This window comes from Dipodomys spectabilis, unplaced genomic scaffold (genome assembly GCF_019054845.1).
Source record: "Dipodomys spectabilis isolate Male_0828 unplaced genomic scaffold, ASM1905484v1 ptg000227l, whole genome shotgun sequence".
Lineage (NCBI taxonomy): Eukaryota > Metazoa > Chordata > Mammalia > Rodentia > Heteromyidae > Dipodomys > Dipodomys spectabilis.
This window is the reverse complement of record NW_024870904.1, coordinates 5965804-6082500: the sequence shown is the minus strand read 5'-3', so window position 1 is coordinate 6082500 and position 116697 is coordinate 5965804. Positions and strand designations below refer to the sequence as shown.

The 116697-nt window shown below is 43.0% G+C and overlaps 1 protein-coding gene, 1 non-coding gene and 2 pseudogenes across 3 annotated transcripts; 2 read left to right on the top strand and 2 right to left on the bottom strand.

The window, feature by feature from the left end:
* Positions 1-12227: 12227 nt before the first annotated feature.
* Positions 12228-28612, bottom strand: LOC122123343 (annotated as a pseudogene).
* An 8239-nt stretch (positions 28613-36851) lies between these two features.
* LOC122123270 lies at positions 36852-37363 on the top strand (annotated as a pseudogene).
* A 14748-nt stretch (positions 37364-52111) lies between these two features.
* Gemin5 (gem nuclear organelle associated protein 5) lies at positions 52112-112598 on the top strand. 2 transcript variants are annotated; one of them, XM_042697635.1, is made up of 28 exons: positions 52112-52337; positions 52872-53032; positions 54444-54625; positions 57816-57967; positions 58178-58294; positions 60504-60636; positions 62192-62357; positions 63382-63594; positions 66208-66293; positions 70869-70951; positions 73991-74127; positions 77181-77254; positions 78135-78316; positions 81592-81731; positions 84016-84187; positions 86464-86688; positions 88205-88318; positions 88690-88812; positions 90196-90291; positions 91853-91990; positions 94140-94287; positions 96732-96851; positions 98426-98636; positions 101795-102055; positions 104144-104306; positions 105179-105680; positions 110396-110492; positions 111886-112598. In XM_042697635.1, the coding sequence occupies exons 1-28, from the start codon at positions 52172-52174 to the stop codon at positions 112066-112068; spliced, it is 4545 nt and encodes a 1514-aa protein (XP_042553569.1). In that variant the 5' UTR covers positions 52112-52171; the 3' UTR covers positions 112069-112598. The 2 variants fall into 2 exon arrangements, with proteins under 2 accessions (XP_042553569.1, XP_042553568.1); XM_042697634.1 differs by having other exon boundaries at positions 58175-58294.
* LOC122123362 lies at positions 80959-81065 on the bottom strand. The gene has a single exon (XR_006150379.1). It is a non-coding gene; the product is annotated as a U6 spliceosomal RNA (small nuclear RNA).
* Positions 112599-116697: the final 4099 nt, after the last annotated feature.

The following is a 116697-nucleotide window of genomic DNA, read 5'->3' as shown; positions in this document are numbered from 1 at the left end:
CAGGGTTCTATGCTCTATTCCATTGTGAAAGAGGCAGGGTCACCTCTCAGGGCCCAATGACTATACTGCTTTCTCACATTAGGCCAACTGAGGGCTGAAATCTCCCCTCCCATATCATAATGTGTACATGTAGACACAGTTAACAGCACACCTTGTTTGTCCAATCCTAATCTGCTAGGCCTAGCTACTGGCATGGTCTCAGCCATTCCTAGGTCAGATCCATGCCCTATCAGTCACTATTCCTCTGCATCCTGCACAAATCAATTTGCTTCTTAGGGCCCTTTCTGCCTCCCATGTCCTTCTTGTACATATTTTGGACATCTGAGTCCTAGGACATTTTGTTACCTTTCTGTAGCCTAATCATGTATGTCTTTGGAGCCCCTCTGTGTTGTCATCAGGAGCTTGGAGCTCTGTGCTGTCATCTGGAGCTAATGCTCCAGAAATTCACAAAATCCAGGAATTTCACCAAGTGAGGACCCATGGACCCCACATCCTTCAGGACTCCACAGCTTCATCCACATGGCCAGGCCTCTTCTTCCAGTATCTTCCCTGCTGCTACTTGTGCCATCCAGAAAGTCTCTCCTTTCTGTAATGATGAAAGAAATGAGCTGCTGAAAAAGTTCCTGCAACATGAGAAAAAGATTTGGATATTATTTATTTTTAAATTGTGAAAATTGTATAAGCCAAGTGACTTAACTTGGGGCTTCATGCTTGCTAGGCAAAGCATGTCTCTGCTGCTCATACTATGCCCCCAACCATTTTTGCTCTGGTTATTTTTGAGTGAAGGTCACTCTTTGATCAGGGCTAGTCTGGACTACAATTCTCCTGTTCACACTTCCTGCCATAGCTTCAATCATTGGTGCACATGACCATGTACAGCCTTTCAGCCCAGCTCGAAGAGTTGCAAACTCTTCTGGCCTACCCAGACTCGAATTATAGTCTTCTAGATCTCAGCCTCCTGGATAGCTGGTATTACAGGTGTGGGCTGCAGATGCCTAGAAATTTTTCATTTCTATTCATTTGTTTTTGCTTTTAAATCTTAAATCCCCAGAACTTTCAGTGTAGTGTCAAAAGTATAAAGAAATGAAAATAAAACAGAACTGAATTCCTGTCTTTAAAAAATAGAATATTGACAAATTATAGAGAAATATTACTGCCGAATAGTATTTCCACAAAATAATGATGCAAGCTTCACCATGGAAGACAAAGAATAGTTTCCATTTGAACTCAGAAACCAATGTAAATTTTAGTTTATGAAGAAGGGATCTGGCACGGTGCCAATGTCTCACAGCAGTAATCCTAGCTCCTCAGGAAGTTGAGATTTGAGTCTCTTGGTTCAAAGCAAACCTAGGCAGAAAAGTCCTATTAACCGATCTCCAATTAAATGCCATAAAAAGCCAGAAGTGGAGCTTTGGCTTCATTGGTAGAGCATTAACCTGGAGCAAAGAAACTCAGGACAGCATCCTGGACGATGTTGATGTCATCAAAACAGAGCAACTTCATGATCTTGCCAGGCCAATCCATAGCTTTCAAATCACACAGAGATTAATAAGTTTTTTCAGCTCAAGGCCAGATCCTACAAAGTGGAGAAGAATGGACACAGGACATGAGCCCCAGTCTTCAGAGGTTTCAGCTCTGATCAAACTGGCCATGTGACTGGAAGCTGACCTGTGGAGCTTCTAGAAGTTCCCTACCTTGCAATCTCTGCTGGCCAGAATCCTTCTCCTGAAAAAGCCCTGATATCAGGAGTAGCTCCACACAGTAAAGGCATGGACTGAGTGTCAGAGAGAGTTTAGATAATTTTTTTTTGGGGGGGGGGGGTCAGGTCGTGGGCCTGAACTCTGGGCCTGGGCGCTGTCCCTCAGCTCTTCAGCTCAAGGCTAGCTCTCTACCACTTTAGCCACGGCGCCACTTCCGTTTTTTTTCTTTTTACTTATGTGGTGCTGAGGAATCAAATCCAGGGCCTCAGGCATGCAAGGCAAGCGCTCTACCACTGAGCCACCTTCCCAGCCCAAGTTTAGATAATTTTAATCCAAACTGATGCATATAGTTTCTTATATATTTTCCCGAATCAAAAAAGAAATATCACTGGGATTCTGTTCTCTATAATGCCTACATTATCATGGTTTGTAATTTATGCATTTTTCTTTTAGTTTGTTTTGTGTTAGAGCCTGGGTGCTGTCCCTTATATTTTTTTTCTTTTTTTTTTTCTTTTTTTTTTTTGTCAGTCGTGGGGCCTGAACTCTGGGCTTGGGCCCTGTCCCTCAGCTCTTCAGCTCAAGGCTAGCACTCTACCACTTGAGTCACAACTCCAGTTCTGGATTTTTTCTGGTTAATTGGAGATAAGAGACTCATAGACTCTGGCTTCAAAACCATGACCCTCAAGTCTCAGCCTCAAGTCCCAGTAATTAGGATTACAGGTGTGAGCCATCAATCAATCCCCAGCTTATGGTATGCTTCTTCATAGTAGCTTTCTTAAACAAATGAACCCCAGAAGATGGATTCATTAGTGTTCCTACTAATTCATAAATTTCTTTCTTTTGTGAAGTATGTCACAATGTAAATAAAATTAAGAGGTCTTTTTTTAATTCAGAACTGAGGACCTTAACTTGAGGCCTGGCACTTGCCAGGCAAGTGCTCTTCCATTTAGCTAAATCCTCAACCATAATAGTAAGGTTTATAACTCTGACAAAAACAAGCTCCAGAAACTCAGTGGAAGGTAGACTATTGAATAGAATGAAAAGTCACAAGATGAAGGCTGTGGAGGTGAAAATGTAGATAAATCACCCTGTCCCTCACTTCTCAGATTCCTGTCTTCAGTTTTTGTTTTTGAGACAAGGCTTCCCTCTTTAGCTCAGGCTGGCCTATGTCCCTTGTTTTTAGTATTGAGTGCTTGAGGAGGAAGTTTGTACCGATGTCCGCCACTTATTTGCTTCTTGGAATAGGCCTTCAAGCTGGGTAATGTACAAGTTGTCAGGCATCTAAAGTTATGCATACTCACACTGGGAAGAATACTTCAGTGGTGGAAACCTAAAGAATAAAACATCATTAGTGACAGTGTGAGCTGTAACAATGTCATAGCATGTGGCTTCTGAGTTACCTCTTCATTGTTTTGATCATGTTAGGAGGGGCTGAAAAGGTGGTTCAGTGGTAGAGTGCTTGCCTTGCATGTATGAGGCCCTGGGTTCGATTCCTCAACACCACCTAAGCAGACTGGGAAGTGACACTGGTTCAAATGGCAGTGTTAGCCTTGAGCTGAAGAGCTGAGGGACAGTACCCAGGCTCAGAGTTCAGGCCCCATGACGGACCCCCTCCCCCCCAAAAATGGTGCTAGGCTAGGTTTAATGCACCAGAGGGAATAGATGAAAGTTGAAGATTCAATATTAAAATGAGGAGAAACAAACCACAATTTGAGGAATAAAGTAAAACCACTAACCTCTCAATGCATACATATGCGCATTGTGAGCTATTATTAGCTATTATTTACTGGATCTAGTCCATGGGTGTTCATTTGATATGGACAACTCACAAGTTGAAATCCAAGTCAAAGCTAGGGATAGAGTTGCATCTTGACTTATTATTGAAAAACCAAATAAGCAGTCAAAATAAGTTATGATCCCTGAGCTAATTTCTTCCTCAAATGGGCAAACTAACAAAAACAAAAACAAAACACAAAGTAAGTCAGTTGCCAGTGGCTTCTGCCTGTAATTCTAGCTATTTCTGATGCTAGACCTATTTCAAATTCAGTTGAAGCAGAAAAATCTCTGAAGGCTCATCCCCAAAATAACTAGCAAAAACTAGTCTGGGGTATGGTCCAGTTATTTAAAAAAAAAACAAAAACAGCTGAGCAAGCAACTCAGCCACAGCTTAAGGTCCTGAATTCAAATGCTGGCACTAGCAAAACAAAAACAACACAAAAAGATAAATATGGATGGATGGTAGATATACCTCTGCTTGGGAGAAAAAAAAATGGCATTAGACATTTTGAAAGAGATCTACATATGTGTTTCATATTGCATATTAACTAAGAGAACCAAAACTAAAGCGAAGAAGGTTGGTTCAACTTTGGTCAAATAAGTTTCTTGGACAAAAGAATGATCTGCCAGCTGGGTGCTGGTGGCTCACGCCTATAATCCTAGCTACTCAGGAGGCTGAGATCTGAGGATCATGGTTCAAAGCCAGCCCGGGCAGGAAAGTCCATGAGACTCTTATCTCCAATTAACCACCAGAAAACCGGAAGTGGCGCTGTAGCTCAAGTGGTAGAGCACTAGCCTTGAGCTGAAGAGCTGAGGGATAGTGCTCAGGCCCAGAGTTCAAGCCCCATGACCGAAAAAAAAAAAAGATCTGCCAAAACACATAGTTGGAGAAATTATTGGTGACCTCTGCAAGGCTGATAGCTGAGTGATAGCTATATGAAGAATATGGTGTGGTGTGAGCAACTATGCCATTCTGCTCATGGGCTCCCTGTTTGGAGAGAAAGGCAGCACTGGCCTGAATCAAGCAGGAAGGGTGTGAAACTGTGCTGGAATGAGTACTGCCTGACAGGGGCCTTAGGCATTGGTACTGTCACAGGTAGACTTCTAGAAACCTTCTCATGAATGCATGACACAACACTATTTTTGTTTTGTTTTGTTTTGTTCTGTGGCAGTACTAGGGCTTGAACACAAGGCCTGGGTGCTGTCCTTTAACATTTTTGCTGAAGGCTGATGCCACAATTGAGCCACAATTCCACTCTTTTTGTGGTTAATTGGAGATAAGAGTATCAGATTATTCTGGCTTGGGCTGGCTTTGAACCACAGCTCTTGCAGATCTCAGCTTCCTGAGTAGCTAGGATTATAGGTGTGAGTCCCAAGTGCTTGGCATAATCACTAATTTTAAAAATAAATAGAAAGTAAATAGACACAATAAGCAGCTTCAATTGGAAAACAAGTCAAACCTAACATTACAGTATGACTTAGGCTTTGAAACACCTAGGCTAAAGTGTATGGCTCTTGAATGAACTGGAGAACAGATAATTGACACATGCATACCTGTACTGCTGGCAGGTTGGCAGCTTGGTTTGGTGACATATATTCAGGGAGGAACTCAATAACAATCCCCCAAAAGCAGTATCATTAACATAACTTAAACATTAGGTTAATGGAAATTTCCATTATGCCCATCACAAATTCCAATCAAATGCACAAAATAATCGTCCACACATATTCCAGCAGGAAACACACAATGTTTTTCTATCCTATATTTATACTCTAAATATATTATAGTCACATTCTAAACATCCAAACTGTTCTCAATATATTATATCTAGCTAGCTATCTAAAATATAGAGAAAGACATTTGTCAAGGTGGTGCTTGACCTGTCTTCTCTAGTAGTACATGTCTACTGAGTCATCTTTGTTTATGGACAACCAAACAATTGGGTATGTTCTGTGAAGCACATTTTTATTTTGTAGGTCATGGGGCTTGAACTCTGGACTAGGTGCTGTCCCTGCACTCTTCAGCTCAAGGAGAGCACTCTACCACTTGAGCCACAACTCCACTTCTGGTTTTCTGTTGGTTAATTGGAGATAAGAGTCTCACAGACTTTCCTGCCTGGGCTGGCTTTGAACTGTGATCCTCAGATCTCAGCCTTCTGAGTAGCTAGGATTACAGATGTGAGCCACAGGCACCTGGCCTGGGAAGCATTTTTGAGCTTTTAAATGTAAGCTTTTGAAGAACTGCGAAATTGCTATTATGTCACATATACCATATATAAGCCATGTGAATTCTTTCACATAGTATGGACTCAGGCCAGCTTATAAATGATAGAATTAAAGTAAGATGAAATTAAGGAAACAGCCTTCCATAGCAAGCCTGCATACGTCACTGGGATGTTTTATAAGGAAGCAACAAGCCTTTTAGAGCGACAGCTTTGGGCTGTTGTATAGTTCTTCTTTGTATTTTCTCTAATATTTGGTCACTAGTTTCTCTGCAGGCTGGGAATCAGTAACTGTGGTGCACACCTGTTCCCTCTCTCCAAGCTGAACTACCTCCTGGCACTCCCACCAAAGTCAACTTTCAATTTCTGACAAGTGGAGTCACTTGGAATAGTGAAGGAAGACTTCAAGGAAATATTCCACGTTCTTCTTGACTTCTGAAGCGTTGAAACACAGGAAGGGCAGCTGACAATACCAACACAACAAATGAAAACTTTGCTAGTTCACTTTAATATGGAATCTTGAGGTAAACACAATGCTGACATTTATGACCTTAGGACCACCTGCCAATGGGGTGGAATGAAGCAACCCCAGGCCAGAGGGAAGGCAGGGCAGAGTCCCGAATTCCATTCCCCAGTAGCACTGAGGTGCCGTGCATGTCCAGGCTGCTCTGGTGTGGATGGGCGCGAGCCTCCCTTCCACGTGTGGGCCTCCCAGGGATAGCTCCGCAACTGGCCCACGCACACCAGTAAAATGGAGGTCTGCAGTGACCCTGAAGGGGCTCCAGGGCTCGGTCTCTTCCGTGGTCTTGGTGTCAACTGTGACCCCGTGCTTTCCCCTCACCCCCTATTCCAGTGGTTGGGGGGAAGTTACCTCCAAACAGGGGAGTCTCGGGGCTGCAGCAACCCCTGATCCCACGTGGACCTAGTCGCAGGTCCCTGTCACTACCCATGGGTAGACAGAAACGGCAAACAGGGCTCCAGGCCCATCACCCCATGCAAACACGACGAACCCAAGCTACTGGGCAAGGAGGAAGGTAGGTGAGCCCCGCATCCCCACCTGCTTTCTCCCGTGGCCCCTCCCAGGGATGTGCAGGCTCCTGGGGCTGGGTGTGCGCACATGCGCACGGCCCCTCACCAGAGCTCTGCTCCACTCACTTCCACCTGGGGGTGATGGGGGATGGCAGGCATGCTGGCGCCCCAGGGGACTAGGAAAGTAGAGGTCCCTGGGGTGACGCTGCACTGATGCAGTGATCGTGGGCTGTGGGGAGAGGGCGTCCTTGCGCGCGTAGCTCCAGGGTGTCCAAGCAGAGGCGGTGGACTCCCTACTCCTTCCCAAGGACTGTGCGCTGTGCACACAGTGTCCCCTCACCACCCTGCTTCCAGGGATTGGGGGGCTCCCTGGATGGCGCTTGCACACGGGACCACGCGCCCCAGATTGACCAAGATCCCTGTCAGGTGCTGCTGCAGCCCCAGCTGGAGGACTCTGCTCCAGCCCCGTGGCTGCGACTCCTGGGTGAAATCAAGCAGCGAGGCCTGGAGGAGAAGTGGGCAGGGTGAGCTAAGAGCTCCCGCTGGCCTCTGCGGTGCTGTCCTGGCTCATCTGGCGGTGCTCCTGAGTGTGCATCCCCTCACCTGCGGTCCAGTCTCATGGGAAGGGGCCCCAGTTTTCACCAAGGCGACCCAATGACCAGGAAAGTGGAGTTCCTTGGGGCCATGCCGAAAGGGCAGGGCTGTGCTGCCTCAGAGGTTACAGACCCAACTGGGAGAGGGCATCAGAGGGCACCAGCGCCATGACCATCCACAGACATGAAAAGAGCAACCACGGGCCACCGGGTCGCCCTTTGATCTCAACTGCGATGGTGAAAAGGAGCGACCACAGACTGCAGGGTTGAGTCAGAGGTGAGGCGCCTGGAACCTGAGCATCTGCCTGGTTTCTTGGGCAGCAACTACATGGACACATCCACATTTCCCCAGGCTCTCACTTCTAATCCCAGAGTGTGTTTGGGGGGGGGGGGGGGAAGAGCAGTTACCTTCAAACAGGGACATCTCTGGGGTGGCAACTACACCCTGGCCCATGCAGACCAGAAGAAAAAACCTCCCAGGGATGAAGACCTAGAGAACCTTGAACCTTGCACTGTTCCAATGCAGCATAGCACCAGTAAGGGGAGGGCAGCAGCAAAAGACTCTGTCTTGTGAAAAGATCCTGTCAGTTGTGGGACCTGAACTCTGGGCCTAGACCTGAACTCAGCCTAGGCACTGTCCCTGACTCTTCAACTCAAGGCTAGTGCTCTACCACTTGAGCCACAGTGCCACTTCTGGATTTTTCTGCTTATGTGGTGCTGAGGAATCGAACTCAGATCCTCATGCATGCAAGGCAAGCACTCTACCACTGGGCTACCTTCCCAGTCCTTAAAGCTTTTATTCTTAGCCCAAGAATGCACTGTAGAGTATTACAGCTTCCAATCTACCATAACTGAGTGACTTTACAAGAGTTACACTTGAAGGATTCAAAAGTGGGTACCTACTGCACCCCTGAGTATTATGAGGATGAGATGATCTATATAAAGAGTTCAGAGAGCCAGGCGCCTGTGGCTCACGCCTGTAATCCTAGCTACTCAGGAGGCTGAGATCTGAGGATCGTGGTTCAAAGCCAGCCCCCGCAGGAAAGTCCATGAAACTCTTATCTCCAATAAACCACCAGAAAACCAGAAGTGGCATTGTAGCTCAAGTGGTAGAGAGCTAGCCTTGAGCTGAAGAGCTAAGGGACAGCGCTCAGACCCAGAGTTCAAGCCTCCCAAACAACAAAAAAGAGTTCAGAGCAAAGCCAGGCATAAGGTGAACCATGATCACTGAGTACATAGTGTCTGCCAATGCAAGTAAGTAACCAGAGAGGCAATTAGAAAAACTGAGTCTCCTACATGAACTTGAAGAGTCAAACTGTACAGAAAACATCAGAGGAGACTGGAGAAAACACATTTGTCAGCAGCCCTTGGAATAATGGATAATCCTGATCCCTCAAGTTCTGAGGTGCTATAGTAGAGACAGTGACTGTCTTATTTGCTTCTGTGGCTCTAAGAGCCTAAAGCCCAACCCTAAGAGCCTTTAAAGCTATAGACTTGCAAAGCCAGGCTTCAGCCTGGGCAAGAGAACCAGTTGGACCTAGATGAACCCAATGCACCTGAAACATTGGTTCACACCTGTAATCTTAGCTGCTCAAAAGGCTGACATCTCAGGATCCAGGTTTAAAGTGAGTCTGAGAAGGAAGTCCATATACTCATCTCCAGTCAACCTGTGAAAGTGAAGTGAAACTGTGGCTCAAGTGGTCGAGTGCAAGCTTTGAGCCAAAAGGGGACAGTGCGCAGGCTCTGAGGACCTGTACAAAAGAAAAGCAAAGAATAAGAATAAAGAAAGAATGAAAAAGCCCTCCTTTCTGATTCTCTTTAGTCTTTAAATTCCAACAAATGGATGTGTGGCTTATGTCGTAAAGTGCTAAAAGAGCACAAAAGCTCTGGGATAGCATCCAAGTCTGGATGAGGGAATGTCCATACACATAAGCATGCAGCACTAGATTGGCCAGGATTAGGCTTCTATATGGGTGATCATCCACATTTTCGCTGTGCTAGCTGTCTCTCTGATTAGGAAATAATCCTGCCATGCACATGGAGGTCACATGTAAAATGTTCTCCAAGAACTCTTGTAGTTATGTTGCATTTCTCTTCCTCCTGCTGTAGCCTCTCCTCCTCCTCCCTCTGGTCCTTTCTTCTTCATTCCCCTCCTTCTCTCTTCTTTCTCCCTTTCCCCTCCTCTTTCTCCTGCTCTTCCCTTCCTCCTCTGTTTTCTTTTCCCTCCTCTCATCCTTTCCTCCTCCTTTTCCCTTTTTCCTTCTCCTTTTTTCACGTTCTTCTACTTCTTCTTCATGGTTGGAGGCTTGGAATCAGGGGCTTGTGCTTGCTATGCAGCTGATCTTCTGCTTCCCCAGGACTCCAGTCTGGACTGCATTTCAATGTCACTGTATTTGTGGTTTTCAAGTACCAAACCCAGGAAAGACTTTTGATTCAGGATCTAATTTATTGTACATGCTCTACACAATAATATCTGCTGCTTCACACATTGTAGCTAATAGGTTTTGATTATGCTTTGATATATTCTGACCAGATATACTGGTCAGAATCCATGTGTTGGAAGGCAATCTAATGTGATCCTGTGTTGCTTCCAAATTAATGAACTGGTTACTTTGTATCTTCTTCAAGTGACCTCCATATTACTCCCAAAATAATGAACTGTCACTACGTGATATCACCCACAATGACAGTGATCCAGGATTGCTGGGGATAGGATGATTCAGCCCAGACCAGAAAGCCCATGAGACACGTATCCCCAATTAACTACTAAAAAGCCAGAAGACCTGTGGCTCAGTGGTTCAGCACCATCTTCACACAGAATAAGTTGATGGAACCCAAGCCTGAGTTGAAGACCTATGTTGCATGTACACACACACACACACACACACACACACACACACACACACACAGAGCCAAAAGTTGAGCTGTGGCTCAAGGGTTATAGAGTATGGTAACCTTGAGCAAAAACACTCTGGGACAGTGGCCAGGCCTTAAGTGTAAGTGCTCAAAGCAGCAGAAAAATTAAATCACTAATTAAAATTTTAAAATGTCATAAAATAAAAATAAAAGGAAAGTTGGAAGAAAAGAGGCATTAAGGGGGTGGAGAGGCTTGGCTTAGTAGAGCCATTGAATGAAATCATCAGGTGGCAAGTTGGAGTCCTGGTCTCAGACCTAAACATAAGGAAAAAAGAAAAGCAATTAAGAGTTCCAAAATGAGCCAGGCAGTGGTAGCTCACACCTGTTATCCTAGCTACTCAAAATCAGCAATCTGAGGGGCTGGGAAAATGGCTCAGTGGTAGAGTGCTTGCATTGCATGCCTGAGGCCCTGGGTTTGATTCCTCAGCACCACATAAGCAAAATGAAAAAAAAAGCCGGAAGTGGCGCTGTGGCTCAAGTGGTAGAGCGCTAGCCTTGAGCTGAAGAGCTGAGGGACAGCGCCAAGGTCCAAAGTTCAGGCCCCATGACCGGACCCAAAAAAAAAAAAAAAAAAAAAAAAATCAGCAATCTGAGTATTTGGGTTCACAGTCTTCTCAGGAAGAAAATCCTCCTGCCTGCCTGCATCCAGCAAATAGACATCATCAGCCCTATGCCTGCAACACAGCTGGACCCTTCTGCCCTCCTAGCTCCAGACACCCGAAACCCCCTCACTTCAACCCAACGACAAAGTCCAAGCCTTCCCCAACTGGATTCAGAGCCCAGAGGCACTTCCCATGCTCCAGATACCCCATGGGTTTGCTACTCCAGGGCAGCACATAGGGCAGACCCTTGCTTCAAGATTCCACTGTACCTTAGCTCGCTGGCTCCCTCATTCTAGGGGCCTAGCCCAGGCTCCCTTCCTGCCCTATAGGGACAAAGACTTCAGCCCTGTTCTTATCTCCCACATCACCTGCTGCCTCTGAAGCCCTGGATACCCCTGGAGCACTAGATGCCCCTGCAAGGTCCCCTCCTGACTCACTTTCATACTGGAGCTTGGGGCTGAGGGCATCTGGAAGATTCCCTAAAGCCAACAGTTTCCTCCTCCCCCTCTCCTCCCTCTCTCTCCCCCACCCCTCCTCCTCCTCCTCCTCCCCCCTCCTCCTCCTCCTGCTTGGCCAGCCTCTGCTGAATGGCAGATGGTGAGGGAGGGGGGTGGGAGGGCCCAAACATGCCCTGCTCAGACAAGGACTCCAACTTGGTACCTACTGCTTATGCTCACTGGCTAGTGCTCAACCAACTTAGTCACTCCTCCAAGCCCTAAACATTTTTATTTATTTATTTATTTGGGTGGGGACGTCCTGGAACTTGAACTCTCGACCCCTGGGCTTCTTTAGCTCAAGAGTAGCACTCTACCACCTCAGCCACTACTCTACTTCTGGCTTTTCTAGTTATTTCTGATAGTCTCACAAACCTTCCTACCCAGGTTGGTTTCAAACTGTGACTCTCAGATCTTAGCCTACTGAATAGCTAGGATTACAGGTATGAGCTACCTATACTGGAAAGCCTTTTTTGTTATTGTTGTTGGTCTTCAGGCTTGAACTCAGGGCCTGGGTGGTGTTCCTGAGCTTTTTGTTCACGGCTAGCACTCTACCACTTGAGCCACAGTGCCAGTTCTGTTTTTCTGGTGGTTAATTGGAGATAAGAGTCTCACAGACTTTCTTGGCTGGGCTGGCTTTGAACTTCGATCCTCAGATCTCAGCCTCTTGAGTAGCTAGGATTACAAGCGTGAGCCACAGCACCTGGCTAAATAAAAATCGCACATCAGAAAACTTGCTGAAATTCTTATTAGAGGCCCATTTCTTCCTATCCTATTACTGATGTGTCACTTCAATGTGTGATTCCCTTTACTGAAAGCATTTGTCCCTTCTACCTGGATTCACTGTAAGAGTCTCTGTGTTCCTTGCTCTCTTGAATAGCATTTTCTATGTCAGTTAAAGGTCAGGATGATGGTTCAGCTCTTCCTTATCGTCATCTGGCATGGTGAAGATAGAGCCATCAAATTCATCGTCTCAAAATGCCTCATAGTCACTGCAGTTGTGATCATGGGTAGCCTGGAGGAATCTTCATTTGAACAAATTCTCTGAGCTTGATAAAGGGCTTGAAGGGAATCTAGCACATTTAATAATAATTTGCTCCCTGAGGGAAATTCGTGGCTCATGGTTATTGTGATTTTAAATGTCTTATTTTCTTTTTTTAATTATATATATAGTAAAATGTTGTACAGAGGGGTTACAGTTACATGAGTAGGGTAATGACTACATTTCATAGCAAGCATTGTTACCTCCTCCTTTGTTTCCCCCCTACCATCCCTTCCCTCCCCACCTCCCCCTGCCCCCCCCTTCACCCCAACATTGTAAAGTTCGTTTTCAACATAGTGTCCTGTAGATCTCATTCTTTACATAGCAGTTCTCTTCCCAGGTCAGGAGCCTTTCGATTTTCAGCAGATCTGTGCTCTTGCCATGTAATAGTGCTCTAAGGAGGAGGCTAAGGACTGTGTCAGAAGAGGGTCAGAATTCTGTTCCACTGAGCGCTGAGATATTTTCCTCAGCGGCCAAGGAGAGCTGGAGGAAATGGCAGCAGCAGCAAGCAGCTCTGAGAAGAAGTCGAGGGATTGATCACACCCACCAAAGTGCACGGTGGGCAGCTCGGGGAACTGGACCGAGGATCTTACTATGGAGATATTTTCCACCCGTGGGAACATTTAAATGCTTGCCACGGCTGTGCACAGAATGCGCCCTCCCTAGTTTTTGATCCAAAGCTGCGCTATGGGGAGTGTGCAATCTTGATGACGGCCGGAAGGCTCTGAAACACATGGATGGAGGACAAATCGATGGCTAGGAGATCACAGTTGCTGCGGTGCTGGCCCCTGGGCCGAGGCAACGAATGCAGCCACCACGGTGGCGGCGGTGGCACGGGTCTCGAGGTCAGGCGCCCCCAAACCTAGGATCCCCTGTGCTCACCCAGATCCTCTAGGGGGGTCGGCGCCACAGGAGCCATTCCAGTTCTAACTCCATCAGCCAATCCCTGACACTCGCCCCTATAACCTAGGTCCACCCAGTTCATCTGTGTGACTTCACTTAGGGGACCAGGGTCTGTAAGAAGGGATCCCTTACTGGGTAAGCCAGCAGGTGAGACATTTCATCTGCAGGACAGTTCTGGCTGTCAAATTTCCATGGATTGGGGGGGGGGGGGCACTGCTCATAAAGGTAGGCTGGAATTTTCTGGCTAGAAAGTTCGCCCCTTCTCTGTTCTGTAAGTGTTTGGTGCATTCAGTCTTGCCACGTTATTACTAGGGAGAGAGAGTACTGGTGAAGTAGCAGTGCCCTTCCTGTTGTTAGGCAGAAGCTTGAAAACAAAAGGGACCAAGGCTGTTTGTGTTTGGCCTGGCCTTTGTCCCTGGCCTAAGCCCTCTTCCACCCTGAGAGATTCCCACACCATGTTAGTTGTTATGAATGGATTTGTTTTTAGGGTCCTCATTGACTGTGCCCTTGTCTTTTAAGTTGGCAAGAAGTTCAGACAGCTGTGTGGGGTCATCAGAGCCCTCCTCTACCCCATTTACCTGACATTCATGGTGGTCTTGCAGGTTTGTCTTGGCAATATTTATATTGCACTCTCTCTTTTTTTGTCTTAATTGTACAGTCAGTACTATAAAATTTGAGTTTTATAGCATTTTAGGTAAGGTTGTGTTTGTATTTTGTTGTGTAGAATAAAGGAATTGAATAAACATAGGATTGGAATGCAAAAAAAAAAATTATCTTCCATATGTTTCTCAAACTTTCCCTGATGGCTTTATTTTGAAGAATATCTCCTCACTGAGATGTTCTTTTGTTCCTTGATTGTAAAATGACTCCATTCACCAGATAGAAGTCTGCCAATAAAGTTCCCATTCTTTCTATTTTATCTTCTTGAAAAAGCCATCCAGTTTAGGCACCTGTGAAAGAAATTAATTTGATTGATAAAAGTTGCAAAATAAGTATCTCTGTTCATTAAAATGTCAACTCTTCTGTTTCAGTCTCTGATTCTTCATGGTGTATTTGATGATACACTTTTTGTTCAATGTCTTTAATATTACAAAAGATTCACAGGAAGCCACATCCACATTGGAAATGAAGCTCAAATTTCTTCATAGGCACTTCACATCAATCAAGTTTGTGAGAGTTGTGTTAAGCCTGATACTGAGACTTTGTGTATTTTACATGCATCAGAAGGCAGAATTTGGGAATGTAACATCACTCAGCTTTGAAAATCCCAGTGATGTCTAGATAAAAGACACTAAGTTCTTGCAAGGCTTTCAATAATCAAGGTCATTTTTCTTCAACACTTTCCCTGGATTGCTGCTTAAGTTTCTTTAAAATAACTGTAATTAACTGTCTATCTCCATAGCTGATGGCTTCTGCCAGGGGGCTTCCTCCCTGAGCACTTTTCACCTTTATTGGAGCATTGTGTGCCAAAAGTATATGGGCACATTCTTCCTTCCCCCCCCTCGATGTTTTCTGCTCTTTTAATGCTGAGTACAAAATCTGAGACAATGCTATTAGAGAAAAATATTTTAAACTAACATCTAAAAACAATAATGATACAGGTTGAAGTGGATCCTAAAACTTAAGAAAAATTGTTAAATAATGCCATATTTCTAAAAAAAGCAAAGTTCTACAATAAAGCCAAATAAAACAAAACAAATTTAAGAACACAAAAGAATAACCAATCTTTCCTTAACAAAACCCCAAAATATTTAGCATTGTGTGCTAAATATTTTATTGGAGCATTGTGTGCCAAAAGTATATGGGCACATTCTTCCTTCCCCCCCCTCGATGTTTTCTGCTCTTTTAATGCTGAGTACAAAATCTGAGACAATGCTATTAGAGAAAAATATTTTAAACTAACATCTAAAAACAATAATGATACAGGTTGAAGTGGATCCTAAAACTTAAGAAAAATTGTTAAATAATGCCATATTTCTAAAAAAAGCAAAGTTCTACAATAAAGCCAAATAAAACAAAACAAATTTAAGAACACAAAAGAATAACCAATCTTTCCTTAACAAAACCCCAAAATATTTAGTTCATCATCAGATTCATGTAAAACAAAAATGTCTATATGTGAATGTTGAGTCAAATCCATAAAAACATGAATAAACCTAAAATATATTAGAGTCTGAGGACAAAGCATGTTCCTTTTCTCCTCTTTGATTTTAATAAAACCCTGGTGTTTGGAAAAACAAGTATTTCCTGAATTTTTTCTGGTCTGCATACTTCTAGTAAGGTGGCACTCTAGAGTTCACCTAATTTTAAAATGACAGCACACTCCTTTTGCCCAACAAGCATATTACAGGAAATAAAACTGCTTCCTTGAAAAATCCTTGATATATCTATGCCTGCAAAGATATCTACTTGCTAGGTTTTAACAACTGTGGTTATCAACACCTCAAAGCAGCTGATTAAACAGAAGAAGGCCATTGCTTTTTGCTTAGAATTCAGCTGGTAATAGCACACAGAAGGAGCCAGCATGCTCTGAACACAGCATGATCACAGAGGGCTGTGCTCGGGTTCTCTGTGGAGGCTAGGTATTGTGGTAAATGTCATACTGTGCTTCTAAGGTTGGTCTCTTGTGCTTCTTTGCTGACACTCCATCTCCTAAAAAGTGTGGCAAGAAAATGTCATAAAATCATAGTGGTAATTTAGTACTTCCATCCATCTAGGAGGTTTAATAGAATCATGCTCAGCATATTATGGTTAAGTCAAAAGATGCATGATAAATACAGGCATCTTTCTCTTTCTTGGCAAGCATAATATTGACCTCATGGACCACAACTTGCAAAGCCTCAACCTGAGTTGATTGGCACTCAATGTGCATTGAGTAATTGCAACGTGGTGAGTCTTCAAATTGCTCTATCTTAAAGAATTTTAAGTCTTATCAGAAGACTCACATGCAATACCCAAACCATTTCTGGATAGTCCCTAAGGTGTTATCAAATAGAATTTGCCCCGGATCTCTCTTAATACCAACTAATCAGCAAGCGCCACGTCTGAACAACAGCTTTCCTTGGAATGAAAGAAAATGAAAATTGTGAATCCTGAGTCTCTTCCAGTCAAGAAGAAATCGATCACACTCCTCCTCTGTTTGTCATTCTGTGCTGTCAACCTCGGACCTAGAATTTCAGCTTTAGCATTCAAAAAGTTCTTTACAACAGTCCACAAATAGCAAGATATGGAGTGGGAGATATGGACAGTGGGGAGACTTAATTCATGTGTTCTTTCAGTTTCTTACATATTTCCTTTGCAGAATCATAATGAGAAGTCCAGCATGAGGATGCTGGAAATAATCGAGTATTTCATTCAGTTCTCTGAGAGTTTGTCTTATTCAAGGCTGTTCCTATGTTTGGCAATTAAAATCTCTTCTAAGTTATAAGGATACAAAAAAAAGTAGTCTCTGCCCTAATGAACTAGACAGAGTCAGTGCTTGTCAGAATCCATTCCAAAAAGAGTAGTGATTTTTATTTTCTCAACAAGTACAATTCAGAGTACTCTAGACAGCCCTTTCTTGTACATGTGGCTTTGAAATTTCACTTGTGTTTATACATGGAATGAAAATGCGTCTGTCCAATAGGAGATATAGACGTGTGGGTGAAGCCATAGAGCATAAAAATTCACTTGCAAATCCTTGAGCCAGGGAATCTCACAAAAGGGCCAGAAATTTAAAAAAAAGAGGTTATGGGTGATGTAGCATCTGCTATGAGACGTCTAACAAGGAGTTTTTCACTGGGGATTGGCAATAAAACTCTCTGTTGCAGCTCTTTTCCAAACGGTGTACATACTTTTTTCCTGTGATTACGTAGAGCCTTGGAATGGCACCTTTTAACTAACCCATCTGTGTCTGGTTTTCAATGGTTGTTGTCCTGTATGTGTGTGTGTGTGTGTGTGTGTGTGTGTGTGTGTATTCAGATGTATAAATGGTGCTTACTTTAGGATCAGCAGTGTTGCATTGACGGTGCGAAGCCTTATTAGTGGTGTGATGTTGGGGGAGGGGGCCTCCTGGGCCATGGGTGTCTGTCCCTTGAATGGCGTCTTCACTCAGCTGTCGGTAAGTAGATGACCGCATGTGTTTTATGTCATCATGTGTCATCACGTTCAGAGGGAAGGAGCAAGAAACCCGCCGCATTAATATCAGACCAAACGACTTCTTTGCTCTAAACACTTTCTTGTGACCCCCTTAACCTGTCCTCAGAAGTTGCATAGTTACAGTAGTGTACTAAAATATTGGGAGGGGGCAGGGAAAAAGTCTTGTATTTTTCTGTAGGTGTGTGTATATATATTTTAAAAATTATGTGCTTCAAGGGATGTGAAGGGTAAACCAAAGGAGGAGGCTGCAATGCTTGGTAAGAAATGTACGCATTATCCTGCCCATGTAATTGTAACCCCTCTGTACAGTATGTTCACAAATAAAATAAAATAAAATTTAAAAAAAATTATGTACTTCTGGCAATTCTCTGAGTATTTAAAGATATGTGACAATCTTGACACGATTTTTGCCATGAGGATGAACTGAAAGTATCCCTGCTGAGTCAGAGTTGAAGGGTGAAGAGGGTGCAGAATTCTCAGCTGATCAGTTGCTTCCAATTCTCTTTGAATTCTTTGTTCCCCTCATTGTGTAAACTTTGGCAGGTATGTGACAAATGGGGAAATCATCCAAATAATAAAGTAACATATTGGTGGTGTTCAGCAATCCAAAAATAAAAAGAAGAAAATGTGTCTTACTCCAAAAATATGAAAACTGTGCATTGGACACATAGACGAACTTTTAAAAAACATTAGAAAACAATGAAACATTAACAGAAAAACAACAAATTATAACAGCAGTATTGTTATCTGGCAGGGGGGGGGGGGGGTACCATGGATCAAATTCAGGGACTCACATATGCTAGGCTAGCACTCTACCCTTTGTCCTAGCAGTACAGATAGTTATTAGTATGCTTCCGTAAGGATTCACAAAATACATCTAGGTTTTATTCTCTCAATAAAAAAAAGTCCTTCACAAAACAAAACAAGCAGCTATTAAAGTAACTACATTTTGCCAGGCTCCGGTGGATCACGCCTATAATCCTAGCTACTTAGGAGGCTGAGATCTGAGGATCACAGTTCAAAGCCAGCCCAGGCAGGAAAGTCCGTGAGACTCTTATCTCCAATAAACCACTAGAAAACTGGAAGTGGCACTGTGGCCCAAGCAGTAGAGCGCTTGCCTTGAGCTGAAGAGCGCAGGGATAGCTCCCAAGCCCAGAGTTCAAGCCCCACGACCGACTGAAAATTTAAAAATCTTTGTACTTATGTACAAATAAACTACTAGATGGCTGGGAAGGTGGCTCAGTAGTAGAGCGCTTGCCTTGCATGCCTGAGGCCCTGGTTCGATTCCTCAGCACCACATAAGCAAAAAGAAAAAAGCCAGAAGTGGCGCTGTGGCTCAAGTGGTAGAGTGCTAGCTTTGATCTGAAGAGCTGAGGGACAGTGCCCAGGCCCAGAGTTCAGGCCCCACGACCGGACCCCCAAAAAAATAAAAATAAAAAAAATAAACTACTAGAGCTGAGAAGCCTTCAGCTATTAGTCAGACAATTGCTCCTATAAATTCAGTATTTAATTAGTATATGTCTTAATATATAGTGCACTTTCAAACAGTCATGCATTTAGGTGACTTGTCACACAAGAGGAAAAGAAGCACATATATTCTAAAATAGCAATTATTTTCATCCCTGTATCTTGGTCCCAATTACAATAGTGATTTCTGGAACTATTAGTAAGAGCTTCAGAGGATTTATAAAGGGTGGGGCAAGGGTTTCATTATAAAATCAGTCTAGAAAATCTGTTATCACAGAGCACTAGCACAGTGACATTTGTGATTCTCCAGCAAAAATCTCCAACACCCTTTGTCAAGTAGCATTGCTCTTTTCCTTTCTTTCTGATTCCAACATTCTAGCAGCCTACAGACTAATTTTGAGTAGTAGGCAGCTTAAAGAGGAAGCAGGTCTATGCAACGCTGACATCTATTATAATCTAGGGTAGATCCAACTCAATTTCTCTGATGGTGCTATCCATTTATCTACCAGTCATTATGGAAGCATACCTCTTAACAGGTGGCAGTCCTTTCACTGAGTGAGACTGTAGACAAACATGAAACTAAGGGGGGGGGGGACAATCCACTGTACTCCTGATTTGGTTTAAAGCAAACATGTAATCCCTGCTACCCCACATCCTCTAAAAAAACACCTTTCCCATAGCAAGCAAAGTGACTGGTGATGCTCATGGCCATTGTGGCAGCAATGCTTTGGGTGAGCAGGTATATGCTAAATGCCAAGTAGCACTCCAAATGCATCTCCATCATCATCCACTTCTCTGCTCTAAGGTTCTGTCTTTGATGCCAACCATGATTGCAGGCCTAGGAATGAAAAGATGGTGTTGCTTTCCTTTGTTCCAAAAAAAAACTGTCATAATCCTCCAGTTTAATATCAGTGTTAGCATACAACTGGGGTGAACTCAAAGTGTCTGCATGAGGCTTCTCAACAATCACAGTACAAGTCATGGGTTTTTATGACATTCCCCATATACAGTATTGGTGTCCATTAAATACCTGCAGTGACAGAGGTTTTCCCTGAGCAGGCTTCTCTTCTGGGGGGCATGTTTCTGACACAGTGATATCTACTCTTGTTGGCATCCAGAAACCTAACTTCATCCTGCTGCATGAGGATAAGGCAATGAACAGGCAGATGATCACCTTCCCTACGGCCATGAGGTCCAAGCTGAGGCACACATAGGAGCAAATGCTTGGAGCCATTGCTGCTGTCATGGAAATTCATGGCTCCCCCAAACAATCCTCAGAGAAAACACACTACTGCAAGATGGGGGAAGGAGGGGTTGGAGGTGGCCACAGGGGCACAATTTGGGCACATTCTTTATTTCCCAACATCATGGCAAGATGTAAAGGAATAGTCCTGTGATTCTCATTCTCCCAGATGTTGTGCATTCAGCCAGGGCCGGAGGGTCTCCTCACATTCCCCCCTTGAAGCACCAGATGGGGTGTTGGGCCATTACCTCCCTGGGTGACCCCGGCATGGATTGGGGTTGGAACAGGGTTCTGAGAAGCGGTTGTCATGAAGTTGTGGGACAGTGCTGCAGGAGCTCTGGGGTTGGTTTGGAGGAGGCCAGAGAAGCCTTCAGCTGCAGCCTGTGGTGATAGTGACTGAAGATCTTAGGACAAGTTTTGCCACCCTTGCCAACCCTGCGTCCTCTGGGAAAGGTGAGGCTGAGGGCTGCTGCTTCATCATCACAGGGACCCAGCAAGTCCTCAACCTCTTCCTCGCTGGGCTTGTGGTCCCTCCCCAGTGTGTGGATTTTCTCCTCGGCATCCCCAGGGCCGGAGGGTCATGCAGGGATCCTAAAGACTCAGAGGGGGTGATGGGTGGAGGCAGCAGCCTCATGCTGACAGCCACCCAGAGCCCAGATACCTGTATTTCCTCCTGGTCATCATTCTGAAAATTGTTATTTTAGGTGGCAAGATGCCTGAAGAGCTGGATTCTGTACTCTTGAAGGGAGGGCTCTAATCCAAGGAAGAAATAATCATGAAAGTAACAGCAATATGGATTTCTCTGAAATAGACAAGGTCCTAGAGCTAGGTGTCTGCCTTCTTTTGCTACTCCTTACCTGCCCCAGGCCAGCTATATATAGGATCAGCTTGCCCCGCCCCCTCAGGACACAGTTCCGTTTGATTGGTCACAAGGTAGACTTGTGTTGTAGAGAGTCTTGTGATTAGTTTTCCCATCTCTGCTGAGTCATCTGCCTCCCCCACATACACACATGTTTTGCTGAGTCATTCATCTTGCTGAGTCATCCCCACCTCCCTGTTTTAGAACTGGCCAAGGCTGCCATTTTCTACCTTCTCAGGGAGGCCTAACTTTCCCCTCAGATACTAGCAGATCTGGAACAAAAAGACAAATATTCTCCTCTCTTGCCAACTACTTTCTGGGCTCCTTAACAGCCAACCTGTCCACTCATCCACTCAAAACAAATTATTAGCCAGGCCCTGTTTGAGACATGCTCCTGGGAGAGCTAACTATACCCCATATGGTGAAGAAATTTACTGAGGGGGGATGCCCTTACCTCCTGTCTCCCCAGAGCTTGAGTGATGCAGAGAGCTTGTGACAACAGGACAGTAGGATTTGTGTTTCTGGCCCAGAGGGTCCTGCCTGACAGGTAAGTTTTCAGGGACCTCGCTGAAGCCTAAGTCTGAAATCTGAGGAGACTGGTTCAAAGCCAACTCTATGAGACTCTAATCTCCAATTCACCACCGAAAAGCTGGGCGTGGAGCTGTGGCTGAAATGGTAGGGCACTAGCCTTGGGCAAAAGAAGTGTAAGAACAGTGCCCAATGGGCTGGGAAGGTGGCTCAGTGGTAAAGCGCTTGCCTTGCATGCATGAGGCACCACGTAAGCAAAAAGAAAAAAGCTGGAAGTGGCGCTGTGGCTCAAGTGGTAGAGCGCTAGCCTTGAGCTGAAGAGCTGAGGGACAGCGCCCAGGCCCAGAGTTCAGGCCCCACAACCGGACCCAAAAAAAAAAAGAACAGTGCCCAAGCCATGCATTCAAGCCATAGGACCAGTACCAAAAAAACCTTTAAACAGAAATCTGCTTTTCAGCCATATATTTGTTCAAGAGTTATCCCTTATATGAAATTTTCTGAGAAATCATTAAAATTCCTGGGTTCCTTACTGACTTGGCTAATCAGAACCACTGAGTCAGGGGCCCAGGAACTTGGCTATCAGTGCAGGATGCTGGATTTATAAAAATGATAATAAATGTCTCCGACTTGTCAAACTCTACCTAGAGAGGGGCTTCTTGGGGAGCAAGCCACAACAGTTAGGAATGAATTAATACAGAAGTCACAAATAATAGCTATCACTAAGAACCCAGCTGGTAACAGTCCTAGGCTAAAGGCTTTGGCATAAACCTTTGTGTAAATTCTACAATCAGTGCCATTGAACGCTCAAGAAAACCAAGGCTTACAGAGTTGATGTCACTTGTCCAAAGAAAAACTACTAGAAAAGAACTCATAGCTTAAACTTCCCAAGATTCAGGCTTCTTCATTTAAAAACAATTTTTTTTAAGATCTTTTTCTGTACAAGGAATTTTTTTTTTTTTTTTTTTGCATCCGGTCATTGGGCCTGAACTCTGGGCCTGGGCACTGTCCCTCAGCTCTTCAGCTCAAGGCTAGTGCTCTACCACTTGAGCCACAGTGCCACTTCTGGCTTTTTTCTTTTTGCTTATGTGGTGCTGAGGAATCAAACCCAGGGTCTCAGGCATGCAAGGCAAGCGCTCTACCACTGAGCCACCTTCCCAGCCCTGTACAAGGAATTTTACTCAGGCACTCACATTTTCTAGGCAATTGCTCTACTACTTGAGTCACACCTTCAAGCCCTTCTTTTAGGCCTCATACATTTTGCCTGGGCTGGACTTAACTCATTCATCCTCCTATCTTTGTATCCCTAGTAACTGAGATTATAGCCATGTGCTACTATGACTGGCCTAGAGGCCTCGCCTCAATTCCAAATGAGCAGGTGAAACAATTGCTCATTTAACTGAAACCAACTTTTACTCTCTCCTCCCAGAAGGAGAGAAATCCCTCCTGCATGCTCCCAGGGCCCCAAGGAGACAGTGGTCCCTGGAGCTTCTAGCTGATAATTTTTAGCCTGGGGAGCAGCAAAGACTCTCCTGAAGTCCTGCTTCCTTAAATCACCCACATCCCAAGTCATTTCACTCTAAACATAATCAAAGCCTGACCAAGAACATAAACTAAGGCCCACACCATCACCTGTCTAAAGAGTCAGAAGTTATCGATTAAGGCAAGTCATTCTAAATAGTATGGTTTTATCTCCCTATAATAACAGTTATTCTTCCTTTGTGACCTCAAAGGGTCAAATTCAAATTTAGAACAGGAAGTTGGGTGCTAGTGGCTCACACCTTTAATCCTAGCTATTCAGGAGGCTGAGAGCTGAGGATCATAATTCAAAACCAGCCCTGCTGAGAAAGACCGTGAAATTTTCATCTCCAATTAACTACCAAAAATCACAGAAATAGAGCTGTGCATCAAGTGGCAGAACCCTAGCCTTGAGCACAAAAAGAATAATGCTTACACTGAGTTCAAGCCTTTGGACTGGCACAAAACCAGAACATTTAGAATTTGAAGGAATTTGGCGATCCCTTGGTTCCTGATGTACCCTTTCCTTTTCAGCCCTAGCTCTCCTCACACCTTGAAGCTTTTGAGTTGAAAACTCTTGAAATTCTGCCCACAAATCCTGCAAACCCTCTCAGTCCTCATCAGGCTGGACTGAACTATTTAGGGAGCTCGGTCTTGCTTCACTTGCCCTAGTCATGAGCTCTGTTCAACCATCTCTTGCCCTGTACTAGCATCTGACCGTGGACTGAGTCAAAAGAGGGTTTGGAATGCTGTAGATCCTTAGGCCACTTGTATCAGTGGGGGGAAATGGAGCTGCCTAAGAGCCCTCAATCTCTGGTCTCAGTCTAGCACCAGGCCTGGTAGAGAGGGCTGGGAAGCAGGTCCAATGGAATAGGAAATGAAATGTTGAGCTATTGCTCCAGCCTAAGAATGACAATGAAGGGAAAAAGGTCACCTCCATGATCAGACCCTATCTGCTTCCCTATCTCACCTGAATGTTAGGACCAGGTTAAAGCAAACAGATTATTAATTAGACTAAGAAAGAAGAAACTCAACTGCGATAATTAAGTCCCAGGACCTAAAAAAATAAAACTTCAGGAAAAAAAAAACAACACTTCAGAAAGGGGAGCAAAACTGTGGCTTGACATTTGCCGACAGCTGCAAAGCAAGTAAAAATAGGGCTGACAGTGTACAAGGCTAACCACCAATGTCTGGTTTTTGTGATTATGCTTGCTCAGCAAATATACTAAAACATGGAACTTGACCTTTTGTGATTAGCTTTTATTATTAATAAGAATAAGACCAATTTGAAAGGTAGGATCTCCCTTTAGAAGAAGACCTCCAGATTAGTCAATAACCCTGAGATAAAGGCTTGAGTAAATAAGAGGTTAAACACAGGGTTATAGAGATTCAATAATAGATTAAAAACTAGGGAGAGGTTAGAGTATGTTCTTGTCAATATCAGTTTAACCCAATACCAGGAACAAAGGGAAAATCTAGGATGGGAACTTTGCATTAATTGATTACTGAAATTGTAATTGCCATTAATAATCACTAACTGCTAGACTGCTAGTTTTGCTTTCTTGCTGACTGCAAAATTACCACTGACCACCTGCAAGTGGCCTCTGTGTTTTTGCCTTTGTATTTCCTGAGCTATTTGAGTTCGGGGCTGCTGTTTGTCCTCTGAATGACAGAGAGTGGTCCCCTGCAGAGAAATAAAACATCCTAGCTTGATTGTATGTCTGGATCTCATTCTGGTATCTGGGAAGTTTTCTGGATAAAACATTGAAAGTTGCCCATGAAATCTCATCATCTTTGGAGTTTAAAAACAGCCTCATGCATCACTGAGGGATGATAACCAGAGGTAATCCTTCAGTGATTATCAAGGTGCAAAATGCGACTGGGGTTATCACCTGTCGTTTGGCAAATTCTTGGGCTCAGTCCAGAAACTTGATGTGGAGTCCAGCCATGTTTGTTTAGCAAGGCCCCCTGATGATCCTGACTGAGCATGCAGACTTCTTTGAACATGAATGAAGGCCTGGAGGATTCATGACTACTTCAGAGGAGAGTACGGCATGTAAAAGCCATGCCCTGAATGCATATTCATCCAGCCTCTCCAGAGGGTCTTGTGCTTTTGCCTATCCTACTGAATGTGGTGATAGGCACTGGAGAGTCAAAACATGGTTGTCTCCTCCATCTGCTCACAGCCAATCAGAAGTAGGCAAGTAAGTGGATTTATAAAACAACATGTGACAAAAGCAGACATCCTCAATAGAGGAAGCCAGAATATGGTGTGGACAAATCCCTGAGATTACTCAGTGTTATATTCCTGCTGACAAAAACTCTCCTGGACCAAATTTCTATAGTCAGGCTCCTCTGGGCCCTCTTCTGGACAAGGACTCCATCTCGTCATTGGTCTGCCCAGCTTACTCTTAGCAACGTAGCCTACTGTTACCCATCCCCCTGAGACCTAGTCATCTTTGTTACCTGTTCAAGTTCCCTTAATATGAATATAAACTCTTTGTTTTTATTTTGCATGTGGTCTGGTCGTGGGCCTGTCCCTGAGCTTTTTTGCTCAAGGCTAGCTCTCTACCACTTGAGCTACAGCTCTACATCTGGCTTTTGGGTGGTTAATTGGAGATGAATCTGTGGCCCCTGTATCTTGTATATACATTTTTCTAATTTGAGGAGGGGAAGGGAAATAACAAAATGCTGAAACAAGGATGCACGTTGACCCATTGTAACAATGAGATGTACAAGACACTGTGTTGAAAATGAACTTTACAACTTGGCAGGGGGAGGGGAGTTGGGGAGGGAAGGTAGGGAAAAAACAAAGGAGGTGGTAACAGTGCTTAAGAAATGTACTCATTACCTTACTCAAGTAACTGTAACCCCTCTGTACAGTATCTTTACTATATATATATATATATATATATATATATATATATATATATATGTATGTATGTATATATAAACTATACTATATATATATATACTCTCTTTATATATATATATAGTAAAGATATATATATATATATATGTATATATATATATATACACATATGTATGTATGTATGTATGTATGTACGTGTTTCCTATTGGGGCTGGCTTTGAACAGTGATCCTCAGATCTCAGCATCCTGAGTAGCAAGGATCACAGGTGTGAACCATCAGTGCCCAGGTGCATCTCCCTTTTGTGCCCTTTTCCAGGCCTACCATACTCCCTACCTTCTTTCCTCAGCTCTTCACTCCCTTGGTATCATTGGTGTTGATTGTCACCCCTTTAGTTTTCAGTTGGGCTTAGAGTCCTGGGGCATTCAGTCTCTGGCCCCAGGAATCTATAGCAATGCTGTTATGACATCTAGGCTAAACATAAGACAATATGCCTGGGATAGATAGTGTGGTGTCCAAGCCTGCTGCCACTTGCATCTGCCACAGGGCAAATGATCCCAGGGCTTTCCTTAACTTCCATCATGCTCTTGGAGGCCTCATAGCCTCCCTTCCAGCTAACTGCAGGCAAGCCATGTCCTGGGGTGCAGGGCACTAAGGCTTCTCCTGTACTCTGCTGCCACCACCAGGATTGTCAGAAGTCACTTCTATCTTCTGAACCTTCATTTCCTCTACAGTTTACAGACATTGTCCTTAAACCCTTGCATACTGATCCTTCCTCCTGGATCTTTGCCTGTCTAGCAAGTTTGAGCTCTGTCTTCTGGTCACAGGAGTAGCCAGATGTGTATGCCATCCAATTGCGCTGATTCTTTCACATCCAATGACATGGGGGCCCTTTCAGTCCCCCATTGCTGTGAGGCTTGAAATTCTTTCCTACCCAGCATGCATCTTGCTTCCTAGGAACACAGGGCTATGACTTCCATGAAGAGCCATGGCCTTAAGAACTTTGATGGAGGGCTGGAAATGTGGCTTAGTGGTAGGGTGCTTGCCTAACATGCATGAAACCCCAGGTTCGATTCCTCAGTACCATATATAAAGAAAAATCCAGAAGTGGCACTGTGGCTTAAGTAGTAGAACACCTGCCTTGAGCCCATAGAAACTCAGGGACAGAGTCCAGGCCCTGAGTTCAAGCTCCAGGAGTGGCAAAAAAAAGAATTTTGATGGAGTCAGGCACCAGTGGCTCACACCTATAATCCTAGCTACTCAAGAGCTAAGAATCAAGGTTCAAAGTCAGCCTGAACAGGAACGTCTATGTAACTCCTCTTTACCTCCAAATAACCACCAAAAAAAGCCAGAAGTAGCCAGCGCTGGTGGCTCACGCCTGTAATCCTAGCTACTCAGGAGGCTGAGATCTGAGGATCGCGGTTCAAAGCCAGCCCGGGCAGGAGAGACCGTAAGACTCCTATCTCCAATAAACCACCAGAAAACTGGAAGTGGCGCTGTAGCTCAAGTGGTAGAGCACTCGCCTTGAGCTGAAGAGCTGAGGGACAGCACCCAGGCCCAGAGTTCAAGCCCCATGACCGACAAAAAAAAAAAGCCAGAAGTGAAGATATGGCTCAAATAGTAGCGAACCAGCTTTGAGTGAAAAGGGTAAAAGACAGCAACCAAACCCTGAGTTCAAGTTCCCAGTACTTACACATACATACTCACACAAAATAAAACTAGATGGAGCTCGTGTTCTTCTCTAGGGACAAGCAACCAGCCCACCCCACCTCCCCCTCCACTAGAAGACTAAACATGAGATTCTTAACGAGGCTGTTAACAGAACGAAGGTGATTGATTGGACCCTATGGCGCTTGGGACAATGAGAATAAGATCAATGTTTACGTTAACAGTTATGGCTTTCAAAAATGTTCACTGCTTCTCACTGCTCCCTAACTATAGGGAGTTACTAATTACTATGTACACCTAGTGGTAGTCCCAGTGGCTGGCCAAGCCAAGTCGGGCTCTCTGATAAATTCCCTAAGACCGTCAGGCTCCATGCTAGCATCCAGTCACTTGTCATCTGGTGACAAAGCCTCAGGGCCAGCCAAGACAGAAGCAGCAAAGACTCAACTCCATCTGCCATGGGACAGTTCAGCAAGCCTTTCTCTTTTGCTCCCTCAGCGGCTGGCTTTAATTTTGGTATAATAACACTAACAATTTCTTCCAATATCACTGCCCCCCAAGGGGTGAACCCCCCCCCCTAAACAAAAGAGGCAAACCAGCTGGAGGTGTTCTTGTGTAGGGAGACCAGTCTTTCCATGAGCCTATTACTGAAGGCTCCTCTTACCCCAGAAGCCTTGGCAACTGCTCCCTCCAGCAGCAGGTGTATTGACTCTCCAGGACCAGCACTGACCACAGCCTCTAGCCAGCTGGATAATCCATGTTTATGTGGGAGAGCTGCCGTCCCCAAGTTCTCTGGCTGGGGAGATGCTAGGCAACTTCTGGCACCTGTGGGGCCAGACCGAGGACTCTGCTAAGCCATCCCGCAAGACTTTACTCACCAGCCTGTCTAGTGCTCAACCAACAGAGCTTGGAATCTCCTTGGGCTCCAACCTCCCTGGCTCTGCAATGTTGGGGAACCCACAGAGCCCCCTGTAATGTCTGTACCCTCCACTGGCAACACTGAATTGCCAGCCATCAGCACTATGCTGCTGGTCTCTCCACTGCGGCCCATGGTAGTCTGCCCCTCACCAGCATGGGACCCTCTGATGCAACCAGTTTTGAGGGAGGGACATTTCTGGGTGGCAGGCAAGTCTAGCTTTTCATTTGGAAGCTGGCAGACCAGTAATACAGGCTCATTGCCTGCCCCCCTACCAGCCCTAACAGCTTACCCCTCCCAGCTCCTTTACCCAACCTGTGCTTAGAGGCCTCCTGAGTTCAGCTTCTGCTTCCTCACCCACCCATGTTTTCTGGAAAGAGCCCAGAGGGGCTTTTGGCATCTGCTGTGCCCCAGATGTCAGGGCAAAATGAGGCCTCTGGACCCCAGCCTCGCTCCTAGCACAGCCACCAGCAGTACAGTACCTCCAGCCTCCACCGCAGACCTCTGACTTGGGTAAAAAAAAGAACCTGTGCTTGTGCAGCCAACTGTCAGCAGCCAGCAGTCCTGGCACTGGGGTATCTGCCAGGCTACCCCAGCAGCTGTGGGGAAGCCTGACATCAGCAGGTACAGCTATGCAGGCTGCCTTTGAAGCAGCTCCTCTTCTGGGTGCAGGTCTGGTGACCATGACACTGCAAAAGATCACAGCTCACACTGCAAGAGCGTGACAAGCAATGGTCCTGTGCTCAGAGACCTGACAGAGACAGGAAATCAGAAAGACAGTGTGGCTAGCTCTACCTTGTACCTGTTTCAGTATCCTTGCCAACACATGTTTATTTTCACCAAGAAATAAAAAGGAGGGCTGGGAAGGTGGCTCAGTGGTAGAGCGCTTGCCTTGCATGCATGAGGCCCTGGGTTTGATTTCCCAGCACCACATAAGCAAAAAAAAAGCCAGAAGTGGTGCTGTGGTTCAAGTGGTAGAGCGCTAGCCTTGAGCTGAAGAGCTGAGGGACAGCGCCCAGGCCCAGAGTTCAGGCCCCACGACCAGACCCCCCCCCAAAAAAAAAAGAAAGAAAAAGGAAAACTTAACTCTGGAGTAGCTGGTACTAATCTAGACTCTGAACCTAAGCAACCACAAAAGTAGAAGCTATATGAAAAATAAATATATGTATGTAAATGTACACACAAATATGTAGGTGTATATATGTTTATATTACTATATTCACATATACAATGAATGTGTATATAATGTATATATGTATAATGTATATATGTGTAATGTATAATATACAATGTGAATATGTATATACTTCTATGAACACACACAGAGATGACTAAAATATGCATTATGAAAGGCCCAGAAGAAGAGAAACCAAGAAATACATAGTATTTGAAGGGATAATGACCAAAATCTTCCCAATTTTAAAATATGAACCCTTATGCGCAGGAATTTAGCAGCTCAACAAAAGCCACTTAGGATAATCTCACAGGTCCACACTAAGACACATTCTTATTAAACAGTCAAAGACAGAGAACCTTCAAAATCACAGACACACAACTCATTGCACACACAATCTTCAATGATTTCATGATCAATTTCTCATCAAAACTAGAATGGGGGATTTGGAAGATGGCTCAGTGGTAGAGTTCTTGCCTTGCATGCATGAGGCCCCGGGTTCAATTCCTCAGCATCACATAAGCAGAAAAAGCCAGAAGTGGCACTGTGGCCCAAGTGGTAGAGCACTAGCCTTGAGCTGAAGAGCTGTGGGACAGTGCCCAGGCCTGTAAATCACACTGTTATCATCCATGAACAAGGAATGGAAACCAGAAATTGTTATGGACTCAAGATAAGAGCTGGAGCCCCCAAATGGACTAACAGATAGATTTACAGGCCCCATGACTGACCTCCCCAAAAAAATTACTTTTGGCTGGGCACCAGTGGCTCACGCCTGTAATCCTAGCTACTCAGGAGGCTGAGATCTGAGGATCATGGTTCAAAGCCACCCCAGGCAGGAAAGTCTGTGAAACTCTTATTCCAATAAACCACTCAGAAAAACCAGAAGTGGCACTGTAGCTCAAGCAGTAGAGCACTCGCCTTGAACTGAAGAGCTGAGGGACATCACCCAAACCCAGAGTTCAAGACCCATGACCAACAACAACAACAACAAACTAGAATGGCTATTAGACAGCAAGGGAACAAATTTAAAGTGCTAAAAGGACATATCTAAAACCAACCTTTCTAAAACAAACAAAAATAGATTTCCTTGAAAAATGAGAGATGAGCTGAGTACCAATGGCTCAGGCCTATAACTCTAGCTACTCAGAAAGCTGCATTTGAGGATTGTGGTTCAAAGCCAACCTATAACTTGTTCCCTCAAGAGCAAGTTGTAGGACACAGCTGTTCTTGAGAAGGATGGAGGCCTTTGTGCCATGTCATTGCTGGAGCAAGACATAGGACAGGGTGGCCATCAAGAATGGAGGCTATTGACTAATGTCTCTGCAGAAGCAATTTATAAGGTGTAGGAGTCCTCTAGAAAGTCAGAGGACATTGATCACTGTCCTAGTGGTTGCAGAAATGTCATGATAATGACCATAGGAACCTCAAGCCCACTTGGAGTCCTTAGCAACAGTCTTTGAGACCTAAGAGCTAGAGTGTCAATGGTGGCAGGCTGTGATTGGTCCACTTTTTCTCTGACATCACTGGACCCGACTCTGATTGGTCCATTTCCTCTATGACATTACTAGGCCTGGTTGTGACTGGTCCATTGTGAGAGGTCATGCAGGGTATATAGGAATCCACTGTGCTCCAATCTTTGTCAGTTAACAGGGCTGGGAGAGCTTGCTTGGTGACCCTCCAGACTAACTCAAAGCTAGACTGATGATTTTTTTGGTTGGGGGGTATTGTTTGGATTTTGATATATCTTTTTCTGGGCTTTCCATTATTTTAGTTAATTTTAGGTAGACTTGCTACCCGCCATTGTAGCAGAAGGATGACAGGATACGAAAAATCATCCTTAAGCTCCTTGAAGGAGATCATCAAACAATACCAAATGAAAAAGTTCATCGACCATGGTACCGCTGGACAAGTGAAGCTGGCCCATCACCACCTCACAACACTAAGATGGCAGTTAAAATACTCCGGAAGGCCAGGTGCCAGTGGTTCACACCTGTAATCCTAGCTACTCAAGAGGCTGAGATCTGAGGATTGTGGTTCAAAACTAGCCCGGGCAGGAAAGTCCATGAGACTCTTATCTCCAATAAACCACTCAAACAACGGGAAGTAGAGCAGTGGCTTAAGTGGTAGAACACAAGCCTTGAGCTGAAGAGCTGAGGACCAGAGTTCAAACCCCATGACCGACAAAAAAAAAAAAAAAAAAAATCTGGAAGAGTCCTCCAGTCGCTGGATAGAGAATGAGGTGGGTATTTTTAAGGCTGTATGGCACAAAACATATCAGGTTGTATCAGGTGATGGAAAAGGAAGAGTATGTGTATCTCATAATGGAGCTGGCCACTAGAGCATACCTCCCGAGATGGATCTGAAAATCCCGCCACCTATATGAAGTGGAAGCCAGGAGGCTCTTCAACCAAATTGTAAGCACTGTACACTACCTACACCAGAACAGAATTGTACACTGAGACCTTAAGCCCAACAACATCCTGTTGGCCACCAAAGACAATAATCAAGGTCAGTGATTTTGGTCTGAGAAACCGGTTCACCCTGAGGCAATTGCTGACAAATGTATGTGGTGCTGTGCTTTGTTCCTGCAAGAAAGATACAATGTTTGCAAGGTGGACAACTGGAGCATGTGTCCTTTTATATTTTAACAGGAAGATTTCTCTTTGAGGGGAGAGATGTGATCCAGGTACAGTCACTAGTCCTGAAGGCCAAGCATTTTGCCCTATATAACCCGTCTGCAAAAGGACAAAATGTAATATTCCAACTGTTAAGTGAAGACTCGAAGCAGAGGCCCAATACTGAACAAATAATGGAGTACTCATAGCTCCAACAAGTTGAAGAATTCCCTGTGTCCTGATGAGCCACAGCCCAACAAGCTGGAGCCCATCATTCTTAAAGTAATATGTGACATCGGGTACCACTTATGTGAGATTCAGAGATCTATATGGGGCAGAACATTCAGACTGCCAGTAGTGTCCAAGCTAAAAGAGTGTCTTCAACTGTGCCACCAGGCCCAACTCCTGCAGATCTTTCCAACATCCCAATCACTAAAGGAAGGAGAGCCAGCTTAACTGCCCAGCTTAACAATTACAGTTTGTCATCTGAATTCAGTTGCTTTATGACACGTAGTCACCTCTGACGAGAGGCCTAAGTGCCACTCTGCCTGCCATTCCCCTCTGCTTCCTGAAGAGGAACCCTAGTTCTAGCCCAGTTCCAGGCCAGGATTCTATGGTTTCCCTTGGCTGCTCTTTCTTCTTAAGCAGCAGTGAAAGATTTCCCTCTGGGCAGCCACAAGATGAGACCATAAACTCTAAGACAGGGCTGGAAGACAGTGGTTAGCAGGATGGCCACTACTTTTCACAGAAAATGCTTCTGTGTGTGATCCCAAAAGTAATGTCCACAGCTTAGGACTAAAATTGTTGCAGAGAACAATTGAAAGCCGCAGGACTCAAGGCTTCTTGGAGACTTTCTTCAGGTGTGGAAGATCAGAGAGGCAGAGGCCTTGGATACAAAGAGCTGCAGGAGGGAGTCATGCAGGAAGTTGACATTCCTGTGATCCCAGTGAGTCCTACAGCGGCCTCAGTCTAGCATAGCTGGGCAGTGTGCTAAGTGCTATGGGATTCTCTGGGTGAAATTCCAGTCAAAGGACCTCTGACACTGAGCTGCCTTTCCAGAACTAAAAGGCAAACTGAAAGGTGGCCTAAGCTGCCTGTATCTTCTGAGCTGGGAATTCCAGCTCACTACACCACTTCACTTAACAACCCCTAATCATTTTCCTGACTTCTCAAGCATGGACAGTGGGTTAGTTAAGTGTTGCATTACTCTAAATCTTGGAGTCAAGGGGCCTAGACTGGGTCTTTTTTTTTTTTTTTTTGTCAGTCGTGGGGCTCAAACTCTGGGCTTGGGTGCTGTCCCTGTGCTCTTCAGCTTAAAGTGAGTGCTCTACCCCTTGAGCCACGGTGCCACTTCTGGTTTTCTGGTGGTTAATTGGAGATAAGAGTCTCAAGGACTGGTTTTGAACCATGATCCTCAGATCTCAGCCTCCTGAGTAGCTAGGATTACAGGTGTGAGCCATCGGCGCCTGACTTGGGTCTTTTTTATTACTCAAAGCAGTAGCGTAACATGTAGAGTATTCCTTCCTACTCATGGATTTACCTTCTCAGACTACCCATTTTGGGAGGTTGTAACCCACTTAGCATTTAAGGAAAGGAAAGATGATGGGAGGAATATTTGGAGTTTTAGGTTTATTTCCCAGTTCTCTATCAATAAGAAGAGACAAGAACTGGAAGGAGAGATTTGCTAACGTGGATGTAAATAGCTGCAGGAGGAATTTGTGCAGGAAGTTTATATTGCTGTTTTCTCAGCACATCCAGTAAAGGCCTCAACTGCTCTTTCTTCCTAGAGAGCGATAAAATAGAGACCTGCCCACTGGAGGAAAATGCCCGTCCCTCTGGGTAGCCTTATAATTAGACCAAAGTATAATTTAAGGAGCAGATGGGGCAGGTTGGGGGTGGCTAGCAAGATAGCTACCACTCCTCTCAGAATATGCTGCTGTATGCAGCCCCAGGAACAGAGCAGTTCTAGAGAAAGGGGTGGAGCGCCCTAAAAGACACCAAAGGTAATAGCAATTGAGAACCAGAAAGCCCCGTTATTGGGATGTGAAAGATCTGCAAAGAGTATACTCCAAAAAGAATTGTAGGAGGGATCCACGCATGAGGATCAGAATAGTGTGTGCCCAGCAATGCCCTCAGTGCAGCCCAGAAGGGAGCTGTGTCAACTGCCATAGGTTTCCCCAGGAGGAATTGTAGCCAAGGGGCACCTAGTATTTCACTGATTAAATTTTGCAGTTATTAAAGCATTTAAATTTTGGTGAATTGTACCAGAGCCTAGCACATGGAAGACAAGTTCAATACTGTTATAAATATAGTTTATTTTATTTTAATCTTTATTTTTTTTGGGGGGGGGAGTGGGGGTCCGGTCGTGGGGCCTGATCTCTGGGCCTGGGCGCTGTCCCTCAGCTCTTCAGCTCAAGGCTAGCGCTCTACCACTTGAGCCACAGCGCCACTTCTAGCTTTTTTCTTTTTGCTTATGTGGTGCTGAGGAATGGAACCCAGGGCCACATGCATGCAAGGCAAGTGCTCTACCACTGAGCCATCTTCCCAGCCCCTAATCTTTATTTTTAAGATACACTCAGGGCTGGGAAGGTGGCTCAGTGGTAGAGTGCTTGCCTTACATGCATGAGGCCCTGGGTTCAATTCCTCAGCACCATATAAGCAGAAAAAGCTGGAAGTGGGTGCTGTGGCTCAAGTAGTAGAGTGCTAGCCTTGAGCTGAAGAGCTAAGGGACAGCGCCATGCCGAGTTCAGGCCCCATGACCAAAAAACAAACAAACAAAAAAAAGATACACTCTCATTATGTAGTGAAGACTGATCTTAACTTAATAATTCTACTTCCTGGTCTCTCCTAGATGGGATTACAGGTATGCACCTCCATATGGGCCATTTACTATTATCTGCATTTTTCCTTAAGTTCTAATACATTAAAATATTTTATTCCTTGGCAGTACTGGGGTTTTGATTCAGAGCCTGGTACTTGGCAGGCAAGTGCTCTACCATTTGACCCATACCCCCAGCTCATGCTCTTCATTTTATTTTAGATAGATTTTTTCCTTTTCTTTTTTTTTTTAATTTTGCTTCATCTAGCCACAGGCTGTGATACTTTGTATTTGCTTGTTGGGAAGCTGGCACCTTCCGTGGATGGTTCAAAACCTTATTTTTCTTTTTAAGTATATTTTTCTTGTTATTACAAAGATGCTATTCAGAGGAGTTACAGCTATATGGGTCATGTAAAGAGTTAAAACCTTTTTTTTTAGTTGGTGGTGGGACTTGAACTCTAGACCTGAGCGCTGTCACTCAGTTCTTCAGCTCAAGGTGAGTGCTCTATCACTTGAGCCACAGTGCCACTTCTGGTTTTCTGAGTGGTTTATTGGAGATAAGAGTCTTAAGGAGTTTCTTGCCCGGGTTGGCTTTGAACCACAATCCTGAGATCTCAGCCTCCTGCGTAGGATTATAGGCATGAGCCACCGGTGCCTGGCTTAAAACCTTATTTTAAAAGATGAAAATGTCAGGCTGGGAAGGTAGCTCAGTGGTAGAGTGCTTACCTTGCATGCATGAGGCTCTGGGTTCAATTCCTCAGCACCACATAAGCAGAAAAAGCCAGAAGTGGCACTGTGGCTCAAGTGGTGGAGCACTGGCCTTGAGCTGAAGAGCTGACAGACAGCACCCGGGCCCAGAGTTCAGGCCCCACGACCAACCAGAAAAAAAAAAAAAAGATGAAAACGTATATAATCACTAATGTTATCTCTAAGAGAAAAAATGATTATCAGAATAAAAGCATTTGGAGACTGGGGTGGTGGCACACATTATTGCTCTGACTTCACTCTAGCCAGAGTTACATAATTCCAGGTATGCATGAGCTAAATAAAAATTAATAAAAAAGTTAAAAAATGATCCATTACAGCACAGCTGTGGAAGATTTGGAACACTCTTGTACATATATTGACCATACATTTCTGGTGCTGATGGAAAACTTTTATGATAGAATCTGACACATTCTTCTACCTAAGATATGACCCAGCAATTCCATTGCTCCTTACATACCCAAAAGAACTGAAAACCAAAACTGACACACTTGTATGACAATGATAACATCAGCAATGTTCCCAATGGTCAAGAGTAGGAAAAATCCAGGTGCTGGTGGCTTACGCCTGTAATCCTAGCTACTTAGGAGGCTGAGATCTGAGGATCATGGTTTGAAGCCAGCCAGGGCAGGAAAATCTATGAGACTCTTATCTCCAATTGGCCACCAGAAAACCAAAAGTGGCGCTATGGCTCAAGTGATAGGGTACTAGCTTTGAGCTGAAAAGCTGAGGGGTAGCGCTCAGCCCCAGAGTTCAAGCCCCATGACTGGCAAAAGAAAAAAGAAAGAGTTGGAAAGAAACTTAGTGTCTATCAGGTGAGCAGGTTTATAAAATATGACTCATAACCCATTTCATAAAAAAGCTGCAACTTATAAATCTATCATGGATAGACACAAAAAGAAAATCGTATACTGTCTGTGAAATATAGTGAATAAACCATTTCATGAGAGAAAAAGGTAGATTGAGTTTCTGCTTTTTCCAGCCTCAGCCTCGGACCCTGAAGCCATAATGTTGATGCCCAAGAAAAACCGGATTGCCATTTATGAACTCCTTTTTAAGGAGGGGGCTATAGTGGCCAAGAAGGATGTCCACATGCCTAAGCACCCAGAACTGGCAGACAAGAATGTGCCCAACCTTCACGTCATGAAAGCCATGCAGTCTCTCAAGTCTCAGGGCTACATGAAGGAACATTTTGCCTGGAGGCATTTTTATTGGTACCTAACCAACAAAGGTATCCAGTATCTCCGTGATTACCTCCACTTGCCTCCTGAGATTGTGTCTGCTACCTTGCACGGCAGTTGACCTGAGACTGGAAGGCCTTGGCCAAAAAGAGGCAAGTGGCAAGCAAGACTCACAAGAGGTAAAGCTGACAGACACCTACAGATGCTGGCAAGAAAGCCAAGGCTGGAGCTGGGTCAGCAACTGAATTTCAGTTTAGAAGTGGATTTGGTCCTGGATGTGGTCAGCCACCCCAGTAAAGATGGAGAGGATTATTTTGTGTTGAATAAACTTGTAGCCAGAAAAAAAATTTAAAAAAATAGTTTCTGGGGCAGATCATTGGGGTGATTATTACTTTGATTGTGTGGATTCATCAGTATTGAAAGGGAAGTTGGAAAATAGTGGTAATGGCTGCAAAGCAATGTGGATATAATTAATGTCACTGAATTATATAACTGCCTGGCAAGCATGAGGCACATCCAAAAAATGTGAAATCTACCCTCTGTCATCCACCTTGAATGGTAGCTGCTCTCCTACTGTTTTAATTGTATTCCTTAAAGAAAATGAAAATGCTGGTGCTTTTTAGCCTGCATCATGGATCTCTGGTGTTTATTCATGCTTTTACTTCTAATTCATTATTTGAATATCTGCTGTTGAGTTTTAAAGGAAATCTTGTATATTTTGTTTGCCAGTCCTGGGGCTTGAACTCAGGTCCTAGACACTGTCCCTGAGCTTCTTTTGCTCAAGGCTATCACTATACCACTTAAATCACAGTGCCACTTCCAGCTTCTTCTGTTTAGGTGGTACTGAGGAATCAAACCCAGGGTTCTACACATGCTATGCAAACACTATACCATTAAGCCACATTCCTAGCCCAAAATCTTGTCTATTATAATGAGGGCAATGCCTGCAGTTCTAATTCAGGAGGCTAAAGCAGGAAGATCCCTACACAGTCAAGGCTGCATAGTGAGATCATATCTTAATCCCTATGCTGGCTACTGGTGTGCACTGGTGCTATAGCACAATCTGCTGTGAATGCTCATGGACACTTGAAGCAATATGACAACTGCAGATGTTTGCTTCCGAAGTGAGACCCCAATTCCTGAAGACTGCAGTCAACTTGCATGAGTCATTTTTCCATTACTGCCCTCAGTGAATTCTAGTGTGGCCCTGCAGAAGGTCTGTGACTTGTGTAAACACAGCCCTTCAGTTTTAGAAGAGCCTGACCATACTCCTGTGGTTGTACAAGCAGACTATTCAGTTCGACTTGCAAGCCAGCTAAGAGTTATTCTTCTGTGCTGTGCTGCCCCCTGGTGTTGCAACTGTAGGTCATTTAAAATGCTTTTCTCAAGCGGTCTTTTTTTAGCCTACTTTTGATTTTCATCATTAGTTTTTCAGCTAAGCAAGTAACAGGAAGAAAACAGACGAGCAGTGACAGATGCAAAAGCGGTTATGGGGTAGCCAGAACTTTCCAGCAGGTGAAGAACTGACAACTGCTGATCAGAGCAAGCAGCAGAAACAGCACTGAGATTGACACCACCCGACCACCCAGAGTTGTAGTGGTCACAGTGACCAAGGTAAAAGCAACAAGAAGTGATAGAGGGGCTGGGAAGGTGGCTCAGTGGTAGAGCGCTTACCTTGCATGCATGAGGCCCTGGGTTCGATTCCTCAGCACCACATAAGCAGAAAAAGCCAGAAGTGGCGCTGTGGCTCACACGGTAGAGCGCTCGCCTTGAGCTGAAGAGCTGAGGGACAGCGCCCAGGCCCAGAGTTCAGGCTCCCATGACCAACAACAACAACAAAAAAGAAGTGATAGATACAGTCTGGGAAAACAGAGAAGATGGGACAGAGAGCTGAGGCTCAAGAAAGAATTCTGAAAAGCCGGAAAGAAAAAACTTGTGGATTCTAATTGTGAGAAAAGAGCTGTCCCATTTTCCACTGCCAATCCTATGAAGCACCCAAAGTCCCAATCCCAAAGGGTACAGGACTTCTAACACTTAACCTCATTGAGGAAATACCCTGTATGCAACTCTTGAGGCACAGCTTTTGCCACATTGAAGCTATCAAGTGTCCTGGGCCTAAACCCTGAGGTGGGATAGTTGCAGCACAATGCTATCTTCCAAGCACTGTGAATCTCAATACCCAAGATGTAAGAACTGTAATATTGTTTTGGGGGAGATAAGGATCCTGGTGACTAGGCATCCCTTGCTACGGCCCCTGCATAGATACTGTTGTTTAGGATTTCAAATCCCTTCTAACACCCTAGAAAATCCCAGCCAGATGGTTTATAACAACAGAAATATGCAAAAGAATATAAGCTTGGACCTCTGAATACTGTTAGATCCACCAGAAGACTGTTCTGTGTGTCACAAATTGTACTTCCTAAAAAACTCAGAGCTTTTTTTTTTTTAAAGGCGAATGTCCTCTAAATACAAAACAGGAAAAAATATTCCCCAAAAATCCTTTATCTAAAAGAGAGAGAGGAGTGGGTGGGGAGGAAGAAGAAGGAGGAGGGAGAATTAAACCAGCATAAATTACTTCTCGTGAAAGTCTTGCATTCTGTGCAACCCCTCTTGTGCGCATGCACCTTGAGTGATTACTACTGCTGTGCCCACAAAGTACTCCTCTGATCACTAGCCAAATTACACAAGGGTATTAGAAGTCAAATAGTGCACAGCCTTTCATTCTCCCAAGGCTGCACAGCCCAAGAGGTCACAGGATGAAGGTCCATCACAACAGAGGTTGACAGTTTTCATGTCTACTTAGATAACTGAACTCTCACAGAAAGAAAAAAGGTTTCTCATTCATTAGAAGATTTTGGTCATGTCAGCTTGGATTTAATATGAACATGGATTTTTTTTCCTTTATTATCTCAGTATGTCATTATAAAACTTGGTACTATGTTTTTCTTTGCTACCTTTCCAAAGAAACACAGTTTTCCCTTGTATCATATTAAACATTTTTATATTTTTTTCTGTATTACAACATCTATTTTTAAAAGGTTTTGTGGATTTGTTTTGCTTTGTTTTTGCTAGTTGTGGGGCCTGGCCACTGTCTCAGAGATTTTGCTCAGTTCTGACACTTGAGCCATAGCTCAACTTCCAGCTTCTTTCTTCTTTTTGATGATTAATTGAATAGTCTCATGCAAAGCCCAGTACAACCAAGGAGGCTGAAATCTGAGAGTCTCAGATTTTGAAGCCAGCCTGAGCAAGAAAGTCCATGAGACTCATGTCAATTAACCACCAAAAAGTCTGGAGTCGCAGAGCTCTATCCCTGAGCAGAACAGCACAAATTCAAGCCCCAGAACTGGTACATATACACACAAGTCTCATGGACTTTCCTGCTTAGGCTGGCTTTAAGCCACAATCCTCAAGATTTCAGCCTCATGGATAGCTAGGATTTACAGGCATGAGCCACCAGTCTCTGGCTTATTTTATGTTTTGGTTTTTTTGCCAGTCTTAGGACTTGAACTCAGGGCCTGGGCACTGTCCCTGAGCTTCTTTTGCTCAAGGTTAGCACTCTACCACTTCAGCCACAGCGCCACTTCTGGCTTTTTCTATTTATGTGGTACTGAGGAATCGAACTCAGGGCTTCATGCATGCTAGACAGTCAGTCTACCACTGAGCCATATTCCCAGCCCCCTCTGGTTTATTTTATTTAAAATAAGCTTTTTATTGTGAAAATACTGTACAGAAGGGTTACAATTACATGAGCAAGGTAATGAGTACATTTCTTATCAAACATTGTTGCCTCCTCCTTTGTTTTTCTCCTAACATCTCCACAACTACACTCCTCCCCTCTACACCCCCCACCCCTTGCCTAAATTGTAAAGTTCATTTTTGGACATAGAGTCTTGTACATCTCATCCTCTGGTTTATTTTAATATTTTTAATTTGCTCTTTCTTGTCTTCTTCCACACTTTTTTTTTTCAGCCTCCTGAGTACATAGTATAACGTGTGAGCCACCAATGCTTGGCTCATTTAAACCAGTGTCATTGACTTTTTCTTCTCTTCTTCAATCCTCTTAATGTATTGGTGTGTGTGTGTGTTGGGGGGCAGGGTAGGCCCTGAACTCAGGGCCTAGGTACTGTCCCAGAGATCTTGGCTCATTTCTGCCACTTGACCCACAACTCAAATTCCACCTTTTTTTTTTTCTTTTTGGTGGTTAATTAAGATTCTCCTGTAAAGCACAGCATGACTCTGGAGGCTGAAATCTGAACTTCTTGGTTCAAAGCTTGCTATGGCAGGAAAGTCCAAAAGACTCATTTTCAACTAACCATGGTAGAGCTGGGAGTGGGTAGAGTATTAGCCTTGAGTAAAACAGCAAAAGTTGAAGCATAAGGAATGGTAAATACACCACACACACACACACACACACACACACACACACACACACACACATACACACACACACACACACACACACACACACACCTCTCATGGGCTTTCCTACTTGACCTTTAAAAGTATCCTCAGATTTCAGCCTTCACAGTAGCTAAGATTACAGGTGTGTACCACCAATGCTAAATGTTTAATTTAATCCTCTTGTCACTGGGTTTTCTTTTCTTCTTCCATCCTTTTTTTTTCAGATTTTATTTCATTCTTTTTGGTTGTTCTGGTCCTAGGGCTGGAACTCAGGGACTGGGTGCTGTCCCAAAAAGTGTTTGCCTAGTTCTGCCACTTGAACCACAGCTCAACTTCCAGCTTTGTGTGTGTGGTTAACTGGGGTAGGAATCTCATGCAAAGCCCAGAAAGACTCAGGAGGATGAAATCTGAAGATCAGACTTAGCAGCAAGCCCACGCAGGAAAGCTATTGAGACTCTTATCTCCAATTAACCACTGAAAAGCTGGGATTGCTAGAGCTCTATGCTTGAACTAAACAGCAAAGTTCAAGCTGCAGGGTGGCGTACGCACGTGTGCACGCACGCGTGCACACACACACACACACACACACAATCGTATGGACTTGGTAATTGGAGAGAAGAGTCTCATGCAGTTTCCTGCCCAGGCTAACTTCACAACACAATCTTCAGATGTCAGTCTCTTGTGTTGTTAGTATTACACTCATGAAAAACAACACTTGGCTCATTTAAAAACTAATATGTGCTTCCTTCCACCTTCTTTACTTTTTGCTTTTTTTTTTTCATGTGTGTGTTGGTCCTGGGGCTACAAATTGGGGCTTGGGTGCTGTCCCAGAGATTTTTGTTCAATACTAGCACTTTATTAAATGATACACATCAACACTTTTGGCGTGTGTGTGTGTGTGTGTGTGTGTGTGTGTGTGTGTGTGTGTGTGTGTGTGGTTAATTAGAGATAATAGTCTCATAGACTTTCCTGCCTGGGTTGGCCTTGAACCATGATCCTCAGATTTCAGCCTCCTGAGTAGCTAATAGAACATGTGTGAGCCACCAGTGATTTATTTAAAATCCTGTCACTGTGTCTTTCTTCTACCCTTGTTTTCATTTATTTCATTCTCTCTGTGTGTTCATCCTCCAGATTGAACTCACCCCCTGGGCACTGTCCCTGAAATTTGTTTTGCTCAGTTCTACAACTTGAGCCACAGCTCAATTTCCAGCTTTTTTCTTTCTTTTTCCTGATTAATTGGAGATAAGAGTATATCATGCAGAGCTCAGCCAGACTTAGGAGGATGAAATCTATGTTTTGTAGTTCAAAGCCAGTTGAGGTAGGAAAGTCTGTAAGACTCTTATCTCCAATTAACCGCCAAAATACTGGGTGTATGAGAGGAGTCTTAATTGGAGAATAGTGTCTCATGTCAAGCTTAGAGATGAAGAAGCCCACCCTGTCAGGAAAGTCCAGGGGACATTTCCAATTCACCACAAAATACCTGTTAGGGACTCTTTCTGGTTTTCTTAACCACAGAAACTGGTGTTTGGACTGCTGAAAGGAGTTGGACTGACCACCACACTAAATTAAAGCAAACTTGAATCTAACTCCACACCAGAAGAACAATGAACTGTCATCTCACACCCCAGGAAGGACCAAGTAAAGTATAATTGTATTCTATCTGATTCTCCAGGCAATACTTTTGTTGGCCCATGGGAGGTACCTATAAAAGCCACAGGTTCAGGTCCCCTTGGTCATTATTGTTACTAACAGGGAGTACCTCAACTTTGACGTATGCCAAGCCATACACTACAAAAATGTACAAAATCAGAGGTTGTATAATGGGGAAAGTTTACAGTACCTCAGGGGAAGAGGACTGATTTACTACCAGACATAAAAATCAAAACTCACATTTACGCTCAGGTTTTAAAGCAGTAGGAAAAGTGTATGAGACTGGGATAAATGCACTGGAAAGGATACAGTAGGAAGGTTTAGGATTAACATAATAGATAAATGTCAGGCTATTACTACTCAAGCTCCAATCTTACCAAGAACTCAGGCTGACTATAGTAAAGACACAGGACCTACAGCACACAAATAGCCTTTGAAATTGGGTATGGGGTCACCAGTGCTTGAATGGAAAGGATTAAATATTCTGTGAACACATTAAATAAAAACAACTGTTATGTTTGTGCAATGGGAAGACCAGGGACTCAAGTCGTCTGCTCCAGCTGGAGTGATCCTCCAATCCAGGAGGCATGCGGTGTATGATGACTCATTGCCAGGACACCAAAGCTTGACGAGATCTGTAGCACATTGTCACTGCTGTTCCCAGCACCAAAGAGTCCTGTGTGTCAGTCCCAGAGGACTGTCCAACCATCCTCCCCAGATGTCAATTATACCTCCTGTCTGACCAGGCAAGGGAGGAAATTGACAAATAGGGTAAATCTAACTGGATGCAGGGAAAGTTGGCTCTTTACTAGCCTTGTAAGCCAGTCTGCATTTACTGGGCAGGTAGATGTCTGATGGTATTGTATAGGACCTTTACTTGAGACTCTTCCCGTCCCCCCTCCCCTGCCAAAAAAAATCCTAAGCAATGGGCAGTCTATTTCCTCCTGGCATTCAATCCCCAGTCCACACCATAGAGACCAAACCCAAAAAGAAAAGGGATATAAAGGCTCCTAGAAAGTTTATTTTTTTTTTCCAACACTCCCATTTATGTTGATAGCATTGGGGTTACCAGGGCAGTGCTAAATGACTTCAGAGCCAAAAATCAAATGAGATCAGCATTTGAGTCAATACTGTTTTGGTCAATAACAATGTTGATTGGATTATAGTTATTATAATCAACAAAGGCTTGTTCACTATACCAGAGATGCAATGAAAAAATAGCTAAACAAGTTAATGCCGCCAAGCACATAGCCTAGAAAGACAGGCTAGCCGTACACATAATACTGACAAAAAGGGAGAAATGTGTGTAATGTGAGAAAAGATCTTTTCTATCAAATAGGTTGCCTCTTTTTTGACTTGTGGGAGTTGTTTTCTGAAAAGTTCTTGCTTTGGCCAGGTGGCTTGGCCTTTGTTAATTACACTTTAGTTACATCTTTTTCTTCCTATTTTTAATTAAGGCATTCTGTTAGAAGAGCCTTGGGTTTTTGTTACATCCTGTTGCAGATTGTGACCTGAACTAAGCCAATGTGAACAGAGGTGCATGGCCTGTTGGGTTAGCTCTGGGTGCTTGCCTGTCAAATTTTTGGCTGATTGCTCACCTTTCTGCAGACGTAAACTTTGCCTTCCTGAGATCCTTTCCAGTTGGTGTCCTTACTACTACATGACACTCCAAAATCCTGAGCCATTTCTAACAGTAATGATTGGGGTTCAGTGTTGTATATGTGTCTACCTAACAACTCTAACCCAGTGGAATCATATTTAAGGCATTACAAGGCCTGACCACCCTGGCCAATGAGTTGGCCAAAAATTCAGAGATAGATGGTTATCCCTTCGCTAGCCTTAGGGATGTGTGGTTTGAGATGCTGTAAGGAGTTATGGTATCTATCTTAATTTACTTGCAGTATTCTGTGGAGATTGCTTTGAATAAACTGTTACCCCACATACCAATGATGCCTTCCTCCTAGAGGTCTCTGAGTACCTAAGTCAGATACTCCTCACCAAATTTCAACAGAGCTGTATAAAGAAAAAGGGGAAATTGTGTGAAAAACACAACAAAATAAAAAAATCCTTTCTGTCAAACTATGTTTCTGTCTTATAACCAGATACCATTCTGTACTGATATTTGCTGCTGCTAATATTTCCTGGTATTTGCCTTCAACTGAAACTGATTTATGTTGTTCATAACCTGACAACCATGTCAAAGATCTGAGTCCTTAAAGAATACCACCCCCCCTCCATCTTTTTTTTTTTTTTGGTCCAGTCATGGGGCCTGAACTCTGGCCTGGGTGCTGTCCCTCAGCTCTTCAGCTCAAGGCTAGCGCTCTACCACTTGAGCCACAGCGCCGCTTCCAGCTTTTTTCTTTTTTCTTATGTGGGGCTGAGGAATCGAACCCAGGGACTCAGGCATGCAAGGCAAGCGCTCTACCACTGAGCCACCTTCCCAGCCCGCCCCCCTCCATCTTGAGTGGGAACTTCCCACTGATTTTACCACCTCCTCTGTCACCATCGACAGCTTCATTCCCAGCCATGTTGCTATCTAGCCTCAATGAAAAGTATGTGCACCTTTGCCTCAAAAATGACAGCCACTCCCAGGAGGAACCTTTTACTAATAGGTTAGAATGCTTTCTAACTTCCTTGTGTTACCCCATCATGCTGGTAAAAATTGTAAGAAATGAGATCCTAACTCCTTAGCAACAAGAAGAAGGGAATAATGTCATCCCCTGGCTCAGGGTAAAATCTGAGCAGACCACTCTGCCCAGTGTGCCTGCCTAGCTCTGAGGAGAGTAGCAGTGGTGCGTCCTTTTGTGAAGAACTAAAATGCCTTGATAAAATCTGTATTTCTTGTGTGTCTATTCACTTTTGACACCAAGGGTCATGTGTTTCCAATGTTTGCTGATAGTCAGGACTGAAGGCCCAAGTACAGACCTTCTGAATCACAAAACCACTCTATCTTCCTCCACTAAGGGAGGAGGCTCTCCCCTAGCCAATGCACACCAGAGGGCTCTGTCTACTCTGTTTACATTCAGGGGTCATGCTGAAGTTGGGAATATTTGCTGCCCTGGGTGAAAAACAAGGAGGATATGAAGCACGTGGGAACATGCCAGGCTCACAGACATAAAAAACATATTCAACAAAACCCTAGGAAAAGTTTTCTTAATACTGAGAAAGATTCACCCAGGCACAATGAACCAGAGCCAGGGAACCATGAAGGAAGTAGCAGGAAGAAAACTATAGAGAAAGCAGGCCAGCAGAAGAAAAGCAGTAAGGAGTTCCAATCCTGTTCCCAGCTCTCAGGGAGAGGAAGGGAAGACTGATGACACAATTAGAAGGAGAAAAAAAAAAAGAGAAAAAAAAGATGCAGGAAAAGACCCACACCTCCCACAAGCCTTAATCTCGGTTCAGGAAATTGTGGGGAAGCAACTATTCCACCAAGGGACTAGCTTTGATTAAGAGAGGCATTCTGCTGCTCTTCTTATCTTAGAGGCTAATATTAAGATCCTTAGGAAAGGCCTATTATTGGGGACTGAAGATCCTTGGTGGTCTGAGAATCAGGAATAATCATAGCTCAAGCAGTCTGTGACTCCTTGCCACTAGGTTCCAAGAGACGGTTAGAGGAGGAGAGTGCCTGAAAGGTTTCCACAGGTTAAAAGGGTGGAACCACATTGGCAGCTTAGAAGCCAGAGAGAGCTGCTTGAGATGCCTGGCAGTGATGGAGCTTAGGCCTCCCTTTGGGGGCACACAGCAGAAGTTTGGTATGTCAGTCATCATAGTGCTACACACAAGAGCGCAGGTGCAGCTCAAAATGCTGCTAGAGACAGCATTTTGGCCTCTGGCCACTCTGGCCTCTGGTAATAAGACTGACTCCTGCTGGCCAGGACTGGCAACAAAGCTTTGAGACTAAGGCTTGCTAAGTATTTTCTAGGGCCTGGATCTGTTAGGTAGGTCAGAACATTCTAACTCAGACACTGTGAATCAAAGGATGTCAGCTTCTCATCGTACAGATATGTATAGATATAGATAAGACAGACATATACACAAAAAATTGAAAATTCATATATTCTTATGTTTTTATATGTCTTTTACATAACTTTGTTTTGGCTTTGTTATTCTGATGTTTCATTTGTCTATATTTTTTTTGTTTTGTTTTTGTCTGTCAGTTGTGGGGCTTGAACTCTGGGCCTGGGCGCTGTCCTTCAACTCTTCAGCTCAAGGCAAGCGCTCTACCACTTGAGCCATAGCCCCACTTTCGGTTTTCTGGTGGTGAATTGGAGATAAGAGTCTCATGGACTTTCCTGCCCGGGCTGGCTTTAAACCGCAACCCTCAGCTCTCAGCCTCCTGCGTAGCTAGGATTACAGGTGTGAGCCACCAGCACCCAGCTAAAGGTTACTTTTATCAAATATAAAAAAAAAAATTACTTACATAAGAAAAAAACAAGCCAGGCACCAGTGGTTCACTCCTGTAATCCTAGCTAACAAGGCTGACATCTGAGGATCACAGTTCAAAGCTAGCCCAGGCAGGAAAGTCTGTAAAATTCTTTTTTTTTTTTTTGGGGGGGGGGGGTAGGGGGGTCCGGTCGTGGGCCTGAACTCTGGGCCTGGGCGCTGTCCCTCAGCTCTTCAGCTCAAGGCTAGTGCTCTACCACTTGAGCCACAGTGCCACTTCCGGCTTTTTTCTTTTTGCTTATATAGTGCTGAGGAATTGAACTCAGGGCCTCAGGCATGCAAGGCAAGCGCTCTACCACTTAGCCACCTTCCCAGCCCCAGTCTGTAAAGTTCTTATCTCCACTAAACTACCAAATATACCAGAAGTGGAACTATGGCTTAAGTAGTAGAGTAGAGTGCTAGGCTTGAGCAAAAGAGCTCAGTGCCCAGGCCCCCAGTTCAAGCCCCTAGACTGGCACATTATACTAGGATTACAGGTGTGAGACACCAGTGCTGGTTTTAAGAACAACCTTTTGTAGCAGCGACCAGTTTGGATCATTACTAGGTTTTTCCATACCTTATATTTACATTCCACCAATGGCATTCTTTTTTGGGGGGAAGAGTCATTTCAATAATTCAATGACAAATCAAAAAAAGCAATGTATTGAGTGCTTATTTTTAAAAGAAAATGAAAACATACACTAAGTCTAAACCCACTGGAGAGTGAATGACAGTTTGGTTGCAGAGCTGTTGAATGTACTCCTAGATGTGGGAGCCCTCTGTCTTGGGTGACTCAGGTGGTGGTGGAGTCCTCCCACAGCTTCACAATAAACCTTTACATTGCCTCAGCCACCTCTGCCATGACAAACACTACGTTTCAGGCACTGATCTTACACTGAGGTGGACTCAGCAATACAGAGAAGAAAAAGAATTAGAGGACATGATTGCTAGTCCCTAGAGCACGCACAGCTTGATGAGCTGTCCTGACTGGATTCTGACACTACATGAGCAAAGCAGAGTCATCTGCACGCAAGGCTCCTAAGCACTAAAGACCATGTATTATTGTAGGGAACTGGAGAAACAGAAGTGAATCCAGCTAGGAATGGCCCGCCTCCATGTAGCCTCCATGCACCTTTCATGCTGGAGGAGAAAACCAGAAGTCACAATAATAATTTCAATAAATCAGAGGGATGGTGAGGTGCGGGGAGAGCTTCATATTGAGGACGGGAGGAAGAGACATTTGATCTAAGAGCAGGGGGCATCATCCATGCAATTATTGCTTTTCCAGGATGGCTCCGACTTCAATCCTCAGATCTCAGCTTCCTGAGTAGCAAATGGTAGGCGTGAGGCACCTGCAGTGGGCTCTTTGATATAAACATCTATAAACAGTGTGTGTTAAGTTTCTTGAAAGGAAGATTCTTGAAAGTTAGAAATTAAACATAAGATGCATCTTAAACATTCTTTTCACATCTTCTAATTTTTTGATTTGTTTTGTTTTGTTTTGTTGGTCATGGGGCTTGAACTCTGGGCCTGAGCACTGTCCCTCAGCTCTTCAGCTCAAGGCTAGTGCTCTACCACTTGAGCCACAACGCCACTTCCTCTAATTTTTTGAATATGAGCTGTCCTCCTCACTTTTTGGGAAAATCACGACAATTTATTATCATTGTTAACTCCTGGCAAGGGAAGGAAATTCACAGCTTCCTTTCCTAAGCAGTAGATAGTAACAGTCACTTTAACTTACCAGTTTTGCCACATAGTATGTCTTGTCCTAATGGGATTTTTCCTGTCTTCAACAATGTTAGATGGATGACTTTAGAAATGGGAGAAAACAAACCTCATGGTAGCAAGTTTATCACAAGGACAGAAAGAAGCTATCTACTTTCTACCCAGTGAGAACAGTTGCCACAAGCAATAAAAACATTACCAAAAATTTGGAAATTCTTCCCCTGTATACAAAGTTGTATTTTGTTTTGCTACCTTGAAAGATTACCAAGGAAGAAACAGAAACTAAAATTGCTAGTTTGTGCTAACATTTGCAATAGTTCTACCCTGAAGAATAGTAAAAGATTTAGACTGATATATTTTGAGAATATTTAGCTGATTTGTTTTTGTTTTTTTCACTCCACTGATTTAATTTTATTAACTATAAATACAAAATTTGTTTTTTACACATCTAATAACCCAAAGCCAGGCACTAGTGGCTCACTCTTGTAATCCTAGCTGCACAAGGGGGTGGAGATCTGACGATTGCAGTTCAAAGCCAGCCTGGGTAGGAAAGTCCATGAAACTCTAATATACAATGACCTACTCAGAAAAAGCTGGAAGTTTTGCTGTGGCTCAAGTGATAGAGCTTGAGTAAAAGAAACTCAGGGACAGAAACCCAGACCCCAAATTCAAGCCCCATGACCAAAACAAAGAAACCAAAAAGACTCCCCCCCAAAAAAAAAAAAACAACCTTCACATGTCAAAATGTTATTTCAGGTTATCCCTATTTTCATCTGATAAACTAGATTCTCAAAGGACAGGAAATTCAACATTCTATCTTCATTCATCAGAAGCCTTAAGAAGAGCGGCATTCTATTTATACTTTTCTGTAATCTCTCTAATATTTTCCAGGAGAGCTTCAGATATGCATTCTTCATATTCCCGATCAGCTTTAGCAATCTGCTCCTCTAGATGTTTTTCTACAGACCCTATATGTGTAGCAACCATCTCTAAAAGACGTTGTAAGTTATTTCCCACTGCATCTTTCTTCAGTTGTGGTCTGTACAACTAGTTGGTACTCCCTCTAAACAGCATCTAACTCCTTTATAGATTCACTGAGTCCCTCATTAACAGCACTCTCCAGCAGGTGCTTGTGTTTCTCTAAGGATTCAAGTTCATTAGCACATTTTTCATCTTCTTCCTCTGCTTCCTTAACTTTCGGTTGATAAAGATCATCCAGCTTTTGAACTTTTTGTTTTAAAATAATGAAATCTCTCTCTCTCCCTCTTCCTCTCTCTCTCTCTCTCTCACGTAAGCATTGAAGTTTGATTTCAAAGCCTTGTACTTGTTGGCAGGCACTCTACCATGTGAACCACACTCCTCAGTCCATTTTTAAATCAGTAACTTTAACAATTTAGAGCTTACAAGGCATCTTTTGGTAAGATAGAGTAAAATAAGTCTAAACTGTAGTCTTCAGAATAACAGAAGAAATCTTAATATAGATTCAAAAAATTAAACACCCAGGGCTGGGAAGGTGGCTCAGTGGTAGGGTGTTTGCCTGCATGCATGAGGCCCTGGGTTCGATTCCTCAGCACCACATAAGCAGAAAAAGCCGGAAGTGGTGCTGCAGCTCAAGTGGTAGAGTGCTAGTCTTGAGCTGAAGAGCTGAGGGACAGTGTCCAGGCCCAGAGTTCGGGCCCCATGAGTGACAAAATAATAATAATAATAATAATAATAAATGAATAAATTTAACCAACCAAAGAACAAATAATCTTATCGACAAACAGGCTAGTGAACTGAATAGACGGTTCTCAAAATAAGTATAGGTGTCAAAGGAATACATGAAAACTATTCAACATCTATTATTAATCAAGGAAATGCAAATCAAAACTATGTTGAAGTTCCATCTCTGCCTAACAGAATGCCTATTATCAAGAAAAACAAAAATACTAGCAAGGATGTGGGGAAAGATACCGAATACAATGTTGGTAATTCAGTACACCAGTGCAGCCACAATAAAAATCAGTGTGGAAGTTCCACAAAAGAAATCCTACATATACAACACCAGAAGAAGTGTAAGTCCGCTTATAATAATAGAGCTATCTGCCCACACGTTTACAGCACTCTTCAAAATAACCAAGTTCTAGAATCAACCACCCAGACAGGATATAGTCTGTAAGACAAAAAGATGGAAGTGGAGCTGTGGATCAAGTGGTAGAGTACCAACCTTGATGGAAAGAAAACAAAACAAGAAATCAAGGCCCTGAGTACACACACACACACACACACACATACACACACAAACACACTACTCCAAGCCGACAAGGTGTCTAACCTGATGGGAAAAAAAAACAAGAAATCAAGGCCCTGAGTACACACCCACACCCACACACACTACTCGAAGCTGCAAGAAATCAAGGCCCTGAGTGCACACGCACACACACACACACACACACACACACACACACACTACTCGAAGCCGACAAGGTGTCTAACCTCCAGTCTGGGCTGCAAGAAATCAAGGCCCTGAGTGCACACAATCACACACACACACACACACTACTCGAAGCTGCAAGAAATCAAGGCCCTGAGTGCACACACAACACACACACACACACACACTACTGGAAGCTGCAAGAAATCAAGGCCCTGAGTGTACACACACACACACACCTTGAACCCGACAAGGTGTCCAACCTCCAGCCTGGGCTGCAGACCCCCTCCGCGGGAGTCAACATCCTCTCGCGAGATTTAAGTAATTTCCCCCGCCGCACACCACCCAGTCCCGGAAGCGGGAATGACGTGACGCGCGTACGCCCGCTACGGCTGAGCCGCTACGGCTGAGCCTCGGCGCTTGCCGTAGCGGCCGCCTGGAAAAGAAGGCGGGGAGGTCGGTGCGGGTCCCGCCTCCTCTGCCGGCGGGGTGCGTTGGGTTGCGGGTTTCCATCGTGTGTGGCGCGGGTCATGGGGCTGGAGCCGCGGACGCTGCCGCCCTCTCCGAACTGGTACTGCACCCGCTGCAGCGACGCGGTGCCCGGGGGGCTCTTTGGCTTCGCCGCGCGGACCTCCGTCTTCCTGGTCCGCGTGGGCCCGGGTGCGGGTGCCATCCCGGGGACGCCCCCGTTTCGAGGTAAGTAGGCCCCACTCCGTGTGTGCCCGGGCCCTCCGGGTGCCACACCCCCCCCCCCCCCCCCGTCCCCACACGGCCGCGGGTCACAGGCCTGGAGGGCGGGTTTCTTCCCGGCCTCCGTGAGCCGGAGGGGTCGGCCGCGCCGGGGCCGGTTCCCGCCTCCGGCCGTCCGCACGTGGAGCCCGCCGCTGGCTGGGAGGAAAAACTGGCCGGGATATTTAAAACCTTGCACGGCTCTGCTCCCCCCGATCACCCCCCCCCCCCCCCCCGTGGGAGACTTGCTGAGATCCCGGGAGCTGCCTGCAGCAGCAAGGCCCCAGGCAGTGTCTGTAAGGCGAAGCAGATGGACTTAATCTGGGGTCGGTGGCAGAGGCAGTAGCAGTACTGGGGAGTTTCTAGTTAACGAGTCTGCGGATGTTTTTTGTTCAATACGTAAGATTCGGTAAAACCCTGTCTGCTTCCTCGTTCAACAGTATGGTTCTGTGTAGCTTCTTCCCCAGCGATTTCACCTTGCTGTCTGCTTTTTGCCTAAAGTCATAGGAGAGTTGGTGGGACACACCGAAAAGGTCTCCGGCTTCACCTTTTCTCATCACCCCGGTCAGTACCACCTCTGTGCCACCAGTTCAGACGATGGAACCGTGAAGATCTGGGATGTAGAGACGAAAACAGTAGTGACGGAGCATGCACTTCATCAGGTACTGATTCCTCAGATTGGCTTTTGGGTTTTGTTGTTCTTGTGCCGGTCCTGGGGCTTCACATCGTCCTGGGTGCTGTCCCGGAGCATTTTGTGCCCCAGGCTAGCCCTCTACCACTTGAGCCACAGTTCCATTTCCAGCTTTTTTGGGTGGCTAATTGGAGATCATGGTCTCACAGATTTTTTCCTCCTGGGGCTGGCTTTGAACCTCCAATCTCAAGATCTCAGCCTCCTAAGTAGCTAGGATTACAGGCATGAGCTACCTGGGCCCCAGCTGATTTCTCAGATACTTTTTTTTTTTTAATGTGTCTGGGCTGAAAGTTTTTTTTTTTAATATGGATAGTTTTTCTTGCTCATCTGGGAATCTTTCTAATTGTATTAATTAATTACATAACCTGTATTGTAATACACATCAGAACTTTTTTGGAAGGATATGTGTTTTGTTTATAAATTGGTAGCTAGCAAACCACTGTAATACCTGTTTTTTCCAAATAACTATTAAAATACAGCCACATTGGAATCTTGTTAATGTCTGCTTTCAACAGGAGCAGAGAAATGTCAGTAAAACAATCTAGTTCACAAAGTCTAATAAAATATTTTAGTAGTTGGCTCATGTAAAATATGCAAACACAGGCACCTACTATAAACTATGAGTGAATAGAACTCATTTCTAAAGTAGATGGTTACTTGGTATCCTTGACCTTTTGAAATAAGGAAAAAGGAAGGACTTACATGAACTTGGTGCTAACCTAAGAACTTCAGTGACCAAGTCAAGGGGCAAAAAATACTTGAATGGGGCTGGAAAGATGGCTTAGTGGTAGAGCGCTTGCCTTGCATGCATGAGGCCCTGTGGTTCGATTCCTCAGCACCACATAAGCAAAAAGAAAGAAGCCGGAAGTGGCGCTGTGGCTCAGGTGGTAGAGCGCTAGCCCTGAGCTGAAGAGCTGAGGGACAGCGCCCAGGCCCAGAGTTCAGGCCCCACAACCGGACCCCCCCAAAAAAAAATTCTTTAATGAAGCTGGGTCTGGTGGTTCTGAAATCCTAGCTACTCAGGAGACTTAGATTAAAATATTAAGGTTTGAAGCTAACATGGGCAAAAAAGTCTATGATACTTCATTTTCAATTAAGCAGCAAAATGCCCGTCTAGAAGCATGGCTCAAAAGTAGAGTCAGCTGTGACAATAAGTCTAAGCAAGAGCCTTTAGGCCCTGAGTTTATGCCCCAGTACTAGCACCAAAAAATAAATAGTCTTTAGTCTCAAGTAGTCTAAACTTCTCCATCATTTGGTTACTATACTGTTAAATAGCTGTAGTGTCAACAAATGCTAGGCAAGTTTATGGGACTGGTTAAAAAATAGGTAAAATTCAACATTAACAAATGAAAAATAGATATATGTTTGTTTCTGTTTTGAAGCATACAATATCAGCATTGCACTGGTCTCCTCGAGTGAAGGATTTAATTGTGTCTGGGGATGAAAAAGGAGTTGTATTCTGTTATTGGCTTAACAGAAATGACAGCCAGCACCTCTTTATAGAGCCCAGGACAATTTTCTGTCTTACTTGTTCACCTCACCATGAAGATTTAGTGGCCATTGGGTAAGTACTGTGCCATCCATATTAAAAGTTTCTTCTTGTTAATGACTTTTTCATTTGCATTTCATATTAATATTCCTCAGGAAACTACAAGTGTTAACTGCCTCTCACACCTCTGGTCATCTTGTGATCTCCAGGTCCCATTCCTTCTTTTTGCTTTCCTTTCCATTTCGCTATACTTTGCTTGATCGCTTGTTTATTACTTTATACTAGGGATGAGGGGGAATTTCTGGCCCTAAGGCCTTGACATCCTTAAAATCATTTGGTTTAAGACAAGTGCAGGTGGGACTCAAAACCACCAGAAAACAACCAGAAGTGGTGCTGTGGCTCAAGTGGTATAGTGCTAGCCTTGAGCTGAAGAACTCAAAGCTCAGAGTTCAAGACCCACAACTGACAAGGGAAAAAAAAGTGTACACACACACATACAGACTTTTTCACAAAGTTTGTTGCAAAAATAGGCAGAGACATAATCCCAAGGACATATGTAGAAATGGAACTTAGTAGCGAATGTTTCCATGTTGGTGTACAAGGCACACATGGAGAGCTTATTACAGGAGTAAAATGAAAAGTAGAAGTTAAGGGGGCTAAATCCAAATGACAAGTAGAAACAGTTGAGAATAGAGGAATGAATAAAAGTAGATTTATTCATCTATTTGGAACTGTAGAGCTTTACATTTTGTGGCATCAGGTTTTCTTGGAGGTATAAGTCAGAGGTGGGGTCAAATCAGAATTACATTGGGGCTTGGTTGGGGAAGAAAGCATGAACACTGTCAGAACAAGGAAATTAACAGGGAAATAACCTGGGGAAATTGAAGTGCAGTGTTCATTTAGGGAGTTTTGTGAAGTAGGGAAAGAAGGTAAGAGGGATAATGGAGTTTGAGGTTTTAATGGTTTTGTTTCATTTTGTTCCTTTGGTAGTACCGCGGTTTGAACTAAGAACATTGTACTTAATAGGGAGGCCCCCTACAACTTGAACCCATCCCCACGCAAGTTCAATAATAGTGTTTTATTTTGCCAGTCCTGGGGCGGGTACTGTCCCTAAGCCTCTCCTTGCTCAGGGCTAGCGTTCTACCACTTGGGCCACAGCACCACTTCCAATTTTTTCTGTTTATGTGGTACTAAGGAATCGAACCCAGGGCTTCATGCATGCAAGGCAAGCACTGTACCACTGAGCCACCTTCCCAGCCCAATATTAGTGGTTTAAAGAGGCACTATAAAAGTAGATCATGAAATCTGCTATGTTGCCTGTGGGGAAAGGTGAGAAGTAGAAAGGGGTGAGTGATAGTGAAAATATAAGGGATCTGTGCACTAGCAGTGTGATGAAATGAGAACATTGCTACAGGGGGGAATTAGAGTGCACAGAATGGGAAGTCCACATCTTCAGAGACTGACATTCTATTTGTTTTGTTTTTTAATATATAATAGTGCTTTTCCCTATAGAATTATACTAGTGTTTCTGGAATTGTCAAATATGTAGGAAATATAAATAGGTACTACCATTTAATAGAACAGTTTTCTATTCCTTTCTTTTTTCTTTTTTTTTTTTTTCCTTGCCAGTCCTGGGGCTTGAACTCAGGGCCTAGGCACTGTTGCTGAGTTTCTTTTTCTCAAGGCTAGTGTTCTACAGCACCACTTCTGGCTGTTTCTGTTTATGTGGTACTGAGGAATTGAACCCAGAGCTCCAAGCATGCTAGGCAAGCAGTCTACCAGTAAGCCACATTCGTAGCCTCAGTTTTCTATTTCTAGTAAAACAAAGGTTATATCTCATATCTTTATAGTTTTGTTACTAGATATTAAACCTGAAATTGTCCTAGGCATGTGTAAGAACATTAATAGCTGCCTTTTTGTTTGTAGTAGCAAAAAGAATAAGTAAAAGTGGAAACCCTTTAAAAAGAATATGAATAAACTGGTAATGGTCGTGGACCATAGCACTAATAACAGAAGTGTAGGTGACTGGCCAAGAATTAATTACATTTGTAAACATGCCTGGCTCACAAATGATGTAAATAGCAAGCTTCACAAAAATAGACTGCATGATACCATTTATATAAGGGTTTTTAAAATATAATCTATGTCTTCTTTATTAATATATACAAAGAAAGACAAGGAGTAAAACAACAGCAAATTCAGAAATAGTGATTTATCTCTGGGAAAGAGAAGTTTCATTGAGATGGGTCATTTTTTTTCTTCAACTAGCCGTCTACCAACTTGAGGCACTTACAGCTTCTTTTTGGTGGTTAATTGGAGATAAACTTTAATGCCTAGTCTGGCTTTGAACTGTAGTCTTTAGATCTCAGCCTTCTTGGTAGCTAAGATTACATGCATGTACCTCTAGCACCCAGAAAATCATCATTTTTAAAGTAACTACTTTCTCAGTTTCTTGTGAATTAACAAAATGACAGTTGTTGCATATACAACTTTTTTTTAAGTTTGTAGGTAGAAAAGTAGCAGCATTTCTAAAACAAACTCATGCAGTAGGACAGTTAGATCTCTAATTGGAGGAATTCCTGGACATCTGTCAGTTTCCTTAGAAAGGGGTGAGGAACCATTTTTCTGCCTGAGGCCATTTGGATATTTATAACCTTATTCATGCGCCACACAAAATTATTAACAGACACGCCACAGGCACTGACAACAAGCATACATGTCTTTTCTGCCTTCCTCAGTATAAAAGCATGCTCCCCCACCATGGCAAATTTTGGCCACTCAATAATAGTATTAGTTAGTGCCGAGAGGGGAGGAAAAAACAAAACCAGGAAGCATGAAATGAACACATTGGTAGCCAGGCACCAATGGCTGAGGCCTGCACTCAGGATGCTGAGATCTGAGGATTGATGTTCAAAGCCAGCCCAGCCAGGAAAGACTATAAGAGTCTTATCTCCAATCCCTCACCAAAAAGCCAAAAGTGGAAGTGTGCTTTAAGAGGTAGAGCCCCACTTTTGAGCATAAAAGCTAAGGGACAGCAGCCAAGCCCTGAGTTCAAGCTCCAGTGTCAGCACAAAAAAATAACAATAATAAATGAAATGAGTCAGTTTAGAAGTAAAAAAAAAAAAGAATGATTATTCTCTTCTTCCTTACCCCAGATGCACTTTGCCAACTTTGAGATGCTACCATACGAACCCCTGAACCTGTTTACTACAAAGACTATTCTTGTCTTCATTGTTCAGTAATATTTCTAACTCTTGTTTTTTAGCTACAAGGATGGCATAGTGGTTATAATTGACATCAGTAAGAAAGGAGAAGTTATTCACAGGCTTCGAGGCCACGATGATGAGATCCACTCCATAGCCTGGTGTCCCCTACCTGGTGAAGATTGCTTATCCTTAAACCAAGAGGAAAATTCAGGTAGAGATGATGGAAGGAAGAAATCAGTTTTCTAGACCTAAAAGTAAAGTGGGTAGGATCATGTCATGTGAGTTATATTAAAAACTAGGTTTCTCAGATTAGGCCTGTGAAACAGATAGCTAACTCTTGGAATCTTTGCAAGCTAACTTTTCTTTCATAAGTACAAGTTTAAACAAATTAGAAACAAAATTACCATCTCTCTCCTAGAAGAACCAGAAATTACCAATGGGAAAGTTAAAACAGAAACTCCAGAAACAAAGGGCTGCTACTTAGCCACTGGAAGCAAAGATCAGACAATTCGAATCTGGAGCTGCTCTAGAGGCCGAGGTAAGGCTGATGTTTGATGATAGAGATTATATTGATGTGGCACAATTACCTGCTTTCCTTCTTTCTTGTTCCAACAATGTGTAGCATTTGTTCCTTACTTTCTTGACAAGAAACTTGCTGCGTGTGTGTGTGTGTGCGTGCGTGTGTGTGTGCGCGTGTGTGTATGTGTGTGTGTGCGTGTGTGTATGTGTGTGCGTGTGTGTGTGTGTGCGTGCGTGTGTGTGCGTGTGTGTGTGTGCGTGTGTGTATGTGTGTGTGCGTGTGTGCGCGTGTGTGTGTGCGCGTGTGTGTGTGCGTGTGTGCGCGTGTGTGTGTGCGCGTGTGTGTGTGTGCGTGTGTATGTGTGTGTGTATGTGTGTGTGTGTGCGTGTGTGTGTATGTGTGTGTGTGTGTGTATGTGTGTGCATGTGTGTGTATGTGTGTGCGTGCGTGTGTGTGTATGTGTGTGTGTGTGCGTGTGTGTGTGTATGTGTGTGTGCGTGTGTGTGTATGTGTGTGTGTGTGTGTATGTGTGTGTGTGTATATGTGCGTGTGTGTGTGTGTGTGTATTTTTTTAATTGTGAAGGTGATATACAAAGGGACTACAGTTACATAAGTAAGGTAATGAGTACATTTCTTTTTTTTTTTTTGGGGGGGGGGTCCAGTCGTGGGGCCTGAACTCTGGGCCTGGGCGCTGTCCCTCAGCTCTTCAGCTCAAGGCTAGCGCTCTACCACTTGAGCCACAGCGCCACTTCCGGGCTTTTTCTTTTTGTTTATGTGGTGCTGAGGAATCGAACTCAGGTCCTCAGGCATGCAAGGCAAGCACTCTACCACTGAGCCACCTTCCCAGCCCATGAGTACACTTCTTGTTGAACATTGTTACCCCCCTCCCATGATTCCTGGGTTAAACCTGAACATTTGTCTTTTGTGTTTTCTGTTAAGACTGATCCATCTCAGGAGAAAGCAAGGACCCTACCCCCTTTTTTTACCATTGAGAGCAAGATACTTATTAGGACAGGAATATTGGAAGGTGGCAAAGCTCTAGTCAGAAATAGAAGATATCGCCGGGCGCCAGTGGCTCACGCCTGTAATCCTAGCTACTCAGGAGGCTGAGATCTGAGGATCATGGTTCAAAGCCAGCCCAGGTAGGAAAGCCCATGAGACTCTTATCTCCAATAAACCACTAGAAAACCAGAAGTGGTGTTGTGGCTCAAGCAGTAGAGCACTCACCTTGAGCTGAAGAGCTGAGGGACAGCGCCCAGGCCCAGAGTTCAAGTCCCATGACCAACAAAAAAAAAAGATATAGAAGAGATCTATAAAGTTAGAGCTTATGGTACACAAAAACAGAGTAAATAATATACATCCAGCATATAGGTGTATGTTTACTCATAAATACTCACTGTTCAAATTAAGCAAAAGTCTACATTGAGACAACTGGCTGAGAAACCTCAGAAACACAACCTCTAAACTTACAGCTACTAGTTCTGGTTGTACAGCAGAATCACTTGGAGAGTTTGAAAAATTATGAGCTTCTGGATCCTTCTTTGACTTACTGAATTAAGTCTCTAATGTTGTATGTTGACGTGTATATTTTTAAAAGCTTCACTTGCGGTTCTTTTTTTTTTTTTCTTAGACTGGGACTCCAACTTGGCTGGTACTTTATTACCTAAGCCAGGCCTCCAGTCCCATGGTTCTGATGTATAATACGAAGTAGGAAGTGCATTCTAACCACAACATGTTGATTGCCAAACTTTAACCTTTTGGTAGATTTATGGCCAGCTGCTTTTCCAATTTAGATATATCATGGATTGTGTTGCCACCTTAGGTCTCAATAATGTCTCAATGGGAAAATGAGGTGTTTTTTGTTTTTGTTTTTGTTTTTTTGGTTGTGGTACTTGAACTCTGGGCTTGGGCACTATCCCTGAGCTCTTCAGCTCAAAGCTAACACTCTACCACTTGAGCCACAGTGCCACTTCTGGCTTTTTTCTACTTATATGGTGCTGAGGAATCGAACCCAGGGCCGCATGCATGCAAGGCAAGCACTCTACCACTGAGCCACTTTCCGAGCTAAGGTATTCATTTTATTTAACTAAGCAAACAATAACTTTTAATTCACAGGTCCTGTACTATGAACCATTAGTGACTTCAAGTACCAAGTGTCACTTACTAATGACTTCATATGTAAGTTGTCAATATCTTAAGTGCTTACTGACTTTCTTTTAATTTCTAGGAGTGATGATTTTGAAATTGCCCTTTCTGAAAAGAAGAGGAGGAGGCATAGACCCAACTGTTAAAGAACGTCTTTGGGTAACACTCTATTGGCCCAAGAATCAGCCAACACAGCTGATATCCAGTTGTTTTGGGTAAGTCTTTTGGGTCATGCTTTCTGTTTGCCTTGGTGGGTCCCAGACTTCTTGTAGGACAGAAGCTGGGGAAAGTGATTGGCAAGACTTGTATAATTATCAGGAGCCACTTACCTTTCTGGTATTCTGAGATGGGATTTTATCATATAGCCAAGGATGGCCTTGAACTTAACTTTGCTTCTGCTTCAGCCTCCCAAGTGATGGAATTACAGGCATAGCCCACCATACCCAGCTATCTATCATGGGCCATTTGAAATAGAAAAACCATGAGTTTTGTATTATGTCTACTGACAGAATTGTGCAAAGGTCAAATAACTTACAGCCTGGTTGTTAAGACTGTAGACTCAGATGCAACTGAATTTCAGATTCATTTGGCTACTTACCTGCTTTTTTTTTTTTGGTCAGTCATGGAGCTTGACCTCTGGGCCTGGGCGCTGTCCCTCAGCTCTTCAGCTCAAGGCGAGCGCTCTACCACTTGAGCTACAGCGCCCGGCTACTTACCTGCTTTTTGTTGAAGAAGACACTGTGTCACTGAGCTTTTTTACTTACTTGTCTAGAAATGTGATTGGAGCCAGGCTCCAGTGGCTCATGTCTGTAATCCTAGCTACTCAGAACACTGAAATCTGAGGATCAACTTTCAAAGCCAGCCCAGGCAGAAAAGTCCCTCTGAGACTCTTATCTCCAATTAACCACTCAAAAACTGAAAGTGGAGCTGTGGCTCAAATGGTAGAGCACGACCCTTGAGCACAAAAAAGTTCAGGGACAGTACCCAGGCCCTGAGTTCAAGCCCAACACCTGACCAAAAAAAGAAAAGGAAATGTAATTGGATAGTGATATTTACCATCTTTTGGGATTGTTATGCCTATTCAATAAACAGACTTTATTGAGCATTTCCTATTGAAAAGAGATAGGGATTTCTCCCCACCAGCAAGTGATTTATGATGCTGCAGAGCATGCACTGGATACCCTCTAATTCAGTGTAGCACTGATTGTAAATCTTGTCAGCGCTGTTAGAATAGCAGGTCAGGAGCCAGACTGATGAGCCAGATACTCTTCTGAAAAATGATTTCATGTGGCAGATTCAGTTTCCCACATGTCAGTTGGTCATTCTGCTTCTTGTCAGAAAATCTCTAAGGCTCAGAAAAACATTCAAGATTCAAGCTGTCTATTAAGCCATACTGTAGCCATTTTGATTTTTATCAAAGGAACAATTAAGCCAGACATTGGTGGCTCATGAGTATAATCCTCACTTAGGTGGCTGAGATCTGAGGATTGCGGATCAAGACCAGCCCGGCAGGAAAGTCCATGAGACTTGTCTCCAATTAAGCAGTGATAAACCCAGAAGTAGAGGTATGGCTTAATAGTCAGAGTATCATCCCTAAGGGAAAGCCAAGGGAGAGCAAGAGGCCCTGAGTTCAAGCCCCAGTTCTGACACAGACGAAAGAAAAACAATGAAATTATCTTACTACAACTAGTAACTCAGGCCGTTGCTCATCAATAACCAATTCCAGATTGCTTGTGAGAGAGAATGAATGCTTTTGTTCTTCCTTCATAGAGGCGAACTGCTGCTGTGGGATCTCACCCAGTCTTGGAGACGGAAATATACCCTTTTTAGTACATCAGCAGAAGGACAAAATCACTCCAGAATTGTGTTTAATTTATGTCCTTTGCAAACTGAAGATGACAAACAGCTGCTACTTTCTACATCAATGGATAGAGATGTAAGAACTGGTTTGTTTCAGCCAGCCTCATGGAACAGTGATTTCTAATTTGAGTGGGATTAAAAGGGGTCAGTCATCATCCCTATTTTTGTTTTTTTTTTTGGGTCCAGTTGTGGGTCCTGAACTCTGGGCCTGGGCGCTGTCCCTCAGCTCTTCAGCTCAAGGCTAGCGCTCTACCACTTGAGCCACAGCACCACTTCCGGCTTTTTTCTTTTTGCTTATGTGGTGCTGAGGAATCGAACCCAGGGCCTCGAGCATGCAAGGCAAGCGCTCTACCACTGAGCCACCTTCCCAGCCCCTCATCATCCCTGTTTTATTTCAAAACTCCTTCCTAGTAGTGATCAGTATTAAAAATGTCAGCCATACACAGAGAAGGAAATCTCCTGAATATAAGATACTTTGTGTTTAAGACAGCAGCTGTTTAATTTTTATTTTTCTCTTGTGTTGACGTTGTCATCCTTATTCAGTTTGCTGAATGAAACCACCAGTGCTATATATAATAGAGTGAAAAAACCATTGATAGAATTCAATGGCTAGGTTCTGGTTTCTCAATTATACGATGCTTAATTTACTGGCCCTTCTTAGAAATAAATAAGCTCCAAAATTCCTTTGAGCTGTAATGTGTTGCTCTTTTTTGGGAGGTCATGGGGCTTGAACTTGGGCCTGGGCACTGTCTCTCAGCTCTTCAGCTCAAAGTGAGTACTCTACCACTTGAGTCGGAGCTCCACTTCCAATTTTCTGGTGGTTAATTGGAGCTAAGAGTCTCACAGACTTTAGTGCCCCGGCTGGTTTTAAACTGCAGTCCTCAGATCTCAGCCTCCTGAGTAGCTAGGATCATAGGCATAAGTTACCTGCACCGGCTTGTTGCTCTTTTTTAAATGCTAAAAGATGTTTGTTGCAATACCTATTATAAGTGTTATTACTATCTTTGCTCCCACACATTTGGAATATTGATGTCTTTTTCCTATTTTTCTGCTCTTTTTTTTTTCTATATTTAAGCTGCCCTAACTCTTAATCATTTCAGGTCAAATGTTGGGACATGGCCACCCTAGAATGCTGCTGGACCCTGCCTTCCCTTGGTGGGTTCGCCTACAGCCTGGCTTTTTCTCCTGTGGATTTAGGCTGTTTAGCCATAGGCGTTGGGGATGGTATGATCCGTGTATGGAATACACTATCCATAAAGAACAACTATGATGTAAAAAATTTTTGGCAAGGTGTCAAATCCAAAGTTACAGCGGTAAGGATGCTTTCCTTTAAGCTTTTTTTTTTTTCTTTTCTTCAAATAGGTAATTGTTTTTTAAAAAGGTTATCAGCTTATTTAATGAACTCTGGGAAATCAAAAGTTAAAATTTTGGGGTTTTTTGGTGGAATTTGAAACTAGGAAAATAGAAGCACCCATTGTCCTCACATTCAATATTTAAAATTATTAAAACTTTGTTCATTTGTTTTAATAGTTTGAAATTAGAGCCAGGTATGGTAGCTCACACTTATAATCCTAGTTACTGAAGAGACACAGAGGATTATGATTTAAGGCTGGCCCAGGCAAAAAGTTCACAATACTGCATCTCAGTCAATAGCTGAACCCAGTATATTTTACTTTTTTTTTTTTTTAATGTCGATCGTGGGACTTAAACTCGGCCTGGGTGCTGTCCCTCAGCTCTTCAGCTCAAGTCTAGTGCTCTACCACTTGAACCACAGTGCCACTTCCATCTTTTTCTGCTTATGTAGGGCTCAGGAATTGAACCCAGGGACTCGTGCATGCAAGGCAAGCAAGCACTCTACCACTGAGGCACCTTCCCAGTCCCCCACTTCCCGTTTTCTGAGTGGTTTATTGGAGATAAGAGTCTCATGGACTTTCCTGCCCAGGCTGGCTTTGAACTGCAGTCTCTGATCTCAGCCTCCTAAGTAGCTAGGATTATAGGCATGAACCTCTGGGTACTCAACTACATTTTGCTTTTTATCTCAGCTACTCAGAAAGGGTAAAAAGATTGTGGTCCAAGCTGCCCTGATCATAAACATAAAACTCTACTACAAAAATGACTAAAGCAAAAAGCGGGGTGTGTGGCTCAATTGGTAGAGCACCTACCTAACATGCATGAGGCCCTGAGTTTAAGTGCTAGAATAGACAGGAGGGAAGAATGTGAAGGAAAGGAAGGAGGTAAAGAAGGAAGGGAGGAGTTATGATATAATCACACACTAGAATGATGTGAAGTATTAAATGAAGAGGTTGCAGGTATTTATATGCAAGATACTGATGATTTACTAAAGCAAATTTTAAAATGTGGAATTCAGGTTAGAATACATGTATAACTTTTGTCCTCTAAAATGATACTTAGATGGCTGTTTAAAGTAGTATGTTTGATTTTAAAACAATATAAAAGTGGTTAGAAATGAATCCATTTTTTTCTCATCATTTTTCTAATACTTATACCACTTACAAAATCCAGAGAACTGTTGTTGACCATTTTAATTATTAATTTGTTAATTTAATCTTGTATCTCTGGTCCATAGGCTATTGTGCATATCATTTAAATGTTTGGACTCTTTCCCTGCCCCTCTCTCCCCCTTTTGGTCAGTGAGCTTGAACTCAGGGTCTAGGTGCTGTCCCTGAGCTCTTGTTCAAGGCTAGTGCTGTACTACTATGAGCCACAGCACCACTTAAGTCCTTAACTGGAGATAAGAGTCTTATGGGAATTTTTCTGCCTGGGCTAGCTTCAAACAATTATCCTCAGATCTCAGCCTCCTGAGTAGCTAGGATTACAAGTGTGAGCTACCAGCACCTGGCTGAACTCTTTTTAAAACTATTTTGTCTATATGAGCTTAGTCCCCCAAGATACCAGCAAAGTGGGATGCAGAATTGGCTTTAAAAAAAAAAAAATCACCATTTGAGGATGTTGAGAATCCCAAGTTACTTCAAATTTGTTTTTTTGTTTTTTTGTGTTTTTTTGGTCATGTGGGGCTTGAACTCAGGGCTTAGGTGCTGTCTCTGTGTTTTTGTGCTCACTCTTTGTGCACTCTCACTTTGAGCCACAGTATCACTTCTGGTTTTTTGTGACTAACTAGAGATAATAGTGTCATGGACTTTTTTTTTTCCTTTTTGCCAGTACTGTGGCTTGAACTCAGGGCCTAACCACTGTCCCTCAGCTTCTTTTGCTCAAGGCTGGCACTACCACTTGAGTGACAGTGCCACTTCCAGCTTTTTCTGTTTATATGGTACTGAGAAATCGAACCCAGGGCTTCATGCATGCTAGGCAAGCACTCTACCACTGAGCCACATTCCTAACCCATCACGGACTTTCTTGCCCCAGCCGTCTTTGAAGTTTGATCATCAGATCTCAGCCTCTGAGTTCCTAGGATTACAATCCTGAACCACTGGCACCAGCTTTTTTTTTTTTAATAAGTAAGCTGGGTACCAGTGGTTCACACCTGTAATCCTAACTACTCAAGAGGCTGAGATCTGAGGATCAGTTTGAAGCCAGCCTCGGCAGAAAAGTCCCTGTGAGACTCTTTATCTCCAATAAACTACTCAAAAAAAAAAAAAGCCAGAAAGGAATCTGTAGCTCAAGTGATAGAGCACTAGCCTTGAGCCCAAAGAGGCTCAGAAATAGTGCCCAGGCCAAAAAACAAAATGAAACAAAATAAATAGAAACTTTGAAGAAATCAAGGGCAAAAAGTCTGAATATTGTAAGAATTCTTGGGGTTCAAGTTATGGTTCAGTTGGTAAGACACACTAGTCAACGAATGGAAGTATCAGGTACCAAGTCCCAGTCTTGGACCTAAAAAAGAAAAGAATTATCTGCACTGTATTCCCCTTTTCTTACATGTTCTCATTTGGAAACTTTTCTTACAGCTGTGCTGGCACCCAAACAAAGAAGGTTGTTTGGCTTTTGGAACTGATGATGGAAAAGTGGGATTGTATGACACCTATTCTAACAAGTAAGAACTTGGTGATGCTTACTTATTAGCCCCCTGACCGAACAAAATGTCAGGATGAATTTGATTTTGAGTTCATAAACCTACATCAGTATTATCTGGAAGACTTTTTAAAGTAAGAGTCTGCCTCGATGACTAGAATTCTGAACTCAAAAATAAATGTTTCCTTATTTATTTTAGTGCCAGTCCTGGGACTTGAACTGAGAGCACTGTGCCTGACCTTTTTTCTCAAGGCTAGCACTTTACTACTTGAGCAACTGCTCAACTTCCAGGTTTTGGAGGATAAATGGAAATAAAGACAATTAACAGATGTTTCTGCCCAGACTGGCTTTGAGCCTCCATGCTCATTACCTCAGCCTCCTGAGTAGATAGGATTACAGGCACCTGGCCAGAGTTATTTGTTTACTTATTTATTTGCTTCCTTCCTTACTTAAACAGTCCTGGGACTTGAACTCAGGGCCTGGGTGCTGTCCCTGAAATTTTGTGCTCAAGGGTATTGCTGTACTACTTGAGCTGCAGCTTCAGTTCAGTTTTTTAATAGTTAATTGGAGATAAAAGTCTTACTGACTTTCCTGCTGGGGTTGGCTAGAACCTGGATTGTCAAATCTCAGCCTTCTTGGATTACAGGAGCCATAGGCTTCTGGGTCAGAAATTTGTTTTTTTAAATCTTTGGGGAGGGAGAGGGAGCGGAGAAAGGTACACATTACCTGAATTGTGAAATAGTAACCCCTCTGTACAACACCTTAATAACAATAAAAATATATTTTTTTTTCAAATGGAACTAATTTGGCATTTACATACCACCAAAATAAACTATTTTCTTTCAAATACTTTCACGCCTTTATGAAGTTGAAAGTCACATATTAAGTTAGGTGCTGGTTGCTCATACCTGTTACCATAGCTACTCAGGAGGCTAAATTCAAAGCTCAGACAGAAAAGTCTATGAGTTTGGAGGCAAGGGCTGGGCCTTCATCTTTTCTGACCATAGTCAGAACTGTTCTTCATGTCTTGGTTCTCAAAAAAAAACGTAAGTTGTCCAGGCATTTGGTTGCTCATAATTGTAGCTACTCAGGAGGCTGAGATATGAGGATTAAGGTTTGAAGCCAGCCCAGGCAAGAAAATCTATGGCAAGAAAGTCTGAATTCAAGCCCTAGTACTAGCAAAAAAAAAAATAAGCTGTGCCTTCTCTTTGTCCTTTTAACAATTTTGACATTTTCTCATACTTGTTTTATCTGTATATTTCTATATAAACACACAGAAACATATGAAACAAAGCTGCCAGCATCAAGACCCTTGTATAATTTTAAGAATATTCTCCCATTATCAGCTATAATACTTTATTACACTTAAGAAAATTAAGGGGTTGGGAAAGGTGGCTCAGTGGTAGAGTGTTTGCCTTGCATACATGAGGCCCTGGGTTCAATTCCTTAGCACCACATACGCAGAAAAAGGCAGAAATGGCACTGTGGCTCGAGTGGTAGAGCACTATCCTTGAGCTGAAGAGCTAAGGAACAGTGCCCAGGCCCAGAGTTTAGGCCCCACGACCAACAAAAACTAAAGAAGATAAAAAGAAAAAAAAATAATGTAGTATAGTCTTATATCCAGTACACTTACATATTTCCTTTGTTGAGCCACAAGATATTTTTCAAATTAATTTTTCATTCAGATTTATACATTGTATGTTGCTTTGTCTCTTTGGGGTTTTAGTACTCTAAAATACCACCCCTATGTCTTTCCTTTCCATTGTATGGCCTTTTCAGATTCTAAATTAGTTGTTTTATAAGCTATTTTGTATCTTGTACTTGCCTAGCTATTTCATTATGGTGGCTTCCAATCCATTTCTTTCCTTTTTTTTCTTGTCTTTCTTTCTTTTTTTTTTTGTCAGTTGTGGGGCTTGGACTCTGCCTAGGCACTGTCCCTGAGCTTTTGTTCTTGAGGCTAGCGCTGTACCACTTTGAGCTACCATCCACTTCTGGTTTTGTGGTGGTTAATTGGAGATAAGAATCTCGTAAGTCAGGCACTGGTGGCTCACGCCTGTAATCCTAGCTGCTCAGGAGGCTGAGATCTGAGGATTGCAGTTCAAAGCTAGCCTGGGCAGGAAAATCCGTTAGACTCTTTATCTCCAATTAACCACCAGAAAATCAGAAGTGGCACTGTGGCTCAAGTGGTAGAACACTCACCTTGAGCTGAAAGAGCTCAGGAACAGCGCCCAGGCCTAAATTCAGGCCCCATGACCGACAAAAAAAAAAGAAACTCAGACTTTGCTGCCTGGGTTGACATTGAGCCTTGGACCTCAGATTTCAGCCTCCTGAGTACCTAGGAATACAGGCATGAGCCACTGACTCCAGGTACTCATTTATTTTCTTATGGTGACTTCTGATTTCTCTACTTGCGTTTCCTAGCAACTGCAAACTAGGCCTAGAGTTACCTTGTCCATTACAGTAGTCCTTCGCTCCAAGTGACTGCTGAGCACTGGAAAGGAGTCCAACTCGAAATGTCTTGCTACTTAAAAAAAGCAAAACAAAACAAACAAACAAAAAAAAAAACGCCAGGCACTGGTAGCTCTTGCCTATAATCCTAGCTACTCAGAAGGCTGAGATCTGAGGATCACAGTTCAAAGCCAGCCCGGGCAGGAGAGACTCTTATCCCCAATTAACCACCAGAAAACCAGAAGTATTGTAGCTTAAGTGGTAGAGTGCTGAGTTCAGGGACAGCACCCAGGCTCAGAGTTCATGCCCCATGACCAGGAAAAAAAAAAAATAGAAACTACATGCTAGTGGGTTATCTGTGATCCTGGCTACTCAGAAAGCTGAAATCTGAGGATTAAGGCTTAAATAATACATAGACTCTGCTGAATTTCAAGTAAACTCCTGTTTTTTTTTTTTTTTGTTGTTGTTGTTTTTGTTGGTTTTGGTTGTTTTGCTTTTTGGGCTTGATATTTTTACTGTGACTACTGGAAAGCTCTGAGTGACTTATGTAGCTTACATTCAAGTTGTTCTAGAGGCTTCATCCTAGGCCACAGCTGTTCACTTGAGTAGCCACAAAGCTCTAAGTGACTACTTAAAGTAAGCAAAATTAAAGAAAATTAAAACTTTAGTTCCTCAGTTACACTAGCCACATTTCAAATAAAAAAATTGAAAAAAAAAATTCAAGTTTCAGTGAGTATAAGTAAAGTTTGGTTTTCCAGTCCTGGGGCTTGAACTCAGGGCCTGGGCACTGTCCCTGAACTTTTTTGCTCTAGGCTAGTGCTCTACCACTTGAGCCACAGCGCCACTTCTCCTTATTTGCAATAACTAGTATATATCTGAGACGAGCAGAGAAGATCAGGTAAGATGATGTTAAGCAAAATGAACCCCAAGATAAGGACGCAAGTGGTTTTTTTCTTGCTTGCTATTGTTTCTAATGTATTTATAAGGTACCCTGTGATTTTTTGTTTTGTTTTGTATATCCCTCTCCCACAGTATAACCCCTGTTTTCACTGTATTTGACGTTGGTATAATTTGGGAACGGAAGGGAAAAAACAAATTGTTTAAATAGGGATACAGGTGGACCCATTGCAACAATGAGATGTACAAGATGCTATGTTGAAAAATGAACTTTACAATTTAGGCAGTGGGTGGGAGGGGGGAGTGCAGGGGACAAACAAAGGAGGAGGCAACAACGCTTGATAAGAAATGTACTCATTACCTTGCTCATGTGATTGTAACCCCTCTGTACAGTCTTTTCATAATGAAAAGCTTATTTTTTTAAAAAAAGGTGAATTTTCAGGACAGCACTAATAAAGTTACGTAGTTGGAGGAAGGATATTGCTGTAGTTTTAGGTATCCACGCCATATATAGCTTACTCTATCTCTTAGTTGGAGAAATTCTGGTTCATTATCTAGAGTGATTTCTATCAATTTGTCAGGTACATAAAAATAAATAATGCCACAGTTGGTTGGTTCAGTTCTTGATTTTGGAGTTCTAAAATCACACCTAGAAGAGAATTTGTATTAGAAGTCATACAGTGTGGTGATTGTGTCCAAAGCATGCTTTACTGACAAACATCACTAGAAAACCTTAAGAGCAAGGTTTCCTTAAAAAGAGTCAATTTGGAAAATCAATCTATACTCAATCTTGTCACATTAAGAATATATTTGAATAGTGACTATATGGCTAGCAATAACTTTAAATAATTGACATTTTCTGTCTTAACAGGTAGAATTAGTAGCTTCTTAGATTTCTAGTTGTCAGAACTTTTATATTTCTACAATGTTATAGCAACACTAGGATACTTGACAATTATGAAATGGGCTGCTTAGAGGAACAGATAAGAAAACAGTCCCAAACTGGCCAGATGGATGAGAATTGACTTGTTTTTTCTAGGTAAGGTGTATTTAGGGCTAGTTTTTATATATTAGGTATTATCTCATATTTGAAGTGCTTTTTTACAATCAACTGGAAAAGGTACTGAAATTACTTTTTTCTATGAATAACTGAGTTTGTAATAAAGTCATTTTAGACAAAGATGGTCTGTTTTCCACTATTCCTTTTTATTTAAATCTTCTTCTTTGTTCTGCACCACCTCTACCTGCAAAGACCTCCACAGATTTCTAGCACATATCATAAGAAGACTGTGTACACATTAGCCTGGGGTCCACCAGTGCCTCCCATGCCACTCGGTAAGTGTGTGCATCATTCTTTAACAAATACGTATGGTTTTCTTTCACTTAAACCTAAGGCATTAAAAGTAGAAGGAAGCCAGGTGTGGTGGCTCACGCCTATAATACTAGCTACTCAGGAGGCTGAGATCTGAGAATCTCAGTTCAAGCCAGCTTGGGTAGGAAAGGCTGTGAGACTCTTACTGCCAATAAGCCACTCAGAAAACTGGAAGTGGTGCTGTGTCCCAAGTAGTAATATGCTAGCCTTGAGCTGAAGAGCTGAGGGACAGCTCCCAGGCCCAGAGTTCAAGCCCCACAACCAACCAAAAAATGTAGAAGGAATTATAAATGTCCTAAGTCACTGACTGTATTTGTGGTTTGCTGTGTACCCAGGGGTCCATGAAAGCATCAGTACCAAGTGACAAATTGGAGTATCTAGGAAAAACAATTTACCTATAAACTCCCCTAACCTCTAAAGCATTATTAAGTTATCAGAACTTAAGCAGCCTTCAGTAATAGTTTTTTCATTCAACAGAAGGATTGCTGTATGCACTAGGGAAATACTTGATTTAGAAATGCTATAGTTTAGTTATAGGAATTCTTGCAGTTCTGTATATTTAAATGCCCAAAGAGTGGGATACTTATATTTTTGTATGTATATGGCATTACTGGGACTTGATCACAGTGGTCTCCCTAACAGTTTCACTCAAGCCTGGCACTTTACCACTTAAGCCACGCCTCCACTTCTGGTTTTTTGCTGGTTACTTGGAGATGAGTCTCATGATCCAGCTTCCTGCTCAGGCTGTCTTTATACACTAGCCTCAGACTTCTGAGTAGTAAGGATCACAGGCATGGGTTACTGGTGCCCAGCTTAGAATACTGATTTCATTTTCTTTGTATATGAAAAAATTAAAGATTGATTTGCTAAAATTTTAATTTTTATATGAAAGTTGAAATTTTATAGCTATTTTTGAAAGTCCTAGAATTTTTTTTTTTTTGTTTTTGTTTTTTGGGTCTGGTCGTGGGGTCTGAACTCTGGGCCTGGTCGCTGTCCCTCAGTTCTTCAGCTCAAGGCTAGCGCTCTACCACAGCGCCATTTCCAGCTTTTTTCTTTTTGCTTATGTGGTGCTGAGGAATCGAACCGGGGCCTCTGGCATGCAAGGCAAGCGCTCTACCACTGAGCCACCTTCCCAGCCCCAGTCCTAGAATTTTTTTTAAAGGGATTTTTTGTTTGTTTTTTTGGGTCCGGTCATGGGGCCTGAACTCTGGGCCTGGGCGCTGTCCCTCAGCTCTTCAGCTCAAGGCTAGCGCTCTACCACTTGAGCCACAGCACCACTTCTGGCTTTTTTCTTTTTGCTTATGTGGTGCTGAGGAATCAAACTCAGGGCCTCTGGCATGCAAGACATGTGCTCTACCACTGAGCCACCTTCCCAGCCCCTTTTAAAGGGATTTTTAAGTAAAGGGACTATCTATAGACTGGTGAATTTATAAGCAATGAAATTTTATTTGGCTTAATGTTTTGGAAAGTTAAAGAGCACAGCATTCAGGTCTTTTTGCTGTGTCTCCCTATAAAGAAAGGTAGAAAGGCAAAAGAATATGAATAAGAAACAGTGTGAGAGGGAACTGCTTTTGCAACCAAATCATTTTCATAATGAAGTCATCTACAAGGGCAGAGCTCTCCTACATGATAATCTCTTAAAGATTCATCTTTTTCTTCTTTTTCTTTTCTTTTTTTTACTGGCTTGAATTCAGACCTAGACACTGTCCCTGAGCTCTTTTGCTCAAGGCTTGTGCTCTACTACTTTGAGCCACAGCCCCACTTCTGGCTTTCTGGTGGTTAAGTGGAGATAGGAATTCGACAGACTTTCCTGCCCATGCTGGGATTGAACTGAGATTCTCAGATCTCATCCTCCTGAGTAGCTAGTATTACAGGGATGGGCCACCAGCGCCTGGCTTGAGAATCCATGTATTAATAGTTACAGTGTCAGTTAAATTTCAACATGAATTTTAGAGGAGACATCCAAACTATAGTAGTAATCATAAAAATCAATTAAATCTTAACGGCCTTTGGGAAGATACAGGTAAAGAAAATCATGAAAAGCAATTACTTGTCAATCTAGGAAGTACTAAATGCTCAGTTTTTCTCAAACATTGTGTTAATTCTTGCCTTTGAATCTTCATAGAGCGTAATATTACTAGTTAATATGACTGCTGATAACCTTTAAAATAATGAGAATGGCCAGGTGCCAATGGCTCACACCTGTACTCCTAGCTACTCAGGGAGCTGAGATTTAAGGATCATGGTTCAAAGCCATTCTAGGCAGGAAAGTCTGTGAGACTCTTATCTCCAACTAATCACAGAAAGAGCTAGAAGTGACACTGTAACTCGAGAGGTAGAGCACTAGCTTTGAGCAAAAGGAACTCAGAGATAGTACCCAGGCCCATAGTTCAAGCCTCAGGACTGGCAAAAAAAAAACAAACAAAAAGAGACTGCTAGACAGATACCTTGAAAGTAGAAAGTATAGGAATCTAGAAATAAAGCAAGGCTTCCCCAAAGCAGTGATGATAAGGCTAAGATCTGATATATTAACGTGATTTATCTGTCTTAATACTGAAGCTGTCTAAAATCCTACACTCCTCTAAATGACAAGATTGAAAACATAGGGGTTTTAGTATTAAATATGACTTGATTTTAAAAGCAAGATTTTTCATATATCTGCTAATAAAATCTGGATGATTAAAAGAAATTAATTTCAGGGGGAATATGGGCAAGAATTCTCATAATTTTTGGTTTGGGAATATTTTTTCCTGATTCCAGCTTTGATGTCACAGAAAAATGTTTAAAATAAATGTGCTGTGTCTTAGAAATGATCATAGAATTAAGAATATCTCCTTTTAATTGTCCCTACAACTGTGTACAGGATGGAAAGAATAGTTTATTCCAGTTTATTATTGGAATGTTTCAGATTTTTATTTCTTGATTCTCTTAGTCAGATAGATTTCCTCTGGAAACAAATACTTAAGTTGTTGAAAACTCATAACCTTTGTTTTCTGCCTTAGGAGGAGAAGGAGACAGACCTTCCCTCACTTTATACAGCTGTGGAGGGGAAGGGATTGTCTTACAGCATAACCCCTGGAAGCTGAGTGGTGAGGCCTTTGACATCAACAAACTCATCAGGGACACCAATTCTACCAAAGTGAGTTGCCGTCTGAAGCCTCCTCTCCGGTTCTTCTGTTCCCATCCTGCATGCTACATTCCATACTAGCGATATCCACCATGCTAGGTCACAATTCTTAGGTTTTGTTGAAAGGCTATAATTGAATGTATGTGTAATCTTAGGGGACTTTATCATTGAGTGACATGAAGAAGTTAACTGCGAAAGAAATCCAGTCCTCAATTGCAGTGATTTATGATGAGCTTCCATATTTTAACCATAAAGCTTCCTTTTTAAATCAAAATGATGCCACGGCAAAAAAGACCATAATAGGGTTTCCACATCCAACCACAAAGTATTTTTGTTCAAGATACATTACAGTAAGCTAGCCTTCCTTCCAGATTTATTACTTGTGTTTTCACCATATATAAATTTTTAGCCAGGTGCCCATTGGCTCACACCTGAAATCCTAGCTGCTCAGGAGGTTGAGATCTGAGGATCCCCAGTTCAAATCCAGACAGGGCAGGTACATCCATGAGATTCTTAATCTCCAGTGAATCAGCAGAAAACGGGAAAAGGCACTGTGGGCACTGTGGCTCTGTGTACATCCTGTTAGGAAGTTGAGATGATACAAAGTAGCTCTCAGAATTGGATTCCTGTGGGGGGGGGGGGGGGGGGGGTGGTGTGTGTGTGTGTGTGTGTGTGTGTGTGTGTGTGTGTGTGTGTGTGTGTGTGTGTGTGTGTGTGTGTGTGTGTGTGTGTGTGTGTGTGTGTGGTGTGTGTGTGTGTGTGTGTGTGTCAGCCCTGGTTTGTTTTGTTTTTTTCTTTAGGCTAGTGTTCTAGTGTTCTACCATTTTCCATAGCTCTACTTTCAGTAGAGCTATTCAAGATAAGGGATATAGTGTTCCTTCCTGCCCAGTCTGGTTAACCACAATTCTCAGATCTTAGCCACTTGATAGCCAGGATTATAGACATGATCCACAGGTTCCTGGCTATGTTACTTATATTTAAATCAAGTGATCTGCTGAGTGTTTTCCTGTATTTTGTGAAAATATGCATCCCCAAAATAAATAGTAAAAGAACAAAGTAAATGTTACTGTGATTCTCCCAAACAGACGAACAAAAAAAAGTACATAATTTGCTAATTTAAGTGAAAAAGTAAAAATTTTGGAGTTGTTGAAAGGCTGCATACATTTAGTAGTATTTGGGATCCAGTGCATTCAAAATAAAGAACATGAAGCAAGATCCTTTTTATGAGCAGTATTAAAGTATACAACAGTTTTTATGTCATTAATGTAGCCTACTTCATATAGTATCAAGTTATTGATGCTCAGATCTACTATCTGTGTGGTGACCATGGAAATCTAAAATGTTCAGTCTCCCTGAGCATTTTCAGTTTTTCCTTAGTACCAGTTACCATTGAACCATAAATTTAGATACTAGGAGTTTTCTGTAGGCAATTTACTTTTAAGGAAAATTATTCATTTTAACTACTTAAAGTCCAAGACTAGGACTCAAACTTGGTACTTGATGCTTTCGATCCCTAGCTAATGGGCTACCAAATGAACCATGCCTTCAACCCTAATTTCTGATTTTAAAAAGCCAGAAAAGAAGCCGGGCACCGGTGGCTCACGCCTGTAATCCTAGCTACTCAGGAGGCTGAGATCTGAGGATCGCGGTTCAAAGCCAGCCCAGGCAGGAGAGACCGTGAGACTCCTATTTCCAATAAACCACTAGAAAACCGGAAATGGTGCAGTAGCTCAAGTGGTAGAGCGCTCGCCTTGAGCTAAAGAGCTGAGGGACAGTGCCCAGGCCCAGAGTTCAAGCCCTACACCGCCAAAAAAAAAAAAAAAAAGCCAGAAAAGATAGGGCTGAAAATGTGGCTTAGTGCTTGCCTAGCATGCGTGAAGACCTGGGCTCAGCTCCTCAGCACAACATAAACAAGAAGCTGGAAGTGGTACTCTGGCTCAAATGGTAGTGTGCTAGCCTTGAGCACAGAGAGGCTCAGGGACAGAGCCCAGGCTCTGAGTTCAAGCTCCAGGACGGGCAAAAAAAAAAAAAGCCAGAAAAGATAATAGAGATAATGATTCTTTGATATCCTTCACCCAGAAACTCAAATTTAATTATGTTTGGTTTAATGTTCTTTCAGTATACTTATATGTCATCTTTTTGTTTTTGTTTCTGTGTGTACTCGAGCTTCAAATCAGTACCTTACCCTCTCACAGAAACTAGGCATTGATGCCTTATGCTTATAATACTGACTACTTCACAGGCTGAGATCTGAGGATCAAGGTTCTAGTCCAGCCTGGGCAAGAGAGTCTGTGAGATACTTATCTCTAATTAACCTCCAACATAATTGGGAAGTGGAGCTATGGCTCAAGTAGTAGAGCACCAGCCTTGAGGGAAAAGACCAAATGAGAAGGCAAGGTCTTGAGTTCAAGCCCATATAATAGCACACAAAAAAGTTAATTTCCTCTCCCTGAGCACTGTAATAAATTGCTTATTAATATTTTCTTAAATTTTACTTACACATTAATATCCAGTAATAAAAAAATATTCCTGTTTAACAAGTTTTTAATGGCAGTTAAGGATCAGAGGTATGTACAAGGAATTTTGACTGGAAATAGGTATTTGCAAGCTCTTCATAGGCATAAGATAGTTGATAGTATGAAGCAGGCTAAAGAAACCAGCAAGAATAGGGTCCACACAGTCTTGGGAATATTAACATATTAGACTATTGGTGATTGTGGAAAAAAACAACTTTGGAAGAATAGAAGAGTGTGCAGCTTTTTGTTAAGGACCTTGAAACCTGGGCTGTCAAGTGGACACATTATAGAAGTCATCTTAGTTAACTTTATTTTACAAGTTCAACATGACTGACATTTAGTTCTAACTGTCCTCTGTCCCATTAAATAAATCATTCTTAGAACACTTTTTCTTAGTAACTCTTTAACTTGCCTACAAGAATGGCTACCATGTAATTAAGATGTGTTTAACCCTATGGATTTTTTTTTAATTTTGTTATCAGCATTGATTTGTAAGATGTGTAGAGAAAAACATATTTATAGTCAGAATTGGTTTGTTTTGCTTTCTAGTACAAATTGCCTGTACACACAGAGATCAGCTGGAAAGCAGATGGCAAAATCATGGCTCTTGGCAATGAAGATGGGTATGTGTTTGTTTCCTTTTAAAGAAGAAAAAACTCTTTATAAAATGATAGCCTTTCTATACAACAGCTTAATAATAACAATAAAATTATGTTTAAAAAAAAAACGAAGCCGGGCTCTGGTGGCTCACACCTGTAATCGTAGTAATGAGGAGGATGAGATCTGAGGATCACAGTTCAAAGCCAGCACAGGCAGGCAAATCCAAGAGGCTCTTATCTCTAACAAACCACCAGAAAACTGGAAGTGTGGCTGTGGCTCAGATGGTAGAGCATTTGCCTTGAGCTGCAGAGCTGAGGGACAATGCCAAGGCCCAAAGTTCAAGCCCTACAACCAACAAAAAAATAAAAGGCGGGGGGGAAGCATAATTGCATGCTTTTATCACAATATGGCAATTATTATCTGTAATGTTAGTTAGGGAGCCTCAGGTATATCAAGTAATCATAGGAAGAAATTATTTTTAGGTCTCGTATCTTATCCAATGCCAGACATTACTTCATTAATTTATTTTACTTTTTCTTAACACTGTTCATTATGAATGCCCAGTAGCACAATTTCTTAGAAATTGTAAAGATTTCTTAAAGCTAGATAAATTTATTTCAAAGAATAGCATTTTGTACTTGGTTCTTTTTTTTTTTTTTAAGATGAGGTTTCATTCTGTAGCCTTATGTTGTTGACCTGGAACTCAGGCTGGTTTCACTTTCATGATCCTTCTAACTCAGCCTCCCAAGTTTAGTGTTTACAGACATATACAGCTCAGGATTCCTTGGGAGAGAAGACCTTTTCAGAAATGAAAAGAGCTATTCTCTTCCTTAGACTAAGTGGCTTTTTGCATTTAGCAATATGTTATTAACATTTCTTTCCCTGGTATGTTTCTTATTTCAGATCAATAGAAATATTTCAGGTTCCCAACTTGAAGCTGATCTGCATCATCCAGCAGCATCACAAACTTGTGAACACCATTACCTGGCATCATGAACATGGCAGCCAACCGGAGCTCAGCTATCTGATGGCTTCGGGCTCCAACAATGCAGTCATTTATGTACACAATCTGAAAACTGTCATAGGTAATATTTGGTTATTCCTTCCTGTGTTCAGCTACTTGCCATCTGTTCTTTGTTTTTACTTTCTTTTTAGCATTTAATTACTATTTCCTCCTTTTTCAAAAGTAACATTTATCTACTTCAAAATTCATCCAAACATGATGTTAATATAGAAAACAGTTGCTGGATACCAATGGCTCACGGTTCTTTTGTTTTGTTAATCTTTCATTTTTTTTATTGTCAAGGTGATGTACAGAGGGGTTACAGTTACATAAGGTAATAAGTATATTTCTTGTCAAACTTGTTACCCCCTTCTCTCATTTTTCTTTTTCTAATTTCCCTCTCCTCAGATCCTGGTTTAAAGCTAGCCTGGGCAGAAAAGTCACTTATTTCCAGTTAACCAATAAAAAGTTGGAAGTTGAGATAAGGCTCTAGTGGTAGAGTGCCAGCCTTGAGCAATAACACTAAGCAAGATGGAGAGGCCTAGTTCAGACTCCATTACATACTCACTTTGTCAAACGGATGCACACTCATACACAAAACAACCTAGTTTTGTGTGTGTGTGTGTGTGTGTGTGTGTCAGTTGTGGGCTTGAACTCTGGGCCTGGGTGCTGCCCATAAGCTCTTCAGCTAAAGGCTAGCACTCAGCCAGTTGAGCCACAGTGCCACTTCTGGTTTTCTCAGTGATTTATTGGAGATAAGAGTCTCATGGGTGACTCAAGCTTGTAATCCTAGCTACTCTGGAGGCTGAGATCTGAGGATCATGGTTCAAAGCCAGCCTGTGCAGGAAAAGTTCATGAGACTCTTATTTCTAATAAGCCACTCAGAAAACTGGAAGTGATGCTGTGGCTCAAGTGGTAGAGCTCTATTCTTAAGCTGAAGAGCTGAGGGAGAGTGCCCAGGCCCAGAGTTCAAGCCCCACAACTGACCAAAAAAAAAAAATGTTTTTTTACGAACTTTCCTGCCCAAGCTGGCTTTGAACCACAGTCCTCAGATCTCAGCTTCCTGAGTAGCTAGGATTACAGGCATGAGCCACCAGCGCCGAATTAGAAGAGCCTTTCTTGAGGGTAGAAGTATCAATACTGGGATTTGGACTCAGGAACACATATGTACTAGCCTAGTGCTCTACCATTTGAACCATGCATCCAGCACTGTTTTTCACTGGTTATTTTTTTCTTCTTTTTTTCTTCGTTATAAAGATGATTTACAGAAGGGTTATAGTTATATATTTCAGCTAATGAATACATTTCTTTTTGAGGATTTTTTTTTTTTTTTTTGGGTCCAGTCGTGGGGTCTGAACTCTGGGCCTGGGTGCTGTCCCTCAGCTCTTCAGCTCAAGACTAGCACTCTACCACTTGAGCCACAGCACCACTTTCGGCTTTTTTTTTTTTTTTTTTCCTGCTTATGTGGTGCTGAAGAATGGAACCCAGGGTCTCATGCATGCAAGGCAAGCACTCTACCACTGAGCCACCTTCCCAGCCCAATACATTTCTTTTTGGACAATGTCGTCACCCCTTCCCTTGCTCTCTCCCAGTTTTTCTCTCTCACTGTTTTGTTGTTGTAGTTGATTTTTGTTATTATAAAGGGTAATGTACAGATGGGTTACAGTTAATGTAAGTCAGGAAATGAGTACATTTCTTTTTGGACAATGTCACCCCTTCCCTTACTCCTAGTTTTTCTTACGTCCTCACCCACAAATTTTATAGTTAATTTTCAACATAGTGTCTAGTGGGTACCACTGATAGATCTATTCACCCTTTGTGCCTTCATTTCTATGCAACCCTTCCCCCCCCTCCAATCCCACCTTCCCAAAGGAAGTCTAAAAAAAAAAAAAAACAGAAAAAAATCCTCTTGTTTCCATTTCCTAATCATTCCTAGGTTTTGTTTTGGATTTTGTGCCACTACTGGCGCTTGAACTCATGGAGCTGTCCCTTAGCCTTTTTGCTCAAGTCTGAGATTACCACTTGAGCCATACGTCCACTCCTGGATTTTGAATGGTTAATTGGAGTAAGAGTTTTCACTGGCTTTCTTACCTGGGCTGGCTTCAATCCATGATCCTCAGGTCTCAATCTTCTGTGTAGCTAGGGTTTCAGGAATGAGCACCTGGTGATGCTTGGCTTACATTAGATAGTTCAAATTCAAAAGAAAGTTGCAAGATGGGCTGGGAATGTGGTTTAGTGGTAGAGTACTTGCCTAGCATGCATGAAGCACTGGGTACCACATAAACAGAAAAAAGCCAGAAGTGACACTAATTGCTCAAGTGGTAGAGCACTAGCCTTGAGCACAGGAGAGGCTCAGGGACAGTGCCTAGGCCCTGAGTTTATGCTCCAGAACTGGCAAAGAGAGAGAGAAAAATAAAAGGAAGTTGCAGGAGAAATACAAAAGAAATCTTATTTATACTTTTCCTGGGTTCATTAAGTTTTAGCATTTTGTCACATTTGATATGTGTAAAACAGTAGTTCTTATAGATGCTCCTGCAGTTTTTTTGTTTGTTTGTTTGTTTTGTTGGTCATGGGCCTGAACTCTGGGGCTGGACTCTGTCCCTCAGCTCTTCAGCTCAAGGCTGGCGCTCTACCATTTCTGGCTTTTTTCTAATTATGTGGTGCTGAGGAATCAAACCCGGGGCCTCATGCATGCAAGGCAAGCACTCTACCACTAAGCCACCTTCCCAGCCCCAACGCTTCACAATTTTGTGTGTCATCCTTACCCAGGGGCCATGCTAATGTTCTCTGTATCCTTCCAATTTTAGTATATGTGTTGCTGAAGGGAGCACTGCAGTTTGGTTTTTATTTGTATATTTTTCCTCCCTCATAATAAACTTCATTTTATACCTTTTTACCTAGGAAGTATTAACAAGAATATTATTTTCCTGGTTTTTGTTTTTGTTTTTTTTGTCAGTCATAGGGCTTGAACTCAGGATCTGGGCTCTGTTCCCAAGCCTCTTTTGTGCTCAAGCTAGCAATCTACCACTGGGCCACAGCAGTACTTCTGGCTTTTTCTGAGTATTTTATTAGAGAGAAGAGTCTCAGGGACTTTCGTGCCCATGCTAGCCTGGAACTGCAGTCCTTAGATCTCAGCTTCCTAAGTAGCTAGGATTACAGGCATGAGCCTCCAGCACCTTTTGTTGGCTTTCAGAAGGGAATTGTGAAAGCTAACGCTTTTCATGGTAAATTTGTGTCAGACCCTGATAATGTACCCATATTCTGACCCAGAAGACAGTATTGCCTGCTAAAAATCACCTAGGTCTGAAAAAATCTTGATTCTGGCCTTGTTACCACCGTTCTCGGTCCTTCTCTTAGAGAGCAATCCTGAGTCTCCAGTGACCATGACAGAACCCTACCGGACCCTCTCAGGACACACAGCAAAGATTACCAGTCTGGCATGGAGCCCACATCATGATGGGAGGCTAGTGTCTGCTTCCTACGATGGAACAGCACAGGTACTGTTGTGTCCTTAACCTGTCCTCAACCCTGAGGGTTCTTCCTCACTGTGCATTTAAATCTAAGAACTAAGGAGACATCAAAGTGTGTCTCCTGCTGGGTGCTGGTAGCTCACACCTGTAATCCTAGCTACTCAGGAGGCTGAGATCTGAGGATTGTGGTTCAGAGCCAGCCCAGGCAGGAAAGTCTGTGAGACTCTTACCTCCAAATAACCATCAGAAAACCAGAAGTGGTGCTGTGACTCTTAAGTGGTAGAGTGCTTGCCTTGAGCTGAAGAGCTTAGGGACAGTGCCCAGGACCAGAGTTCAGGCCCCAGAACCAACAAAAAAAAGTGCCTTCTGACAAAACTTCAGTCTGGTTTAAATGAGTAGCTGGACAGACTGAACATGTTTTGTACTGTTTTTCTTTTTTGCACCATTAATAAGGCTTACATGTAAGCCCTAAGTTTTCATGCCCTAAGTTTTCACACAAGGCTGGCATTCTTCTACTTGAGCCACAGCGCAAGTGCTCAAGAGCCTAGTGGTGGTTAATTGGAGATAAGAGTCTGATGGGTTTTCCTGCCCCAGCTGGCTTTAAATGTTGATTGAGCCTCAGTTCTCAGCCTCCTAAGTAGCTAGGACTACAGTCACGTACCCCACACTGACATACGCAATTGTCTTAAACACAGAAATGTTGGCTAATTGCAAAAATAATTGAGTGTTTTTGGTTGGTTTATGATTTTTGCTTTTGTTTTTGTATTTTTTTTTTTTTTGACACAAGAATCTCTCACTATGTCATTTAGGCTGGCCTCAAACTCTAGATCTTTCTGACTTAGCTTTCTGCTTGCTGTGATTACAAGCCTGCACTATCATACTTGGCACAGAAACAATTTTATAATAAGTTGGTTAAGTCAGAAACTTCCACACCCTAAAAAATAAAGATGAAATGCCAGACCAGGTCTTCCAAGTAGGAGTTCTAGATGTCAGAGCCAGATTGTCCTTAGCAGCTAAGAAACTTGGCAACTGGAGAACTGGTAGATGTCTAACTTGGTGTTGAATTGTAATTAAGCTCTTTGCACAAAGCTGGGCGCCATGAAAAAGGGCTGCCTTCGGTGAAATGGCCACAGGATAATTCAAGAGATACCAAGTACCTGTGTGGCTCACTCCTGTAATCCTAGCTACTCAGGATGCCAAGATCTTAGAATTGAGGTTCAGCCTGGGCAGGAAAATCTGAGAGATTCTTACCTTCAATTAACTAGCAAAAGGCTGGAATTGGAGCTGTGGTTTAAGCAGTAGAGAACTAGCCATAAGTGAAAGATGTAAGGGTCAACATCCAGACCCTGAATTCAAGACTCAGTATTAGCACCATTTTTCTAGGAACTCAAAAATGAGAATTATAGGGCAGGAAATGTGGCTCAGTGGTAGAGTGCTTGCCTAGCATGCATGAAACCCTGGTTTCAATTCCTCAGTACCACATACACAGGAAAAGCCAGAAGTGGCACTGTGGCTCAAGTAGAAGTGCTAGCCTTGAGCAAAAGCAGCTTAGGGACAGTGCCTAGGCCCTGAGTTCAAGCCCAGAGTGGTCAAAAATAATAATAATAATATTATTATTATTATTATTATTATTATTATCTTGAGTAATTAGACCTCTAATTTTCTTTTTTAATTAGTGCGTATTTGTTGTGTAAGAGGGAGGTTGTGAAGTTTCTGTATATGTGTATAGTATATGTCTTATCCCATCCATTGCCTCCTTCCTTCCCAGTCTTACACTCCAATTAACTGCTAAAAAGCTGGAATTGGAGGTAGAGCACCAGCCTCTAAGGGACAGTACAGGCCCTGAATTGAAGCCCTAGTACCAGCACCAAAAAAAAAGAACCATTCCATGGAAATGATTATATATCCTATAGCATATATTGCTCCACAGGAAATAGTAGTGTCTGGTATTGAGCTTCTAAAAGTCATAAATAACATGAGGAAATAGTGATCAAAAGTTTAATTTTTTATTATTTATTTTTATTTTTTTTGCCAGTCCTGGGACTTGAACTCAGGACCTGGGTAATGTCCCTGAGCTTCTTTTGCTCAAGGCTAGCATTCTACCACTTGAGCCACTGCGCCACTTCTGGCTTTTACTTTTTTTATGTGGTACTGAGGAATCAAGCCCAGGACTTTATATATGCTAGGCAAGCATTCCCTCACTAAGCCACATTCCCAGCCCCAAAGTTTTTTTGAATAAGTAATTTATTCCCCCCAGGATAACATAATAACCAGACATTGTCATTGTTCTGTCACATGGTTTTGGATGCAGGTGTGGGATACTCTTCGAGAAGAGCCTCTATGCAACTTTCGAGGACATCGAGGCCGACTGCTCTGTGTAGCATGGTCCCCATTGGATCCAGATTGCATCTACTCAGGGGCAGATGACTTCTGCGTGTACAAATGGCTGATTTCCATGCAAGACCATTCTAGGCCTCCTCAAGGTCAGTTAGAGCATGGAGTCCATAAAATGACTGCCCAATAACTTTTCTCTTTTCCTTAGTAATCAAATTGACCAGATCCATACAAATAGTTATTCAGAGCCCCAGCAAGGGAGACAGGGCCCCTATCATCCAGAGCTTGGTTGCTAAGTATCATTCTTCACTGAAAAGGTTCAGGGCTTTTTTGGGAAATGGAAGGATCTGGGACATGATATTATGCCAAAAAGGCAAACCATAATCATTTATTTTTTGGTCGGTCATGGCGCTTGAACTCTGTGCATGTGTTCTGTCCCTATGCTCTTCAGCTCAAGGCGAGTGCTCTACCCCTTGAGCCACAGGGCCATTTCCAGTTTTCTAGTGGTTTATTGCAGATAAGAGTCTCACAGACTTCCCTACCCAGGCTGGCTTTGAACCATGTTCCTCAGATCTCAGCCTCCTGAGTAGCTAGGATTACAGGCGTGAGCCACCAGCGCCCTGCATAGAAATCCATTTCTGATTACCAAAAAATTGACTAATAGTGAACATGACCACCTGGTAGGAAAAAAACTAGAAATAATTAGACTATATTATACACAAGTAGAAGCTGGGAGTTGATGTCTCACATTTGTAATCCTAGCTACTCAGGAGGCTAAGATCTGAGAATTGCAAAAAGCTGGAATTGGAACTGTGGTTCAAGTGGTAGAGTGCTAGCCTTGAGCAAAAGAAACTCATGGACAGAGCCCCGCCTCAGGACCAGCACAAAAAATAAAATAAGGTAGAAATTTACTCAATTGCTGGATTTACATGAAAAATTCTAAAAGAGTGCTCTTAGCTTCGTCTGTGGTCTCCATATACTGGAAGTAGCTCATGTTTTTCAGCAGACAAATTTATCACCTGTGTTGAACACAATTCCTACAGTGGAGTTCTACTCAGCAATAAAATAAAATAGAAGATAGTAGGCTAGAAGTGTGGCTCAGTTGTAGCATATATATTATGCATATATATGTGTGTGTATATGCATATATACACACATCTCCCTGGGTTAAATGCATAGAACCAGAAAACAGAGAAAGAGGGAAAAAAACTATAGTTCCCTGTACTACCAAAAAAAGCAAGTACTTGGGACTGGGAAGGTGGCTCAGTGGTATAGCGCTTGCCTTGCATGCCTGAGGCCCTGGGTTCGATTCCTCAGCACCACATAAGCAAAAAGAAAAAAGCCAGAAGTGGCACTGTGGCTCAAGTGGTAGAGCGCTAGCCTTGAGCTGAAGAGCTGAGGGACAGCGCCCAGACCCAGAGTTCAGGCCCCACGACCAGACCCAAAAAAAAAAAAAAAAAAAAGCAAGTACTAATGAACATAACAGAATGCTAAAAATAAAACCATTAACTGAACAAAAGAAGTCAGTCACAAAAGACAGTATATTACTGTTTAATTTCTTTTTAGATGAAATTCTAGAAAAGGCAAAACTAAACTATAGTGACAGCTGATCAGTGATACAGCCTGGGGCTCAGGAAAGAGATACGTTTTACTACAGAGACATGAGAGAACTTTTAGGAGTAAAAGTAATACCCTTTTCTTTTTTCTTTTTCTTTTTTTTTTTTTTTTTTGCCAGGCCTGGGGCTTGAACTCAGGGCCTGGACACTGTCCCTGAGCTTCTTTTGCTCAAAGCTAGCACTCTTACCACTTGAGCCACAGCGCCACTTCTGGCCTTTTATGTTTATGTGGTACTGAGAAATGGAACCCAGGGATTCATGCATGCCTATCTGTTTGTAGTGGCAATGGTAACTTTTTCCCCTGATCCTGGCACATATACTTTAATCATGTAATTAAGAGGGCTGGGGAGTAGAGGGGTAGCAGTGGGAAGGGAGGGGAAAATGGAAAGGCTAAATTTGGTCAGAGAGCTTTGTATTTGGTACAAAAATGAACAACAGGCCGGGCGCTGGTGGCTCACGCCTGTAATCCTAGCTACTCAGGAGGCTGAGATCTGAGGATCATGGTTTAAAGCCAGCTCAAACAAGAAAATTCATGAGACTCTAATGCCCAGTAAACCACCAAAAAGCTGGAAGTGGAGATATTGCTCAAGCACTGGCCTTGAGCAAGAAAAGAAGTTCAGGGACAGCACTCAGGCCCTGAGTTCAAGCCCCAGTGTGGCCATCAAAAAAAGAAAGGAAGAAAAGCAAAAAGCTGTCAAAAAGATTATTGTAATAAGAGTTTTCAGATTACCACGTAGGCATGCTTTTAATAAGAATGTCTTATTTCAATGAGTTTTTCTTACTGGGTTTTTTTTTTTTTTTTTTTGTAGGCAAAAAAAGTATTGAATTAGAGAAAAAACGGCTCTCTCAACCTAAGCCAAAGGCCAAGAAAAAGAAAAAACCTACCTTGCGCATGCTTATAAAGCAGGAGTCGCTTGAAGGGAATGAAGAGAGCATAAAGGAGAACTCAGTACCCACAGAGAACGGCGTGTCAGACCAAGAGGGCGAAGAGGAAGCCCAGGAGCCAGAGTCACCCTGTGGCCTCACTGCCATGGGTACGTGCAGAATTACTTGTTGACTCACTAACTTAGGATTTTATCATGGCTAGGGAACTAAGCTAGGTCCTTGCTCATTTTGAAACTTCTCTTTCTCACCTGCCTGATATCTCACCTTCTTAACTTAGCTGGTATCCAGTGCCTTTGGAAATCATTAATTTTTCTTAAAGCTTTATTTCTCTAAAATAAATATCCTTGAAGTGTTAGAGGAGATCTGTTGGATGGTTCAAGTCAAGTTTTGTTTCAAAAAACAAACAAAACCAACTAGGCAGAGTAACACTATGGGCCAAAGTAAAATGATAGTGTATACATAGACTCTTAGGGGAAAAATTCTTAACAGTGTGACATCTTCAACCCCATCTGTAAATATCTGACCTTGGGAGCTACTACTTCAGTGTGAACAACAAAGTTTCACCGTCTTTCCTCGAGTTCATTCCTAGCTTTTTGTCTTTGTGGAAAAGAAAAGAATTATAAACAGTTATTAGGTTCTTCTAGTCAGTTAAGCTGGGGTATAAGCTTTCAGAAATCTGAGAGATCACTAATCTTCCATAATGAATTCCAGTTCATAGAAGAGAAAAAGTCATTATTGGGTAAAATAGCACTTTTACATAATTTATACTATCTAGTACTTATTGACTACTGAATTAATAAATAAATCAGATAAGCAGATGCTGTGAGTTAATCTAGAAGGAAGAAAGGAAATTGATTTTCTTTTGGTGGTCATCCTTGGGTTGTACTCTACCTTGTGTTTTCTAGCTAAGTTCTGTACCTCTTAGAATCATACCTCTTGATCTGTGCTGAAATGATAAAATTAAAGTGGCAAAAAGACATGGTTTGCAGGCATCTCTGTCCTAAGTGGTGGCTGTTGGACTCATGCTTCTGTATCACCAAATGGCTCCCCAAGATATACTTCTTGATGTTTATCAGAAATTATTGGGTTTTGGGGGCTGGGAAGGTTGGCTCAGTGGTAGAGCGCGTGCCTTGCATGCCTGAGGCCCTGGGTTCCATTCCTCAGCACCACATAAGGAAAAAGAAAAAAGCCGGAAGTGGCGCTGTGGCTCAAGTGGTAGAGCGCTAGCCTTGAGCTGAAGAGCTGAGGGACAGTGCCCAGGCCCAGAGTTCAGGCCCCATAACCGGACCCAAAAAAAAAAAAAAAGAAATTATTGGGTTTTTTCCAAGTTTGTACCTTTAAGATTGTGAGTATCACATAAGTTAATATTCTCCTTTAGTAAAGTTATTCTTTGTACAATTAAATTTGCAGTTGGCACTTGGTGATCCAGATATTTAAGTGCCTTGTCACCTGAACAGAGTTTAGGGATTTCTTATTTTCTAATATAAAGTTGAACAAGAGATCAGAAGTTTACATTTTTTCTTAGTGAGATAGACAAGAGATAATTTTCCAAAGTCTGCCTGGTATGGGTAAACTTGAATTGCTAGGCCTGGTAATGCTTTTCATTTTTAGAATTAGACTCTTCATAGTTCTTATCATTGTTCTTTATTTTCCCCCATGGTATAGATGCTAGAGAATCAATTGTCTGCACTCCAGTTTCTTCCAGCTTTGAAAAGTCAAAAGTTACTATTAATAACAAAGTTACTTTACTGAAAAAGGAACCACCTAAAGAGAAATCAGGTTAGTATCTAATAACCAAAATATAGTGTTAAGCTTTATTAAATTACTATATACAACTTAGAACTCAAAGATTTATGATAGGCTTGAAAAATAGGGTGGGTGTTCTGCTTATGTTTCAGTTATAGTTAATGGTTTTGAACTGTTTTTTAACTCCTGATAAAATGTTTTATAGCAGTGGCTATTGTTTATTGATGTTACCAGGGGCATTTTGTGTATATTGTGGACACTAACTAGATAGTTTAATGTAGGAGTCAGAATCTGCTTGCCTAGTGGCACAGATCCCTCTGGTAGAGCACATCTGTGCAATAGACATCCATTCTATTTTATTTCTCATCCACTTTTCAGCGTGGCATTATTTTATTACATTTCAGAAGCCTCGATCAAGAAGAGGAAAGCTCGGTCCATGCTTCCTCTGAGTACAAGCCTAGATCACAGGTCCAAAGAGGAACTTCATCATGACTGTTTGGTGCTAGCAACTGCAAAACACTCCAAAGGTGAAAACATAAACTTTGGCTCCCTACAGTGTGGTCTATCAAGGGTGCATGTTTACTGATTTATTAAATGAGTAAGATAACAAACCTAAAATTAATTGGCTACATCTACATTCTTTCGTAGCCTTTGCTCTTTCTTTAACCCCATACCCTGATCCCCACTTTGATTTATTAGCCCTGTGCGGTGCTTTGGGATGTGTCCTCTGTGTTATCATTGTAAATGATATGTGTCAGAATTGGTATGTTGGTCTAATCTGGGTATGAATCTATTCTTTCCACTGTTCTTTTCCACTGTTCCTCATTGGAAATATATCCATTCAGTAGTTCCTTTAAAATACTTCATGGAAGTTTATTTATGGATTTATGGAAGGAGTGTGTGTGTTTTCTGCTTTTCAAGCCATTACTTAATGACCATTGTTTTGTTTTGGTCCTGGAGACTTCATTATTTTAATCTTTGGGGTTTTTTTGTTTGTGAGGGGTTTTTTTAGCTGAGACTTGAAAAGTGGAGAATAAAATTGAATCCCTTAGCCAGATGCCGGTGGCTCATGCTTGTAATCCTAGCTACTCAGGAGGCTGAGATCTGAGGATATGGTTCAAAGCCAACCCTGGGCAGGAAAGTCCATGAGACTCTTACCTCCAGTTAACCACCAGAAAACCGGAAGTGGCGGTGTGACTCAAGTAGTAGAGTGCTAGCCTTGAGCTGAAGAGCTCAGGGATGGCACCTAGGCCCTGAGTTCAAGCCCTGTAACCGACCAAAAAATAAAAAGAATCCCTTTATCGTGAGTCCCAGTGAATACTAAGGAACTTTCTTTTTTGTTGTTGTTGTTGGTCGTGAGGCTTGAACTCTGGACCTAGGCACTGTACCTGCCTGTGCTGGCTTTGAACTAACTGCAATCCTCAGATTTCAGCCTCCTGATTAGCTGCGATTACAGGTGTGAGCCCCCGGCGCCTGGCTAGGAACTTTCTTTACTACTTTTGTTTGATTGCTTGTTTGTTGTGTCTCTTAAATGCATGTTGAAGTTTGAGTTTTTTCAACATTTTTCCAGCAAATCTTTTTTTTAACAAACTGTCTCATTGGGTTTTGCCTAAAAAGTTTATTTTCACATTTTGGATTTTGGAGATTCTTTGGCTTTTGGTGTGTGAGTAGTAGGGCTTGAACTCAGGGGCTGGAACTCTCATGTAGATTTTTTTGCTCCAGTCTGTCACTATACCAGTTGAACCACATCTCTATTCTGGCTTTTTGCTAGCTAATTGAAGATAAGAATCTTGAGGGTTTATAAGTATATGGTCGTGTATTTAAAATTATCAGATAGGAAAATATAGGGTTTGTACATATAAATACACATACATATATATATATATATATTTGTCATTTTAAATGTACAGAGCGAAATGAGGATATGTCTGCTGATCTTGAGGAAAGATTTCACCTGGGGCTTTTCACAGACAGGCCTACCCTGTACAGAATGATTGAGACTGAAGGTGAGACAAATCCAGTAATCTTCCCATCCATCTGCATAGGCTTTTCTTACGGGTATTATCATGGTTACTGTGTGTGTGTGTGTGTCTTTCTGTGTGTATGTGTGTCTGGTATGTGTGTGTACATGAGTACTGGGACTTACATTCAGGGCTTGTACACTGTCCCTTAGCTTTTTCACTCAAGAGTAACACTCTACCATTTGTTTTGTTGTTGTTGTTTAATTATCATAGGTGATATACAGAGGGGTTGCAATTATATAAATAAGTACATTTCTTTTTTTGGGGGGGTCCGATTGTGGGGCCTGAACTCTGGGCCTGGGCGCTGTCCCTCAGCTCTTCAGCTCAAGGCTAGCGCTCTACCACTTGAGCCACAGCGCCACTTCCGGCTTTTTTCTTTTTGCTTATGTGGTGCTGAGGAATCGAACCCAGGGCCTCAGGCATGCAAGGCAAGCACTCTACCATTGAGCCACCTTCCCAGCCCTAATAATTACATTTCTTGTCGAACTTGTTACCCTCCCTCCTTCATTTTTCTCCTACTTTCCCTCCCCACCCCAATCTCCCACACTCTGCCATTTGAACCAAGCTCAACTTTCTGCTCTTTGCTGGTTAATTGGAAGTAAGAGTCTCACGGATTTCCTTGTCTGGGCTGGATTTGAACTGGTATCCTCAGATCTCAGCCTTAGCTAGGATTCTAGGCATGAGCCACAGCATCCAGCTTTTCATGGTTACTTTTAAAATCTTCATACTCATACACATCCCTCACACCACAAAAACTCACTGTTCATTCTCATCGACAAGATGTGAGGAAAGAGCTGGGTGCCGGTGGCTCACACCTGTCATCCTAGCTACTCCGGAGGCTGAGATCTGAGGATCATGGCTCAAAGCCAGCCTGGGCAAGAAACTCCGTGCGACTCTTATTTCCAATAAACTACTAGAAAACCAGAAGTGGTGTTGTGGCTCAGTTTGTGAGAGCTCGCCTTGAGCTGAAGAGTGCAGAGACAGCGCCCAAGCCCAGAGTTCAAGCTTCACGATGACAAAAAAAAAAAAAAAAATATGTGAGGAAAGAAGGTTGAGTTGGGTAAATTACCAAGTGAGCTTCTGAATTGGTATGTTGTTCTAACTATCTGGGTGTGAATCTACTCCTTCCACTACTGATAACATCTTTAGATAGAAAAGTTTCTTCCTTATTGAACAATAATATATTCATTCAACAGTTCCTTTAAAATACTTGATGAGGGCTGGGAAGGTGGCTTAGTGGTAGAGCGCTTGCCTTGCATGCCTGAGGCCCTGGGTTCGATTCCTCAGCACCACATAAGCAAAAAGAAAAAATCCGGAAGTGGTACTGTGGCTCAAGTGGTAGCCTTGAGCTGAAGAGCCGAGGGACAGCGCCCAGGCTCAGAGTTCAGGCCCCACAACCGGACCCAAAAAAAAAAAAAAAAACTTGATAAAAGTTAAAATCATTCTAATAGATAACTAACCCTTCAGTTATAAGTACATACTGCTTCTTTCACTCTGCCTTTCTTTTTCTAGAAGTCATCTCCCAAATACTATCTTTTCCAAACAGGGAAAGGGCACTTGGAAAATGGACACCCTGAATTATTTCACCAGCTAATGCTTTGGAAAGGAGATTTAAAGGGTGTTCTTCAGACGGCAGCAGAAAGAGGGGAGCTGACAGACAATCTTGTGGCTATGGCACCAGTAGGTATGTTCTTCTCAACAAAAGTACTGTCGTCTCTAGGCTATGTTTACCAGCTCTTAGCAGTACCAGTCTTAATCATATAACCACTTATTAATACAGTTACAGGCTGGGCGCTGGTGGCTTACACCTGTAATCCTTACTACTCAGGAGACTGAGATCTGAAGATTAAGATTCAAAGCCAGCTCGGGCAGAAAGTCTCTGTAAGACTCTTAATCTCCAATTAACCACTCAAAAACTGGAAGTGGAGCTGTGGTTCAAAGTGGTAACAGCATTACCCTTGAGCAAAAGAGCTCAAGGACAGTGCCTGGGCCCTAAGTTCAAGCCCTTCATGGACAGAAAAGTAAATATAGTTACATACATAGTTAATTCTATAAAATAGTAAGCTAATACTTCACCCCAACCCCTACAAAAAGGCAGAACACTAACACACTTTAATATAAAAGCAATGGTGATGCATTTATTCATTCTGTGCTACTGTAACAAACTACTTTGAAGCTAGGTACTTTCTAAAGAAAAGAAATATATTTAACTCATAAATGAACATAGTACCAATATTTGCTTAGCTCTGGAAAGAGCTTCCTAATCAAGATCTGGCAAAAGAGATTGCAGGAAGCCAGAGAGAGAGGTGCCAGACTAGAGACTAGACTCAAAGCCTTATACACACACACTGTATTACTTAATCTATATACCCAAAGCCCAAATGTTTGCTTTTTTTTTTTTTTTTTTTTTTGGTCAGTCATGGGGCTTGAACTCTGGGCCTGGGCACTGTACCTAGGCTCCTTGGCTCAAAGCTAGTGCTCTACCACTTGAGCCACAGAGCCACTAATGGTTTTCTGGTGGTTTATTGGAGATAGAGTCTCACGGACTTTCCTTGCCCAGACTGGCTTTGAATCAGGATCCTCAGATCTCAGCCTCCTGAGTAGCTAGGATTACAGGCGTGAGCCACTGGCACCCTGCAAGAAAAACAAACCCAACCCAACAAAAACATAAACCCAACTCAGCTTGTTCTTTTTAATAACCATTTGCTCTGCTTAGGAACTAGTGCACTCCACAAGATAAATATGGAGTTTTTCCAGGTACAGTCCCCCCATGATCTAATTACCATCCACTAGTCATCTCCCATTTTCCCCCCTCCCCCACATACACTTAAAAGATTCCACCACTTCAACACAGCTACCCTAGAACACTGGCCTCCAGCTCTGAGGGACAAATCAAAGCATCTAAAAACATCAGATTTGTTGAACAATAAGTGCATACCTTAACAGTTTTAACATACCTATGACCTGCACTCAGTTCTTAAATTGTAAGAATTTATCTAACTATATTCATGTGTACAAAATGACATGTAGATAGATAGAATATACACACACACACACATACACACACACACACCTACCTACCTGTATGTCTATCAATAAGAACTGCTTAAATGTAAATGGTATGTGTACCTACAATAGAAACTCCCGTTAAGTGCCAAAAAAACTGGGGCAGCTCATTGAATTCTGACACTGCATGGAGCTCTAAAGTGTAGGAAATGAAATGTATCTGGAAATGGGTACACAACAAAATATGCTACTTTTCTTTTTTTTCCAGTCCTGGGGGTTAAACTCAAGACCTGGGCTGTCCCTGAGTTTTTGTGCTCAGTACTCCCTCTACCACTTGAGCCACAGCTCCACTTTCCAGCTCTTTGGAGGTTAATTGGAGATAAGAGTCTCACAGACTTTCCTGCACAGGCTGGCTTCAAACCTTTATCCTCAGATCACAGCATCCTGAGTAGGTAGGGTTACAGGCATGAGCCAGCAGCACTTGGCTGATTTTATTCAAGTATGCACCCTGAATATAACAGCACCCATGTCAAGAAACTTGCCATCATCAATACCGCAGAGTCACCTCGTGCTCCTTTCTGATTACTTTCAGGAATTGATTGCTAATGGCAGTTGGTTGCTATTCGATTGCCTCAGACAGCACTATCATTTTCCTAAGCTTCCATACCTTTATATCCTTTGAATTGTTCACCCTTTTGTTCAAGGAAGCAATGTGTGTTTAGCATTAAGAATGGGGAGAGGAATTCATATCTAAATGTCCTGCTATTTTGAGTGACTGAAAACTAGGCAATTTTAACCCAAACATGCCTTTTTGTTTTATTCTGAAGCTGGCTACCATGTGTGGCTGTGGGCTGTGGAAGCCTTTGCCAAGCAGCTGTGTTTCCAAGATCAGCATGTCAAGGCTGCATCACACCTGCTTTCCATCCACAAAGTATATGAAGCTGTGGAGCTGCTCAAGTCAAACCACTTTTACAGGTAGACACGGCTCAATATTTGATCAGTAGTCAGCCATAATGTATAATTGAAACTTTCCTGTTAAAGTAATACAATTAGAGGAAACAAGCATAAAACAAATAGCTAGGCACTGGTGGCTCACACTTGTAATCCAAGCTACTCAGGTGGCTGAGATCGTAGTTTGAAAATCTGAGACATTTAATCCCCAGTTAACCACCAATAAGCTAGAAACAGAGTTGTGGCTCAAGTGATAGAGTGCTGGTTAGCCTTGAGCATAAAAGCTAAGAAAGAGTGGGAGTCCTTGAGTTCAATCCCCAGTACCAGCACCAAAAAAAAAAAAGGAAGAAGGAAAAGAATACAAGGGCAGGGAAGAAGAGCTTAATGAATTACATGGGGAAATCTACCCTTTTTATGCTTCACCTGACAGGAAACAGAATCTTGCCAGCCATCCTCAAAGTTTTCCATGTACCCCTGCTTTTTTTTTTGGGGGGGGGGGGGGGCAATCTGGTCATGGGACCTGAACTCTGGGCCTGGGCGCTGTTCCTCAGCTCTTCAGCTCAAGGCTAGTGCTCTACCACTTGAGCCACAGCACCACTTCTGGCTTTTTCTGCTTTTTGTTTTTTATTTTTTGTTTTTTTTTTTTGTCGGTCATGGGGCCTGAACTCTGGGCCTGAGCACTGTCCCTCAGCCCTTCAGCTCAAGGCTAGCGCTTTACCACTTGAGCCACAGCGCCACTTCCAGCTTTTTTCTTGCTTATGTGGTGCTGAGGAATTGAACCCAGGGCCTCATGCATGCAAGACAAGTGCTCTACCACTGAGCCACCTTCCCAGCCCCTGATTTACCATGTTTTTATCTCCTTAGGATTTGCATAAATCACCATAAGAATTCAAAAACTTTCTGTCATCCAGGTTAGCTTCTAACCTGCCTTAGCCTCCTAAATGCTAGGATTACAGGTATATACCACCACAAAGGCTCTACATTGATTCTTACCAGGTCAGCAGTTTTGTCCACAGTTGCTTTTGCCCAGTCAGTGCAAGATCAGCAGGTTATTTTTTGTTTGTTTTTGTCACTCTGGGGCTTAACTTGGGGCCTGAGGACTTTTTGCTCAAGGCCAGCACTCTACCACTTTGAGCCACTATGCCACTTTCATTTTTTTGAGTGGTTAATTGGAGCTAAAAGTATTACAGGGACTTTTCTGCCCAAGCTGGCTTCAATCCTCAGATCTCAGCCTCCTGAGTATCAAGGATTATAGACATGAACCCCTGGAGTCAAGTAATATCAACAGTTTTTTGGGGGTTAGGGAGGGGTCCGTTTGCCAGTCCTGGGGCTTGAACTCAGGGCCTGGGCACTGACCCTGAACTTCTTTTGCCAAGGCTTACACTCCATCACTTGAGCCACCTCACCACTTCTGGCTTTTTCTGTTTATGTGATACTGAGGAATCGAACCCAGGGCTTCACACATGCTAGGCAAGCACTCTATCACTAAGCCACATTCCCAGCCCCATCAACAATTTTTAAAGGTCAAATAACTTCTTGACATTATTAGAAAATGGTTTTGGCCTCATGAACCCTCCCAACAGAAATCCAAAGGCTGTTCTTTAAATACTGTTGACCTTACCGGGTGCTGGTGGCTCATGCCTCTAATCCTAGCTACTCAGGAGGCTGAGATCTGAGAATCATGATTCAAAGCCAGCCCATGCAGGAAAGTCCATGAGACTCATCTCCAATACCAAAACCGGAAGTGGTACTGTGGCTCAAATGGTAGAGTGCTCGCCTTGAGCTGAAGAGCACAGGGATACTGCCCAAGCCCAGAGTTCAAGCCCCACGACCAACCAAAAAAAAAAAAAAAAAAAAAAACACCTGTTGATCTGGGCTGGGAAGGTGGCTTAGTGGTAGAGTGCTTGCCTAGCATGCATGAAGCCCTGAGTTCAATTCCTCAGTATCACATAAGCAGAAAAAGCCAGAAGTTGATGCTGTGACTCAAGAAGTAGAGTGATAGCCTTGAGCAAAAGCAGCTCAAGGACAGTGCCCAGACCCTGAGTTCAAGCCCCAGGAGCCCCAGGACTGGCAAAAAACAAAACAAAACTGTTGATCTGGTAATCCATTGAACAGAGCACTTTTTTAACCTGCTCCATGTGATGGGAATTTTTTTTTTTTTTTTAGGAAATGAGAACAAAAGGCATTTGTTCTCCTAGCCCTGAAGTTGCTAGGCAGTGGCTTAGGCCTATAATCCTAGCTACTCAAGAGACTAAGATTTGAGGATTGAGGTTCAAAGCCAGCCCAGGCAGACAAATGTGAGAGACTGAGAGACTTTTCACTAGCCCTAGCAAAAAGCCAGAAGTAGGGCGTGGCTCACATGGTAAAGAACCAAGAAAAGCTGATGGAGATCATAAGCCTTATTTGTAAGCCCCAGTACTGACTCGGGGGGGGAAATGCTGAAGTAACTTGTTCTTTCTTGCCTTTAGAGAAGCTATTGCAGTTGCCAAGGCCCGGCTGAGGCCCGAGGACCCAGTCTTAAAAGACCTGTACCTCAGCTGGGGAACCATCCTGGAAAGAGATGGCCATTATGCCATAGCAGCCAAATGGTAAGCCTGAGGGGAACTCAGATGCTCTTGATAATAGAGCAGGACAAGAGTTAACCTACTGTAGTGAGAAATGGAGATAAACAGCTAGATAATCTTATTTTATTTTGAGTTAAGAAACGTTTGTAAGCTGGTGGCACTGGTGGCTCACACCTGTAATCCTAGCTACTCAGGAGGCTGAGATCTGAGGATCACAGTTCAAAGCCAGCCCGGGCAAGAAAGTCCATGAGACTCTTACCTCCAATAAACTACTAAAAAACCGGAGTGGCTCTATAGCTCAAGCAGTAGAGCGCTCGCCTTGAACTGAAGAGCTGAGGAACAGCACTCAGGCCCAGAGCTCAAGCCCTATAACCAACCAAAAAAAAAATTTTTTTTGTAATTTTAAGTAGGCTTTACTGTGATATTTCCACCCATGCACTCAGTATGCACAACATATTTCCACTGAAATATCACAAAAATATTTAAAGGCAGATAATAAGCCCAAGTTTCTGAAACCAAGTTTTTAGACTCCAGGCCCAGAATCTAGGACTCTTCAGTTAGTCTGACCATTTACCCCCATATGCCAAAGAACGACACACATGAAGGACAGAGAAAGGAGGTTTATTACATGGCAGCCATGGAAAGATACTCCATTATATCTTCAGTCATCTGCAGGGGTGCAGAGATTGGCTTCAGGCTAAATAGGGAGAGTTGGTAGCAGAGATTGAAAAAGTATGCATAGTTAAAATAATCCCAGGTAATACATGAGGGAGGCCTGGTTGACTACTAGAGAAGTTCCAGACAAGTTGTCTCTTTATTACTGGAATAGAACAGGAACAAGGTGGTCTCCTGAGTTTGGGCTGTTTTCTTTTAAGATGATAAGAAGACATTACCTTTTGAGGGGTAGTTTTCCTTCCACATGACACTTACCAGTGAATCTTCTTTTTCCAGAAGATATAAAGTGACTGCCACAGAGAATAGCTCAGGTCACCGGGCACAGATACAAAATTGGGGGACTTATAGTTCACTCACAGGGTCAGTGAAAGCATCTTTTTAAGTTGCCTCTTAAAGTCCTATCCTCTCAGTTTTTGTTTTTGTTTTTTGGTGGGAGGGCAGTCGTGGGGCCTGAACTCTGGGCCTGGGCGCTGTCCCTCAGCTCTTCAGATTAAGGCTAACGTTCTACCACTTGAGCCATAATACCACATCTGGCTTTTTTCTGCTTATGTGGTGCTGAGGAATCGAACCCAGGGCCTCATGCATGAAAGGCAAGCACTCTACCACTGAGCCACCTTCCCAGCCCCTTTCAGTATTTCTGTCGACCATAACAAATCAACAAACTTGAGTAGCAGACTAAGAAATGTTGCTTTTTTTCTAGTGTTGACTTAATACCATTAAGGAGACTAGGAGGAATTATTCAGATTGTCTTTTACACTGTGCTGAGCTGTCTTGGCCTCAGCCTTCTTAGGAATAACCTGACATAGTGACACCTAAGACTATAGGACTGTACATGCAGCAAAGTGGACAGAAAGAAGCAATTCTGCCTTCTGGGGAGCAGTATTAGATGTTTATGAGTTTCTGTGTTTTTATTCATATTGCAGCTATTTAGGTGCCACTTCTACTTATGATGCAGCCAAAGTTTTGGCCAAGAAGGGGGATGCTGCATCACTTAGAACGGCTGCAGAGCTGGCTGTGATTGTTGGAGAAAATGAGCTCTCCGCTTCGCTAGCTCTCAGATGTGCCCAAGAATTGCTGCTGGCCAAGAACTGGGTGGGAGCCCAGGAAGCCTTGCAGCTGCATGAAAGTCTACAGGTCAGTCTGGAATTCCATTCTTGGTATTTAAAAAGGAAGGGTTGGACCAGGCGCCCAGTGGCTCATGCCTGTAATCCTAGCTACTCAGAAGACTGAGATATGAGGATTGCCCTTCAAAGCCAGCTTGGGCCGGAAAGTCCGTGAGACTCATCTCCAAATAACCATCAGAAAACCGGAAGTGGCGGTGTGGCTTAAGTGGTAGAGAGCTTGCCTTGAACTGAAGAGCTCTGGGCAGGCCCAGAGTTCAAACCCCATGACCAACCAAAAAAAAAAAAAGTGGGCGGGAGAAGGGTTGGAAGTGGCGCTGCTGCAGTTCACTAGTAGAGTGTAATCTTCAGCAAAAAAGCTCAGAGACAGCACCTAGGGCCCTGATTCAAGCCCATGGCTGACAATAAAATAGGAAGGGTCCAGTGGCTCACACCTATAAGCCTAGCTACTCAGGAGGCTAGGTTCTGAGAATCACAGTTCAAAGCCAGCCTGGGCAGGACTCTTCTCTCCAATTATCCAACAAAAAATGCTGGAAGTGGAGCTGTGGCTCAAGTAATAGAGCCTAGTCTTAAGCAAAAAGACTTTGGGGGGCTGGGAAGGTGGCACAGTGGTTGATCGCTTGCCTTGCATGCATGAGGCCCTGGGTTCGATTCCTCAGCACCACATAAACAAAAAGAAAAAAGCCGGAAGTGGCGCTGTGGCTCAAGTGGTAGAGCGCTAGCCTTGAGCTGAAGAGCTGAGGGACAGCACCCAGGCCCAGAGTTCAGCCCCACGACCAGACCCAAAATAAAAAAAAAGAAAAAGACTTTGGGACAGCACCAGGGCCAGAAAAAAAAAAAAAGGGTAAAAAAGAAAAGAAATTATCCAAATCCTCTTCTAGTCAAACCCAAGTGAAGAACTCCACTTGCACAAACTAACCAATTTGACAAGTATCTTTAGAATTGTCCAGCAAACCCTGGCCATGATTTCTCACGTAAGTACTATGGGGTTTGTTGCCATATTCAGAGTAAGAGGGAATGTAGTCATTCATAGTAATTTTTCCCCCCTCAGTTCTGGAGCTTGAACTCAAGTCCTGGACACTGTCCCTGAGCCTATTTGTGCTTAAGGCTATTGCTCTACCATTTGAGCTATAGCACCACCTCTTTTCTGAGTAGTTTATTGGAGATAAGAGTCTCCCCAACTTTTCTACTCAGGTTGGCATCAAACCGCAATCCTCAGATCTCAGCCTCCTCAGTAGCTAGGATTACAGGTGTGAGCCACTAGAACCTGGCTATTCATAGTACTTTCTAATGGCTATAAGTCTGAAACAACCTTCAGTCAGTCCAGTCTCAGGGATGAAATCTAATGCTTGTGCACTGATGTCATCCATGAAGTGAATGAGTGATTGGCCTTTAGCAGAAATGGTGGTCTGCCTATAGCACCCCTCTTCAGATGTAAGCTTATTTAAAAAAAAAAAAATATGAGGAAATAGAATGTCTTATTTCTTAAACCTTTGTTTGTTCCCATTTGGCTAAAAACAAGTATTTGGGCTGAGGATGTAACTCAGTGATAGAGCACTTGCCTATTGAGTATACAAAGCTTTCATTTGATCCCCAGAGCTGCTAATAATAATCTATTCCTTATTTATTTATTTATTTATTTATTTTTGGGTCCAGTCGTGGGGCCTGAACTCTGGGCCTGGGTGCTGTCCCTCAGCTCTTCAGCTCAAGGCTAGCGCTCTACCACTTGAGCCACAGCGCCACTTCCGGCTTTTTTCTTTTTGCTTTTGCAGTACTGAGGAATCGAATCCAGGGCCTCAGGCATGCAAGGCAAAGCACTCTACCACTGAGCCACCTTCCCAGCCCCGTCATAGGGACTTTTCTGCATGGGCTAGCTTTGAACTGCAATCCTCAGATCTCAGCTTCCTAAGCAGCTAGTATTACAGGTGTGAGCCACCACTGTAGAGATGGGTATATCTGTGTCATTAACGTGGGGGCCTCCAAGGCCCAAGAGGAGACATCCCTAAAATGGCATCTGGAAAATGCCTGTCAGATTCTCATATTCCTCTCACACATGACTCAAATCGTACAGGAAGCTCATTTTGACAGGGCTCAGGTGTTGCAGATTGAAAATAGATTCTTTTGAGAAACTTGGGAAAGCTCTGCGGGTAATTTTTTTTGGTATATAGTTTTTATTATAAAGATACTACACAGTATTGTACTCGTATACTGTTTTGTAGAATGGGAGTTTTTTTGTACAACTACTTAAAGGTATAATGATAAAAAATGTAAAAAAAAAAAATAAAGTAAAAATGTAAGGTTAAAAAAAAGTTACTGTACAGAGGGGTTACAGTTACATGAGTAAGGTAATGAGTACATTTCCTATTGAGCATTGTTACCTCCTCCTTTGTTTTTCCCCTATTGTCCCTTCTCTCTCCACCTCCCCAACTCTTCCCTCTTCCCCCCATCCCCAGAAGTTGTAAAGTTCGTTTTCAACATAGTGTCTTGTACATCTCATTGTTCCAGTGGGTCAGCCTGTATCCTTATTTCAGCTTTTTGTTATTTCCCTTCCCCTCCCCAAACTGGAAAAACGTATATACCAGAGGCAGGGCACTGGAATCAAATACAGTGAAAACGGATTATCCCATGGGGTAAGAACATACAAGAGAAACAAAAAAATCACATAGTACATTATAAATACATTAAAAACAGCAGCAAGAAAGATAAAACCACTTGTGTCCCTATCTTGGAGTTCATTTCTCTTAGCATCATCTTATATGGTCATATGTACATATCTTTTGACCTTTTCTGCTTGTCCTAGACATATATTAGTTATTGCAAATAAGAGAAACCATGGGATCTATGTTTCTTTGAGTCTGGCTTACTTAATATAGTTTTTTCCAAGTCTTTCTATTTCCTAACAAATGGGGCAATGTCATTCTTTCTGATGGAGGCATGCAATTCTGTTGTGCATCTATCACATTTTCTTGATCCATTCATCTACTGAGCGGCATCTGGATTGGTTTCATATCTTAGCTATGGTAAATAATGCTGCAATAAACATAGTTGTGCTGGTAGCTTTAGTATGGTCTTGTTTGTGATTGTTTGGGTAAATGCCCAAAAGTGAGATTCTGCAGGTAATCTTAAATGCTGTCCCTGTGTAACACCACCTCTTTTATTGCTGGGTCCCAGGGTCAGAGACTGGTATTTTGTCTCCTTGAGCTACTGTGCAAACATCTGGAGGAAAAGCAGCTTCCAGAAGGCAGAACCTCCTCCTCCTCCTCCTCTTACCACAGTTGGGCAGCAAGTACAGAAGGACCCTTTGTGCAGAGAGTAACTACAGTGTGGAAAAGCGTCTTCAGCCTTGACACCCCAGGGAAATACCATACAGCCTTGAAGAAGCTGCAAGATGTGAAGTACCCATCTGCTACAAATAACACACCCTCCAAGCAGGTAGCTCTCTGTACTAGCTTTTGACTTTAATCATTCAGAAGTAAGACTTCCACAGTCCACATCAGTATAATAGAGAACCAAAATACAGTTGCATTTCAGAAGACTAAAAGCGTTTCAGAGTCAGGTGCTGGTTGCTTACACCTGTAATTCTTGATATTCAGGAGCTTGGGATCTGAGCAAAGCCAGTCTAGGCAGGAAAGATTGTGAAATTCCCATCTTCATTTAACTGGAAGTTGAGCTATGGCTGTGTTCAGACCCTGAGTCCAAGCTCCAAAACCAGCAATCAATTAATCAAAGCAGTCTCAGATACCCAGAAAGATCCCTTCAGACTAAGTAAAACAGAAACAAAAAAACGCTAGTCTTATATAAATATTTCCCTTTTTCGAGGGTTTAAAAAGTACACAAAAATAAGCCAGGCTCTGATAGCTCAAGCTTGTAATCCTAGCTACTCAGGAGGCTGAGCTGTAAGGATAAAGCTTTGAAGCCAGCCAGGGCAAAAAAGTCTTTGGGACTCTTTTTTTTGGGGGGGGCCCGGTCGTGCAAAAAAGTCTTTGGGACTCTTTTTTGGGGGAGCAGGGGGCCAGTCGTGGGGCCTGAGCTCTGGGCCTGGGCGCTGTCCATCAGCTCTTCAAGCTCAAGGCTAGCACTCTACCACTTGAGCCACAGTGCCACTTCTGGCTCTTTTTCTTTTTGCTTACGTGGTGCTGAGGAATCAAACCCAGGGCCTCATGTATACAAAGCAAGCGCTCTACCACTGAGCCACCATCTCAACCCCCTCTTTGGGACTCTTATCTCCAATTAAACACCAAAAATCCTCTACAGGATTTTGTTCGTTCGTTTGTACTGTATTTTTTTGTCTTTTCTTTTTTGGTACTGGGAATCCAACCCAGAACATTGCACTTGCTAGGCAAGCACTTTGCCTCTGAGCTAAATCCCACCCCATTATGTGAGGATTTTGTTTAAGATAAAGTACAATTGAAGTTCCTCTTGTGCTCTTTTTCCACCTCCCTTTCCCTCCCCTAGCTTGCCAAAGGCAACTCCTGTGTTACTTCTTATGGATTCTTTGGTTGCTTGCTTTTGTGGTCATTATTTGTAAACTATCCCTGTTGATACCAAAGCTCATTGGATATATTTTAATTTGGGGATGGGGGCTGGGGTAGGGGAGCTAGCACTTTACCACTTGGGTTTTATTTTATGTTTAAATTAGTGATAAGAGTCTCATGAACTTTCCTGCCCAGGATGTCTTTGAACCATGATTCTTAGATCTTGGTTTCCTGAGTAGTTAAGATTATGGGCATGAGCTTCCAGCACCCAGCTTTTGGTGGTAGTTAAAAACAAACTACATATGTCAAAACTCATCAAACCACATTCCTAAAATTGGGTTGACTTTATCTTAACTATACAGCCAGTTTCATTTACAGCTTTTAATTCCGATCACTCACCCTTTATTTTTGGGTTTTGTTTTTGTTTTTCTCCTGTGGGGTCTTGGTATATGTCCTAGACTAAACTGGAACTTGCTATGTAACTTAGGGTGGACTTGATATAACAGTTTTCCTGCCTCCACCTCCTGAGTATACCACTATGCTCAGCCTCTTGTGTCTTAGTTAAGAGTAAACGTCAAGGCATTTCTACAGAATGCTTAGACTTTTAATACCAGATAGTGTGAGTTGTCTCGTTTCCAGATAAAAGATGGGGATGCAAAGGTGGGTGGTGGCAACCAGTGGACCTTTTAGAAATGTGTATTTGGATCTGGGTACCAGTGGCCTGTAATCCTCGTTACTCAACAGGCTGAGGTTCAAAGCCATCATGGGCAGAAAAGTCCTTGAGGCTCCTTTTTCCAGTTAACCACCCACAGGCTGGAAGTTGATGTTTGACTCAAGTGGTATAGCTCAAACACTAAGCAAGAAAGCTAAGTGATACAGTCATGCCCTGAGTTCAATCCCCAGTCACAACACCAAAAAATAAAAAGAGAAGAGGTGTCGATTCCATGTACTTACTTCTATGTACAGTTACTAAGTATGGTGTTGGTATTCTCCTTGGTGTCTACATAAGGATTATGGGTAATTGACATTTTGGGCCTCTCTCCAGCTCCTGCTCCACATTTGCCACGATCTGACCTTGGTGGTGCTGAACCAGCAGGTGGCCTCCTGGGATGAGGCAGTGATAGCACTGCTTCGGGCTGTGGTCCGGAGCTATGACTCCGGGAATTTCACCATCATGCAGGAAGTCCACTGGACCTTTCTCCCTGACGGTAAATGATCCCCTTCTGACTCCTATTACTGCCTGAGCCATAACATTCAACTAAGCACCATTAATAATGTGGCATTTGGATTCTGGGGTTATTATTGGCCAAGTTGCATCTTTTTAGTAGGAACTAGACATTCTATTTGAGCTCCTGAGAGGGAGTCAAAATGACTTTACTATTTTCTTTCTATCTGGCTTTGCCCATCTTACTATCTTACTATCTCCTACCCACTTTCCACAGGATCCATTTAAGAAGGAAGGAAGTAGTAAATAATAGTTATCACAAGCAACTAAGATTAGGAAAGCCAGTTAAGCCAATGGCTAATCCTAGCTATTCAGGAAGCTAAGACCAGAGGATCACAGTTTGAAACCAGTCGGGGGCAAAAATTCCAGGAGAACTCATATCTCCAGTTAACTGCCAAAAAGCTAGAAGGGATGCTGTGCCTTAAGTGGTAGAGCAGCCTTAAGTAGGAAAAGCTAAAGAACACTACCCAGACCCTGAGATCAAGCCCCAGGCACCAAAACATTTTTTTTTAAAGCCCAGTAAAAAAAAAAAATAGAATCTTTTCATTGTGATTTTCCAGAGCAGTGCAAGCTTGCCTCAACCAAATGGCCTGTAAAGCCTTCCGCAGGGCACTGGATTCTTTCCTGATAATATCTGAGTAACCTTTTTTAGCCCATGGCAATGAGGGTCTTGTTAAAAGCCAGGAAATGCTTCGTGCCTTTGGCTGTGGGCAGAAGGTGTATGGTTCCTTGAATGTCACTGCTGCAGATCTTTCTTTATGAGGTCTACATCTTAGGTGTCAGGCAACGGAACTTCAGGGCTGGAAGCTATGTTTCTGGCAGATAAATACATAACTCAAAATCCTTTTCTTCTAGGCTGTGACCACCTAAGAGACAAACTGGGTGATGATCAATCTCCTGCCACACCAGCTTTTAAAAGTTTAGAGGCCTTTTATATATATGGGCAACTATATGAAATCTGGTGGTCTCTGTCCAGGTCTGAGTCCAGTGTGTGGGCAATAGCTGGCCACAAGAGGACACCGTTGGTTAAGGAGAGCCAGCAACCAGACAGTCCTAGTACTGAAGAGACTGGCTCAAGAGCTGGTTCTCCGCAAGAGCCACATTGGCCTCCCCAATCAGACTTGAGACTCACAGAGAGAAGTCAGCGCGTGCTGAGGGCTTGTAAGGAGCTCCTTTCAGAAAAGCACGCCATTCTCCAGGACTCCCAGAGAACAGTTGCTGGTGTCCAAGAGACATTAGCAGAAATGATCCGCCAACACCAGAAGAGTCAGCTCTGTAAATCCACAACCAGCAGCCCTGATAAGAATGAACTTGAACAGGAAACAGAGCAGCAGGTGCCCAGTGCTCAGAGCCAGTGGTAAGTATCAAGGCAAGTACAAATGAGATGAAATGCACCCTACCAGATTCTCATGTAACCAGATCCAAGTAAGTACATGACACTTTGATCAGGTATAATATAAGAATGAAGGGGCTGGGAAGGTGGCTCAGGGGTAGAGTGCTTGCCTTGCATACATGAAGCCCTGGGTTTGAGTCCTCAGCACCACATAAGCAGACAAACCCAGAAGTGGTGCTGTGACTCAAGTGGTAGAGCACTAGCCTTGAGCTGAAGAGCTGAGGGACAGCGCCCAGGCCCAGAATTCAGGCCCCATTACCAGCAAAAAAAAGAATAAAGGCACAGACTTGAGTTAGATATGAGTTCTAACCTGGGCCCTTCTGAATGACCTTAGCAAGTCTCTTCTTATGCCCGGCTTTAGTTTCCTTATCAATAAATGGCATTTTGTATGAAGGTGTGGCTCAAATGGTAGAATGCCAGCCTTGAGTAGAAAAAGCCAAGCCAGAGTGAAGCCCTGACTTCAATCACAATACTGGCAACAAAATAAGTAGCATTTTGCTGTCTTTGAAAATGAAACAAAATGACATTCTGTTGATGGCACAGTGGTACCCTTCTCTTGTGCCCTAAGTAGATTCCCCTCCCCAAAAACCATGTAAAATAGAGAGTTGCATTATTACATCGTTAAGAGAAATTTTGTTTTTTCATTCTTGACTTTTTTCTTTCTTTCTCCAGTCCTAGGACTTGAACTCTGGGCCTGGGCACTGTCCCTGAGCTGCTTTTGCTCAAGGCTAGTACTCTACCACTTGAACCATGCACCACTTCTCGCTTTTTTGGGGTAGTTTATTGGAGGTAAGAGTCTCATGGACTTTCTTGCCTGGGCTGACTTCGAAGTGCAATCCTCAGATCTCAGTCTCCGGAGTAGCTAGGATTACAGCTAGGCACCTGGCTTGGACTATTTTCTTTTTTTTTTTTTTTTTTTTTTTGGGGGGGGGGGGGTCCGGTTGTGGGGCCTGAACTCTGGGCCTGAGCGCTGTCCCTCAGCTCTTCAGCTCAAGGCTAGCGCTCTACCACTTGAGCCACAGCGCCACTTCCGGCTTTTTTCTTTTTGCTTATGTAGTGCTGGGGAATCGAACCCAGGGCCTCATGCATTGCAAGGCACTGAGGCACCTTTCCAGCCCCCTGGCTTGGACTATTTTCTTGTTGTGGTTATTTTGCCAGTCATGGGGCTTGAACTCTGGGCCCGAGTGTTGTCCCTGAGCTCTTCAGCTCAATATGAGCATTCTACCACTTGTGCAGAGTGCCACTTCCGGTTTCTGGTGGTTAATTGGAGATAAGAGTCTCATGGACTTTCCTGCCCAGGCTGGCTTCAAACCCTAATTCTCAGATCTCAGCCTCTTGAAACTAGGATTACAGTTATAAGCTACCAGTGCCCAGCTTGGACTGTTTTTTCAGAACACAAAAGAGCGGGGCATTGGTGGCTCACACCTATAATCCTTAGCTATTCACGAGACTGAGATCTGAGGATCGAGGTTCAAAGCCAGCCCAAGCAGGAAAGTCCATGAGACGCTTATCTCCAATTAACCACCAGGAAACTGGAAGTGACACTGTGGCTTAAGTGGTATAGTGCTTGCCTTGAGCTCAAATGCTCAGGGGCAATGCCTGGGCCCAGAGTTCAAACCCTCCCCCCCACCTGACAAAAACCAACAACAATTAAAAACAAAAAAACAAGTAAAACTATACATTTAAATGACAAAAGTGGAATACTGTCACTTTATGAAAACCAGGTGAAGAGCAACCAATCACCTATCACTGGATTTGTATCATTTCAGGGCAATTTGCTTGGAGATTTGCAGTGATTGACAACTACTGCTTGTTGCTGGCCTTTTTGATTATGTGCCCCATATAAACCACCTAGAAAATACTAAACAGTCAGGTGTCAGTGGATCATACATATAATCCTAGCTACTCAGGAAACTAAGATCTAAGGGTTGAGGTTTGAAGCCAGCCCAAGCAGGAAAGTCCCTGAGATGCCTATCTTCAGTTAACCACTAAAAACCCAAAAGTGGAGCTATGGCTCAAGTAGTAGAATGCCAGCCTTGAGCACAAAAGTTCAGAGACAGCACCTACACCCTTTGTTCAAAAAGAAGAAAGAAAAAAATAGCCAGTGTTGATGATGATGTAGACAAATTGGAACTTTTGTACTTGGGAATGCAAGGTGGCACTTCTACTGTGAAAAACAGTATGGAAGTTTCTCAAATTAAAAAATAGAGGACTGGGAATGTGGCTTAGTGGTAGAGTGCTTGCCTAGCATGCATGAAGCCTTGGGTTTGATTCCTCAGTACTACATAAACAGAAAAGGCCAAAAGTGGTACTGTGGTTCAAGTGATAGAGTGCTAGCCTTGAGCAAAAAGCAGCTCAGCAACAGTGCCCAGGCTCTGAGTTCAAGCCCCAGGACTGGCAAGAATAAAAATAAAAAATAGAATTACCACCAGGCATTGGTGGCTTATGCCTGTAATCCTAGCCGCTGAGGGGGTTGAGATCTGAGGATTAATGTTCAACCAGCCCAGGTAGGAAAGTCCATGAGACTAATTTCCAATAAATTCAGAAAAAAAAAAACTTAAGTGCCACTGTGGCTCAAATGGTAGAGTGCTAGCCTGGAGGAAAAGAATCTCAAGGATAGGTCTGGGAATGTGGCTCAGTGGTAGAGTGCTTGCCTTGAATGCATGAGGCCCTGGGTTCGATTCCTCTGCACTACATAAGCAGAAAAAGCCAGAAGTGGCGCTGTGGCTCAAGTGGTAGAGCACTAGCCTTGAGCTGAAGAGCTGAGGGACAGTGCCCCAGGCACAGAGTTCAGGCTCCACGACTGGCAAAAAAAAAAAAGAATCTCAAGGACAGCTCCCAGGCCCTGAGTTCAAGCCCCAGGACCAGCACCAAAAATTGAAAGAATAGAATTACCATAAGATCCAGCAATCCCACCAGACACCATTGGCTCATACCTGTAACCCTAGCTATTCGGGAGGCTGAGAAATTTTGAGAATGGAGGTTTGAAGCCAGAAAGGGCAGAAAAATCTGTGAGACTCCTATCTGCAATTAACTTGCAGAAAGGCAGAAATGGAGCTGTGGCCCAAGTTGTAGAGCGTTAGCCTTGAGCAAAAATTCTCAGGGACAGAGCCCAGAACCTGAGTTCCAGCACACACACACACACACACACACACACACACACACAGATTTAACAGTTTGACAAACATTGCAGGGATGCTGCACTTGGGAGAGAGACGCAGGTAGATCACTAGTTCAAGGCCATCTGGGATACATAGCTAGACCCTATCTAAAAATTGTAACAGCATGGGCTGGGAAGGTGGCTCAGTGGTAGAGCGCTTGCCTTGCATGCCTGAGGCCCTGGGTTCGATTCCTCGGCACCACATAAGCAAAAAGAAAAAAGCCGGAAGTGGTGCTGTGGCTCAAGTGGTAGAGCACTAGCCTTGAGCTGAAGAGCTGAGGGACAGCGCCCAGGCCCAGAGTTCAGGCCCCATGACCGGACCCAAAACAAAAAATTGAAACAGCAACAATATTAACACCTTCACTAGTGACAATAGCTAAAGCAGGGAAGCACCTAAGTATTCACTGGCTAAACAAATGTGGGATGTCCATACAATGAACTATTCAGTCTTTTTTGGGGGGGGGGGGGGGAGTGGGCGCGGGGCCTTCAAGGACCTGACCTGGGCACTGTCCCTAAGCTTTTGTGCTCATCACTAGTGATCTACCACTTAGGCCACAACCTCATTTCTGGCTTTTTTTTTGGTGGTTAATTGGAAATAAGTATCTCATGGACTTCCTGCCTATGTTGGCTTCAAACCACAATCCTCACATGTCAGCCTCCTGAGTAGCTAGGATTATAGGCATGAGCCTTTGGCACCCATCTTGAACTAGTTAATCTTACGAAGAAAGGACTTCTGACATGTTACACATAGATGAGTCTTGAGGATGTTTAAGTGAAAAAGTCTGTCACCAAAAAAATCCAGTGTGATTCCACTGACACAATAAGAAATGTGGGTTGCCAGTAGACAGAAGGGAGACAGTAGCTTTATATTGTCACTAGTGAAGGTGTTAGTATTGGTGCTGTTACAATTTTTAGGTAGGGTCTAGCTATCTGTTCATCACTGTTAGTGGGTATAGAATTTCAGGTTCGCAAGGTAAAAAGTTCTAAATATGAGTAGGAATGGTGATTATGTATTATGCAAGTATCTAATACCTCTGAAATCAATCATTTAAAGTCATTAAGAGGGAGTTGGAGGGAGGGAATGAGAGAGGGAATAGATGATACTAAGCAAAAGGAAAGAAATACACTTATCACCCAATTTGGAAGAAATAGTTTTATTGTTAAAGTTTGTAGAGTTCATAAGCTTTGTAGATTATGATAACGATGATTATCATCGTGAAGGTTAAAATGTGTTTGTGACTTTAGCTAAGTATAACTGTGCCACAGTGTTGTGAAATTTACGTAGTCACTTAATAAAGAAATATTTGGAGGAGGAAACAAAAGAGGTTGGGGATTTTGCTCAGTGGAAGAACACTTGCCTGGCAAGTGCAAGGCCCTGAGTTTGGTCCTCAGCTCTGGGAGGGTGGGGGGGTTATGGTAATGAATTTAATGTGTATTTTGCCACAAGCAAAGCTATTGGGATATGAGGAAAGTTACCCAAGGCAAGATATGTGACTTGTACTTTCTTATTATTACTTAGTAAAGAAGAAACAAATGAGCCAGTTTCTCTGCCTGAATTAACCAAAAGGCTCACAGAGGCAAATGAGCGAATAGCTAAATTTCCTGAGAGTATGAAGGTAAGATTTATTTGGTAAAACAGTACTTTCCATGTTATTACTTTACTATCAAACTCATAAAGATCATCTTTTTCTGTTTGTTTGTTTTGGTTGGTCCTGGGGCCTGAACTCTGGGACTGGGCGCTGTCCCTCAGCTCTTCAGCTCAAGGCTAGCTCTCTGCCACTTGAACCATAGCGCCACTTTTAGTTTTCTGGTGGTTTATTGGAGATAAGAGTCTCACGGACTTTCCTGCCTGGGTTGGCTTTGAACCGTGATCCTCAGATCTCAGCCTCCTGAGTAGGATTACAGGCGTGAGCCACCAGCTCCCAGCAAGATTATCTTTTTTCATTCAGGTTTTTAAAAATATAATTGTATCATTATTATTATTAAGGAGTTGTACACAAGAGTTCATAAGTCAGATGATAAGTATAATGCCTCTTGAACCAATGTCACCCTTTCCTTCACTTTTCCCATTTCCCCCTTCTGTCCTTGCCCACAAGTTATGTTTTCCACATAGTGTATATTGCATACCATGATTGTATTTGTTCACCCTTTCTGTCCTGTCTTGCTGCTTACACACACATACGCACAAAATACGTTCCCATTTCCTGGAATTCATTTTGGTATCTATTCTGGTTTTTTTAATCAACGTGATTTGTAGGTGCTTAAAATTTTAGAATCTGAACCAATCACCGTGGCATGAGCCACTATAGCTAGGATCTCTATACCTATCTTTTCAGGAAGCTGAGATCTGGAGAATCACGGTTTGAGGCCAGCCCAAGCAAAATGTTCACAAGACTCCCATGCTAACTAATAACTAGCTGGGCAAATGGATGTATGACTCATTCCAGCTACACCGGAAGCATAGTTTTCAAAAGTCCAGGCTGCCCTGGGGTAAAAGTTAGACCCTATTTTGGAAAGAAAAAAAAAAAGTGTTAAAGAAGATTCGAGGTGTGGCTCGTAGTGGAACAGCTACCTAGCAAACATAAGGCTCTGAGTTCAAAATTTCACCATCTCCATTTTTTTTTTCTTTTTCAATTTAGAATCCAGTTACCATTGGTTCACTAAACTGTTTTGTGAAAGTCTAATTACTAGTTCAACAAGTAGTGTTATATACCTCAGTCTTCAGAGAGACCAAACAAATCTTACGATTGGAAAATAAGTAACATTTAGCAGCTTACAGATGGGTACATCTGGCCGTGGCCCTAGTAGAGTTGCAGCGTTTTTTGGGTTGATTTCAGCAGGGCCCTAGAAAATGATTCTCTCCATTAGGAAGGACATGCTTTTAAGAATTCTTTCCTTAGGACCACTACCATTGTCTCATGAGCTTCAGGGGTTGGAGCAGCAGTGCACACACTGCCCTTCTGGACCCTTCAGCAAATGCTTCTTATTTCTCCTCATCCCATCTTTTAGACCTGGCCCTTCCCCGATGTGCTGGAGTGCTGCCTCGTCCTGCTGTGCATCAAGTCCCAGTGTCCTGGCTGTGTGACGCAAGAAATGCAACAACAGGCCCAGGAGCTCCTTCGGAAGTATGGCACCACAAAAACATACAGGAGACACTGCCAGACCTCTGCGTGTGAACTTGAAAGGACCTAGAGGAAACTGTTCCACAGAACCATCACCTCCTTTTTGCAGTTACCCCTAGCCAAGCTCCCCCTCAGTCCCCTAGATGTGTTTGCAGACATCCAAACAAATACTTGGTCAGGGTCGAGCGTGTCTGCCCTGCATCCAGTGGATGCTGACTTGGGCCTCAGTTGTGGTGTTCTAGTGAAGGAAAGATCATGGAAAGCCAGCAGTCATTCTCCAGAACAAATGCAGAGTGATTACGGTTATTCCCCAGAGCCTTACACGGGTTGCACCCAAAAGAGTTCTCTCTTCTGTAAATCACCTCAAGTGTTATGTCCTTAAACACAAGCTACCTTTATAAATACTTCACTGATTGGAAACATTTCCTTCTTGTTGGGGGGTGGGGAAAGGCTCTTAATTGTTTTTGGTAGCCTGGAATTTTCCACCTACACTCTCGAGAGTTTGAATGGGAGCTAGGCCTTGTCCATCCCCTGGACTCTTAACCTCCAGCTAAACTTGAGGATGAAAATTTGGTTCCATTGTTTTAAGGAACAGCCTTTTTCTTTCCTTTTTTTTTTTTTTTTTTCTTTTTCTGATACTGGGACTTGAACTCAGTACCTGGGTTCTGTCCCTGAGCTTTTTCACTCAAGATTAGTGTTCTACCATTTGTGCCATGATTAATGGCACTTGCTGATTAATTGGAGATAGCCTCGTGGACTTTCCTGAGTGGACTGGCTTTGAAGCTCAATTCTTAAATCTCAGCCTCCTGAGTAGCTAGGATTGTAAGCAAGAGCCACCAGGGCCCAGCTTCCCCTCTGCTCCTCCATATATTATGCCAGTACTAGGGTTTGAACTTAGGGCATCATATTCTCACTGAACTTTCTTGCTCACACTCTACCACTTGAGTTATGCCTCCAATCCAAAATTGTTTATTTAGATACATCACTTAACTTACTTTATAAGAACTACTAACTCAGATGGGGTTATTCCCTTCTGTATTAGGAGAAATGATTGATAGTGCTCAGATAACTTGAGAAGAAATTAGTTTTCAGTGGTTCTTAATCTTTGAAAGAATTAAGACTAAAGCCACAGGATGGTCTTTCTGGAAAAATGTATATTTACATGGTGACATTTATATCATCGGGCTCCCCCTACAACATAATGGAGTCCTAAATACTGGTTCAGTATGAACCCTGTATTCTCTAGGACAAGAAAACCAGCCTCAGATAAGGATGAAAAGCAGCACTCCTCAATAACTGTTTCCTTTTGTGTTTTCTTTTTCTTCCATTCAAGACCAGGACTCAAACTCGGTAAAAATGCTTTCACTTTGGCTGGTGCTCTACCAGCTGAGCCATGCCTCCAACCCAATGGGTTTTTTGTGCCACTACTGGCACTTGGACTCAGGGCCTCGGTGCTACTGAGTTTCTTTTTGCTCAAGGTTTTTCGGTAGTTTTTTTTGCTAAAGCTTTTTTGGTAGTTTATTGGAGATGAGTTCATGGTCTTTTTTGCCTGTGTTGACTTAAAGCTGTTTTTCTCAGATTTACAGCCTCCTGAGTAGCTAGGATTACAGGCGTGGGCAAGTGAGTCCCGATTAGCTTTTCTACTCGATTGGTGCTCTACCACTGGAGCAACAGCCCCACTTCATGTTTTCATGGTTAATTAAAGATATGAATTGTTTGGTCTTTCCTGCCCAGGATGGCTTCAGATCATGATCCTCAGCCTCCTAAACAGCTTAGGATCACAAGTGTGAGCCATCTTCAGAAGGATTTTGAGTTTATTATGAAAGCTTTTCTTGAACATCTGTTCTTCATTTACATCCTAAGGTTTGGGGCTATTGTTGGCAGCAACATTGAAACTCATTAACAGAAACTCCCCCAGGAAAAACAAATCTTGAGAAACAATTTTCAAAGACATCTGTATGTCTAACTTTTGAATTTTAAAAATGCGGACCCCAAAAAAATGAAATCTTGTAAAATACTAAATCTACAGTTAGGTGAACTTTAGGAAGAAGATTATCAAGTAGCTAGGATTATAAGAATGGGCCACCACATCCAGTTTAGAGAATCTTCCTGATGGCAAAGATGCAAAAATACAAATGGAGATGTGGTTAAATTGAAAACTGGAGAGCAATGTAACCTACTAAAATGAAACTTAAGGAATGGGCTGGAAGGAGGCTGGGAAGGTGGCTCAGTAGTAGAATGCTCGCCTTGCATGCGTGAGGCCCTGGGTTCGATTCCTCAGCACCACATAAGCAGAAAAAGCCAGAAGTTGGGGCTGGAATGTGGCTCAGTGGTAGAGCGCTTGCCTTGCAAGCCAGAGGCCCTGGGTTCGATTCCTCAGAACCACATAAGCAAAAAGAAAAAAGCCGGAAGTGGCGCTGTGGCTCAAGTGGTAGAGCGCTAGCCTTGAACTGAAGAGCTGAGGGACAGCGCCCAGGCCCCCCCAAAAAAAAAAAATGCGGGGGTGAAACCTTTTCATTTTGAATAAAGAACAGTGTTGCGCTGGGTGGGCATGGCAGGCCACACCTATTATTCTAACTCTCAGAAGGCCTGTAATAGAGGGTAAGACTGTCTTTAAAAAATGTTGGGGGCTAGCCAGGTGCTGGTGGCTCACACCTGTAATCCTAGCTACTCAGGAGGCTGAGATCTGAGGATCATGGTTCAAAGCCAGCCCCCACAGGAAAGTCCATGAAACTTTTTATCTCCAATAAACCACCAGAAAACCGGAAGTGGAGCTGTAGCTTCAAGTGGTAGAGCACTAGCCTTGAACTGAAGAGCTAAGGATCAGCGCTCAGGCCCAGAGTTCAAGGCCCACTACCGACAAAAAAAATGTTGGGGGCTGGGTGCCAGTGGCTCATTCTAGCTACTCAAGAGGCTGAGATCTGGAGGATTGTGGCTCAAGACCAGCCCAGATAGAACATCTCCCATTCAACCACAAGAAGTATTGCTGCAAGTGGCTCAAGTGGTATAGGACAACAGTATGGTGGTCTAGATCTGAAATCCTAGCTACTCTGGAAGCAGAGTTAGGAGGATCATAGTTCAAGGCCAGCCCTAACCCAAAACTTAAGACTATATCTAGAAAAATGAAGCAAAAAAGGGCTAGAGGTGTGGCCTAAGTGATAAAGCCAGCCTAGCAAGCCCAACACTAAGTTTAACAAGTATCATTAGAAAGGAAGAAATTAAGTGACAAATTCAGTACTTTTTTTTTTTGCCAGTCCTAGAGCTTGAACTCAGGGCCTGGGCACTGTCCCTGAACTTCTTTTGTTCAAGGCTAGTGCTTTACCACCTGAACCACAGCACCACTTACAGCTTTTTCCGTTTATATGGTACTGAGAAATCGAACCCAGGGCTTCATGCATGCTAGGCAAGCATTCTACCATTTAGCCACATTCCCAGCCCAGTAGTTCTTTATAATTTATTAAACCTGTTTATCAGCAGATTAGTCTTATGTGCATCTTAGCTCATGCTGAGATAAAACCAAGAGCTACTTAAAAACCGCAGCAAATACCCAATCACAGAATAACAAAAACAACAGCTTACTTTCCTCATAATTGCTTTTTTGCACTACTGTATAATTAACTTGAGCTGTTTCAACTCCCTAATTATCAGAAACAAAGAACCAGAGTACCAAAGGAGTTCATTTGGGGTTTCTGAACAAAAAGGAAGTTATCCTTGAACCATATCCAAAGAAATAAAACTACCATTTCATTAACCAATCCGCCAGATACTGGGATTTGAAGATCACATTCAAAGACAGCTTGAGCAGAAAAATCGTGAGACTCGTCTCCAATTAACCAAAAAGCTTGAAGTGTAGCTGTGGCTCAAATGATAGCCTTGAGCACAAAAGTTTGAGGCTCTGAATTTGTCAAGCCCCAGGACAAGGACAAAAAAAAAAACAAAAAACCACCACTTCACCAATTAGTTACCCCCATGTCTAGTCCAGCTCCCAGTATGTCTCTGGAGCTAATCATTCCTAATTTCCCATTCTCCACCTGACAGTGACTAGGTGTAAGTCCAGTTTAATTCCCTTCTGTGTGTGTGTGGAAGGGGGGGGGGGGGGGGGAGGTTGTAGGGCCTGAACTCTGGGCCTAGGCACTGTCCCTCAGCTCTTCAACTCAAGGCTAGCAGTCTATCTCTTGAGCCACAGCACCACTTAACAGCTTTTTCTGCTTATGTGGTGCTGAGGAATCGAACCCAGGGCCTCATGTAACATTCTACCACTGAGCCACCTTCCCACCCTACCCTACTCTTATTGCTAATTAACCACCAAAAAGCCAGAAAGGGGCGGGGAGGGGTTGGAAGTATGGCTCAGTAGAGTGCTAGCCAGTGAGCAAAAGCATCAGATACCAAGTTCACATCCTGGTCTCAGACCAAAAAAAACCCAGAAGTTATGGCTCAAGTGATAGAACATCAGCATTATGCCAAAAAAAAAAAAAAAAAAAAGCTAAGGGACAGTGCCCAGGCTCTGCATTCAAGCCCCAATACCAGCATATACACACACACACAAATATATACTGTAGCTTAACCTTAGTTCAAGTTGTATTTGTATTATTACAGGTAGGAGTTGGAGCATGGCTCAGTTGGTAGAGTGCTAGCCAATGAGCAAAACCATCAGGCACCAAGTTCTGGTCTGGTACTGAAAAATACACATATACACCAG

Bases quoted from the DNA above. Each gene is read 5' to 3' on its own strand.
- Gemin5 (XM_042697634.1), top strand. From the start codon at position 52,172: ATGGGGCTGGAGCCGCGGACGCTGCCGCCCTCTCCGAACTGGTACTGC. The intron at 90,292-91,852 runs GTGAGACAAATC...TTTTCCAAACAG, and splicing joins CAGAATGATTGAGACTGAAG to GGAAAGGGCACTTGGAAAAT. The intron at 110,493-111,885 runs GTAAGATTTATT...CCCATCTTTTAG, and splicing joins AATTTCCTGAGAGTATGAAG to ACCTGGCCCTTCCCCGATGT.